Source organism: Mugil cephalus, chromosome 10, assembly GCF_022458985.1.
Source record: "Mugil cephalus isolate CIBA_MC_2020 chromosome 10, CIBA_Mcephalus_1.1, whole genome shotgun sequence".
NCBI lineage: Eukaryota > Metazoa > Chordata > Actinopteri > Mugiliformes > Mugilidae > Mugil > Mugil cephalus.
The window spans coordinates 24,029,487-24,173,665 of record NC_061779.1 but is presented as its reverse complement, the minus strand read 5'-3'; the positions used below and the strand labels follow the sequence as shown (position 1 = coordinate 24,173,665).

Here is a 144,179-nt window from a genome sequence, read left to right as displayed (position 1 = left end):
ACTTCAATGAAGCACAACTTCAGTAACAACAACTTCAACAACAAATCAATGCATGACGCACGATTACAGTAAATAGGTGTAAAATGAAATAATGTGGTATGTGGTAACACATCTGTTACATATAGTTGTGTGCAGGTTTGAATCCTATAGGAAGGAACAACAGTTTTAGTGTTGATAGAAGCATTAAGTGTAGTTACAGCACAGTCACTGCAGCTAGACTGCAATAGAAAAATAATTAAGATGAAAGGCAACATATGCTTGTGTTTGTATCTTCCAAAATAATTCTTCTTACTAGGCAGTGTTTGTATTAGAGCATTTGACTGGCTTTCAGTGTTATGTTCCTAAATGAGTTTTGTCAGTGGTCCTTAGTAAGGTAACATGAGAAAAGGTTTTAGATGAACATACACATTTGCATAACTACTTTGTCAAAGTTAGAATTTCTTATTTCTAGATTTTTCTTTAATCTCTTAACATATTCAAAACAGACCAATTGTAATTCATTGTTTTATTGCCAGTTTTACACAACCCCATAGATGAAATACAGAGCAATGACAGTACTGATTGTTGCCACTATTGCTCTTCACTAAACTGTTCCTATCATATTTTAAATATAAAATAATCTTACAACAAAATTATTGTAAGATTAGTGTATGGTTTACGGTTAGGTATGCACTAGTGAGATAAGTAAAGCTTGTGTGTGTGTGGCACAGAGGAAAGAGAGAGAGAGAGAGAGAGAGAGAGAGGAAGCTGAAGAGAAGAAGAGTTATAGAGCAATGATCTTGGAAAGAACCGTAAACACCACACTCTCGCTAGCACCTGGCATGGGGCGCATACACACACACACACACACACACACACACACACACACACACACTACACATTCCCTAGGTTAAAAGGCTTGGCCTCGCACCAGATGCAGATACTCACTCCTAGGGAAGGGCTGATGAGCATGTGAGGGAGTACTTTACAAAGAACACGATAGAAAAAAAAAAAGTATGTGTGTTTATATGTAGGTTAATGTTCTCTCAGCTCATTTTCACGCTGATTTGTTTGTTTTAACCCATTGAGCCATCCTTCTTATCCCTCACGCCTGCTTTTACTCAAGTTTACTGCTCTTTCCATATACGATGTATTTGCTCTCTTCATTTAACTGCAGGTGTTTAAAACTGCTGCCAGGAAACAATTGTAGTTTCAAATTCAGCCAGCTCAATCAACATAGGCCACAGCATGAACTGAATGAAAATACTGAAAAGAATGAAACAACAAGCAACCCCATAAAACATTGAATTTTCCTCTAATAAAAACTTTTTTTGTCAACAATACCAGAAAACCACTATAGAGGTTATAACGAGAAGCCAGCTGCCCTCAAACAGATAGCTAGGCGTGTTCTAAGATTACTGGACTTCCTGCTCCCCACCTGAGCACTGTGTAGGAGCAGCAGGCTAGCGCCCTGGCTCGTCGAATTCTCAATGACTCTATGCATGCTCTGTTCCCAGCATTTGAGCGGCTGCCATCTGGTCACGGGTTCCACTGTCTGGCCTGTAAGACCCAGAGGAGGAGAGCAACCTTTGTTCCCCACGTTATACTCCTCCTGAACTCTAAGAACTCTAAGACAGTTAAAATAACTTAAGGTTTACTTGAGCAATACCTAAGTGCAATATTACATTGTCACTTTAACTACAATGTCACTTTTTTATTTATTTTTCATCCATGTTTCATTTTATTTATTGTTTTACTGAATCTGCTGTTTTATATTTTTTACATATCGCTTTTTATATTATAGCACACTTCATTTCACTCTTCTGTTACTGGCAGCAGGCCTGCCTTTGCACCGCTCTTTGACCTCCTACTTGCCCCTTGGGGATAAATAAAGTAATTTTTTTCTGATTCTGATTCTGATTCCCATGTTTGACCTGGGTCTTGCTCAATTATTTTTTTCCGTTCAAAGCGGAAGTTTTTCATTACCACCATTGCCTAAAAATAGTAATAATAATAAAAAAAGCAACAACAATGGATAAAAACATCAATGGAAACATACAATAAAATAATAAATAAAATAAAACAGCTATGAATAAAACTGTACAAAAGAAGAAGGGAGATGTAGTGTTGCGGTGTTGAAGTTAGGGGTAGTGAAGTGAGTAAGTGAACAGATGGGCCTTGAGTCTGGTTTTGAAAAATGCGCCTGAAAGAGTGGCTGCATGTCACCAGTAGCTCCGTGATGTTTTCATTTATTTATTTATTCTTGTTGTTTTATACGTTGTTTTTTGTCTGACTTATCCTTGTTTTTCTGTGACTTGAACATTTCTGGACTTTATGTTTTTGGCTGTGGCGTTGACTGTGGCATTTGGCAGAGTGGCCATTGTGTCTATCGTTGTATTCTTGAGATCAGCTGCTGGCGCTGTCCAAGGCCTGAGATTCCCGCTGAACTTCAGGAGAAGTGCTGCGGATGCCAGGCTAGAGTTGGAGGTGGAAGGGAGGAGAAGGAGGTTCAGGTCCGTGGTGCCGTCTATTTGGCAGAAAGATGGATGGACTGTCTGTGCTTGAGAGAGTGTGTCATAAGAAGTGCTTTGGAGACCTGGTTCATAGAACCACAGGACTTAAGGACTCTATGGGCGGACACACTCCATTGGCATTAACATCCCTCTCAGAGGAAAAGGAAACACCACGATCTATGCCATTGTTGCTATGCAACTGGCCAAACAACCGAATCACCTTGGACATTATTGCCAACTACTTTTGTAGTTAATGTTTTATTTATAAAATCTTATTTTATGTTTCTTGTGTTTTTTAAGTGTTTACTATTATGTGTAACGAAGCACTATGACAAAGTAATTTCCCTCATGGATCATTAAAGTCTGTCTAAGTCTAAAACAGGGAGTGTCAATCACTGTTGTTTTCATCAACGATGACGAAATTATTTTTCAGACGCCCCTTTTTATCATGACGATAATGAGACGACGACGAGCTAAACATGGCTCTTCTAAAAATAGATTAAAATGATCACATATGCAAGTGACTAAAATGTGACTAAAACTAATAGCATTTTCGTCCAAAAGACTAAGATTAAATCTAAAATAGCTGCCAAAAACAACACTGGAGTCAGTATTACGGATGTCAGGTGGTAAAGAGCTTGGGAGGTGCCTTAGTGCTCACTCTTGTGTTTTAGGCTCTGGGTTCTGTGCAGTGCCTAGAGAAAACTTTAGCTTGTTCTTCATTGTAACAATCTTGGACCACAGAAAACATTTGTCTGCAAACATAAGGTGTGCGAAATTTTTATGTTGTATTTGTAGACCAAAAACAACTCCTTCCATTGTTGGTTGAATGTGCTTCCAGAGGATGAGCCTGGAGGAACTGAGAAATTTCAGGCTGTGTAGAATCAGTGCAGACTTGTCTGACCTTTTCAAATTAATTAAATTAAACAAATTAGTTTGTGACTTAAATGTGCTCAACTTACTCCTTATTAAACCACATCTACTTAATGTATTCTGTTTTATAGTGTTCATCTACCTAACTCAGTGTTTCCCAACCTCTCGAGCCATGGCAAATATTAATTTTTCTAAGTTTTAAAACCATATTTAAATTCTGAAAATGTTGTATCTATGCTCATATCAAGCCAGCGTTAGCTACTATGTTAACTAACAGGCTAATATTAGCTCATTTACAAGCGCTTACTCGGCAGAATGGTTCTTCAAATGTGTTTGACGTTGTAGACGGCTTGTCCGAAATCGTTGTTTTGCTCGTTTTGCATTCTGCAGTTAGGTAGGTAGGTAGAGTGGCAGAGGGAATCACCTCACCGTTCATCCAGAACACATCCTCACTGGTTCCTTCTTATTCTTATTCTGTAAAAGGAGGCCTCACTATATGTTTTGGTTAAAACTTTTGGTGTAATTAAATAATTGGGACCAAGACCATTAAGAGCTTTAAAATCTTAAAATTGATCCTGAAGCAGACAGGTAGACAGTGCAGAGACTTTAAAATTGGTGAATGTGTGCTGTCTTTCTGGTCCTCGTCAGAATTCGTACAGCTGAGTTCTGGAGAAGCTGCAGTGGAGCAATACTTTTCTTAGGGAGACCAGAAAGAAGAGCATCACAGTAATCAATTCTGCAGGGGATAAAAGAATGGATTAATGTCTGGTTTGAGATAAAAACAGCCACACTCTGGCAATGTTTCTGAGATGATAAAAAACACTCTTTGTTATCTTCTTGACATGAACAAAATTTAGTTTTGAATCTAAAATAACACAAAGGTTTTTTACCTTTTTTACCAGGACCAGTGACAAGTTTGTCCTTGACTGCTATCCATGAATTGATATCTAAAATGCATTTTAAAAGGGCATCCATTGGCTCAATGTCATCAGGAGACACAGCTATGTGAAGCTGCGTATCATCAGCATAGCTGTCCTCCAGTGGCGACATTTCATAGATAGATAGATAGATAGATAGATAGATAGATAGATAGATAGATAGATAGATAGATAGATAGATAGATAGATAGATAGATAGATAGATAGATAGATAGATAGATAGATAGATTACTTTATTCATCCCCGAAGGGAAATTAGGTTTTCTACTATTTCTACTACTATTTCTACCACCTTGGACAGGTCCCACACAGACACAGGAAGAACATGCAAACTCCACTCAGAAAGTTCATAAGCGTTAAAATCCAAGGTTGGACAGTGGGATAAGTTTGTTTGAGGTGTTAAAAGCAGAATAATCCTGCTTAATTAAAGCGATCGATTGTTGAAACAGGATTTTTTGGTATTCCGGTTACCACTGATGAGTTTTGAAAATAAACTTGTCTTGACTGTTTTATTGCCTTATAGTAAATAATCAGCTGTCTGGGAGGCCTCCTGGTCTTGTGTTCTCTCTCCTTCTCTGTAAGGATGATATCTAGCAGTCTGTCACGCAGCCGTGATCGTATAGAGGTTAGTACTCTGCGTTGTGGTCGCAGCAACCCGGGTTCGAATCCGGATCACGGCAAGGACTGCAGAAGTGAAAGAAACTGCTTCTCTCTTGATTTTGAAACCGATTTCACAATGCAGGTAGTCTTTTCTGCTCAAAAGACAAATGTCAAATCATTTCAGTATAATATAAAAGGGATTGAATATCAGAGCGAATATCACACCATCAAGTATTTACCAACAGAGAAGTTGCAGGGACGTTTCCTCTCATCACGTCATATCCTTCTCCCTTGTAAGGAATGAGGAAACTGTGATAAAGCAGAAATAAAATACAAAATACAGAAGAATTCTTACAATGACAAAAATAAGGGAATACTCACCATTTTTAAAGAGAGAGGTTGCAGTTGATGGAGTGTTTCTCTCACTCCAAAAGACACAAAAGGAATAATTAGATGTTTTCCATAATTTGGGAGAAGAACTTCTCGTATGCACCAAAAAAACACTGACCTTGTGCTTGTACTGGTCAAAAAACAAACAAAAAAATTAATAAAATCTGTGGCAGTCAAGCAAGACGTTCCATAGAAGAAGCTTGACGTCCTCCTGAGAGGATTCAAACGTGTCTCATCAAACAGTCATGCTCTTTCTTTGTGGAAAAGGGCTGCTGGTGATGACGCTGCTCTCTTCCTCTTCCCGCTTTCTCTTTGACCTTGCCAGCTGGACTGAACATTTCATGGACTGACGGAAGACAGACATGATGAGCTGCCCAGATGCATCGTAGTCAGTGACTCACCACCGGTTTGTCAGCTCTGTGTCTTGTGATCGGTGAACAGGGGAGATGACCCTCTTAAATGTGCTCCCATCACTGGACTCCATAGTGCACAGTTTCTCCGGTCCCCCTTCAGCACTTCTCTATCCACTTTCTCAGGAATAACTGGAGTGAATATCCGTCGAATGGGAGAGCCTGCAGCCTCCACCATGGTGTGGGGCTCTCCCAGTTCTCTGGCTCCATCTCCTCATCAAAAGGAGAAGACACATAGAGGAAGCTCAGATAATCTTTGCTCTTGATCACGGGCAAGTCTTTGTATCCCATGGCCAGGTTTTGATAGAGGCTCAGGATCGACATGCTCATAGAGTTGGTGTTCTCAGCGGTCACGGGACTTTTAAAGTGGCTGATTTGCTACAAGTTAGCTAACTTAGGGAACCCGCTACCTCATCTGCTAATTGGCAGTACGTAAGGATTCAGCTGGACAGGTGCATGCAACATTTATAAATAAAAAATAATATGTTGCCATGTATTTTTTCATGGATGTAATTTGCAATTGAAATAAGGTATTAACCATTTATAGGGCACTCACTGATATATTTGGAAATTCTGATTTTGAACCCTGGAGTGTTATTGTAGGGCATAAGAAGACCTTTTTGCTCTAACGTTTTTTTTTTTTTTTTTTTTTTGCTTTGACGTTTTTCAAAATTTTTCATTTTCATTTAGAAAGTCAAGACTATTGAATTTACCATCCTCATCCTTAAGCGGTAAACATGAATTTAGAGCATTAGAATATAAGCAGAGATTCAGACGCAGGTCATCATGCACACTGTCACATCAGAAAACATTAGGACACTTCTTCATGGTGCTTAATGAAGCTATGTCATGAACAGACCATATTTGATCCAGATTTGACCTGAGAATCTTTCTTTGATCTTTGTTGGTTGGCTGGGTGAAAACCATTTGCTTCTAAACCTCACTGAGAGGCACAGGGACGCAATTATAAAGTTACCAAATATGACTCCTCGCTCCATAAAGGGTTAAGTATCAATTTATTGCCAATTGTTGTTTTTGCAAATGTTTAAAAGTATTTTTAAAAATAAATAAATAAAAATATTGCTTTGTGACTCCAGTATTGTGATAAAATGATATTATGAGGGCTCTGGTGATTTCCACCCATTCATTGAGTTTATTCAAACGTAGTAATTCTGTTTGTACCTGACTTCCTGTATACTTTAGAGCTACTGGCAGAGCCAGGTCACATAAAACCAGCTAACACCTAATAATAGCTTCCTTACTTTAGACTTTCCAACTCATTTGGCACGTTTCCGATGTTTGAAAAGTTGTTTTTGAGTTCAGTGATGACTGGAAAACAGGAAAATGTAATAATCGTAATAGCAGCCTGTTATGGTTAGGGTTAAAGTGGATAACTAGTTTCTATTTTCTCACTAGATTCGCACTAGAATATGGGTTGGAGTAGCTGACTAGAGATGGCAGATGTTTGTAATGGGTGCTGAGAAACGAGGTAAACCTTGTTCAACAGTGCAGGTCAGCACTTGTTCACCAGCATTTATGCAAAATCACTGTGTCGGTTTACTTTGCCTCAGCAAATGCGTGTGACAACTGTAAGCACAATCATTTCCAATAACATCTAAAGTTTGATGGGCGTGGTTTGGGAATCCCGCTTTACATACACCTCTGTCTCTTATGTGCTCCTCGGTGTACCAGAACCAGCCTAGATCCTCACAGGGGAAAAAGTGAGTATAAAAAAAAGAAGAAGCAGTCCATTTTTATGACCATACAAGGCAACCTCACATTCCTGCCTCGGACATTTACAGGCTCTTAAACCGGAGCCTGGTGCTTGCCAAAACTCAGGGGAGGAATTCTTATCAGGCTGCAGTACAAGAGACATTTACTTTTTTTACTGTATGGAGGGAGTTGTGGCAGCTTGACGACTGGTGGAAGGAGTAAGTAAAAGGTTAATGGGAATAAATAACAGTGGAGAGAAAATGAGCTCAAACAGACATATGGGAGTGTGAGTGTGGAATGAGAAGTTTCCTCCTACAGTCCCACTGACTCTGTGAGGGAATTCTGCATCTAGTGGAAATATGTGCGGCTGATAATTGCTATGAATGCATCCTCATTATTTATTGTTTATCCAGTTGCATATTTTTCACACTTTCCCAACCTCCTTCTCCTTCCGAATAAAGTAATAACTTTATTAATAATAATCATAACTTTAATAATAATCATAGAAGGTGAGTCAATAATTTTACTTTAATAAATGCCTCAAACGTCAAAAAGCTCACAGTTTTATACACTGTAGGCAGGTCAGCACACCGTAAAAACTGTCTGTGAACTGCTGGCAACTGATCGTCTGCTTTTTCCAAGCTACCGTATGACTGCTTCATGTCAGTTAGCTAATAACATTAACATTACTGATAAGCTTTCAAAACACACATTTAACAATTTGAAACAGACTACTTCAACTGAATAATATATAAATACCAAAATAATAATAATAATACACACACAGTGATAAGAACTAATTTTAAGGACAAGTATCAAATCTGCGAAAATTTGATTTGATGTGCACAGATTTTATTAGTCTAATCCAGCGGTTTTCAAAGTGTGAGGTGCGCCTCTCCTGGGGGGGCCCCAGGGGACTTCAGGGGAGAAAAAATGCGAAAAAAAAAACAAATAGTTCATGAGAAGAAATATACCTAAACATCCGTTAGCTAACTACAGTGGATGCAAAGGGCAAAATGGACCGATTTTTAGTAGGCTACCTCAAGTGAAAGTCTCTTAGGGGAGGTTCACTATTCCATAATAGTCTAACCCATGTCCATTGACTAACATAGAAGTGGCAGGGTTTGTGACCTATACTGCAGCCAGCTTCTTCACTTTTGGAGACCACTCATGTCGTCTATGGAACCCCTGCAGCTAGGCAACATCTTCAAGAGCAAGTCTTGTGCACTGAGCACGTCTGCGAGCTGTGATTAAAATCAGCTAAAATCATTGCACAAGCAGAACAATGGACTTGTCTCTGGAAACCACAAGCTCCACAATGGCTACAGCTCCATCAACTGTGAGCATGACAGGCTGAAGGAATTGGAGAAGCAGAAAAACCAACGTCAATGAGCTGAAGGACGAGGAATAAGAGAATAAGAAAGAAATAATGAAAGAATATAACGAGCTGACAGAAAAGAAGGGAGAAATTGACGAAAAGTATAAAGAATTGAAGGAAAGGATCATGGTAATGGAAGAGTGGAAGAAAGAAATGGAGAGGAGAAATGTTTCTCTGGAAGAGAGGACAAATAGAGAGAGAAGGAATTTCAAATTGTCTTTCCATAGTCCTCCTGGCCATAATTTACACTCTACACACATGATTTTTTTCCACAGTTGTAGACAAACTTGTTCTGTCTGTCAAAATGTGCTTGGCAAAGCAGTGAGACTTGCAGAATTTGAACTGTGAACCTCTGAGTGTGGTCACGTCTCTCTCTGCTCTTCATTGACTCTAATGCAAAGATTTTCTGAGAGAAGCAGAAGGGATCCCTGTTTTAAACTCGCATATTGGAACATTGTGAGATGGAATCATCATGGAATTAGTCAGTCGACAAAGATGATGAAGATGGTTGTTAGTATCTATTTGTTTTTTTTAAAATGTATAATCACTTTTAAGGTAAATTTTACATTTCTGCCAAAATAAAAGCCTGCGTCTGAAGTTGAAGCACACATGCCTCGTCCACACACCGAGCAGTGGAGCTGGTTTCTGTTCTGTCACTGGACAGTGATTATTGCCTTAGTTTGAGACTGAGGGTAGTGAGGGTAGTGATCTCCAAGCTGAAGACAGACAAGACACCAGAAGGAGAATTCCTTTTCCTTGTGTTCATTGTTTCAAATGTTTTCATTGATTCATATTTATTTATTAGTGCACAGATTCAATTTCAGATTAGGGAAGATTTCCTTAAAGACTTTATTTTACATTGTTCACACTTAAACTTGCACATTAATCCATGTTAGTTTAGGGAGCAATATTGGTACGTCAACTTTAACTCCCCCTCGCCTACACACTCACATACACCTGTTCATTATCAGCCGTTCCATATTTTGAGTTAAGAGTTTCTACTGTGTGTGTGTGTGCGTAGATTTTTTCTCTCTTTCACTCTGTTCTGCTCTGCCTGGCACAGCAATGGAATTCCCCCATTAAACCAGATGATCGACGAACCAGCGCTTATGCGTGCAACTGACATGTATGTACTGGACCTATAGCGTGTGTGATGAAACACACACCAATATTGTCGGGTCACAAATATTTCTGTGTTTTATGTTGTTTAAAAGTGTGTATCTGTTGTGCTTTTGAATTGACAGAACGTGTAGTATTTGTAGGGCAGAGGGTCACTACTGATTTGTCATGGAAAACCAGTCTCACGACACCTCAGGATTTCATAAATACATAGTAGATCTTTAACATAAAGACTGATTTCACTTGCAAAATCACAGCGCAAACGAACTGCTTGCAAGTGATACACAAAGACTTCTATTGCTTCCCAGTAGATTTAAGTGGTTCTCTTCCCACATCCCTTGTAGATTAACATTTCCACATCCTTGAAGCGATGTGAACCTGGACACTAATAGTGACAAAACAGTGGAAAAATTGTGTAGTGTCTAAGTTTTTGTTTGTTATACATTTAGGCTCCATGTGGCTGAACTGAGACCTCATGAAATGGATTACACATTACATAGGCAGGCTGGATTATGCCAGGCTGTGTGGCTACTTGTCACATGTGATGACCAGCATTCAATTTGGTTTAATTCCTGGCTGTGTTCTTTTTGCCCTTACCCTGCATCTTTACGTCAGAGTGCATGGTACAGTAACTTCCTCAAAAAAGTGGTCTCCAACTTCATTTGGTACTGCATCTTGTGTCTATACGTGATACAAACTCTTAACATTATTGGATTCCTAGGTGAAAGAAACATAATAAAATAAGTGTTATTCACATTTTTCATGCACATCACACTGATGCTTAGCAAAGTTTGTGTCAGTGTATGGAAACCTATGACAGTTCAGCTTCAACCACAACTTCAGTCACACTGAAACATGTGTGTCCACGTACTGCAACTGCACCTGTTGTTGAACTGACATTGAACATCTGAATAGAGAAAAATAAAACAAAAAGATCTTATAGGGAACATGAGGAAGCAAGGACATCTGTGGATCTTGGAAGGCAAGTCACAATTTTCCTGTTGACAAAGCTCGTTGACTATCAGTTTTCCCCTATTAAACTCTATGGGGGGAAAAAGGACTTCGGGGCCCATGATAGACAACCATGTTAGAAATAGAAAATACATTTTGAGGGACATATAAAGTATTTATCTCACACAGAACTGTAAACAAGTGATCCACTGAAGGCACTAACTACTATCCCAGCTCTGATGTCTTAGTTTATTATAGGTCTGCTTAGAAGAGCTGGAAGAAGTTCAGATTCTGCTGCTTTCAGTAATCATCTCAATGCACAAAATGAAAGTATTTCCTGTAGTGAAGATGTGTTTGTTGCTTTTCTACTGTAGGTAGATTTATATATTGGTTTTCACAGGCAAACATTTGCAAACTGGATGAAAAACAATACAGGAATTCAAAGCAGCATTAACGCCGGATAGATCGAGGTCAAAGGTCAACAAAGTTTTATTGTGATTTCAACCATATATTGCAGGTGCAGTACATAGTGCGATGAGAGGATGTTCTTCCAGGACCATGGGCCTACATGAAGACAACAGTGCCAACAGTTCAAGACTGAGAGACAGTATAAACTTAAACTATTAATTAATCAGTTATCTGTAACCACTTTTCCTCTAGAGGTTCCCAGGGAGACTGAAACCTGCAAGGTGTCATAGAGGTGAATACCATCTGAGTGCAACTTATATATAGTATTACATCTGTCAACAATCAACAGAGAGTAAATAGAATGAGAATAGCAAGAGCCCCAGAACCGGGCCCTGTGGAATACCACAAGACACTGGAGAAGAATCAGACATAAATACTCAAAAACATGGATGGTAAAAGCTCTGTCAGAAAGATATGATACAAAAAACAATCAATCTTGAGATTCATCACTCCTGGTTCAGTGATGGTTCTATAACAAAAGTAACAAGTCTCACTTTTTCCTCGGGATATGATGATCAAATACTTAATGTCAAAGCACCTGAATCAGAGGACATTAAAAGATCATTTGAAAGATCAGAAAAACAGTTGCATGAAGTGATGACGTGATATACTGAAGGTTTACTTTTCCAGTGAGGCGGGTTGTTTGACCACACCCTTCAGGATTCTTGACATAAATAACAGACTACTGTAGCTCTTAGAAACAACAGTTAAAGACGCTAAGCCAATGCTTTAGTGTTAGCACACCTTAACTCTTATTGATGCACTGATCCTTTTGATGAATAAAATATAGTCTGAGACAAAACTTTGCACAGATGACTCAGCCCAGTTATTCTTCACCAGAACGTGGATCTGTAGGCATAGTGTGAAATACCTCTTCAAAACCTGAAGTTAGTTGTGTTTAATATGGATTAGATTGTGGCATGATTGAACTTGAACAGGAAACATCTGGTGGACAATTAATTTTTAAGTGAACTATTTGTTTTAAGCAAATCCTGGACTAAATCTACATTCAAAGGGTAAAAAAGCAAGTTAGTGTGTAAATGGTTAAAATGAGTCATGCACATGAAGCAGTGATGCATCCAGGACCAGATACTGGTCCCTTTGTTCTCAAATTTCTGCCGTTATCCAACAGCAAATTAAAAATTCCACAATGACATTTAATGATATGCAAAAGCCAACCACATGTGAATCTAATATTAATGTTGTTGTCCATCCCTGTAGGGTACACGGGGCCCTGAAATTTTTTTTTTTTTTTTTTACAGCTTCCAACTCTAAAAGAAGGAAGAGTGGTGTGGTAAACAATGGCAGGAAAGGGAAACTTGTAATTTTAGGTTTGGCTGCAGCCTTAGTGGTAGTACAGAATTATTCTTGATGTAAAACACTTACATATGTTACAAAGAAACATCCAAAAATTCAAGATATTCTAAATTTGTACTGTGTTACTGGTTGAAAGAGAAGGGGCAGTTCTTTGGTGTTGCTGTATCTACAGGTATGGAACTTAAGTAAATGGTCATAAAAGCAGTGAGAATGTAACTGCTGCTATGTTGATAGTCAAGGCACTAACACTTATTCTTGTCCATCCCTGATGGAAAACCAGTCCCACCCCTTCCATGGCACTGTAACAGGACAGCACTCCACTGTGCGAAGGAGCATTATCACAGGTCCTTGCTTCCTGCTGCTTTAAGGCTATAACACCCAAGCCTAACCCTAACCATCCAAAGAGAACTCCCCCTGGTGAGTAGCTGCAGTATTGTAACAACCACCTCCCCCATGTTAGTAAATGAGACTTGGGCCAAACACTAATGTACACTTTTTTTTCCTTTTTTTATTTTTTTATTAAGGATAGTTTCTCTCATTTTAGGTAGCTAGTACTCATGTATGTTCACATGTCCATTTTTCTGAAGTTTCATGTTAGTTAGTTAGTTGACACTTTAAAACAGGATGTGACGCCCTGATGATTGACAGTTGCCACTGACAACAGCTCTGTGAAGCAGTCCCGTAGTACCATGAGATAACAAATTAGAAAATAAGAACATTTCTTTGTAACTGATCAAGATAGAGCAGAGTGCAGTATTAATCAAACGTGAGAGAGTCTAGAGGAAGTATTGGCAGGTCATCGATAACAGGGCTCCACTCTCTAACAGTACAGTAATGTGCAGATTCTGCACATTCTGCATTTCTACTCATTTTCTCATTTTTTTCTACAGTCTTTGATGCAAACACATCAATACATAGCTGTATGAGATGCAATCAACTCAACATGCAATATGTAATACACCCAAATGGACTTTCATTGTCTTTCTCTTGGGCTGTCCATATTCACATTAACTTGGACAACTGCTCCCAGTTTTACCAATACACTCCACTTTATAACATATCACATGACTCAACGTGTGAGCTTATCTAAACATGATATATGAGGCAGCAGGGAACACAAGACACCACAATTTTGAAAAATAAACTCACTTAAATATAGTCATAAAAAGAATCGCAGAGTAAAGAGGTCACATTTCAGATAACTTTAAAGGCAGCACTATCAGCATCTCAAACTGAAACAAACATTGCCAGCTGTAAGACAGAATCATTAACTGGCAACTTATCATGAAATGTAAACAGTAACCAGGAGACCTGGAGTCAGTATAAAGCCAGTGTAGGTCAGTAAAAGACTGAAACAGGTACACCTATGTCTACTATCAATAAAGCATTCATTTGGAAATATTTCTAGATTGGGATCAGTTATCACTTGTGTTACGGACGGCTTTGAGACACTTCTTAAATGTATGGGGACGATATTCCCACGGTGTAATATATTCAAGGCCTGTTGTTGCTGAATTCAAAAAAAAAAAAAAAAAAATTATGCTGAACAACAGGATATTTATCCTTTCCAGGATATGATAAGGATGTTCAAATTTGTGGACAGAGACATACTAGATTGTTTTAGCAATAACAACTGACATTTTGCCAAAAAATAATCTCATTATCTCCTGGCTTAACCCATGTTCCACTTAATGAAATTCATTTTAGGGAATGGATAAGTGTATTTACCAAAATGTTTAACTACATTCATGACTCATTCTCTTTTGGCAAACTGTAGCCAGGTCAGACCCATCTTGAGTCAGCTCCCCTTTCACCAGACTAAACTATACTTTGTTAAAATGTCAATATGTCTAATGATGTACTCGTAAGAGCACATTTGGCTTCAGAAAATGAGAACACAACCAAGGTGTCTGGGCCTGTCAGAGCTGCTATGGCAGATACCTGGCAAAGGTTTCAAACAGCGGAGCAGCTTTCTGGGTAGGCTGACCTCATTAGTTATGTACACTGTATAAAGTGAGACATAGATGGCTGCATGAAAAAGTTAATGTTTTATGAAACATGCTAACTTTGTAAGGTTTTACATGCTACTGCCATTGGAATTTGATGTGAGAGCATATGTTTTCTTACTTTACTTACTTTGTAAATAGGGTGTCTGTACCAGCAGGATTGTGATCTCAAGTTTGAGCTCTGTCGGCTATTTGTTTAACAGGTGCCTCCACATTGTCAGGCAGAGGTTTTTAAACCATTAAGTGCTTCCTACAGGTTTTGAAAACGACTTTGTCCAGTATCCAAGCTCTGATGTATAAAGCACATGACCACAGGAAAGAGTGACTCCTGCTGGATACTTGAAAAATTGTGGAAAATCCCCAAGGTTAACTGCAGAGAGACTGTTTCTGAATAAAGCCAGTTGAAGAAGGTAATACTATTAGGTGTACCTAAAAATACTGCAACATACTATTCGTTTTTACCAAAATGTTGAAATAGAAGTGGAAAGGTGGTGATGACAGAGAGAGAAAAGGAGATCATGGACGACCACATGGAAAATGAGAAAGTAAAGCAATCTTTAACATCAAAAGTCTCCTGCATAATAATGCATAAAAATGGTGGATGAGTGAGCACCTCAAACCCCCAGTGCTGCTCCCCTAACATGACGGCCCACTGCTCCAAGTGTCCCTTGAATGGCTCAACTCCAGAAAACTAATTCTTTGTTTGAATTTACATTCAGGGGAAAAGAAAGGGAGAAGGATGACCAAAAGCAGGATGACCAGAAAGGAGAGCAGGAACCTCAAGAGACAAAACTAGAGTGGTAAAAATTAAAAGCATTCCACTGATGTAAACTGACTCATCTCTGAAACTATTCAGCAGCTCTTGGAAACCAGTTGTACTATTTTATAGATGGCGCATCTCTGACATTTCTGAGCTGGTGCTGCAGCCTCTCAGCTGTAAACAAAGACAGCAAGTCGGTCTGTTAAGAAAATAACGAAGCCTTTAACAAAGCCACTGAGGAAACTGTGTCTGGTCACAGACGCTGTCTCCCAACTCCAAATCTTATTCTCACGTCTATGGTTGCTAATTTATGAGCGACATATATAACAGGTCTTAGCCAAGATAGCCGTCATTTGGATATTGACTGGCTACATCTGAAGCCCTAGGACGCTGGTTGTTGACTTGAGAGGCTACGTTGATGGGTTCCCAAATTGTTACACAAGTAACTGGAACTTCTTTTATGGTGCTAAGAATTGTTATAGTAATGAATGTCAATTATTCACATTGGCCGAAACACAGACAAATGCTTAAGCCAAAATGATCTTCACCGTTTAATATGGTTTTGTGGTTAATGTCAGTCTGACCCTTTACCTTGTAATGCAGACTAGCAAAGGTCCATCTCTGCACTGAGGATGAACTACAGTAGTAGCAGTGAATGAAGTGAAGGACTCCACAGTTTGTGACAAAGCTTGTTGACTGTGCCATCAAACATGACTGCTCCTGTCGTCCGCTGGATCGTAGTCTGTAATACCAGGCCAGCTCTATGATGACATACCATAAAGATGAATCAGCCCTGCTCACTGCCTCCTCCTCCTCCCCTCCAGGAGGAATGTGGGTGGTGAGTTATCAGACTTTCACAGAGCTGGCATTTACACCGGCTGTGTTTAGATGCTTGCCATGTTTCTGCTCGTCTTCAGTGGGGGAAAGTTTTAAGATTCCAGCATACAGTACATCAGTGTTTAACCTGGATGAGCCAGGACTGGACGTACTGTTCATCATCTGCGAAGCATGAAGCCCTCAACTCTTTCTGCTATGTGTGGAATCTAAAGAGAATAGCTTACGTTTAGGTCATAGTCACAGCAATAAAACTATAAGAGACAATGTTAAAGTGCATCATTCTTTCGTTTTTTAGATTACTGTTCTTCATGCCGCCTTCCACATTTTCCCCACCTTCTGTAATCTGCTCTTATAGTGATTAAGAAATCCTTTACATGCCTGAACTGCTCTCTGACATTATGTTTGCAGTATTACAGGAATGTTATCAGTCTACTAAGAGGAGTTTTTTGTTTCTTCTTTCAAGTAACTCAAACATATTCTTATTTTAAGTATAATAACTGGTTTTGATGTTGCAGTCAGGACATGAACTAAAGAGGGCACTTAAGAGTGTTGCACGTAGGTAAGAGACGTCTCCGGATGGTCATGGAAGAGCTCAGGGAAGCAGATGTGTGTTGCATTTTGTATGTGGGTGGGGTAGTTAACCAAATCCACTTGACTTATCGACTGTCAGTGTGAAATATCTGATCAGTTCAAAAGAGGGAATGCTTTGGTGTCATGTGTAGTATATGGTTCTGCTCTTGTTCCTCTTTCTGTTTCTGCGTTTATTGAATATGTTCATTGGTTGAAGGTTAAAGGTTACTTACTAGCTGTGTATAACAATGTTGCCACTGATAATCATATCTCTGTATAGTCAAATGTTTGGTAAATGCATACATTATAGAGGGCGGCAGTAACGTCAATGTGTACCCTCTATTACCAAGTAAAGTTTCCGTCCTTCATATTTATTTAATTCTATACAGTGCATACCAGCTGCCGGCTGTAAAATACTCATTAGAATTGTGGAGTTCCTGGCGATGAGAAAACATATATTAGGAGAGTGTTGGAGCTGAACGGGAGGGGGAATCTACAATTGGCACCAGAGGCTCCCTCAGATTTGGCAAGAGTTTTTGGCACTGTTCTTTCTTGTAATAAAGTGTTTTTAAATGCAGGACAAGGCTTGTCAGCAGTGATCACTTCTTTTCATTAGCGCATCAATACACAACACACACTCAGCAGACACTTTACTTAATGCTGCTACTAAAAGGAGCTAGAGTGCACCTGTTAAATGTTAGAAAAAACATATTCACAAGATCATAAATGCAAGTACATTAATGTGTTAAGTCAGTACTATGTGAAATAAAAAAAATGTTCGAAAGCAAATTTACATTCTGTGGAAGCTATAAAAGCTGTATATCAGTACAGTGTAAAGTAAACAGTCAGCTCTGTTCCTCTTGGTTCTGGTTATGTGAATGGATACTGAAGTCAGATAAACACAGTAGTTCATCAGAAGTGTGTAAACGTACACAAAAGTCCTGATTGTGTACGCTAGAGTGGAATGAGTGGAAGTCTGGATTGTACAGTACAGGTAAAACGGGCTAGGTCCACACCAAACAAGCATCAGAGGAAGAAGGGCAACACGATTGCTAGCATTGCCTGTGTCTGGAAAAGTTGCACTTGAACACACCACAAAGTATAGGTTGAACTAGCTGAAGCTGTATTTGCGGCCCAGCGGTTAGCCTTTCACATGGTCAGCTTCACCTGTTGTACCCATGGACTGTGTAGTAAGGAGGTCATACCTAACTTTTCCTCAAGGTTTTCCAACTATTTCCTCTCTGCTCCTTTGCGTTTCTTCTTATTCTTTAGTGATTGTCACTGGTTGTGACCTAGCTAGGCAGTTTGCAGCGCATGCATGTCAACACATACCAGCAGAGGTGTGGGTGGCTGGGAAGAGGACACGTGGATGGCTGGACGTTAAATACCGTAGAGCTGGGGTGTCAAACTCATTTTAGTCCAGGGGCCACATACAGCCCAAATTGATCTCAAACGGGCCGGACCAGTAAGACGATAGTATAATAAGCTACTCCAGACGTTTTGGTGTTTAGTCCTCGGTCTCATTGCTGTGTTCTGTCCACTGACTAAAACACAGGTTTTGACCCACGAGCCATATGTTTGACACACGTTCTGTAGAGTGTGTCTGTTAAGTTAGTGCATCTAAACAAAATCAAGCTGTAACAGTGGTAAAAAAAAAAAGATGCGTAGAGATTCCTCGAGACGTTTCACCACTCTTCTCAGAGATGGAGAGAAACAAGAGATTAAATCAAGATGGTGGGAGTTGAGGTTTATATAGGAACGTTTGTGTGCAATGCCCACCTGAACCTCACATGACTAGAGTCCGTAATCACCCGATACTCTCTGTAACATTAGGAGTCCGTTGTGATCATGTTCTCTTTAACACAGCTTGACAGGTCTTCTTAAGGTTACTGTCACTGCAGCAGAGGTTTGTAAGTTACACAGGCTCGTATTCATTCCATCCAGAGTTCCATAAAATAAGATTAAATCTGACCGTATGTCCTGTCCTAGGAAGTCTGGAGAACAGAATGTGCATGTGTTGTCTACTCAGGATGACAAAAGCATTCCCATCTGGAGCAGCTCCACGCAGCGGCCATCAGCAGGTGACTGTGATCAACTTCAGATACGCTTCCATGCCACTGCTGTAGCTCTTTTCCCACTCACTGTAAGCCAACATTGTTTTGGTGCATGGTTTTCTTTTCATATACTTTTCTACCCATTGTACTCAGCGCTGTTCCATCCCATTCACTCACACAGGGTTTCAGCAGGGACACTTTGGCATGTCCCAGGGATCAAACCAATAACCCTTCAGTTTGTGGACACCCCCCTCAGTCTACTGTAGTTACAGAGTGGTTTCGTTCTGCAGTATAAACACCGGTTTGATTCAAAAAGAAGAAAATATAGTGTGTACACATTTTGAATGAATCTGTTAGTGCTGATCACCACAGTGTTATAAATCTGAACAAAAGCATAAACAGACTTTTGCTCAGCACCAGACTCTGTGTACCGTGGCGTCTCCATACCAACTAACTATAGCCCAAGGCTGTGGGAATGGAAAGCTGAGATTCTAAGTAGCATACAAAATCTCATCTTGATTTAATCTCTTATCGCTTCATAAGTGTCACTGTTTACACTTTGCCTAGATGCTGTCCTTCACTCATGAGAGGGATTTATGACATTAATTCTCTGAGGGCAAGCTCTGAGCATAATTTATGCACATGAGCTCAGCTCAGAGAGTGTTTCCCCACTGGAAACTTCACTTTGACTTGTTGAGGCAACAACTCAGTGCTGTATAAAGTCTGAACATATGAGAGGACACAGAGGGGTGCCAAATGTCACCGTGCAACTGCACTGAAAATGTAGGTATGAAGCTTGTTGCGGCTGGTTCTAAGGGCAGACTATTAATATGATGCAAATGCATTAAACTGCAGCACAATGGAAATTCAAGCAGAAACAAATCCTATTCAAATTCCGACAGGCACACACTATTACAGGAAGAACGCAGTGCCAACTCTTTCTACACACCAGCTCATATTTTTGGCAAATGACTGAGAGGTCTAGTGTCCATGTATTCAGAAAACCAAATCTTGCAAGTCTAATCCCCTGATTTCCTTTGATCAAAGAATTGGAAATGCAAAGAATTTGTGGAAAATTAGAGGAAGGACAGAGCGAGATGTTGGAGAAAGGTTATCTAGGAGCTGATCAGCCGGTTCTGTCACATCAGTTCTGGTAGAGTTGTGGCTGAAAGAGGGGAAATAGCAGCACGGCTTTGGGCTGACTGCCATTTAAGACAATGGACCCCCTCCGAGATGGAGCTTCCTTGAATTGTGCACGGTTTCCACATCGTGAATGAAAACACAAGCCCCTTGGTTATGTTTTTTCCATCATGGCCGCCCCTCCACAGATTCCCATCAGAGAGTAGCAGGTGATACGTCAGGGAGAGAGAGAGAGAGACGAGGGTCCTTCGGGAGTCACAGTGGGCTGTATTGACAATTAGAACTAATGACTACCTCACCTTCAGGACGTAGAAACAGGGAGGTTAGAGTTTCAGTTTAATTGTTGTCAGATGGATTATTACTTGTTCCTGTACACAACGTTCATGTACACTGCTGGCTGCAGCCTGTATACTGTGGTGAAGAGTGTACTGTACATGTGTAGTGTAAGTTGTAACACCACGTAGATGTTTATTAGCATATCCACACAGGTGTTTTCACTTACATGTGCTCAGTTTGAAGACGTTATGGGAAGTATATGAAGTCACCACATTAAACTCTACAGACCCCTCTTTTACAGAAGACAGTGTCTGAAGATGAAAAGCATTCATGTAGTTAAGCTTAACGACGGCTGGGTTCAAGTTGTGCCCTGCTGGTTTGTGTTCGGGCCTGATGGAATGTTTCATGGAAGTCATAAATGTTAATACCAACTGTCGGTTGTAAAACATTAGAAGCGGACGTGTTTTGAGAATGCACTACTGTATACTGCCAAATTATCGTAGCATCATTCAAAGAGCAAGTTTGTTCCACTGCTTCCATGGCTCTAAAACCCAAGCAGGTAAGACAAACCTGTGTCAAACAGTCCGTCTGCACACAAACCATCCCTGGCGCTGATGTTGACCAGTGTTGATTTCACTTACTCAAACATGAATTCACTGGGGATTTTGTAAAGTGCAGTTTATTGCAACACAGTATTATGTGTCATCCAGGGCCCTGTGAGTAACACAAGGGAGACTTACATCAGACTACACATGACATTCTGGTCAGTCACATGAAATCTTTATTTATCGATTCTTATACTCAAGCCTAGAGGCCTTTTTCTCAAAGCGAATGCAGACCAATACAGTAGCCATATATTTGCAAAGATCATGTTAAGATTGCAGCACTGAATTTTGCCAGCCTGTTTTAACCACGTATGTGAGAGGACTAATTTTGGCTTTTAATACTAGAATCTGTTCACAATGATTTGTTCCCTTAAATACTAAGTACTATCTATCCAACATCATAGTAAAGCATCCAATATCAAAACATGTGCATATGGGATACTCTGTATGTATATGCTAGTGGGGCAACATCCTTTCAAATATGATTTTATTTTAATTCAGTCAGCCTCATACCTGGCTGATATAACTGCATAGAGAAGATCAGTAGTTTTTTAGCTTTAAGGAAGCACTTAATGGTGGTACAGTTATAAACCGTACCTTATTTATGTTTGGAGCAACAAAAATAGCATTAACAACAAACGGTAATCTCATCTGTAAATTCAAACAGTGCAAGAAAAGCAACCAAAAACGAAAGGATGTACACTGAACCGGACAGTAGCCGTTTGGGAGTCATCCTATCTGAGACTTCAAGATTTAGCTGTGTTGTGGTCTTCCAAAGTCAAACAGGGGCCCAGACTGATTCTCAGGTACTGCAGAGCTCCATACTACAGATACCAGGCACTTGATTTTATGCTAACACAACCACAACACATCTGTGCCCTTTTGGAGATCAGGCAGTGTTTGTTTTCTCTGCTCTGAGTTTAGTTTCAATTGAACTCATCCCGGTTTCACTGGTGGTCATGGAGAAGATGAGAGAATTGTTTTGTCCCTCTAAGCCGTGATTTTCTTCTTGCACTCCACAGAGCAGACGAGGAAGTTCTTCACTGCCATGAAGCGTTGGCCAATCAAGCACTTGGAGCAGCCGGAGCACTTGAAGCACTGTGGCTCAGCATGCCAGTGGTGCTCGCCGTAGGAAACCCTCTGGGCCTCGGGCTCCACCGCATTCTGGCAGGATGAGCATTTCTGGGAAGAGAGAAAAATAACGATGTCAAGACAAACAATCTTCTTTTTTCCCCATCTCTGGTTGCTTCACCATTGCTTTTATATTGGTACTCCAACTGTTCATTTATGTTCAAGTACATCTATTTTCGTAGAAATGTTCCATCACTGCATGTAAGAATACCCAGTAAACAGCACCGTGTGGTCAGAAATGTAAAAAATGTGGGTCAAAACTGTTTACAGAGAAAAGTGTTTGGTGTGTTGGTCATTTTTCTCTTTGAGAGCCAAATGTGTTCCAGTAGTTGAGGGCCTGGAAATCTACTCCAGAGATAGAATGCCATTCTTCCAAAAGACATTTCCTCATTTGGTATGAGAATGATGGAGGTGGAGAGTACTGCCTGTTCCTTCACTACAAACTCTCTAATCCATCAATTCCAAAGGTGTTAACTGAGGTTAGGATTTACTGACTGCACAGGCAACAGGTTATGATCACACAACCATGCCAGCAAAACAGCAGTCGTACATCAACCAGATCCTCACTGTGGAGGCCAACAGTTGCAATTTTTTCTTTAATTTGTTTACTGGGCAGTGCTTTAAAAAACATTTATCTTATGTGTCAGCTCAACTTTATTTGGTGGGTTGGTAACACATTGGTTCAACTACCTTTATGTTTACAAGTGAAGGCAAGTATGAAATTAAATAAAGACAGTAGCTTTGCTGGGGATTAGGCTGGATAATGCATCTAAACCCAAGCTGAGTGCTTCACATTCTTGGCTTTGGGTGGTCAGTGTTCACTTATAGCCGTTCTCTTATAGATCGCTCTTAGAAGTCTGTTGTATAAAACCTTTTATCCCAAGGCTGACAACCTGCAGCTCATAGGAATCCTGCTTTGACTAATGAGTAGCATGTTTGTAAGAGGTCTGCTGCAGCGTCCTCCAAAAGTATGTTTACAGTAGAGGGAAAATGGATGGTTTTGTTACTTAAGAAATCTGACTTTGATGTCACATACTTTTTCTGAGCTTTTATTTTACACCTTACTTGCTTTGTACATACAACACATTATCATGCTAACAACAAAATTAAATGTGCTCTCTTCAGCATTATTTAAAAAATCAAATATGATTAAAGTTTTGGTTTACGAACTGTTTGGACCCATTGTCTTCTTGCAGAATTAAAGTCTGGGCAATGACTGCAGAGGAATTACCTTTTTTTTCCTACTAATTTAAATTCTAAAATCAAACTGTCTTCTTCTCTTACATAGGACTGGGACACTTTTTAAGCTCTGGTTCAAAGAGTACACTGAATAGTTTTAAGATTTAGACTCATCAGTATATTGAAACAGTATCAGAAAACCCAGAGAAAAACACTTACCACAGCGTAGTTTTTCATGTAGCAGGGTGTGCAGACGGGCTTGTCTTTCTCCATAACGTACGTCTCTCCAGCCAGGATGCAGTCACAGTCAAAACAGCAGAAGTGCTTCAGATGCCAGTTCTGGCCCTCGGCCTGAGTATACTCGTTACAAAAGATGAGCTGTGGACAGATGTGTCAGAATATGAAGTGAATGATGCTTTCACACTCTCAGCTATGAACAGACGTTATGGGTGCGTGTGTAATCATTTTATAGTGACAAAGCCTCCAAAATCCTCTCTCACCTCATCACAGCCTCCACATCGTGGCTTTTCACTGTCTCCGTAGTGGCGGCCGCAGTACATATTGCCTTTCTTCCAGAAGTAGATCATGTCCACCAGCAGCTCGTGGCAGGTGAAGCACACGAAGCACGCTGGGTGCCACAGCTTGTCATAGCCAGCCCGCTCAGCGTAGACTGCTGGCTCGCCCTGACGCATGGGCTGCTGGCAGTGATGGCACGACTTGACGGAAAAAAAGAGAAAAGGACAGAGGGTTGATTCTAAAGGCCGGTTCTAAATTTTATTACCAACATTAACAAATGATGTAAACTGCATGAGTTTCCGAGTACTTATTTACACTATGACAGAAAATGTCATAAATTAAGAGCCCAAATGAATACTATTATGTCCCTGAGTAAAACAACATTGTGTTAGTAACAGACTGATGCAGTACATCCTGTCCTGAATAGGGTTCCTACAGCCCGTTTAGTACTAACAAACATTTGCTATGCACTTCCAGGACTTCTCAATAGTTTAACACAAAGCGTAATATCCCTCTCTGTAAGTCCATTGCAAAGTCTTTTGATCTGACAACAGAAACATTTGAACTTTTTCCCTTTGATCGCTGCACTTCCTCAATAGGAGAAAATGACACATTTGAGGGCCCAAAGTCTGTGGAATTTCCCTTTACAACACAGGCGCACGCCATGACCTGACCCTGGTGAATTTAATTAAAATGATATGACTGCTGAGTGAAGGGAGAGATAAGGCAGTGAGGAGATACACTGTGCAGTCATGGATACTGTAAGGAATTAAGCAGGGCATAAAAAGAGAGTAAAAAAAAAGAATAACAGAAGATAAATAAGAAGGAAGAAAACTAAGATGGCATCAGGAAGGAAAAACGTAATGTTATGCATCAGTGGTATTGACACATACATTGATCACATTAGAACTAAAAGCAGGAATAAATCATAAGAATCCTCACAGCAAGAAATAAACAGCACACGGTGATGGGAAAAACTTCAGCTGTGAGTCACCACTGCACTGACAAACAACCTGAGAGTCATTTTTGGAAGGCTGGAGAAAACATGGTATTATGGCTCCACCTAGTGTTCTGTCTAAGAATAAAACCCCTTTATTTTTGTAACCAGAGGCAGTGATAGATTGTGGGAAAAACTGGTTAAATCAGCTTCATTGTTGTAAGTTATTTAGTTTTTGCATGGTGAATTTGGCCTAAATTATGGATTTACTAGTTATTACTTGTTATAACAGGAATTAATCACATTAGATTAATGAAACAAGAAAGCAAAGACACATGCATGCTACATAACTATCCATCTTTTCAGTCTGGGAGTATATATAAGGTGTTTCACAAGTCAAAAACTATTGCTGCTGCTCCTAAGCAACAATCTCTGTTTCTCTCTGGTCTCAAACAGACCATCATGTGACTAAGGATATTATGCAGATTGTAGCCAAAGCTGAGTGATAACACTAAAACAGTACATTATTTGCTTATAACATTGTCATAATGTTGCTTAAAGCCTATTAAATTTCATAATTTTACAGTGAAGTGCCTCTGGAAATTGGAGGGATTCCTCATCTTGTTAAATTAAACTTCCCAAGCCTGAACATGTCTCTTCACTGAGGGGTAGCTGGGTGCCTTTATTATTTAATATTTCACTCTGCCATCTACTCAGTTGTAACTACAGTATGCAGCTGTCTTCTGGTAATCTACTTTTGATCTAGGAAAAATTAAAAAAGGCTTGGATTGATAAATAAATAAGTATAATTATTGGCCAGCTTTCAGCAAATTCGTCATATACACGTGACTCCCCTCAAGATATGATTCTGAATATTAAACTGACAACCTAATGCTAAAGTAGCAAACTTCAGTATAATAACTAATGCAGGCAGTATATGCCATTCTGTCAGTATTAGAAAATATTATTTTATCACTAAGATAATGTTTTAAACTATTTACCCTGGCCTGGATGCCAGTGTAGGCTACATGATCAGGACAGTGACTCACAGAAACATGACTGATAAGCTCACAATACATAAATATATATATATATAAAATATAAATGAAAACTTCTTACAAAGTTTTGCTGAGGTAGTCCAGCTTGCTGAGCTCCAGGGACGGCCATGGCTCCAGCAGTGGCAGCAGTACCCATCGCTCCTCCAGCTGGTCCATAACCAGCAGACGGTCCAATCCCAGACCCTGAAAGTGATCCAGCACCACCAACTCCAGCCCCAGCACCAGGGACTGGACCGCCTGGCACAGAACCAGCTCCAGAAACCCCAACCGCTGGGTCATATCCAGCCCCTCCAACTCCACCACCAGCGCCAGGAGCAGTACCAGCAGCACCGCCACCTCCAGGTCCAAAGCCAGCCCCTCCTGCAGCAGGTGTTCCTCCGGCCCCAACACCAGCTCCACCCTTGCCTCCTGCCTGAACCAAAGCCATCTCTTCAGGCAGCATAACATCTCCAACTCCCAGGGCCTCATCCTTGTACTTGCGGACGTACTGCTGCATTTGCTTGACCTCGGCAGGGCTCAGCTCATGGCACTTGGACGGGTCTTGGTCGTGCTCAGGCAGCTGGCGAGCCATCTGCTGCCGGCGGTAAGCAGCTCCTTCTGAACCAGCCACTGGACGTTTTTCTGGTGGGAGCAGCTCAATATAACGCACCGCCTAGAAAGCATGGGAAATATTTAATTTCATGTGAGCCCAGATGGGATAAAGAAAGATATGTCAAGGCCAGACAAGACTGGGGTAGAGGGACACTATTTGAGGACCAATCACAAAGAGAGTGGCGGGAAACTGTCTTGTCTGGTGGAGGGAAGACAAGAAAAACAGGGATCCTACAGATATAGTAGTAGACTAAACAAAGACCACAGTTTGAAATAAGTTAACTCTAAGCAGAAAATTAATGAGGTGGTGAGAGAGGTTGTCAGTTTCCACAATTTGCACTGTTTATCCTTAACAAATAAGTTAGATATAACTCCTATAAAAATAGTGAGACATTTCAGCTAAGGTTTGACTCTAGATAGTCGTCCCTATAGTTATCAGAATAGTAACTAAAAAAATGTTTTTGATCTGAACTCTTACCATGTACTTGTTTGCTACTGGTGGTGCCCAGTCATAGGTCACAGTCTTCATTGGTACGTCTTTGGGAACTGGTACCACATTGACTGATGTGGCGCTGACCATGACTGGCATTTTGTTAGCCTTGACTGGAGTGACATTGGCTGATGCTGGCTGAGGTTGGCCATAGCCTTGGCCATAGCCATGGCCATAGCCCTGGCCCTGACCCTGACCTAGGCCCTGACCCTGGCCCTGACCCAGGCCCTGACCCAGGCCCTGACCCTTGCCCTGACCCTTGCCCTGACCCTTGCCCTGACCCAGGCCCTGCCCCTGCCCCTGCCCCTGCCCCTGCCCCAGGCCCTGACCCAGGCCCTGACCCAGGCCCTGACCCAGGCCCTGACCCATGCCCTGACCCTGACCCATGCCCTGACCCTGACCCATGCCCTGACCCTGGCCCTGACCCAGGCCCTGCCCCTGACCCAGGCCCTGCCCGGGTCCTGAACCTGCAGAGGCTCCAGCAGGATGTACAGAGCCAGCTGTGGCCGACGGGGGCACGACAGTGGAGGAGGCACTGGGAGGCATTGTATAAGCAGTGGCAGGGCTGGGCAGAGTGATGGTCAGCATGCTGCCCTGGTATCCTGGAATGCCGTCCGTCTTCAACTTGGCGATGAGACCAGTGTACTTGGTGTCCTCAAACAGCTTGCCTACCTTCTTGTTCTCCTCTGTGTCCATTGACACATTGTGCTCTGTAAGGCCACATTTGCAGTTCCGACATATTTTTCTGCAAAAGAGGATGACAGGAAATATTTAGGGTTTGGCCAGTTCAACCAGGATTGTCAAATAATTTTCTCTTCTTTTCATACATGTAAAGATGTGGACTGATGTTGATGTAATGTGAAATAACCTCTGTATAACTGTTTTTTTTTGTTGTTGTTATCATCATTCTTTAAAATGTCTTGCATTAATCTCCCTTTCCTTCTGCTCTTGACTGCATTTTGATTTATGGTATGCTGTACTTTTTCAGTTCTTCTTCAACTGACTCACAATAAACAACTAACACAACAAGCTCAGAGTAAAATTCACACATCTGCACTTTTAACAGGCCTCAACACACCTTTCATATTTGCAGAACACCTCTGACATAATTTATGACTACAAGGCATGCTAGAGCCTGAGCAGCACTCAGAATTCAAGCATGATGGGAAAGAGTACTTTAACTTGTGAAAAGGCAGTTTATTCCTATAGCAGAGTCCAAACCATAACAATGGTGACATTTATATTCTGGAAATGTAATGTAAAGTGTGCCACGTAAAAGATGGATGATTTTATAAAAGCCACTTATTCAAATTCAAATTCAGTTATATTGAAATAATACCCAGAATCAGTGTAACCAAAAAAAACAAACACCTTTGATTTGCATTGTGCTTATTTTAATAAAACAGAGATATTTATCAGTGTTATTTTAAAATATGCAACACAATTCTAATTGCTTGACGTCAGAGGGTTGCCTTTCTGTGCGTGTCGGTCACAATGGGCGCTCTCTTATTTGGAGCAGTAATTCAGGGGAAAAAAATGGAATATGACAATTATATACACATGGTTAGTTTTCCTGAAGACAGCACCAGGTGCAGTTTTGCAGACGACAACACCAGCACAAAGGCACACCATGGGTTTGTGTAGTCACAGTTCTCAAATGTAATGCTTGGAATGCTGTACCGTTAGAAGCAGTGATCTTTAGCATTTTGCAGCTATGTAACTATAACAATAATGTACGACTGTAGTAGGCTGCGAACCCAAAACTCTCAGTTTTTGTTCCTAATGAGTCAATGGGACATGGACCTCAAACACAAACATAAGCAGCATCTGTTCCCAGGAACAGCATGTTCCCATTAGTCTATGACTCCTGCTGCTTTTGGAGCATTTTGAAATGAACAAAGAAAAGAGTTGTTACTGACTATATTGCAAAATTAAATAAACAAACAGTTTTTAAATAAACACACTTTTCTTAATGACTGTGTCTGTGTATAATTATCTGTGAATAAACCTTTAGTCACAATAATATAATATCAGTCTGTCTGAATAGATTTTAGGTCGCATTGCACATTTCTCTCTAATCTCAAACTTGGACATACAAGATTTGAAAATAATAGCGCAAATCAAGGAGCAGTTAACAGTTGCTGTCATCAGTGGAGTGCTAGTCAACATTAGCCTCAAACGTTTATATGTTTACTGTTGTGGGAGGGATAAATTGGGCCAATTCTCTTGTGGTCTGAGGCCAATATTAGTATCCTTCCATGAGGGCCCATTGTTTTGCCCTGATTTACTCTTAATTAGCTACAATACATGACACTAGTGTAGACACGGAAAGAACACAGTGAAACTGAAATTGTGACGTTGTAGAGAGAAAATATACAAACCTCCAGAAATGCAACTCAAAGCCCTCACACTTGTCCTTGCATTTCAAACAAGCCGCTCCAGCCCCAAACTCGTGGCCGAGGGTCATCTGAAAATAAAAAACACAATGGTGATGCCATCGCAGTTTTTCTTTTTACCACTTAACCCCTCACAGAAAATGCTGAGCTTCTTTTGGGCAGCGCACGCGATAAAGTTTAAGTCACAAGACCAGCATTAGAATGAGAAATATGTCGGACTTTAATTCTTTGATAAGAGTGGTTAAATGTTAACAGCATGGCGGGAAACTGACTCATAATTCTGTTAAGCGATCACATCCTGTGAGGACTCGCTCACTCAGGAAGTAACACAATTATTATCACTTGTACACAACTCACTGCAAACAAATTGCACTTTTATCACAAACTATTTCAACACATTTAAAGCTATTTACGATAAATGTGCTGATTTTAAGCCCAGCTTCAGTATAAAACAACACTCGTGTACACCTTAAGCTGTTACAGCAGTTTGTGACCATATATGGTCAACTATTCACTGATGCTGAATCTCTGGTTGGATCTCAGCAGGCACCCCTGCTGTCAAGAGAGAGTTTTTGACCCAAAAGACACTCACTGCTGAGGAATGCAGAGAGTAACTGGTTTTTAATGGTGCTGCCTCCATGGCACCGTTTTTCTTCCTCTGAGAGGCGTTGAGGAGTGCAAGAAGGAATTGTAGCAACATGATTTGTGATGGTAATTGAAAGAGTCAAACACATCAGTAAGTCTCAGACGAGCTCTATTTCACTCACATAACTTTCTAGGACTAAACTGTCAAACTGGATGGGGGAAAAAAATAAGACTAGAAATAATATTTGTCCAGGATAGCGATTTCCTTTCATCTGCCCAGGATTTCATTTCTTGCTTGGAGATGTGAACCACTAACAATACTGTTAACATTTCTCAAATGAAACGTTTAAGCATAAGTGGCTTTACACAAATGCTGCCTAAATAAAACACAAACATAATCAAAAAAAAGAAATGGACTGAAATCTGGAACTATAAAAAGGGGTTTTGGTCAATTTACTTCCACAGAAACATCAACAATGCGATATTCTGGAAAGCTTCAAGGGTAGTGATGGATGTACTTTTCCAAATCTTGCAAAACTACATCACTTTCTCTTTTCCTTTTTTGCAAGGTCTTTTTTATTCTCTCTCTCTGTGGGTCTGTGCTCTCTGACATGACAAGTAAACAAAATGAGAAATCTTCAGTCCATCCTGTAATGCTGATTTGTAAGTGCTACTGGCACATTTCAGTGAGAAACAGTATTTAAGTTGTTGCATTTACACTCAGATTGATGTGAACTTGCAGTTTGAGATATGCAATAATTGTAAGTGTGTTCATTTTCTGGAACCAGCTAAAATACTTCTGATGCAAACATCCATTGTTGGGGTTTAAGATAAACTAAGCAAAGTGGTGACAACTTTTAGAAGCCTAAATATTTATCTGAGGCCCAGTAAGGATGACTGGCCTTTCTTGGCTGAGGTCCCTTAATGTGTGTACATTTCCTTGGAACCCAGTTAGACAATTTGCATTAGTAACTGTAAGTGAGTCTGTGACTTATGACTAAGGCTGCAGGGTGATTAATTCGGGGGGCGAGTCTCTTCAACAAGGCAGCTCAGACACAAAATTTAGGCTCAGGTCTGATGAGTCACATTAATGAGTCACTGTGTTGCAGCTGAAGTCCAGTGGCAGCTGTAGTTAAGTCAGTCACTTAAACTTCACCAATAGCCTCCAGCTCTTACATCGTGACCTGCAGCAGCAACGACGAGCCAAATCACTTGTTAAAATAAAACTAAACATTGCAGTTCACTATATTTACTTTATTCCATTTTTTCACAAACTCATATCTGAATACTGTATATTCTCAAATCACACAACCAAAATATAATATATATGTCACTTGCTTGACTGCTTTCCAGTCCATAACTCAGAAATCTCTCCTGGATTTAAACATAGTCAGAGCTCTTTGGAGGATCAGATCACTCATATCTACTACAATATCTTCAACAACAACAACAATAAAAAAAGTCTATAGAAGCTTTAATAATGATCTAGACACTTAGGAGGAAATATCTCCAGCTCAGGCGAGAGAGTTGGAGAAAGACCAAGAACTACTGAATACAGTGGCAGTGCCGCTCCTTCCTCAGCCTGGACTCAGTCACCAGTGATTCCTTCAGCTGTCTTTTTTTTGACAAGAATACATGAGCTTAATTGAGAATACCATTACAAAAACACTCTGGCTTTTTGTGACTAAGGAAGAGACAGTGCCTCACGCAGACAGCAGATGACTTAACTCCTCCTGGGATTAAAAGCAGATGTCAGACCGGGTCTGTCTGGGTCATCCAGCTGCTCAGACTCACTCTTCAGCAGAAGCTTACTTGCCAGTTCATTATGTACACTAGTGTAAACAAAGTCATTCTATAACAGTCCTCCACTTAATCTCAGCTTAATGGAGGTTACGGTGTTCAGCTGTTGATTCAACTATGTATTGTATTGAAATGTATTGTACTGACACTTGTTTCTATTTTTATTTTGACAGCCCCATTTTAGTCAGTGGGCTAGGCTAAATAAACACATCAGTATTCAATTAAATCCAGTTTACTACCACCACAAACTACATCCTTTCTGACGCCTAAAATAAACGGAACATGAGAGGGGACTCAGCAGATCTCATTGGTCAGAAAACGGGACTGTGTAGCCAGTCGTGATCAGTTCTGACTTTCTAACAGGTTGATGAATTCTGTCTCTCTAGCTGAAAACATGCTTTCTGTCCCTATCAAATGTAAAAATGTAAAACACACTGGGGAGAAAATGTATTATTTTAGGTTCATGCCAAATTTGCAGCATGGGCGTCATCATGTGCCTGATCCCAATTCAAGTGACACATTGTCTCTGAATGCGAGTCAACAAACTCTGTTTTGAAGCACAGCACAAACTTCTGAGTGTGTTAAACGACCAGAACGGACACTTCTCTGCCAAACACATCACAGTCAGTTCCACCCTTCCACAGCTGCGGCATCTCTGCACGGACCCCAAGGGAAATTTACCAACAGTTAATTACGGGAAAAAGACTTTGACAATGAGCTTTTTTCCTCACCATCTCACTGGGTTAGAACACTAGTGGGCTTACTGGGCACATGCAAAACATCTATAGCCTTGTACAAAAACAGAAACAGGGAGCAGACTGAGACAAAGGAATGAAAACTGTACAAGAACTTCCATGACAGTGAGCAAATACTACAACTCTATGATGTGAACTGAATTACTCCCCACTGGATATATTTAATTTTGCAGGAGGCAAATTGCAGACTTTCCAATTTCATATTCATTCCATTCTGCAGGATCTTGCTTGAAAGTTCCATTACACACAGACTAACTTCATATCCTAGAAATACTGGTTTCAGAACCTCTTCCTCGGTGTGAAAGTTCTCTGAGACGGTCCACTAACAGTAAATCTATGAGTCAGCAGGTATGCAATTCAAGGTTTACCAATGAATTCATACAGTGTCATTTATCTGTGATTTCACCCACTGGAAGACCTACTAGACCTGTGAAAGACACCGGGCAATGCGCACCAAGGCTAAAACACACAGGATTCATTTTTTTGAAAAACAGCCGAATTTCATAACTGCTTATATTATTTGGTTATAGCTGACATGTTCTAGAGCTCGTGAATTGAGTCAGTGCGGTGAGGGATAATAGTCTACAATTAAAAAGTTCATGGCGCTCCTTAAGATGGGGACGTGTTCTTGATGGGGAAGTAAGCGTTCTGAACAGGAAGGGCTCCACTGACAGGAGCCACCAAACAGTATCTATGAACTAAGCGACCGTTGTTCACTCAGTGTGTGTTTTAGCAAAAAGAATTCACCTTTTAATCCTGGAAGTAAAAACTAAAATAAAATAAGATAAAATACGACCCCGAGACGCTTTACAAAATAAAAACCGAAACACAACGATGAAAGTGGGTCTGGATACAGAAACTTTTCTCGCCACCTGCGCCGTGCCCGGTACACCTTTCAGGGCGTTCCCCGGTCAGAGCCAGACAAGGACCGAGAGCCCCCGCTGGAAATCTTACCTTCTTCACTTCCTTCTCTATTTGCATTTTTGTGTTAGTCGGCGCGGAAACGACTCCGTCTGAAGGGGCTTCTCCCGAACGAGATGTCAAAAACAAATACTGACAATAAAAAAGGACCAGAAAAAATTAAACAAGTCCCGCGTCACTCACTGCTCTGTGTCGGGAGGTCCTGCTCCCTGTTCCGCACGTACTATCAAATATGTCAAGAAACAAGTTCAATTTCCGGTTAGACGTTTCAATATAAAATCACGTTTTATGGGGAGTGGTTTGAATTAACCTTTCCCTTTCCAGGTCCATTTATTTTAACTTAATTCACTTATTATCTGATGTACCTCACATTATGGCATCAAACATATAAATGCAGCGCCTTGGTCAAAACTAATAATAATAAAAAAAATATTAACACTATTGTGTTGCAATTGCACCTCTCTTTCACTATCTGAACACCATTGCTTTACTTCCGAAAAGACTCTGGCTTCTTCTTTCTAGCTTGACTTAGCTTTCACTCTGGAGGTCCCATTCCCTTTTCACTGATGTTCATGCGTTCCAGAGGAGGACTTCCGCATTGACAGATATTCCTCTCAACCAATCAGAATAGAGTACATGGGATCCAGCCCGTGAGTCAACCAACCAGCGAAGAGAAGGGGCTTGTCCTCAAGGTAACAAAGGATACGATTCTCTATGACGGATTCAACCTGCTCTAGTTCTTGACCTGCGTTTGCAGCTTTTTGTTCTAACTTCTAACTACTAATAAAAAAAATACTTTTATTTTTTATTTTATTTTTTACTAATCACATTGTAAAAATTGTTTGAATTCGCCTTTGCATTGATAGATAGATAGATAGATAGATAGATAGATAGATAGATAGATAGATAGATAGATAGATAGATAGATAGATAGATAGATAGATAGATACTGCAATCCTACAACAGATACAACACATGTATAATCATAAACCACAGCTTTGTTTCTTCTGGGATCTCCTGTTTGTGGTTTGTACTAAAATGTGTTTCAAACAGCTGTAGTGTTGCCTCAGTGACAGGAAACTGTGGTGGTTGGCTGTTTCCTGTTCGTAGTGCTGCCGGTCTTTTTTAAAGGAAACAAGGCTGTCACACCCTGACAGGTCATATATAGTGTTATCTATGAGGGAACAGAATTTGGTGAAAGCATGAGCAGTTTTCACTGTGCTCTGTGACCTACGTTTTCTGGTATGCCTATAAACTTCTCAGTGTTTACGTAAATGTTGTCATGTCATGTGAAGTATCCAAAACTCATCATGTTTTATGAACCTGCAAAATGCTGAACAGTAAATGCTTAAGAAAAGGCATTACAGTCTCTTCATGTGACCCTTAATTAGAATACCAGACAAGGGATGACTTAAAATGCATTTTTAGACTAATATGCCAAATGTGCATCCCATCTTATCAGCTTGAGTGTGGTTGCTGAGTTGATAAAGCTTAATGATTCATTATAATTCTCGAGAATGAGCTTTGCACTTCTGACATGCTCATGCAACAGTTCCGGTACTGGCTTTATTTTTAAGCAGAAAGAAGAAGGAAGTTGCATCTTTTTAAAACTGTGTTGTCATTGTGAACTAAGACACGTTTGATCTGTAAGTTTTATGATTTGTGTACGTACTTGATTCCCTCTTTGATACCGAAGTGAGCAGGTAGGAGCTCAGTGTCTTGCTCGGGGAGACGTCAGCAGGATACATGGATGTGGACCTAACACACTGCTTTGCAGTAAGTCTCTGTGACTCCTGCAGGTGTTTTCCACACCACTCTTTACTTTTCCTCTGTGCTGACATTATCTGCTCGCTTGCACAAGACAAACTTGCAGATTGCAGATGGGACCCGTGCTCTGGGAGGAGTTCGCAATAGTGAGTAATGTCAAGGATCAATACTTTACTATCTTGTGAGCTGGTCTGAACCATATAAAGTATGGTCTGAACTTATTCCACGATAAAATGTCTGGTTATTTAGAAGAGCACAAGTCAGAAGTTCTGAAAATGTTATCTGTTATCTGAACAGCAGGTTCAGTATTTGAACATTCTCAACAACTATACTAAATGTGACTGTTTTAGAGGAAGGTAAAAGCTGAACATTATCGCAGGCATATTGAGGCAAGTTTTAGGTTTGTTAGCACAGGCATTTGTTGGTGAATGTCTTCTTCTGAAATAAAACCCTGCTTAAACACCAGATGTGAAGTTCTGCACTCTGACAGCACAGGCTTACTCATGTTTTAAAGGGTTTCTTTTAGAGGTCACAGTACATGTGTCCCAGACAGCTGGTTCGAATTTAAAATGAGATGCTGCCTGACGCGTTGTTCCAGCTGTACCAAAGAGGAAGCTGAAAAAGACTGTGGACGGTCCTAGCTTAATGTTGAGCAATAAACTTCCATCTTTAGCTGTAAAATGAATCTAGACCAGCTCTTTATGTGAACTCAGAGAGGAATAATGTTCAGGTCTGCTGACTCTTCTATTCTATATAAGGGGTGTGACAAGAACACAGTGACAGAATACAGCTGTAAGACTGCAGAATGAATACCAAGCTAAAATTACATGAACAACAAAACACACATGTTTGGGAAAACTGGACAGGCAAAATAAACCAGCTATATTTTAACAGCTCAACTAAGAACCTATAATACTAATGAGGACATTTCTATGGATAACGGCTTACACTGAAAATGAGCCTCGTCCCACTGCAGTTCTGTCAAGAAAGCAAATTGACTTGCTTTGCATGTTGCAATGTTCTCATAATTGAAAGCATGGGTGATGGGGTCATTTCGTCTGCTGCTCTGAGGCCGTGCAAAGCCGTTGCTGACCACTGGAGGGCCCCACACACCACAGATGTTTTTATGCGAAACCTAAAAAAAAACAAAAAAAAAAACTTTTTGCTGAATATATTTCACAGGCTATTCTATTTATTGACATTTTTGAAAAAATTGTTAAAGTGTAAAGTGCAATACAAATAAGATTAACCCTTTAAAAATTAACCCTTTTTATTATTATTTATTATTTCCTTTGAATAGCCTTACCTACGAGTCCTGATTACTACATTGATCAAATCACTGAACAAGAATTAGACAACAGAGAAATAATACAAATGATGATTTGGCGAGGCAAATTGTGATGGATTCTATATTTGTGACAAAGCTGGTTGGTTTTCACAGTGTTACAGACAGAACCAAAACCAAACCCAGCTGTCCTCAAACAACCTTACTTTGTCTAGTTATTGAGCAGTTCAGTATGTCAAAAACTTCGATGATGCAACCTTTGGTCTGATGTCTCCAGACTTGCATGTGAACAGGACCAGCCGCTGACAAGCTATCTCCTTAAGCAAGGTCGTGGTTTGGACACATGACCTGGCAGCCGCAGCAATAAAAGCCCGTGTTCGGCTCTGCCAGGTCCACACCATTGGACATTATGAGGGGGCTGCTTGCATTCGCCGCACTGTTTGTGGCTGTTCTTGCCAAGGATACATTTGAGGGGTAAGTGGGCCTGACAAAACATCTCAGTGCTGAGTAGGGGGATAAAGAATTGTATGCATAACACTGTGCAGAAGTTTGCAACTCTATGATTAAAGTAAGGATGCTTTAAGATAGAAACCACAAATAGTTCCTCAGCAGGTGCAACCGATGATGGCATCATGAAATGGCAGGATATATAGATTAAACATATATAGTGGGCCGAGTATCAATCCTTGGGGAACACCACAAGTCATTTTAGAGTGCCTGAAGAAACTGCCACGGTCCTTTTGTGGATTTCAGTCATCTCTGTAGCTTCTTTTAAACTAACTGCAAGCACCTTCATGACTATAGCTCCTAAAACTTTTCCAAACTTTGAGTACATAATTGTGAATGCATCCAGTTGATGCTGCCATTACAAGGTGGTTCCGATGCTCAAAATGATAGTGCCACCTTCACAATAAATGCAAAGGCTATTTATTTTTCTGAGGAACGTTACAAGGACAGCACAGGGAAGCTAAATTGAGTAAAAGGTTGTGAAACACTGTAGTTCTCTTTTTGCAGACATCAAGTCCTTCGAATCATTCCGAAGGATGATGTCCAGTTGTCTCTTATCAAGGAGTTGGAGGAGATGGCAGAGTTTGAGGTAATTTATTACTCACTGACATAAATTTAGAGCACAGTCCAGACATTCAGAAACAATTTATCTAAAAGAAAATGTGTTGTGTGTGCTTTGTTGTGTGATATCTGTATTCATTCAGTTGGACTTCTGGAGGGGGGTGACTAATGCCGGCACTCCTGTGGATGTCAGGGTTCCCTTCCATGGCCTGCACTCTGTCAAAATGTACCTCAAGTCCCAGGACATTGAGTTCTCCATCATGATTGAAGATCTGCAGGTAGAATATGGAAACATCATGGATGTATATAAATAATAAACATGTTAATCTATAGTTTAAGTGTGAATAATGCCATTTTCCTGCAGCTGATGCTGGACGAGGAGCAGGAGAAGATGGCGTCTGCTGCTCGTGTTGCTATGCCCAGAACTACTGATAGCTACGACTACGCCAACTATCACACCCTCAGTGACGTTAGTGCATGCATTTTCTCCACCTATCAAGAACAAGGTTGATATTTAGAATGGCATGATTTTATTCAACAAAGTAAGCAGGTCCTTTGAAATGTTCTGCAGTTAAATCTTAACATCTTCCAATGTTACTATTGTGAACGAATCTGATCAATCTAGAGTAACACACACACAGTCAAACCTTCTTGACCGACTGAGTACATTGGTAAATCATCCAAAGTTTAAAAAAAGAATGACTCACGATGCATCTTATCCATACTCACTTCCCCTTTGGGAACAAATACAATTGTGCCTGAAGAAAAAGGCTGATGAGCCTTACGGCAATGGTAAATTAGTTGCACAATTGTTTAATGTCTAATAAACACACATCACTTGCGAACTTGGCTCTGGGTATCACCATAATTATCTTCATACACTATTGCATCCTAAAATTACTTTGAAAAAAACACAGTTTAACCTGGTTCAAGATCAGGCTGTGATACAGAACTGCATTATGTTGTGTGTGTATTAAGAGTAGGATTTTGCCTTTGTTTCAGATCTACAGTTTCCAGGACATGCTGGTGGCTGAGAATCCCAACATGGTCAGCAAGATAGTGATCGGTCAGAGCTACGAGGGCCGCCCCCTGAATGTGCTCAAGGTAAGGAAAAGAATCAAGTCAAGTCCAGGTAATGAAGAGTTTGACGCCTGCTGGCAACGTTTAAATGTGTTTTTACAAAGAATGACAAAATCAGCATTTTGATGACATTAAGACATTTCTTCTTGCTTCTGTTTATTCGCTTCCTTTCCTCTGTCTTAGTTCAGCACTGGTGGAACCAACCGCCCCGCCATCTGGATCGACACAGGTATCCACTCCAGAGAGTGGGTCACTCAGGCCAGCGGCACCTGGTTTGCCAAGAAGGTGCCTTGATTGTCATTACATAGTTGTTGTCGTTTGGTTCTTCGTTGTATATGAAGCCTCTGAGCTCTAATGTGAATTTTTGTCATTAGATTGTCACTGACTATGGACAGGACCCCGCCCTCACTGCCATCCTTGACAAGATGGACATCTTCCTGGAGATTGTGACCAACCCTGATGGATACCAGTACACCCATACCTCCGTGAGTCAGTGCCAGTGCTAAGTATTTGATTGAGGAGTGACTTCCTTTTGAAAAAATGCTTATTTGTCAAATTCAGGCGTTTTGTTCATGACTTTAATTCATGCTACATTTCAAATTCTTCAGCCAAACCTTTTAGCTAAATTTGCAGTTATTCCAGCAAAGAAAGTGTTATCAAATTAGAAAATCCAAGAAACTAAATACAACAAGAATTACATGGACAGAATGGAAAATCTGAACTGTGGCGATGCTTTCAGAACCGTATGTGGCGTAAGACCAGGAAGCCCAACCCCTACTCTAGCTGTGTTGGAGTCGATCCCAACAGAAACTGGGATGCTGGCTTTGGAGGTAATGTCCTTTTTATGGCTGAAATGTTATAAAACTTTACATGGAATTCCCCTACTTTGAAAAGAAGACTAATGACATGGTGGCAGGATAGAAGGATGTTTAACTTTTTCCGTTTAATCTGTATTTAAAAGTACATCATAGAAGTTTAAAGCGTTAAACATTACTATCGCCAAGCCACTAGAGGGCGCCAAACGACCACCTCGATTCTCACTACATCTACATGCATTTTTGAACGTTAATGGACCTTATTATTCATCCATTATAATATAACTTATCTTAGAGGGTAGAGGTTGACAGTTTATCACAGAAAGACACAGAAAGACAAAGCATTCATATTCCCAAATACCCACAGTCAGTTTAGAATCACCACTACTCCACTATTGTTATTACTAACTACAAAATCAGATAGGGAAGTTTTACTCCTTGTTTTTTTTTTTTTTTTGTTAACATGGCATCTGTTTGTCTGTATATGTCGTATTCATTTATAGGACCTGGTGCCAGTAGCAACCCCTGCTCAGAGACCTACTTTGGACCCAGTCCTCACTCTGAGTCTGAGGTCAAGTCCATTGTTGACTTTGTGAAGTCTCACAACAACATCAAGGCCTTCATCTCCATCCACTCCTACTCTCAGATGCTCCTGTACCCCTATGGTTACACCACCCTTGCAGCCCCAGACAAGACTGAGCTGGTACAAAAAGCACTCTCAGACTTGAATTTTTTTTTTAATTTATTTATTTATTTTGTCCAAAACTAAGGAACATGCAACAACATGTAACATGGTAATCTACTTTCCTAGCACAATCTGGCTAAGAAAGCCATCACTGACCTGGCCTCCCTGTACGGCACCAGGTACAAGTACGGCAGCATCATCGACACCATCTGTAAGTTTCTTATACACTGCTCACCTTACAGACTCATTTATACTTCATAATAATAAATCAATCCTCTCTATTTCACTTTTATGTTCATTAATGAATCCAGCAATGGCAAACAATTTATGTGGAATAAGTATGAATCTATATAATCTAGTTTCACAATGAAACGCATGACGTCACATGAACCTAGTTTAGTGCGTCAAAAAAAGAGCCCTGATACCCTTGCATCTTCATCTGTGGTCCACCACAAAACAAGAAAGTTTTGTTCTCCAATAGGGAAATTACCCTTCATTGTGGAAAATTTGTTCTCTGCATTTTGAAATATCATATTCATATTCTATACACTTTTTTAAGTCATTATTATTAAAAGTAGACACATTTCTGTCCCAGCATGCATTGCATTCAGATTCAAATTCTTCACAAATGTTTTTTGCCTTAGTGTCATTATGAAAAACTACCAGCTCTGTGCTTCAGATAAAGACACTGAGGAACGGTATCTGCTAATAGTTATTGTTAATTTATAAGTTCAATATCATGCTCTGTAAATGAGCTTTTTCTGGATAATACAACTTTCAGATTAGGATCATTTTCAATGAGAGTAAATTAACAGCGGCATTAAATATAAACTGGATTTTTTTTGTTGTTGAATGTTTTACTCTGTCATGGCTGCTGTCTGTTTCTAACAACGTCTGTTTCCATTGCAGACCAAGCTAGTGGTGGCACCATTGACTGGACCTACAACCAGGGTATCAAGTACTCTTACACCTTCGAGCTGAGGGACACTGGCTACTACGGCTTTGTCCTGCCTGCCTCCCAGATCATCCCCACCGCCAAGGAGACCTGGCTGGCTCTCATGGCCATCATGGATCACACCTTCAAGAACCCATACTAGTGTGTGAGCATGTCAAAGCCCAAATCCCTGTGGAGACCTCCTTGTTGGCAAGTGTCACCTGTAAAGTGTTCCAGACTAAAATAACTCTCACTGTCATACTCAGTGACTCTGTTGATACCTGGAGAACCGCAGGCAGACAAATAAACGAGCACATTGAAAGACTAAAGCTCTTTGGGGTTTTTATTCTGAGCATGTTGCACCTACAACTAGAGGATGTTCGTATCCTCTTTTTTTTCATAATTAGTGGTTCTCTAATGAGCAGTTTAAAAGCCAGAAAGTCTCCAGAGTCAAGGGGTGAAGGGGTGGGGGGTCGTTTTGGGGACAGATGTTAACGGAGCTATATGTAGACAGATGAGATAAAAGGAAAATGGTGTCAGGTTTGGGCCTGTTCGAGCTCTCCATTGAGTTGATGGTCTATCAAGAGTGAGTAAATAATCTCTAACTGAGCAAGCATGACGAAAAACAGTACACCATAGCCAGGACTCCAAGCACTATGTCTGGAAAACAGGTAATTCTCTTTGTTAATACCAGCTTTACAATGTGTAACATGTTTCTCAGCAGCAGACAAAGGGAGACTAGTCAGGAAGGAGCCAGAGAAATGGTGAATGCAGCCAAATACGGAAAGTTTGGAGACCTTAAGTCTCTTGACAGGCCCATAAAATATCTGTAGAGAGAGCTGATGATGGGAGTTTAGATCATTCCCACACAAACTGATGTCACTCGAGAAGGTCTGCCAGGAAGAAAGGGATTCACTGCTCAAATCCAGGTGGAAAAAACTGTTTAAGACTTACTCAAGGCAAGCAAAATCTGTAATTGCTATAAAAAAAAAAAAGCACTTGCACCTTTGTTTTTGTAGTTACAAAACAGATAACTGAACCCAAGTCTGAAAAGAAGGGTTTTCTGGTGGGTTTAATTAAATATTACGTAACATAATAGGTTTATGTAAGCTTTTCAAAATCTACCCCCCAGTGACCCGTTCACAATTGTGTCCTACAAGAAGAAACAACTCTGACACATCAAATAATTCTAAACTTTATTTGACGTTCATTTACACACAAAATCATGTAACCACTTGGTTAGTGTGAGTTAAGATTGATGGTAACAACAGACTGTGAGAAAAAAGGACTACCGATAAGTCCATATTTTCATAAGATGCACTTCACAGGAGGCTTTGTGGATGTATCCATGGAAAGAAGAGCAGGCACATGCACAAAGCCACACGCACGCCCAAAAACACAAAGAAGGCCACAAACCAGCAATACTGTTCTTCAAAGGAGGGTATCTACATGAAACGAGGTGCTTCTATAATTATTTTATAGTCATGACAGAATGCCCATTTCTTTCCAATAGTGACACCGAGATTTTGTTCCGTGCACATCTGACTGTGTCAAAGGCCTGAATTACAAACTTAGTGTGATCAACTTGCCGTACGTCTGACATACAAACACACACACAAAAAAAAGCGAAAGATTGCACATAAAGGCTGTCGGTGTACCATTGTGACAGAATGATACGCATTACAAAAATACAGCACTACTTTACAAAAAGGATCAAGCTCTGTAACACTATCTGTACAGTACATACATTATTACACTTCATGTAATACAGAGGCCACCGTGTCCTTCATGTCATATTAACATTCAGTTGCCCTGTTTCCTGCAAGAAAACTGTCACATTTGGACGGATCGTCTTCAGAAACAAGCGATTTGTGTGTTTCAAGAAATATCAAGTGTAAAAATAGATGTCAGTTTAACTTTGAGAGCCATTAACTGGAAGGTTTGACATAGGGAACATGACGTGTCTATATGCAAATTGTATATGGTTGTCCCAGTTTAAGGTCTTAATAAAGGTTTGGATATATTGATTGGTGTTGGGGGGTAATGTAAATGACTCCAATTGTAAAACACAGCAATGACAAAGTAGTAAAGTTATGACCCTTCTCTTTCACCTGCCTGGCAGACCACGACCAGAGTTTCTATTCTTTTCTTGAAATAAAAGGAGATTATGTTGGAGGTATGTTTGTTTGTGTGCATTTGTGCGGTGGAACGGGGGGTTACTTCCAGGGTCGACTGCTCTGAACCCTGGCGCTGTCTCTCCCACACGTAGAGGAACTCTGACGACTGGACCCTTTGGACTGGGAGCTGCTCGTTGACATGCGGCTGGACATGCGACCTGCAGTGAACAGCCAGAGCAAAAACAACCAGCCCGGTTCGTGACGTCAACACGCCTGATAACACAGTTTCATGTCGCAATAGGTGCGAGTATTCAAATAAATAAGGATGAGCCACTCAGAACTGTCTCAGTAATATTTTATGATCCAATGTGGGAAAAAAGGACAAGTGGTTTTCGTCGTTAAATAAAGAACATCCAACACTAAGATACTTTTAAATTCATGGGAAGGTTTCAGGAAGCAGTAGTGTAATAATTATAGGAACTATTTAGAAAGTGTTTGACATCCAACCTGACAAGCAGATAAAACAAAAAAGCACAGGAAATTCTCACAGCCACTTAAAATAATTGCTACACAGCAATGTCCAGGAGAAATGATTATTTTACTAGTGATATACAGGAGCATAAAACAACACGACACATCTGGAGTTCTTTTGAGTTTGGTGCTCTTACTGTTTGAGTTACTGGGGATGAGGATCTCCTCCAGCTGGTCTTGGATCTTGGACAGTTCATCTGACGTAAACCGCCATCTCTTCTCTGCTGCCTGGGCCGGCCGTTGTGGCGCAGAGGATTTCTTCTCCTTCGATGATGAGGGAGAGGACAGGCACGAGGTGGGGAGGGAGCCCGTCGTCAGCCCGCTAGGAAATTTCTGCGCGATTACCTTGAGACCTGGGAGTGGAGGGGAGAGGGAGACGATGGTGATATTCAGACATGGAACATGGATGGCTTTAATTATTTCATTTTTTAGATCAGTTAAAGTGAAATACAATCAGCTTCAGTTTGAGCGTTTTCTGTAGCAGCAAATGCTCCAAGAGGTTTTACCAACTTTTAAATGCTCTGTGCACATGTGGCATTATTTTAATAAAATGGGGCGTTGGAAGCTGATTTTATAATTAATATAAATTTATTGTTACGTTTGCAAAATAATAGCGGGAGCTGCATTTGTATGGCAAGTTTTTGTTGAGGAACAACATGAAACATTAGTCCACACACCAGGGCCAGTGCAGCGAAGAACAAAACTCCATTTTTTTTTTTTCAGTCACAATCGGATACATGACTACACCCTGTTCAGACCTTGTATTAACATGACCAATCCACTTGCAAGTGACCAGCTTTTAATACACATGTTCATGCCTGCGTCTCCAGTCAGTTTTTGTGTTCTCGGTTTTACCTTCTGTATGTACATAAACGCGGACATCATTTGGGGCACAGTAGAATATTTTAACAGCAGCGGCCTCTAACTGTTCTCTACTGATGTTACACAACCACAGCACAGTTTTTATGTGTGTGTCTGTATAGGTACAGGAATGTGGTCATATGCGTCTCAGACCTCCTCCATATGTAGAGATTAAGCTGGTCACCTGTGGTCGGATTCTAAAGGATGTTAATGGAAGGTGTAATTGAGGCCTAAAGCCTCTTTTACAGTAATGTGAGATGAAGATGCCGTAACTTATCTACATAACCTGCACTTGGTCTGTGTATGGTCTTCTGTGTCAACTTAACACAGAAGTCTAAACCGGCTATTAGATGGATTCAAAAGGAAATATCTTAGAAAGCTGCAGTGATATTATTTCTTACCTCCACAGAGCATAAACAGATTCTCGAATCCTCGTTCGCACATGGTGGTAGCTGCCTGGCTCGCTACTCTCTCGTCTTCATCGTACACAATGATGATCTTCCCTGGTGAATTTTTCTACATAGTTCGTGGGTTAAGGTCTGTAGCTCAGCCACTGCTTTAATCAATTTTGCAACAATCCAGAAAGGATTGGTAAGTTTTTTTGTACTTTGTGTTGAAGGATACGTATTGCAGCACCTCTTTGGTGTAGGGGTTCATTGTTCGAGACAGCGTGGCGATGGGGAAACTGTGTGCTGCAGGGACGAGAGATAATTACAACTAAATCAGAGATTTACAGCAGAGGAAGGTCGATATATATATATGCATATGCATTTCCCCACCAACACCCACCGCTGATGATGTGACAGCGGTCGTACTGCTCGCGGTCCCGCACGTCCAGCAGCAGGTAGGGGCAGTCGGGGTAGGGCCTGTCAGCTGGCTCGGGGCTGGACACTACCTCATTCACCATCTTCTGATTGCTTCGGTCTAGGTTCAGCTCTCCCACACCACTGATAACGCTGCCAAACGTCAAAGATTAGAGGCGTGTGTTTAGGCCTATTTCTCTCCATGGGTTTTGCTACGTACAGAAGTAGTTTTCCTTCACAAATGTACATACATTTTACTCAATTGCAATAGAAATATTTTTTTTTCTTGGTCTGGTATAAATGAATTTAGCACTTCCCTCTATTGTTAACCATGTTGGTGACTCTACCTTTGTTGTACTATAGCTTTAAAAACCAGCACTGCAGCTCCACTGTTGCTCGTGATCTACTGCAGTTTAAACATCCATCATTTAAAAGGTGCATGTCGCCCAACAAAATACATGGAAACAACGTGACATATCTGCTGCTGTTATTTTGCAAGGATTCACTTTATAAACTGGGGTTAACTGGGAGTTAATCAGAACTCACTTCTGAAAATGTGGGAGCCAGACATAAGACGCACCAGAAGGACACCACATTTCCCTTGTGTAGGTTTACCCCACTTTACTTTCTGTCTCCATCTGTCCTTTCCACAAGGTGAAGCTGAACTAAAAGCCCTGCCATTACAACGGCACAATCTGTCGCCCCCGGAGAGGACGCAGATAGAGTTACACTCGCGGGGTTCCTGTTTGAGCAGCGGAGGGGCGACGATGCAGGTGAGACAGCAGGAGAAGTTATTGTGTGGTATACATTAGGGTGGGTGTGTGACAGTCAGATGCCTTAATGGACAGATACATTTGTACAGCATGATGGGTGCAGGCAGATACTGAATGGTGGGTGTAGGGTTACAGGAGGGCTGCTTGTGGTTAAGGTAGTGATTGGTGGGTGCTGGGTGTGTCTGAGGGTGACAGCGTAAGATTATGGTAGAATATATAACATCATACAGGTGGTAAAATGTGTTTTAAGTGTGTGTTTTTGGGAGAAGTTTGTACATATGTCAATGATTTCTTAGAATCTTCATAGACAGATACCAGTAGAGGTCATGTAACTATGGTAAGACTGATCAGATACCAGCGCAGCTTCAAGTAAGAATATATGCTGTCACAGTTTTTGTGATTTTGGGTCAAATTCATCTGTGTCTTGTACAATATGGATTTTTGAATAAGGCTTTACGTTGACAGTACAGTACCTTAGAAGTGTCGACCTGGCAGTGTAGCAGATTTCCCGGCACTCCCCTGCTTCCTGACTGTGCTCTGACAGACAGTCCAGGTCTGCATCAGACACCACAGAAAGACCATCTGCAAATCAGAAACATACATCAGAGTAAATGCAGACCCATGTAAAGTATTTAACGAGTGCTCAGCAAATAAGCAACTCTGTCCGTCGTGTTACCTTCTGGATGCTGTGATTCACTGTCATGCTCACTTTCATTCAAGTCTGAAACTGAGGCTACTTGAAGTATCTGGTGTGGGGAAAAACAATTGGAAATTAATGATGAAGACAAAACTGCAATAAAAAAGTCCCAAAAATAATGATATATCTTAGTAAATGAGCACAACAAATAAAACTAAATGCCTCCAGAGCGACGTGACAAAAGCCCATCACAGAAATAGTCTGTTAATTATTAATTACCGCACTGTGTGGATCAGGTGTGCTCACTATATCTGCTCACCTCCACAACAAAGACTAACAAAGAAAGCTGCTAGCTGGACCTTCCACTGACTAAGAAACAAATCATCCAGAACATTACAGTGCTGCCAACGCACCAACACAGATGCTTACCAGTTGTGCAAATGTTGTCACTTTTAACCGTTTGAAGATTTCGTCTTTCCGATATCTGTAATCTTCAGAAAGAGACACAAACTCGCCAATTTAACAGATGTAGCAACAGCAGAGAACCAGCAGTGAAAAATGTTTCTTTTAAATGACAGCTACAGTTGAGCATACACGTTTACGACAAAGTTAATTACTGTGACTGATTAAGTGTGAACACAGAGACCATGAATACAGGCAATGTTCTGCTAGCCACTGAACTGAAAGCCAAATTACTTCCAACTCACCTGGGTCTTGCAGGTCCTGATTTTCCTCACCTCCCTCTAATGCCTCACTCAAGCGCAACTCTGCCCTGTCTGTTCCCATTGTACCCTCTCTCCAAATCTGCCTCCACTACACATAAATCAGACTCCTCAGGCTGGTTTTATCACCAGCAACCTCAAAATCTCACACTCTAACAAAGAGCCTGTTGGCACATTAACAGCCTGTCCTTATAGTGAGTCCAGTCCCACAGAGGAATAATTGTGGACGGTAGTACAATCCTCTTTTAGAGAAAGACTCGGTGTCATTTATCTCTGAGAAATCAGAGGACAACCACTGTCAACAAAGAACTTATTTAAATGGGAAATATCAGTGGGTTAGATCCTCTCTGGTTTACCTCTCTAAGTACAGGCAAAAGGAAAAGAAACCCACAGATCCTGGGGAAAATTAGGTGCCAAGTTGGCAAATTTTTACCTTAAACACGCATTAAACTGTTCTCATGCACTTAACTGCAAGAAAAGACCTTTAGAAAGGATTATTTTGTCAGGACTGGACTGTGTGTGAATTGGGCTATTTGATCCACTTGTTCACATTTTCACAGAACAGAAAGTGTTCATAAGTTGCCAATGGACAGAACAAAAGTCACAGGTCGAATGGTTTAGGATGGCACTCCAGTAGCCCTGGGGATAGAGAGTCTAATCTTCACTTGCAGGGACAAAACTGTGGTGTTGCGCAGCGTCCTTTAGGAGGACACCCACACTGGTCCTATCTGAGAACTTAACTTGTCTTGCTGAGCACCAAGAAAAGTGGGAAGATAAAGCTTAGATGCAGAAGTCAAAAATGTACATGTAACATGGGACAGAGATATCAATTTCAAAATATGAAAGCAGGGCAAGAGCCTAAAAGATCTCAACTGTATATAGCTTATGAAGCTGTATAACTTTAACTCATGAACAGTTCCTTGTTATTTCCGGTTCCTCTTCAAATAACTACTCACTTTTTTTAATTTCCTCCAGTCTTTCCATATACTTCGTAAGGCTGCATCCTGTCAAGTAAGACATGACAGTTACATTCATAAGGAAGACCCAGAAAGACAATTTCAACAGTCACAGACACAGTAAACTGAATGGGAATAGAAATCTCGATGGTGCCTCTGTACATGGCCGAGATACCTGTGTCCAGCTTTGTTTTGACGTGTTCATACTTGGCGTTTTTCGGTATCCTTTTCTTCATGTACTACAGGAAGGAAAGAACAACACTGTCTTTATTTGGCAGTAAAACATAAAGCAATTGATTAATAAGAAATCTCACAGACTGGGAGCTTTAAGGAAAACTGAATAACTCTGCAAACAGTATTATTTATACATGTGTGCTGCCGTTCATATGGAAACTTAACACTAACCGTAGCTACCTAGCTAGCTTGCTATGATAGCTACAGTACGTTAGTTCTGGTTGGCCCGCATATATTCACAGTAGATTACACACATTTAACAACAGCGCACGTAGCTGATACATAAAATGATCAATGCTGTCATTTTACCAACGTTACCTTTGCACTGCCGATGCCCCGATTCAGCGACATCTTTTCAAACCGAAGTATTGCACGGCTATTGAAAATTTTAACAATGTCACCGCTGATTCGCCAGTGCACCCCCGTGGACCAATCATAGAAGGCGATACTGCGCCCCTCCATCAGCAGGGCAGTTTGACACGATATGGCTGGCTAGTTGCTTAGCAGCGGAAGACGCTCCACCTTGGTGACATGTTGCATTCAGGGTTCTTCATTTGTTGGTGAAAACAAAGCTAAGTTAATCATTGTGTATTGTTACGTTTTTCTGTCGCTTATTATCACTTTCTGTCACATATTTGCATATTCACCATTTTACTTGCATCAATAAATCCAGGCTTATTTATTATTTGAAATCAGACAGACAGACAGATAGATAGATAGATAGATAGATAGATAGATAGATAGATAGATAGATAGATAGATAGATAGATAGATAGATAGATAGATAGATAGATAGATAGATAGATAATCAATAAATCCGGGTTTATTTTTTATTTGAAACCAGATAGATAGATAGATAGATAGATAGATAGATAGATAGATAGATAGATAGATAGATAGATAGATAGATAGATAGATAGATCTGAGACTCCCTCTATAACATCTTAATTAATAAATGTATCTATTTATTTGTTTATTCGGGATCCCACTCAGTTGGTAGGTACCTGCTAGTCTTTTTGGGGGTCCAATACGGACTTAATTCAGCAGCTAGCAACTTCACGTCCCCCAGTGCTCGTACTGTTTTCTTTACAAGAAACGTTGTTGTAGTTTGTGAGTAATATAGAGGACTCCAATGTAAATAGAATTTTGTACTTGGAATTTCTTATGCGTTTGAATGCAGCATCAGTCCCAGTTGCAACCGCAACACAACCAAGCTACAGGTGGCTAGTTTAGCTTTACGTTACTTGTGCAAGCACAGAAAAATAACTTTTTTTGTGCAGCATTCATAACACCCGAAAGGAATTTAACCTGTTTAAAGGCTGAACAACAGAAAAATGCAGGATCTGTGTTCGATAAGTCAGGTCTGAGACAGTTTCTAAAGGCGCACTGCTGACAGTGGAAGTACAAAGCAGCGGGTCGCTTCAAACTTCCCTCAGACAACATTAGCTCTCTACGTAAAGGCCGACAATGGCGTCTATTATGGTGAGTATATATTTGTTTTAGTACTTCGATTAGAGTTGACGAGCAAAGCGTGTGCTGTGATAACTACAGTGGTGCTAATAGTAACTTATAAGATGATCAGGTTTCTGAAAAGAAATCCGGGGACATTTACAGCTCGGAGATAACAAATAATTAAATGTTATCAAGATGAAATGAAGAAACAGGTACAAATACGTATTTGATATGTTTTTTTCGTATCATATATATATCACATATTATCATACAACATGTTTTAGCTTTGTGCAATATGCTCACTGGCGCTTCCTTTTTCGGCTACCGTACCTGTTGCTGTAGTAGTTTGCGCGCAACATTTGTCTCATTCATAAACACTAACGGGGTACGACTTTGGGGACAGCTTTAGCCAGGGGACTGGTAATCCAAAACGGTTACTGTCCCAAGGAATCGGGGACGTCTTGTCACCATAGTAGCCGCGTCGGCGAGTTTGCTAGCTGAGTCTTTGCTAAGAGGATTTGCTCATTGGTGCTGTCAAACACACCGTGGGTCCTCCTCAAGTCCACTTGGTGGTCATTTTCTTCAGCTCTGTGCAATGAAATGTCTTTAATGTCTGTTTTGATGGGGGCGAACAGCGTCGGTTTTGCCTGCCCCGCCCTCCTCCATAGCAGACAGACGACTTGAGTATAAAAAGGCAACTGTAGTAAAATCCAAAGGAGGAGACAGTTTCCGAAGGGTTCACTCAACAATGCTGAAGACCACAAGAGAAAACCCCGTGACAGAAAATGTGGATTAAGTTGAACATGCTGACCTTTGACTGTGACAATTGTTGTTGCAGGAGGACCCCACCCTGGAGAGACACTTCAAGGGACACAAAGATGCCGTCACCTGTGCAGATTTCAATCCAAACTGCAAGCAACTGGGTAATTAATGCTGCCATAAATAAATTATTTGACATTGTTGTCTGTGTCCCAAAATCATTGTTTGGGTTCCTAGAAATGATCTTATATTGGCTTAACACAGCAGTTGGGAACAACTCAAAGAACATGAAGAACACCACAAGGTGTTCATCTGGACTTCAAATTCATCAGATCCCAAACTGATCAAGTATCTGTGGGATGATCCATAGAGCCCCCACCCCTCAACCCATAGGACCCAAAGACCCCCACTAACAACATCCTGTTACCAGACACCACAGGACACCCTCAGAAAGTCCATATCCATTCTCTGATGAGTCACAACTGTTTTGAAGGCACAATGGGAGTATTACAATATTAGGAAGGTGGTCATTCTCTTATGCCTGATCAATGTATGACATACAGTGTTAGTAAAATGTGTGGACATATATATTCTGGGTTTTTTCTTTTATTATAATTCAGAACAAGAGAGGAAAAATGAAACTGAAATATGTGCATTGTTTTAGAATATTGAGAGTAGCTGATGAAAGTATCTTCGCAGGCTTCGTAGCTCAGCTTTGTGAGGTATCTTTTGGTTTTAGTTAACAGGTGAGCGATTTCAAAAATTGTGTTCAAGCTTCTCAGTTATCCTGTGGAATACAGCAAATAATAATCAAATTTCGACTAATGTAGTATCTGAAGAGTACTTATCTTCTTCTTGTACTTATCTAAGAGAAACAAAAGTCTTTCATTACTTTAAGGGAGGTCATCCACAATCGTCATGAATCCCAGAGTAAGTTGACATGTCTCAGTATCGTCTAAATTAAGGTGAATGTCTGCAAAAAAAATTTGTAAAAGAAGAGAACGTCCTGGACTAAATAAAACAAGGAATGAACATTTGACACATTAGTGGAAATCTGGACTTTGGTTGGACCCTAAGCAGACTGACCGCTACAACATTCTGTAGTGGCATTTGATTTGTGCTTGGCGCAATCAAGACAATACTCCAAAACACTAACCAAACAATAATCCGGACTCCTTAAGGACTCTGTGGCTGAGAAGGACAGTGTGATTAACTGAACTCCACAATCAGTCATCTTAAAACTAAGTCAGATGGTATGGGATGAGTTGGACAGAGTGTAGGAAAATCAGCCAATCATAGCTCAGCGTATGTCAGAGCTTCAAGACTTTCTATAAGTATACTTGGAACTCGAAATTGGTTAAGAGAGTGTGCAAAGCTGTTCTCAGTAAAAAGAAAAAAAAAGTAAAAACTGACTGCTCACACTTCAATCAATATATAAGTTATTTTATAGCTTTGATATCTTTAGCATTGACTTAAAAATAAGTCAATAAGTCAAATTATTAAGCCCAAACTTTTGATTGTTTCTGTTACCTATCACATGGACTTTATAAACTCTATTTAGAAATGATTTTCACAACTTTTTAAGCAATAAACTTGAAACTGATTGCATTATGTTCCAAAGACTCTTTGCGAACTCATTGACCTTTGTGGTACTGACAGTTTCTGGATTAAATTATTTACACTAACAAACTCACAGTGCCATTAATTCCATCTACTGTAATCCTCCAGGCAGGGCCCTTTGTCCTGATTGAAGTGACTTACAGAATTTTTATTGCGTAATTCTTGACTGAATTTTCTCCATTCTTCTCTCTTTGTCTCCATTCAGCCTCGGGGTCAGTGGATAAGAGCCTGATGATCTGGAATCTGGCTCCAAAGGCGAGGGCCTTTCGCTTTGTCGGACACCAAGATGTCATCACTGGGGTGCAGTTCTCCCCAAATGGTGATCTGGTGGCAACTTCTTCCAAGGACAGAACGGTTCGACTGTGGACACCTTCCATGTAAGCAGCAGTCACTTCAGTCAGCACTTGGAACTGTCAAAGAAATGGTCTGATTATCAACTGATTCTCACAACTCTACTGTGAATCTAAGACATACAGTTTTGTATGTGCCGTGTGTCATAGGAAAGGAGAGTCCACGGTGTTCAAAGCCCACACAGCTGCTGTACGCAGTGTTGCTTTCTCCCACAACGGCCAGAAACTGGTGACAGCCTCCGATGACAAGTCCGTCAAGGTGTGGAGCGTTCATCGGCAGTGCTTCGTCTACTCGCTCACCCAGCACACTAACTGGGTGCGCTGTGCCAGGTAGCCAACAGTAACAAATCAGCAGCGTCTTATACTGCATGTATTTATGTATGTGTTTTAAGATCCCTTAAAATATCTCTTTGAAACTCTTTCCCCTCCCACACAAGGACTCCTCTATGGGTGTATAATTACTCGTCTTTGTTTCTAAGCATGTGCCTTTCAGTGTTAACTGAATCAACATGAACCTGGGTAGTGCTGGAAAAAAGGAATATACATGCAAATGCACTCAATAATTTAGCTTTTATGGTTTTATGTCTGTCCTTGCTCCAGGTTTTCTCCCGACGGCCGGCTCATAGCTTCCTGTGGGGACGACCGCTCCGTCCGGCTTTGGGACACCTCCACAAAACACTGCATCAACTGTTTCACTGATTATGGAGGGTATGCCCTCGCAGAAACACGCTTTAGTGTCTTGTGGCCCTTAGATTTAATCATATGTTATTTTTGCAGAATTTCCTTGAAAATAGTATCTTTCCTCACGTGATATGTGACAAGAAAGGGTATTCTTAAATCTGATTAAATGCGGGAACATGAGTAAATGTAATTAGAAGTTTAGCCATGCTGTTTATTGCTTCTACACTAGACTATACTCCTGGTGCAGGTCTCTGACCCTCCCCCTGACTTTTTCCAGCTCAGCAACATTTGTTGATTTCAACTCCAGCGGCACCTGTATCGCATCCTCGGGTGCTGACAGCTCACTGAAAATCTGGGATCTGCGGACCAATAAGCTGATTCAGCATTACCAAGGTATGGCAGAATGTATTTGATTAAATGATTGTTTGTAGCCTGGTGTAGTGAGACTGTTTATCACTTCACTTTTAGGATTTTATTAGCAGGCTTATTTTAACCGATAAAGAGAATAAAAAATACCCTGGCCCGCAACTAGATAGTCCTACAATGAATCAAAGCCTTTTTATTTCACTGCACTCAGATGACTGAGTGCCTATGTCACTCTTTCTCTACATGACCACATAAAGCCTGCTCTAATGTTTTGATGGCCCTGCAGATCTTGAACAGAGCATAGTCAGTTCTTAAAGGAGTGACTGCTGACCAACTTTCAGACACAAACAAATCTGTGGGTGGGGAACTTGGTCTGATTTCCAGGAAATCTAAGGTGTACTATAATACTGGATGTCAGGGGTGAATTCCCCATTGTGCTGTATAGCTGGCTTGTGTGTTTCTTATCTTGCAGTGAATGTCTTTTTCAGTGACTTATTTGTGTACTTTTTGATACAGTCCACATGGCAGGGATCAATAGTTTTTCCTTCCACCCGTCCAACAACTACTTGATCAGTGGCTCCAGCGACAGCACTGTTAAGATCCTGGACCTTGTGGAGGGACGTCTCATCTATACTCTCCATGGACACAAGGTGATTCAACAACAGAACCCAGATCGCCCACAAACACCATCACCAGCCAGCATGCACTGTAGATAGTTGGAACAGAATTTCTGTATTTCCCTGGATAGTTCTTGCTGATTTTTGTGATAATTTATGTTTTAGATGTTAACATTTATGTTGTTTTTCAGGGCGCTGTGATCACAGTGGCCTTTTCCAGGGCTGGCGATCTCTTTGCCTCAGGGGGAGCTGATAGTCAGGTTTGTGCTTCATCACTACATAGTGGCGCTGTGTAGTCCGTACATTCACGGCGACACATTCTGCCTCTTGTTTCAGAAGTGTGTTGAGCTTGGGTCACTGAAGTTGTGGCTGTCCCTTGGTCCCATAGGTGTTGCTGTGGAGGACAAACTTTGACAGCAAATCTTATCAGGACGTCCTCCAGCAACACAGCCGAAGGTCCACCCCAGATCCCCCACCGCACCTGTCTGACATTCATCCCAGGATACCCCACCTTCATCACCCACAACCCACTGCCATTCAGGTCAGTGTGAGGACTAAAATTATGTAATAATAGGACAGACTTTTAATTTGCACAAGGTTAACGTGTCCTGATTCACCCTCCCAATGATACTGTACTCAAACTACACTCACCTGCCAGTTCATTAGTTATACCTTACTAGTACTAGGTTAGACCTACATTAGCCTTCAGAACTGCCTTAATAAATCGTGGTATAGATTGAGACTGGGCTGTAAAGATTCCTCAGAGAGTTTAGTCCATATCGACATGAGAGCATCACACAGTTGCTGCACATTTGTCGGCTACACGTCTGTGAAGCGAATCTTCCTCTCCACCATATCCCAGATATGGTGGTATTTGATTTGGGTATCACACCCAAATCAAAAGACCCAATAAAACATCATCGTCACCTTTACACCACCACTGTGAGTCTCAGCCATTTGTATGAGGCAGGATGGATCCACACTATAATGTTGTTTAAGCCAAGCTCTGAACCTACCATCTGAATGTCACAACAGAAAACATCAGCCCAGACAGCAATTTCCAATCTTCTTTTGTACAGTTTTGGCGAGCCCATGTGAATTTATCTTCAGTTTCCTGGTCTGGCCATTCTGCTCTGGCATCAACCAGACCAGTTTACTGGAAACTAGATAGTCCTACAACCAGTCAAAGCCTTTTTATTCCACTGCACTCAGATGACTGAGTCACTCTTACTCTACATGACCACATAAAGATATTTCCAATCTTCTTTTGTACAGTTTTGGTGAGCCCATGTGAATTTATGTTCAGTTTACTGGAAACTCAGGAAACCCCAGAGATGGAACTTTATGAAAACCCAGTAGATCAGCAGCTTCCTGAAATACTCAGACCAGCCTGTCTGGCACCAACAACCATACCACGTTCAAAGTTTCATCCATCATCTTTCATCTCTGTCCTGACCATGTCTACGTGCCTAATACATGCCATGCTGCCATTTAACTGACTATTTGATATTTGCATTAATGACCAATTGACAGATATACCTAAAGAACTGGCCAATGAATGTATACTTTTGCTGTTTTCTATTTAAAAATAAATATTAGTTACTGGCCAAATATATCCATTTTCACACAGGCTAAGTGCACTATAAAATATACTTTTGCTGGTATTTGGAGAGACAGTGCCATCTGTTTCATTACTACTTTTCTTTACAGATCAGTCGAACCGTTGCAGACACCCAGTCCACCGACCCACATGTCATAGAGTTGGGTCAGGCTATTCACAGCAATTCGGTAAGCTAACATAGTACAGTAAAAACATGCTCCATTACAAGAAAACACATAAGATATTTATTAATTAACTCCATCTACTTCATATCAACTCTGCCCCAGCCATGATAGCTCATGCTCACGCTTTACTGAGTGTACCAAAAGAAGATGAAAAAGAGAATTCCCACAGTGCCAAATACCACTGTAACACACACGGTGTTTTTGTGTAGATTCCCCTTTAGATACTGTGCAACATGCAACATTTACAATGGGGGCCACAGAAATCACTGCAATTAGAACACAGTGCTAGCAAATCCTGCAGCTTCTCAAAAATATTGGAAAGATATTGTGCCAAAAAAAATTGCCTGATTATTGAACACACGGATGTGTTTTTTTATGGTGGGCCTCCTATGACCACCAGGTGGCAGTATAGACCAGCGCTTACTCTTAACTTAGTGCTGCAGCACTAAAACCTTCCTGAATGAAGAACATGTCCTTGCTGTTTGATTTGTGCTTCTCCTTTATAATAGTTGCTCAGCATCGTATTCTTCAGAAGCGCAATACCATGCTGTTTACATAATTACAGCATACTGAGATGCTGTACTCAAAAATTTACAATTTTTGTTATTTTAAATGATTGTTTAAGTGAAGCGTGGCTCATTTGGTTAGCTACAGTTTCCTTCAGAAAGAGGAAAATTCAGGGGCTCAAGTTATTTGTTTATCCTCACCTGTTTCCAGTTTATTATCAGAGTAGACTGTATTTCTTGCTCTGAAACACTACCCTATTACAAGTCGTTTTTCGAACTTTTTGTGTTCGACCATCTGAGCACCATTTTCGTGTTGCATTGTTCCTTTCTGTAGTCTTGAGGTCTGTTGCTGAAGGTTGCTCTGGGGTGGCAGGGCAATGACCCAGTCTGGAGCAACTTCACAATATGTTGCAACGCAAAATCCTGGATGTGAATTAGTGTTATGTGCTTACCCCACAAATGCTGATCCCACATAAATAGGTTAAAACATGAGAATTATGTAGCTAGGTTCCAATGTACAGGTTTAATAATGCTGAAGTACGCTTTCAGAAGACTGAGGCTGTCTTAAATAGGTTGTTTGGTATACTTCAAGCTGAATCACTGGTGTAAACTTTTATTCCCATCTAAATAAGCACCTGTTCCTTAAATATTTGCATTAATTACCTTAATTCAAAAAATGCCTTTATTACTGAAATACTAATGCGTGCTACAGGTTGGATCAGCAGCCTCTCATTCATTGACACACTGTCCCAGAGTAGGTAGGTGCTGATAAATAGTGCCCTCTATTGTTACATATAAGAATAACACAAGCAAAATTATCATCCTGGGTAGGGCTGTAGCAATACACGATATTCAGCCAACGATATGATTCGATGCGATTCATTCGGTACGGACTTGGATTGAATTAATTGAACTGAAAACTGAAAGCATCAATTACACAATATATGGCTGTGACTGGACAGAGAGTCACCAGTTTGGAAATGCTCGACAAAATGAATCAAAGATGTGCTGAGACAGTTGTGTTATTATTAAAAATATCATTATCGCTGTTTTTATTGTTAATGTCAATCCGTTTTTATATCTGTTTTGACAAATACCTACAAGCCTTTTTAATTTAATTTAACCAATCTATATTGTATTATAAATATATGTCTGACATTTATAATAAACCAAATGGATGGAAAATCAGTTGAAAATTCAGTGAGTTATGATGATTTTAATCGTTGATAGACCTCTGTGTCGATACTCGCGGCTGAATAATCTGGGAAAACAAAATAATGATGTATATCGCGGGATCGATAAAATTTCCCAGCCCTAATCGTGTGTGTTTAATCAGACTATTGTCTTTTAAAATACATCATTGAAAGTAGCATCTGATGATTAATGTGCTAAAATTAAATGGCCCTGTATTCATATAGCGCTTAGAGTACCTACTCAAAGTGCTTTAAAGGGGGGTCCAGTGTCTTGTTCAAGGACACTTCAGTGTGTGGTCAGAATAAATAAATATATATAGTTGTAATTTAAGCATGGCCCAAATTATAAGCATCCACTGTGTACATAAATGGTGCTTATGTTTGTGTATTTCCATAAGGACGTGAATGTGAGCACATTTCACGAAATGTTAGAAGCTGAAAGTACAAAAGAATAGTCCACATTGTTTCCCTCACTGTCGTGCTGCTCGTACAGGAGAATGTCATTTCTACCTTTTATTGTAAGGGCATTTTTATGCTCCAAGAAGGAAAAATATCTATTTTATCCGTCTTCTAGTCCTTGACAGTCAAGGTTTTTGACAAACTTGCCGTACACGAATTTTAGCTCCTCTGGCTGTGTTAGGGATTTTTCTTTCGTGAGCTGCCCTGTTTCTCTTGCCGAGTCTTTCCCTGCCATTGGCTGCTGTGTGGGAGGAAAGCCGTGAATGGGCCAAGCCAAGTGGAAGTCATTTAGAACGCGGATGGCCAAGTCAGATAAGTGGTTTTGGTTCAAGACTCTGGTAAACACACAGTTATAAATCAGCCATTCATGACTTGAAATCTTCTGATGTTAACACAAAACCGGAAAGAAGAATGTGTGAGAGGAGGCGCGTGTTTACCACCTACATGTTGCTTCGGTTGTTTCAGGTAAAGTGTCAAATGAAGGTCAGTCATTAAATGAACAGTTACAATAAGAACCCAGTGAATATTTTAGAAAAGTGATTTGTTGCGATTGGTTTGTTAGCTGCTTTTAAACAGTAAAACCTTATTTGGTCATTTTGACAACTTCCCCGTGAGCAGCAACGATCACAACTACTGGGTTACTTGTCACTGAAATATTTCCTTTAGTGAATACTGACTCATGCAGGTATGTGTTTAGTTGAATGTGATGCAGTGAGCAGAGTTGTATACATCCGTACAGTCTGTGTGTCTCTGTCCTCCCACTGTGACTGCACACACTAATAATATTCCCACCCACTGATACTTAACAAAACATTGAAAAAAGGTGCTTCAGTGACAAGTGATTTAGTTTTGCAAGTCATATTGAAATAATAAATAGCTGGCTCATCTGTAGACGACATGTATTTGAGTTTAAGTCTTTTGTCTCTTGTGCTGATTCATTGACGGCGTCAAGAATGTTTTTTTGTTTACACCTAAGTCAGCGGAAGTGTGTTGGCTTTTTCCTCCTCCTCCTCCTCCTCCTCCTCCTCCTCCTCCTCCTTCTCTCCTGTCCTTTTTCTGTGTTGTTGAAGGAGCTCGAGCGTGCCTGAATGGAAAGGCTCGTGAGAGATCAGAGCCAGATTGGGAGGGGGGGCAGGAATAGAGATCACAGAGATGGGTAGAAAGAGCAGGAATCCACGTGCCATTGCCCGGGCCCCTGGGGGCCCTTACCACGAATCAACAGCCGCAACTCTAATAATAGCGTAGCTGGAGTTCTGCCTGCCTGTTTAGCTCACTGACTAAGTCACTGCACCCTGGTGTCACCCACAGCTAATACATATACATCAGTTTTCTCCTCGACAAAAATAGCGCAATGACTGCTGTCTCCTTTCATGCGCGCTCACTGTCGGTGCATCTCTGACTGTGTTAAAATGCAATTTAAAGCATGCGTCGTCAAAGAAAAAGCTCCTGACTTACACCCCTTTTTTCTCAGAGCCTCTGCAACTTGTCTGTGCACGTTTGTATTTTTGGTGCTATTCATTCTATATGTGTAGTTAAATCAGTGAGTGGCAACGTGAGTGGTGAATGAGCGTGCATGTTTACACAGTGTGCAAATAGGGTTGTGGACATGGGAATTGTCCAAGTTGTGTGTGTCTGTGTGTGTGTGTGTCTGTGCTGCAGGGGTTCCTCCATGAGTCACTGGGCACTGGAGTGTAAATATGTCTGTGAGGGTCATTCCTGTTTAGATTGGTTCAGAGCAGGGAGCCCCGAGTGCTACTCCTCCTGTCAGCTCTCATCACCTGAGATCCATCACTGAGAAATCCCGTCTTTCCCCTCCTCTCCTCCCTGGCCTCCTTTTCTCTTGTCTTCCCCTCTGGTGACTTCCTTCTCTCTTCTGAGTGCTTTCCCTCTTCTGCTCTGCATCCGTGTTTCCCCTCCATCGCCCTAATGGATCCAGGCGTAGGAGGAAACAGCAAGAGAAAGGAAGAGAGAGCATGACAGACACATGGCGAGAGTGAGAGAGGAGGGCTGGGAGATGCAAATGGCCTGAAGTGCGGATATGGGTGGTTGGTTGGGGATGTTCCTGTACTCGCAGTTCTTGTCAATGACCTTTGCATCCTTAATTTAGGGCTATCTCATCTGTGCACTCATTCATAATTGTCCTAGACCTTTTTGACTGCAATAGCTTTTAAGCCTCTTCCAGATTTAAATGATAATCCCGCCTTTTTTACTTTTAGGTCGACCGACTAGCTTCTTCTCTTTTAGTCCCAGTGATTGGAAATCTTATTCTCAGTCATGCAGACCTGCAGTCAGGTTTCAAAATCTACTAGAAACCTTTTCGAAAAGAAGGTTTCATATTCAAGTGTGCATATACTGTGTCAGGAAGAGTATTTTATTTGCTAAGAGTTCCTTTTAATAAAGGGACATCCTGTTTCGTGTTGCTATCAAGAGAGATAATCAACCAGCACTCTTCATTTAACAGGATACGGTAAGAACAAACACTAAGAGAGTGCCCATAACAATACATAACAGTTCTTGTGCTTTCATGCATGAAGAAGCCTGGCATAGCCAGACTCAATTCATATCAGAATATGAGTCTGGGTTAATGCCTGGATTTCATTATTGGGTGTGTTTCAACTGATATAAAGACAAATACCTCATCATGCAACTGGATAGTCCTCCAGCCAACATTTAGGTGTAAATAAACAGCCGTCAGGTAACTTGTTTGACTATGTCGCTGGCCCGACAAATCTTTGGCACAACATAATCTATTCCCAATTCAGTGGTTCCAGACCAGCTTTCCACCACAAACTATTTGTGGGTGGAGAAGTTGTTCTGGCTTCCAAGCTTTTCATAAAGTATATATTGGTGAGAACGTGACGTCAGTAATAACACGATGACACTGAAATGGCATCAGCTGTGGCTTTGTCTCTTTCCTCCCCTTTTCTCTCTAGTAGCATTGGCTATCAAGCTTTTCAGTGAGCCAGCAGCACTAGAAAGGCTCAGCACGTTCGGATAAAAGTGTTGTCTCCAAACACTGCTTCCTTACAATTCACAGGGGAACCCAGAGTAATGCCCTCGCTCTCAGATGACATTGCCAAGCTTTAAAAGAAACACTAGTAGCCACAAAGTGACATATCTAATCCACGTTGGCAGGATTAGGGGCCATCATCTGCTGTCCACTAGCTGCCCTTGCTGACCGAACAGGCATCTCAGATAATGGCTATGTAGGTACACTGGTCAGCCACAACATTAAAACCACTGTCAGGAGAAGTAAATAACATTGATCATCCTGTACCATCCACCTAGACCAGACCAGGAACCCCCACCCCACAGCATGGTTCAGAGTGTCTTTTTGAAGACCAAAATGCCCATAGTGGTGAGTTCAAGAGAGCAGGTTGTTAGGCAAACCCTTTTAAAGCAGAAGACTTGAGTTTAAGGTGGTAGTACTAGAGTTTGGTTTGAGTTTAGGGTAAAAGGTCAAATTAGGTCGAACATATATTTAATTAAGATTAGATGTGAAGTTCAAGGCATAATTGAAAAAAAACTACTGATAAAAGTTCATTAAAGCTTTAGCAGTGTAAATATGTGAAAATTTGTTTAAGAGGTGATTAGATAGCACAAGGTTAGATTTGGTTACTGGCTCCATCTCTTGTGTCCCTACAGACGTTAACAGTGACGCCAGTCTGACCAGACAGGGTGTCCTCTACCAACGTGCCCCTTGCCATAGACCTCTGTGTGCGTATGTGCGTGTCTCATTGCATGTCCTACCGTCACGTGCAAATGAGTGCATTATCCCGAACACATGAGTGTGTGCATTAAATTTATTGTGCTCTGCCCTCATGTCCAACGACTCAGTTCGGGATCATCTATTAACTGTGAACATGTTTGTGTAACTGCACAGTCTGCATGCATCTATGATAACACAGATGTCTCCGCCCCCGGTCGTCTCGAGCTTCCTGTGCAGGGGAAGTACAGGATATTGGATGGCCCGGAGGTTTAGATACCAGATTTAAGTGCTGTAGAAGAGAACACGAGTGACAAGACACGACGGAAATGAGCTAAAGATAGTAACAGCTCCAGGAGGGGAGGGAAGGAGAAGGGGGGGGGGGGTCACTTTCCACTAGGACTCCCAGACGCTGCATAACACCCTCACCCTCCCACACACAGACACATTCCCCTGCACACTCAGTACGAATCACAATCGAGCACATTCATTCATGCTTCAGCACATACTCCTCTGCAGACCTATGCCCCGTAGTCCCGAGTACAACGGGACTCAACATCCAGCTTTAGAGTTCTTTGCATATTGTTGGCACCTAAGTAACATTCAGACATAAATGGACAGGGCATTGAAAGAAAATTAAGGGTCTATGTTAGTATGCATATGTTGCTTTAGGTATTTGCTGAGTTGTACATTTAAAGCCTTTCAGATACATAAACACCACAGTGTGATTTCATTTGAGACAGGCCCTGAGAATATTTTCTTCTTAAAGCTAAACCAGAGAGGTTCAATGTTAATGTTACAAAATATCGTACAAGTTGAGCTAGCAAAATTATATCCATGTCCCAAATTAACTTGCGTGTCTTGTCTGTCACCAGGATACTCTCCCCTAGCTGCGCAGCCACTATTTTAGAAATTCAGGACACGAGTAAGTCAGCTATTAGTTTTACTCCGCCGAGTGGACAGGACGTTTATGATTGCGGCTGTGAATTTTGGATTGGTCTGCCCCTAAATGGAATGTTTCCTGACGGCTCTTGACCATGCGATGGCCCCGGTGATGACGTAGTCGGAACCCCCCTACTACCACTGCACACGTCACACGATGCTGCGTTTCGCTCCGAGACTCCCCATGGCGCTTGCTTGCAAAGTGTCCAAAAACTCGATCTTCCTCATCAAAAATACAAAAGGAGGGCAAGCCTTATCACTAATGCAAGAGGATTCTCTCTTCCTATCCATCCTTTCCCCTCTTCACCTATGTCACACCTTCTGTGCCTTCCCTTTCTCTTCTCTTGTTGCTCGTGTCTCTTGATCTCAAACGCCCAGTTAGAGGAAATACATCTTCCTGTGTAGGAGAAGATTGTGTAAGTGGGTGTAAGTGGTGTTTTAGTATATTTTTAAATATGCTAATCCTTAGGCAAAGTCATGAAGTTCTCAAAGCATTTTTAAATGCGTGTCTCCATGTCTTGCCCCTGTTGCACACGTGTGCACATTTTGTTTTGTCTTGGACCTCCTGTTAAAACATTTACGAAAGATAGACCCGAACAAAAGCCTATCAGCGCCTTAGTGAAAACAATAGAAGTTGAACAATGGAGATATCTTTGTTTGATATCAATTTGTTGACCTGTACTCTGTTCTACTGTGCTTTTCACACTTCCAAAGGGAATGACACAATAACATCCTGCCTGCTGTGAGCTCTGGTAACCCTGACATTGTGCTACAAAGAATATGTATTTGTTCATCGATCCCTCCTCATAGCTGGTAGACCCACTCAGTTGCACTGTTGTCTCACAGCAAGAAGGTTCTGTTTTTGACCCAGTTTGATGTCGTTCTTTGTAGAGTTTGTGTGTTCTTCCAGTACTGAATACTCAATCTTGAGTATTACCTTTTTACCGATTTTTACCAGCCACCACTGATGAGTGCACCAGTATAAACAGTCACATGGCCCTGCATTATCCCGAAAGAGCCTTTAAAAATTGGTTAATTTGGTTGGTTTATATACAGTTTTAGGGGCAGTTTTTAAAGAGAATTCATGTGATGAGTAAATTAATATAATGTCAGTAAACTTTGCAATAACAAGATGTTCAGCTATGACACATTATGCCTATTTCTGAATTGTTTATTTCACTTCCTGTCACATGAAGGGCTTCCCTCCTTGCATGTCACCTCCACCATCCCTCCACATCCGACCAACCCCCGGCAATCTGAATGTGCTCTCTCAAGGGTACAGCGTGTTTCCTCAGGGGCCTCTGGTGCAAACATGCTGACAGCCGGTCCATGCAGTGGGTCTAAAAATAGATAAGCAGGTCTATTACAGGTAATACCGGGACACCTGAAAGGCAAACGATGATGTGTTGTGCTTTTTTTCCCCTTCTTGTTTTGAGGAATGGACGGAGGCTAGGGTGAGAGATGAAAATAGAACTTGGCTGAGATCAACAAAAGCAGACATGGGATTTGATTTTGTTGTCGTCACCTCGCCTGTAAGATCCTGGCAAGAAGGTGGCGAGAAAAAGGCAACAAAAAAACTGCTTTCCCTTCGTGATGAACTTATTTAGGTTGCTTATTAAAAATTTGTCTCTTTATACAAGGATTTTGACATGCCCATAGTGAACATTTAGATATTATATAAAAAAAATAACTCTTGTGTCAAGCCCAAATAATTGTACTCACTATATTTAAGTTTGTCCAACTGTGGTGGACAACTGCAGCTGAACCAGTATAAGAGAGGCAATGTGCATATGTGGAAATAACAGGCTACCTTAATGTCTGGCTGTGTTGCTCGCTGATGCTATTTTCTCCCTGAGTGGAGGCAGAGAGGATGTGGCCCGGTGAACCGCGTAGGCAGATCAGACGCCTCATGGCTCTGCTGCTGGATGGGTTTATTTCTGTGCATCTAGCCTTGCAGAAAAACAAGACATTGATTTTTCTGAAGAGTTTTTTTGTGTGATTTCTTTTTTCCTCCCATTGAAAGGCATTTACCTGCAGGTCTTGAGTGATTTGGGGGAAGGTTAGCTAAGACAGGACTTTACTGTCAGTGAATTCTGATGGTATATTGAGAAGAGAAGTAGTATGTCTGCTAAGTAGACGCACTAGCTATTTTTTAAAAATGTGTTTCTGTTTCTTCTGTGTACTGTACAACTGAGGCTATAGTGCTTTTCTGTCTATTGGTATTCAAAGGGCTTTCCAGTAACGATGACACATCTCTCAATTTGTTCCCATGAGCAAAAACCTGGGATTCCCAGGGGTAAGGTGGTCCATGCTCCATTGAACCCACCAAACCCTAACCCTAACCCTATGAGCTTTTTGTGCTTTTTGTTCTTCAGTCCTTATCCATGTCTATTGTCTGCACATCCATACATGTGTCTGTTAAAAGTATTAACGGGAATGGGCTTGGAAAACAAATACATTTCCTGTGAGCTGAGAAGGCCAGCGGGTCATGGTTCTCTCCGGAGGTGCAGCTGTAACCCAACACGGCCTCGGTCCAGGGTTGAATCTCACCTCCTCTCACTGCTACCCCCCTTCTGTTAAACTCATAGTCCACCTGTGAGGAAGTCATTCATCTCTCTGTTCCCTGGAGAGGGATAACTGGATCCCTTAACTCTGACCATATCCTCACTGATGGATGGCTTTAATGGGCTTTTACTGTTTGATGTATCCACTCGTTTCCTCTTTCTTTTGACAAATCTAATCCATCCTCTTTATATTACTATTACATATCTGACTTATTTTGTTAGTTTTTAGTTCTCTTTTGTGTTAGATTTTCCATTCATGTCTACAGCATTTACATATTTTGCATAATGGTGCCTTGGTGCCTCTCTGGCCTATAAGGCCAACACGTTTCCCTCAGTCTTAATCCTTTAATTCCAGAACCAGTGGTTCTAACTTGACCGTTGCTGAAGTGCTCGTCATTCGGCATTTGGCTACACAGTGTTCAAGCCAGTCACATACAGTACGTATTACAGCACACCTTCTCGCTTTGACTGACTGCGAACATTTCAAGTTGTCTATTTTCTATCAAATCACTCGTCTAAACCCTACATAAACCCTACAATTTACAACATGTAGATCAGTTTATTAATCATGTTTTCCCATGTGAAATTGTCGAGGATTAGAATGTAGTAGCCAACGTGCACACTGCTTATTGTTTATCTCTCTGTCTCAGTAGTTTAGTACCGTCCTGATCTTTTAAGAAGGTCTTGACATAATCAGATATCAACCTAGCCAGCCAAGAAATGCCACTTTTATGCCAAAAGCTGTGATTATGGTCACGATACACTACGATTCTCGAATTGTTTGATCCAGGGTACAAATGAATTTTTCACGCATTATTATTATTATGTTATTATTATGTGTTTGATTATTTGTCAAAGTTCAGATTTAATGTTCTTGGTTAAAGGTGCTTAAGTGTTTTATGGTGGCTGTGAGCCCAGTATGTGTGGGAACGTAGGAAATGTTCATTCACTTGCATAGTCAGAGAGCCTGCGTTGTGGGACTATTAGCAGTTAACAGTGGGTTTGTTCTGAATGGCAAATCAGTTTCCCACAGGTGCTTTGCAGTCCTTTGGTATTAGTTTAAGTGCTAAAGCTGATTAGCTGGCATTTGTGTGGCAATTCAGCTCATTCCAATTTCTCTCATAGATACTTCCTTTGAAACTGTATTTTTAATTGCTTTGTGTAGATGTTTCTTGGTTTGTTGGCTTGAGTGTCATATAGTGCGTGTCCAAAGCCATTGAAGGGTTCTTAGGCTCCCTGTACTTTGATGTGAGTATTCGGAGCAGATCTTCTGTGACACTTTGCATCAGCACGTCTGCTGTTTGTCCACCCGCTCTGTCTTTCATCTTTCTCTCCTTCTGAGTTGTTTATTTGCCCGGTAATCTCCAGGTTGGCTTTCTCTGAGGTAAAAGGATATGAGTCATGCTTATAGTTGGACATGTGTCAAGATTACATGGAAAGATTAACCTCCTGTTGTCCTATATACAGCACACCTAAGCTGTCCATATGGCTACATATTTCTTTTTTAAATTAATTGATTGTTTTTAGGTTTAAGTGTTGAATGAGCACCGGGTATGAGGAGAAACAGCCTTTTTACAAGGGCACCATACATTTTAACGTCTCAGATCTGAAAAGACACAAAGATAAACAGCCCTTTAAATATTAACTGACTTTCTTGTGACACAAAGTTGATTCAAAAGAACCGTACAACTCGTGTGAATGGCCAGTGTTATAGTTGACTGACTGCTAATAGGGTATGGTTTTACTGATTGCCCCTGAATGTTGTCATTCTGGGAAAAATGTTATACGCTAACAAAAGATGTACAAATTGTCTGCTAAACTTTTGGAATGGTGGAATATTTTTTGTTTCATTTGACACGTGTTCAATTCACAAGGAAGACAACGGATATTAAGATTGAAAACCATAGGAATGAGGACTTGTTAAAAATGTGCATTTGACTTCCATGCCTTATTTTTAATTTAAGTTAATGTGTAGGCTGTGAAAATCATCTAATCTTTGTAACAGAAGATAAAAATATAATTTTTCTAAATGCCCAATGAAGCCCCAGCTAGCAATTTTAGAAATCTACTGTAGAACTGGATCCCACATAGATGTCCTCACTCTGACCCACTGCAGTTCTTTTTGTGAACATGTCCACATGCACCTTTGTTCAGCAGGTCCCCTTGTGATCAGCTAATGAAGCCTAATGAAAGGAAGCCACCCATTTATTTCCCTATCCACAGTGAGTTATTCTTAGAAAGTCCCATTGCGTCTCCAATGAATCAGTTACACCACTTCAAAGACCTCCATCTAAACTGACATCCATGGTCCTTCATCCAGCAATCTTGTGACACATAACAGGAGCTATGTTTGGGTTTGATCAGGTGAGAGCAATTGACAAGAAATCTGGTCAACTAGTGCTGTCTGAGTTTGGCATAGATGAGATGAGAAATCCAATCAGTCAAATTTCCTCTTGAATTCATACGTCATACTTTATTTTGTTATGCTGTTTGTGTTGATTTAGAACAGCATGTGGTTGACATTTCATTTAGTGTCCAGTACAGTCGTGCTGAATTATGTGCACAAAGGCATCCATTTTGTTAAGGCTTCAGGCAGCAGTTGTCTTGAGTGTTAACTCTGAACTGTGGTCATTCTTGGTTGGACAAATGTGAATCATCAGACTGCCCAGCGATTACATTTGTGAGACTAAAGTACGGTGCAAATTCACTCATTCAGAATGTACTTTTTGAAAGAATGTGACCTGGTAATAATTTGGTTTCTCAATCGTCTTCACACCAACACGTGTCCTTGTGCTATTGTCACTGCTACAGTTCTCCGTTTATTCTCCTTTCCTGTACTCATTTCCGTCCTTCTCCTCATACCTCTCTCCTCTGAATTCATCTCTCCCACTGTTCTGACGTTATAGCATTTTGCTAACTTGGCAATTCATCATGTTTTTACAGTTTCTACCATTCAGTACAGCTTTGGTTTTTTAAAGTACACAGGAGGAAATGCAGTCTGTTGATCCACCTGTTCCAGGACAGAGTGGGCTTGAAGGCTTGGCTTGTTTGACGTTAACCCCTGACCCTTGTGAAGGTGCTACAATGAAAATGACAAGAATGTCTGCACTGAATGAAGTGTTTTCCTTGTCCCTCTAAAGTTTCCACTGGTTCTCAGAGGTTTGCTCGGTATGACCCCTCCTTCCTGTGTAGTCTGTTCCCTCTTCTACAAACTGCGAGTCTGTATGCATTTAATTTTCTCTGTAAAACAAAACAAAAATATACATACAATAGATGATGTGATGTCACAGCAAGTGGAAGTCTCCATGGTTACAGCCAGTGAGTGGCAAAAAGTGACAGTTGAACATGGAGATTAGCAGCATTAGGTTGGATCATAGGCTTTAATAGAGTCTAAACTGTAAAATCAAAAGACGTGAAGAGCTGTTGTGTGATTGACTGAACCAACAGATTTGAAAAACAGTCAGAGGTATATTTTTATGGATATCTCCTACTGCCAAAGAAAAGAGAAGCAAATGGATCGCTGCATTACGAAGAAACACCTGGAATCCAGGCACAGAAACCTGGTGTTGTGGTTCACATTTGGTGTCAGGTAATATTAATTTATGCCTTAATATGAAATCATACTTAAGTTACTTCTTAAGTCACGTTCTAGAGTGCTGTCAGATAAGTTTGTGGATGTTGTTGTTTTGGTATACTTATGGCCGACAGTAACTACAGTATTTCAGTTCCAACAATAAAATAATAAATGGAATATTTATGATCACTCCCCGCCATCCTTTTAACGTCGGACGCTACAGCATCGTATAGCTAATGTTACTTCTCAGAAAAGGTCTTAGCATTAGCATATTTTATTTAGCTACATTTACTGTATTATAACTAAAGTTAACTAAAATTGACTTCAACTGGGGCTAATCCACTTTTCCAAATCCAGACTAATTTGTATGGATCATTGTTGTGTCCAGTTGTCCCTAATTTGATCTGATAATCCACATTTTTCCCAGTCTCGCTGTAATATACACTGATACATTTCACCATGTTCTTGACAGCCAGGGGGGCGTGGCCCCGGGCGGCAATGACATCAATGCATAACCTCTATATGCCATAGATTATCAGCCTGGATGGGAGCTTTTGTGTGAACCCACCACCATAAATGCTGTTCTTTAAAAGAAAAAATAGGTTAACTGGGCAAATAGGACTTGGTATTCTTGTGGGACTAGCTCTCCCTACTAATCCATGCTCTTGTGAATGTTATTGAACATTCAGTTTTCCCCACTGAAACATAGCAGTCAAAGATTTGCTCAGTGTGAAGCTTCTATCAGATTTATTCGTTAACAAATGAATTCAAAGTGACTGCTGGCATCGATGCAGAAATCTTGTAGTGGACAGGAAATCAGAGCTGCATTTTAGGCAAAGGAGTAAGGAAACAACTTGGTTCAGTTGTAGTAATTCAACATTTTCTTCTATGGTCTTTTTATTGATAACAGAGTATGTATAAGACAGTCACTGTGCAGGTAAGTAATTCAACATTTTGATAACTCAAAGATAGTCATAGTATAGCCTGTATTGCATAATTAGACTGAATTCATATCAGGATGATAATATCAGAATCATATGAGTCTGGTAACGTGTTATTTGGATTTCATCAGGGCCGTGCAAAGACTTCTGGAGGGGCAGGGGCTCAAAGTTAAAAGTCAGCACATGGAGCACGCATTAGAAACATCATACAGAAAAATAACTTACAATATAATTCATGTTCTTCTCATTATTATTGTTATCTTTATACTGTAATAGTACAAAATTATGTGAATATACATGTACATTGCATAGTTTTAGTGAAATAACAGCCTCTAGAAACATTGCCTCTAGAAACATTACACATAAAAACACTGCAACTTAACTGACAGTAAAATGATACATCTCTCTAATATACTTTGCCCATAACAAAAGAAACATATAAAAACCCTCCACACACACACACACACACACACACACACACACTTTCTGCATCGTGGGGTGCTTTCCAAGTGGGACACAGACAATAATACCTCTGCAGGCCTACAAACAATCATTCTGTCTTTTACCATTCTGTCCATCACTGCATAAAACCTGTCCTAATTGTTGACCGAGCTCAAGCACCAAGCACAGATCCTTGCCAGGGTCTAATCAGTTCCCAATGGAGTCGTTGCTGTCCAACTTGCTGCTGCCAAACATTTTTTTGTGGAGGGTGGAAGTCGAGGTGGCTTCCAGACTAGGCTTAGTATTATATCTACAGTTTAACAGCTGTATGCAAATCTTTGGTACCCTCTGGGCAAATGACACAGTATGTACATACAGCCCTTACAGTAAATAGACATTAGACAATTCCATTCCAGTTCTGTTAGTATCGTCTAGACACCCCAGTGAGCATTAAAATGTCAAATAATGTCATTTTGAAACATTTGCACAAAAACCGGATCAGCCTGAGAACCCTGAGCTTGTTCTACACATGGCAGACGTAGACCAGATATTTCAGCAATACATACATAAACTGATGTAACCATCACTTGTGCAATCAAACAGACTGAACACCTGCATGGTTAGAGGAGGTGGGTGAACACAAAAATGTCACTTGGGTTACCAAATAAGCACCTCCTTTGCCAAATGTCATCATGTCCCATCTCCAGAAATTCAAAAAGCAGATTCTTGTTCTTCAGAAGCACCCACGTCCTCCACCCACCCTCAGCTCTGCTGGACTCTCTTTCTGCCAGTACAACTGTCTACATGACTTTGGCTATTCTTCTACTTTTGATTGATTAATACAAAACTCCTTTGTGGTAGTTTGCGAGTCATGTTTCAGTGTTTTGTGAATTGCTGAGGCCCAGCCTGGAGGATGGAAACGTTCTGCTCAGAGAAGTGGGCCGTACATGGCTTTTGCTGTTTGGATTAATAAGATTTGGGCACACAACTTAATTGCTAATCTCTTTGTTTGGCTGGCTCGTAAAACACATAGTATCTGGGCTTACAGGTTTGCAGACAGGACTTAATTTGCAACTACAGACAAATTAAGCTGGTACAAATCCTTGAATGTAGTTAAACATGTGAGGAAGACATTGAAACAAAATTGAAATCAGCCACTAAATGGTTTATAGAAACAGATTTTAGGTCACGTTGTATTCGTCACAAAGAATGCCCTTTAATAATAATAATTAGAACCTAAAAAAAACGTTGTTGGTCCAGAATACACATTCTTTAGCATTTGTGTGCTACAGGCACACACGACACACACAGTGAACCCTCTACATGGTACCTTGTGTTCTCAGGAAAACTATCACGGCCCTCGTGCATCCCATTGTTTGATGTGCAAGGTCTCAGCAGCGGATGTCAGCCTAATTTAGCTTTCCAGCTGGGGTCTACTGTGACCCTTCACTAGAGTAGGATGGTCACGAGGATGAAGCTCAAAACACAAACAAACGGAATATGAAAAGCTATTTCCAGACTGCCATTTATCTATGTTGGCATTAGATTTGAAAAACTGCGATTAAGTTTTAATTCCATCTATGCTGTTTCTAAATCTTTTCTGTACACTCAAAGTACATTGTGCGATTGTCAGGAAAGAAGAATAGAAGATTTAGATTATATGTGTGACAACCAATGAAAATCAATCATGACGGCAAATTTATCGGCTTCATGTGCTACTTATGTGAAAGGCATCAACATCTACACAAAAACAAAAGCTGTTTCTAATAATAGGAGCACCTTTGTGAAAATGCACACAAATGTGATGCGTCCATGGACAGAAGTGCCTGCTTGTTGTAGGGCTGAATGGTGCTACAGGACACATGATGATAGACCACAAAGCCCACCTGTGGCAGTCAGGGCCTGGGGTAGCTCTCTCTCCTCACTCCTGCCTGTACTGTGAAGGGCAGAGACACAGCATGACTTGTAACTCCCCACTGCTCTAGCTGTCAGTCTAGCAATCCAGCCACTCTCTTCTTTTGGTGCTCCCTGGGATGTGCCTCAAAGATGGTAGCCCTAGCCATTTCCTCTTTGAGGGCCCTTTGAGGGTTTTTCTCATTGCGTTTTGGAGGGGGGCTGGAGATTGTTTTCTGTGGATCATTAATGACGTTTCATTTAGCAATCCCAATATGTCATTTTCTGCCACATTAGATGAAGATAGCTTTCACCTAATTGCCAGTGCAACATTGCTATTATGCTCTCATCTAATGCTGTGTCTGCTTTAGTGAAGTGGAACAGTCTGCTAATTAAAAGCGGCGTACTTCCCTTACATAGCGTTTGTGCGGGCAGGGTGACTGAACTAATTTGTCAAAATGATTGCTTCGCCTTGTTCAATTTTGCCCAGTGCTTTGTCATCTGTAATTGGTAAACAGTCGTATAATTGGTTGTGGATCAATGTATCTGTTCAGAAGACCGCTTTATTTATTTCTTGCTCATGTAAACTAGTGTAGGTCTCCCTTGAAAACAAGTTCATTGATCTCAATGGGTCTAACCTGGTAAAATAAATAAATTAATAAAAAAAAAATGGACATAGCATGCAATTCCTGCTTTTGGAGCTTTTTCTACATTTAGTAGGGTGTGTTGCATGTCTGCCAGCTCAGAAATGCTGATAAATGCATCCATGCAGTCAGATGGACATAGATAATTTGTTCTGAACATAAGGCCGTCTCAACGTCCAAGCCCTATGCCTGCACGACCACAGGGACCGCCCCATCCTTCCCCTGTTCACAGGCAGCAGTGAGACTAGCAAAGTCACATTTCATTTCAGCAAGCATTTGATACACATCAACAATGAAGCGGTCCTGGAATGTAAACTGCTCTGTGCTCGACTGCAAAAGGTCTCAGGCATCTTTGCCCTGAATCCCAGCCTCAGGAGAAATAGTAAATTTGTGTTACTTAGCATACATTTAGCAGAAAATCAGCTTATCGTGACCGTTAACTGTACCACTGACATGTGGCTACGTGGCCGGTTACCGAACAGCAGTAGCATTACTGTGAAGTAGCGTTAAGTTTACCAAACTTAAGAAACATCTTGTTCAAACCTTTATTGCCCAACCTCTTTCGACAGTAATTGTTCTCAAAATTGCAAAGTACATCCATTTGAAGCAAGACTTTGACTTCATAATATTCATATTTATAACCGGTGAGCATGTATTTGGCCATTTCTTCTTTAATGACATCTCGTTGATTAAAACAGACCTTCATTTGACAAGTGGTTAGATATCTAGGTTGAATTTAAGCATTGTTTAAACAGCACATCCTTTGCCATGTTGAAGTTTAGGTAGGATCTGCTTAGTTGTAGTCACTACATGCTTGGTCAAAAATAATGGGAGATAACGCATCTCGCTGTGCTGTCTCTTATTGTTGAGGGGCATCAGTGTAACTGTGGAGAGGTGTGCTAGTACAGCTGAGAGATGCACAAAATCATATTTTGGTTGGTTGGTTCCATCTAACTGCTCTGCCTGAATGATTATTTTGGCACTTTCTTTACTTTTTGTGTGTGTTCATGCTCAAGGATCAAAATAGTCACATATGTGCCAATATGTGGTTTCCACATTTCAGTCATATCAATACTCTCATTGTGTCCTCACAATACATACCCTTGAGTGAGGTCAACAAACCTTGAAATTTTTCTCCCTTGGATTAAGCCTCCTGCCTTCTTATTTCATTGGTGTGGATTTTGATTTTAGCCAGCATGTGTATGTGTGGGTGGGAATGTCCATTAAAATGCGAATAATGTGGGTAAATCTTACTAAGGGGCTTTAAAATGGGCTAATCCCATGCAAAGCCACAATAACGCTCATTCACTTCCTCACTGTGAAAGGATTCGCCTCCACTTGAGACATTGGTGGGAAAGAAACCGGAGAAAAACCTCTGATCGGGATATGAGTTTCTAAACTTCTCAGTGAAAGTCTCATTTTCACTCTAACAAGAGATTTACAAACCTTTTGCTGTGTGGTGTGAGTCCATTTAAGGCTTATTTAAAAGAATCAACATTGGTACTGTATACAAAGTGGTTGTGTTCCCAAAGGAACCTTAAAGTTAGTGGTGCCTCTGAAACATTAAGACCCTCCATCACAGTGACAACAAGCAATGAGAAAGTTAGCAGTGTCTTTAAGAAGTCAAAAGGCTTACCGTGTATCTCATAATTTAAGATAGTAAAGTAATGAATCACAGCACACAGAGAGAATGTGAATAACAGCCTGTTCAGCCCTCGCATTGCCCAGATCCGATCTGGGCAATCCGATGCCATGTGGCTAGTGTAAAATAAATGTGTGAGCCCAGGAGATTTTGAGAGATCTGATATCTGACCACATTAGGAGGTGGTCTGGGTCACATGTGTGGCCATTTGTCCCCATTCCTTTGGTAATACAAACGTAATGCGCAGTTTTGCCTCATTCATTCTGGGGGGAAAAAAACTATTATGAATGATTCCCTGAAAAGAATAAAAGCACTTTATGTTTGTTCAGCCTTTTAAAATACTCTCCCCTTGTAGCTGTTCACCAAGTAAATAACAAATAAATCTGAGCAAGAATTAACAGATGAAACTATTTAATATGAGTACTTGAGTGTGATGAATAACGTATTAGCATGTGGTTAATTACTGATGTTATCATGTATACGGAGCTATATATGGTTAAGTCAATTATTTCCTCAATCACCGATTTATTTACCTTTATTTTTGGACATTACAGAGTGTTTGAAAACTTCCAGGGAAGTTATGATCCAACTTTTGTTGGTTAAGTGTGGAGATCAATGATAAATTGGATTAGAGTGGTTGTCCAGTAACCAGAAGGTTGCTGATTTGATCCCGCCATATCCCTATTCTGTCCGTTGTGTCCTTGGGCAAGACACTTAACCCACCTCGCTCCCAGTGAACTCCACTGATGTATGATTGTGAGCGAGTGATGTTGGTGGTGGTCGGAGAGGCCGTAGGCGCAGATTGGCAGGCAGGGCAGCTTTGACTACTGAGGTAGTTTACCACCACTAGGGGGCGACTGTGAGCAGATGAATAATGCATATAATAATGTATACAATTCAATTGTCAAGCGCTTTCAGTGTCTATGATGAACCCAGGCGCACACACATACAACAGTGCTGTTCTTGGTCTGAAGCAAGTGATCCATTTTAGACAGCCGCTTTCTGTAATGGATCAAATGGATGTCGGTGTTTATTTACATACATGTCACAAAACTGAGATCAGATCCGGAGACGTATGTTTAAAACCAGGTCTGAACACAGGGACCTAAAGCTGCTCACTTGCAATTGAACTGCCCAGATCGAGCCATAAGTGTAAGTGTTTTCCAGCGTTGCTGTGGAACTGATGAAACAACAGACTCCTTTTTTGTGTGTTCACTGTTTTGTTTGACACATATTAGGGTGTAACCATAGACACAGTGAATCAGATAACAGAGCCATTGCTGCTTGGCACGTAACAGAGAGAAAAGTGGAAGTTTAAAGAGGAAGTGTAGCGTAAGAGAGGGAGAAATATGAAGGAGTAAATTAAACAAGAGGAACCAGATTTGCTGACTGAATCGAGATGTACAAAGACAAAACGAAAGAAAGGAACTGAAAGTTACCACAAAAGGAAAAAAGGCTAACCCTGTTCTCTGGCATCTAAAACAATGACCTAAGTTGTTGGGTTTTATTTAGTTTTGCTAAATGCGTGTGCTTGAAGTCATGTTTTGTTCTGTGTACTATTCAGGCTTATTCAGGTTTTGGCAGAAAGAACGCACTGAAATTCTATCCATGTGTGCAACAGTGATTACATCTAAAACAAAGTGAAAACAAAGGCAGCTGGACTTGATGAGTTTTCTGGAAGATGTTTGACCACTCATCCAAGTTGCTACACTGTTCAGTCATAACATTATGACCACCTTCCTAATATCGTGTAGGTCTCCCTTGTGCCTCCAAAACAGTTGTGACTCATGAGAGAATGGACATGTCCCTTCTGGTCCAGGTTGGTACTAGATAACATCCACATGAATGCCATGTCCAAATGTTTCACAGCGGAACATTGTATTTTCACAGGTTTTAATGTAATGTCTGATTTTTTTAAATTTATTATTTTTATTTTTTTTAATTTGTCCACTCTTCCCACAGGAGTTTTCCAATTTGACATAGATGGCTTTCTCTACTGTTCCAAAAAGTCTTCCAAACCTTCTGCCTTTTCTGTCTAAAATGTGTATGTTGTTGTCCTCTAAAGAGTGTCCCTCTTCCTTCACTGCTAATTGGACTGCTAATTCCTGAATAACTGGCTCTTTGCATTCTGCGTTCCTCATTGCACTGAATTGCATATTCTACATAGCTCTGTTTCTGCCCGAGTGTTTGTGTCGGTGAAGTGCACAGCGATGTGTTGATTGAAAATCTTGTTGGGTTTGTCAACTACTCCAGCCACATAAGGCGTGACAGATTGTTCTTATTGTTCTCTTTCTTATTATTCATTTGGGGATGTGTTCTAAATGTGTTTGTTTGATGTGTTTATCTCCCTTCTCCTTACTCTCCTTACTTACTTCTGTCATTGTGGGTACAGTCTGTGCTTGATGCTGTAGGACTCTGATGACTCCCAAATTGTATTCCATAATAGATGCTGATCTTTGTTTGTTTGTGTGTGTGTGTGTGTGTGTGTGTGTGTGTGTACTTGTGCAGCCATCATTCCGAGAACCAGTTTAAGTTTCAAACCATCAGATTGAGGACATTTGTGTAAAGGAAGGACATTTTGTCCGGTCCTCACTTTTTTGTCCTCAATTTTTGTCTGTTTTGAAGGTTAAAACTCAGTTTTAGGGTAAATGTTACAGTTAGGTTACTGTTATGGTTAGGGTTAGGCATTTAGTTGAGATGGTTAGGGTTAGGGTAAGGGGCTAGGGAATGCATTATACCAATCAGTGTCCTCACAAAGATGGCCATACAAGAACGTGTGTGCATGTATTCAACATGTCAATGCAGCCTTGATGTGGTGCGTGAAAGCTTCCGCCTCCTTTGCTTTAAGTGATTAAATCAAGTGAACTTGGAAGGCTTTGTTTCATGTTCAAGTCCCCATGACGGTAAACATCCTGTTGAAGTTTCCTTGAGCAAAACATGGTTTCATTTTTCATTTACCAGAAGATGTAGAATTAGTTTTTGAAGATAATGTGTGGGTACAGAGCATTACAACAGTGAGGAAAAGTATAATCATTTCTTCATTATGTATTATTTTGAATGGTATCAGAGACGGATGCAAACGCTTTACACACCAAGACCACTCATGAATGTTGGGCTGTCAATGAGCACATATCATTGACCAACAACTGGTCATGTCAGTTTGCTGCTGAAAGCAACTGTTTGTTGATTTCTATTTCAATCATTTCACCCACTTATATATTCAGTACCAACACGCAAACCTTTTCCAGGAACCAGCGTTTCCATTGACAGAATTAAGGTCTAGCTTTGGTAGCTCTGCCATGGTTCCTAATCTCAGAAATATCACTGCTCAGGTGGAAGCGCTTCTAATGGCCATGGAATGACTCAGATGTTGTTGTGCAGAATGTCTCTGTCAGCTCAAACACAAGCCCCAGACTGGTGTGACGTACATACTTCTTCCCTCTCACAGTAATCATGCACAGAATGCCCCGAAGGTGACCCTTCAGGTGTTATGTAGTGCAAACATTGGTCAGTCTTTGCAGGGCACCCTTTCAGGGGTATGTTTGGTTTGCCCAGGATGTAATGGGGTGAATACGAATTGTAATGCTGGGTCGACAATGCTACCATAGCTCAGTTTTGTTTAACACATTAGTGTATATATGCTGGTATCAATAGACTGCATTATATATAGGGTGAAGAAGAGTTTTTATCCCCATGCCGTCCATCCTTAAATGGACTTAAATACCACTGTATTACTGCACTTTATTTACACAGCTGCTTTAAAATACTATAAATGCCACTGATCGCAGAATTTGTGGATGGTCTCAGGCAAACCACCTACTTCTGAATGTGGACAAGACCAAGCTGGTCATTGACTTCAGGAGGAAGAGTACGCCAGTGGAGCACATCATAATACAGGTGGAAGTAGTAGACAGCTACAAGTACCTGGGAGTCCACATGAACAACAGGCTGGACTGGAGGGACAACAGTGATGCTCTGTACAAGAAGGGCCCTAGTAGTAGACTCTACTTTCTGAGGACACTCAGGTCTTTCAATGTGTGCAGTGAGTTACTAGAGTCTTTCTACCAGTCTGCTGTAGTGTGTGCCTTGTTCTTTGCTGTGGTTTGTTGGGGGAGTAGTACCAGCAAAAAAGACATCAGTAGAATCAACACACTGATCTGAAAGGCTGGACATGTGATTGGTAGGTAGTTGGAATCATTTGTCTTAGTGAGGAACAGAAGGATACTGGATAAACTGCTCTCCATTATGGACAATCCATCCCATCCACCACACCAAACACTAAAGGGTCAGAGGAGCTCATTCTCCAGCAGACTGATTCAGCTCCACTCCCATAATGAACATTACAGAACATCTTTTATACTCTAATCTATCCAGCTGTATAACAGCTTATCTTTTTGGAACAACTAAGTTACTATGACCAGTTAATTTCCCTTGTGGATCATTAAAGTCTGTCTAAGTCTAAGATACAATACATTTCACTGTGCATTGTACTATGTATAACTGTGCATGTGACAAATAAAACCTCTCTTATCTTATCTATTTAATACAGACTTATTGAAGTCAGAGATAATTGGTTGTTATTTAATAGGTGAAGAGGAATTAAGCAAATAAAATGGTTAGTTAAATACATTTTACTAGCTCCATAATTCAGGGTGGACAAAATAACCAGCACCAAGACACAGAATAGATGTGTGGACATGTTTCCATGGGTGTAATCATGTCTGAGTATGCACACTGATGTCCCAGGTGAGTTTGTGTAATGGTGCATATAAAGCCGCCGTTGCATTTGTTCGCTGCAGGCTGAGCATATTTTCTGTGTGGGTGTTGAGCAGAATCACAGCTAAATCAAAAAAACGCATTCCTGCCACCTCCTGCCATGGCAGAACAAAGATAACCTACTGCAACCTACTTCATTGGTGTAGTTATGACCTTGACATACTGTACATTTAATCTTCCATAAGTATTCGGCGTAGACTTTTAGAGCCCTTTAGTTGTCATCGTCATAGTCCAGGTGGATGCAGCTTATGTTTGCTTTGTCCTCTTATCTTGGTGTAAAGTAAGTTGACACGACCTAGCTGGAGTTTAATGTTAATGATCAACAAGCTTTTTGTCAGGCAACATTGACTGTCCGTTAGGAACAAAAGGCTGTAAAATATGCCTGACTTTTGCTAGACCTACATACAGCTGGGAGTTTATGCCACATCACTGTTAGGGCCTGTAGTCCAGAAAACAAATCTTGGTCATACCGTCTCTTCTTATGGTGGATATATGGTTTTACATGAAAAGCCGCGATTGGTTAGCTGTTACATTACTGTATGTGCAAAAGCAAGCAGTTTAGTCTCTGTTTAATGAATTTCCTTTCCTTTTGATGGATTTAATTAACCAGTGGGCCATGTCGGTGTGTTGCTCTAACACCATTGGTTTACTGTTAGATGTAATGAAGTTATACTATCATGAGGACGATGTGGATATCAATGGTATCAATGAGATTTTATTCCAGTATTGATACTCACTACAGTTTGACATTTTAAGTTCATACAAATCACTTTCAATGCAACTAGACAGATTCAACATTGCAACAGTGCAACATTCAAATTACTAAGTCACTAACCTATTTGCCAACAATAAAGTCTAAGAATATTTCCACCAATGAAAATATAAAGCTGGTACATTCTGAAATTCAATGAATAGTAGGCTTTGTCTAGAAAGTATAGGGATTGTGAAATATTCTAGTGAAATATATAAGGGCACAGGAGCTGTGGAAAACCATAATAATCAATTACCCACCAAGAGGGAGGGCTGGGACATAACCTTCTCAGAGGCAGCAAAATTTAATTTCCTGCCCCTTGTTGGTCTGGTAATGCCATGTTAATAGCTTCCTGCTCCCATGTATTGCGGCCACGCTGCCACACATGCTTGTTTATTTCCACCACAGCATGTCTGTCTGTTACATGGGTGACCTATTAAATGACTGTTGTAATCACTGACAAAAGTGCACTTGGTGGGGAAAAGGTATTGTTTCCAATGGAAAATTTGTCTGACATAAATTAAAATGAAGGAAGAAAAGAAATTATCAGACAAACATTGGATTTACTGTTTCTGGCTGTAAAATGTTCTGTTTACAGAAGACCCGTCACATTTCATAATATCTTCTACTTTATGAAATATTTAAAAGCCATTTCGTAATTTGCTTTGGAACCTACATTTTTCTAGTGAATTGCTCACAATAAAAGAGTTAATTAGCATTTTGACTAGAGGATTTCATCATGAGCTGAGACACGACAATTTGACAATAATAATAAATAATAGAACTAAATGTACAGCTAAAGCTTTGAGTTTTGGCACCTTGCTGGTGGGTTAATGGTCCACTCTAATAGTCTCATGTATCACATTATCTGTATGCTTACATTCAGATAACATTACATTGGAACACAAGAAGCAATCAAACTGGGGGCCTTGTTATTGCCTCATATTAATGAAGATTACACTCAGTAACTTGTTATGTAAACTGTGGTAAATGAATAATGACAAAAACTATGTAAATACGCCCATGGCTGTGAACAGAATGTTTTCCTTCAACACATGAAGTTGCTCACATGTTTGACTTTATGGGCGTTGCAATCGATGTGTTGGTCGATTGCAATCGATGTGTTGGTGTGTGCCCTTATACAGTTAGGCCCATATATATTTGGACAGTGACATAATCCTCATAGACTCTACATGCCACCAGTTTCGATTTGAAAGTGAACTTCACTTTGTTGGATGTTGTGAAGTGTTTTTCTTCACAGTGGGCTTCTTAATAGGGTTCTTCATCATCCACCACTGGTCTGTGAACTTCTAGGCCTTTTTGAGTTCCCGAGGTTACCAGTGTGTTTTGCCCTGTCTCAGAATTGACCAAACTTTAGATTACTGCTATCCCTCTGATAGATTTTTTTTTTTTTTTCAGCCCAAGGATTGTCTGTTATGCTTTCACTGAGATCTCCTTTGACCACATGTTGTGGATTCACAGCAACAGTTTCCAAGTGCAAATGCCACAAGTGGAATCAACTCCAGATCTTTTACCTGCTTAAATGATTAAGGATTAATGAAGGAATAACCGATGCAGCCCACTGTCCAATTGCTTTTGGTCCCTTGAAAGAGAGGTGGCTACATATTAAAGAGCTGCAATTCCTAAACCTTTCCTGCAATTTGGATGTGAATACAATGAAATTACAGCTTTGCACTTTCACTTTAAGCCCATATTGAATATACAACTGTATCTTGAACATTTTTTTGGTAAACGGCTAAAATAACAAAACTTGTGTCACTTTGCAAATATATATGGACCTAACTGTATATATGTGTATGACTGTGCAGAGAAACCCGTGTATGTGCTTCTCCTTCTGTCCCTACATTCTTTCTATTGCATCCCTAACACACCTCCGCTTCCTCTCTTCATGGAAGCTGACTAGAATAACTTGTGTGTCCCATGATGATGACTCATCTTTGGCATGATGTTATTATGTGGGTGGAGGGTCCTCTGAAAACTGGGCACAGGGACTCCAGATCATAGAGCACTTTTTCAAAACGCCAAGCAAGCTGGAATGATTGGATTGACACCTGAATGGCTGTACCAAAGATCTGATTACATATTCACCTGGTCTTATTTAAACAGTATGTGACCTTAGGATTTCATTTAAACACTGCAGCTTAAAAATAATTACTAAATCTGCTTTCTTTATTTGGACATTTACAGCTATTGTAAAATTCTGAATCAAAAATAATCCACAGTTTGTGGCCCATGCATCAAGGACATTAGATGTTTTTCAAGCAGAGCTGATAATGAGAGCTTTTCAGACAGATCACGACTTGTCCTCATTGTGACTCATTCTTCTTAAAGGGGTACGAATACATGTAAGGCATCTTCAGGCCTGAAGCAGGTAATGATAGGCTGTTATTGTGCAGTGGCAAAAAATAAATCCACTTCATGGCCAACAAAGCCTGTTTCCACACCTACGCTGAGAGTGCTTGACCCTATATAATTAACACTGAGCAACCTTTTTTTGGAGAATGCTTTCATCCAAAACTCTCAATTGTCAACACTGTGTCTATTTTTAGCCTGAGTGATAACCTTTAACCCTATTAATGTAAGTACTGTGTCCTGCCCATTAAGCTACGCCTACATGTTTCACTCTAATCTATCCAGACAGTCTGAAATGTCATTTTACACCACCATCTTTCTACTTTAGACAGACCGAGCACCAAAAATGAGTTAATTCCCATAAATGTTAAAATGGTTAATAGCTTAGCTCCCTCAACACCACTCATACTGAAACACACTGAGCATTAAAACTCTTTGGGTGATTTTGTGGAGGGTTCATTTCCCTTTATGAAGGAAGGTTATTCAGTTCATAGCAGTCTGCAACCTGACCACTGAATGCCACCAAATCCTACACACCGCTTCTGAGCATATTAGCAAATATATATTTCCAAATAACATAAGCCCTCATTTGGGTTTGTCTGGCCACCCAGTGAATGTTAATGTTAATTTTTGCATCCATTTTATTTTGATCTGACACTAGAATTCCAATTTTGTGACTGTCCTCCTCAACTTTAAACAACTTGGTAACTTTGTTTAAGGCCCAGACATACCAAACCCAGATCAACAAATTAGCGGAGACAAAGGCTGACTGCTCTCCAACGAGCTCTGCTACAGATTCAACACGTTGGACTGATGTAAAAAACTGCCAACAAGGGTCCAACTGGTACCAACAGTGCAGGTATTCTGCAGAAGAAATAGGGCGACGTGCAGTCACTGATGACCTGACATTGGCCGAAGGCCGACCATCAGCTTGGTGACTGCCAAAAAGTATATGATAAAGATTCGTTTTTACTTCATTCATTCTGCAGAGTTTTTCAGTCATTTTGTCAGAGTGGTCCTCCAGTCCGCATTACATTCTCTAATAAACTCGGCACTCTTTGGTATGAGCGACAAGACAGATTGGAGTGGTGACGCTTCACCTTTGTCGGCATGTCTGTTTTTTACCTTTTTCTTTCCCCGTCTGTCTGTGAGCTAAGCAGGACTGGGCAATGACACATCTAAATTCTCGGTGGGATTTGATGACAGATGGCCACTGATTCATCTCGCAGAAGCGGGTCAGAGTAGCAAGTTTATCTTCACACTTACAACTAGTCTTTCCTCTCTTTGTCTATGACTTGCTTTCTCTCTCCATCCTTAAGCTGTTATATCTTCTCTTTGCATGCATCTGCAGTGTGTTGAAGGGACTGCAGTAATTGGCCTCCACCTTTTTATCAGCAGCGTACATTATTTCCAAATTGGTTACACTAACTAATCACTAGTCACATTCATTTGTTCTTAATCATCCATTTGGTTGGAATAGCAGTGTTTGTAATGGTACTGGAACAGCTCCAGGTTTGCCGGTGTTGGTTCATTTGTTGGTTTCCCTGTTTTGGTCCAGCTGGCAATATATCTCTGTACCACTGTTGATTGATTATCATTTCATTTTGTAGAAGTATTCATATACACCAACTGATGCATCTTAGGTGTTGATTCCTTTGATGTGCCAAAGCTAAAGGCACTATAGGTGCTGTGAGTACTGATCAGCTTAATATTACCTCAAACAAAATTGCAACCTAACAGATTTGATATCATGGGTAGGCACAGTACAGCATGTATGTAAACTGACTGACTGGCATAGCAAGGTATATATATACCCAGTGCAATTAAAGGTGCAGCTAACTACCAACCCTGTGTGAAAGTTAGAATGATTTAGTTACTTCAACTGGTTTGGACAAATGTTGAGTTTTAGAGCTTGTAGTCTGTTGTGTTTTTTTTTTTCTTTTAAAAACAACTTCCATTAAGGGAAGATGAATGGCAGAGCAGTACTGGACACATAAGGTTTAGCCAGGCGTACCTAATACACTGTCAACTTAGTGTATACCCCCAACCATTATATCATATAACTCAGTCTCCCTTCCCCACTCTCTCTTTTTCTTTCCCCATCTGCCGGTCTTCACACATTTTCAGGAATCAGTCATGCCTGCCATTGGGACTGAATCCACATCTTCCGTCATTTCTGCATAAATTACTGATAATACTGACATGGTTGCAGCAGCCAACAGCTGAGTCAACGAGGGTCTTTGTTGCATAAATCTTATATATGAGGAACATTTGTTGTGATGATAATAATAATAATAATTCTATTTATTCCGGAGCCAGGGGGATCCATATCATAATAGGAAAAAATATATACATTATGTGCAACAAATTTACCCATGCAGTCATTAATGTCACAAAACTGGCAATATTTTTCTACTTTCACATGCTATCCGTGATTGGCTAGTATAGTGTATTTCCAGTTAAAGTATTGTCATGATGTGTCACATCTCTGGGTAAGACCTAGGAAAATGCTCGGCTTACATTTACACACACAAAAAAACACTTAAGATTTTGCAGAGCTGACCGCCGACCCCCCCCCCACCCGTGCCACCACAATCACATGATGAAGAGTGAAATTGACTGCCGTCGTTTGCAATTACATGACCCACCAGATCACTGAAACTCCATGCGCACTCCAGCCCAGGCCCTTCATTTTTTTTTCAATGCAGTTCCAACTTTTTTGAATTTCTCTGAATTGAAGAAGGCCACGACTGTGTGGCTGTGTCGAGAAGAATAGGGCTCAGTGTGTTGTTAATCTAACGAAGAATTCTTGAGAGTGACTCCAGCTGTGTGAGTGGTGTGCGGTTGCTGAGTGGATAATGGAGCAAATGTGCGTGTCTCCGTGTTAGCAACAACTGGCAGCCAGTACTATGCGTGTATCTCACACAATTAATGTTTGCTGTGTCCAGAGGGCAACCTGGTCCTCATGTGTGCAACTGTAATAAGAAAGTAAAACCAATGTCCCTCTGTCTTGGATTTACTTTCTTATTTTTCAGAGCCAGCTAATTGCCCCTTTGATTTCTTTTTTCCTTTTTTCTTGAAAGGATTTCCTCCAGCCACTGAGACTGATTTATTAACACTATTACATGACATCCTGTGCAGAATGTGCTCTTTTCTCATCAGAGCATCATCAGTACCTCATGTACTGTCTGATACCGGAAAGAGTGTCAAGGTTATGTTTAATTTTCTTGTGAGTCTTGTATTCATACACTGAAGCCAAATTCTTGTACTGAGAATGTTCATATTTGACAAAGCCTCCCTAAAAATCTTAAAAGCTCTGAGGCGTATCAGTACCGACATAGCAATAAGGTTGGTTGCATTTATTTAGATTAAGATTAAAATACTGCATCGTTGAACAATTTTATTATATGTTATGTGCTGGAAATTATGTTATGTTGCCTGACTAATACTACAGTGTCTTCCATACACATGAAATCATAGCTGTTGATGTTCTTGTGCTATCACTCCTCCTTCGCGACAGTGTCTCTTCTCCAGTGCTTTGACCAGCCCACAAAGTAGGATGCGGGTGTTCCTCTGTGGGATTTTTGTCAAAGAAATTATATGAGTGCATGTATAACGTGCACTAGTCTTTTTAGGTTGAGGTTTTTCTGCCACATCCTTCTGTGTTCCTGATCCCTGGGTAGGTGGTAGAAACTAAACCGATTCTCCCAACAACACTCTCTCCTAGTCTGTGGTGCAAAGGGGTAGGAAAAAATGTTGATATGGTAGTATATCACAATACTTTTTCTTCCGATACAGCATCGATTTTGCCGCATGTTAAACTTTGTTTGGTTTTTAACTACGGGGGCTGGTCATTGTTAAGAAATTTAAACAGTGCAATGTTCAAATAAACCACTACAGAAAATGAAACCCGCTAGCAACCAATGGCTCAGTGCTGCTTCCGGTGTCTCACAGGAAGTTCCGCCCATAATCGTTTCTACACCAGCGCCCCCAGGAGTAAGGTGGATATATAATTATTATCATGATCCTGATCTTATATATACATGATCTTATATATAATGATTATCATGCCAACTACTATCAGTTAAACGTATTCCACACCTTTAACGCCCTGGCATTGAAAAGCCTGCATCTTGTTTCCGTTGATTTCCCTTTTTCTTTCAGAATGCACTTTCAAAAAATATTCTATGGATTTAACACATCCAAGTATGCAGACTTGGATCAGTGGGCAACTGCAATGTGCCCAGGAAGTGTTCAGGTGTCTGGACAAAGACCAGTGACGCCCCTCCAGTAAATGAATGAGGAACACTGTCAGTGGAGCACATCCGTTAAGCTAAAGGTTAAGCTAGCCAGACACGTTGTCCATTACACGGAGCTCCACTATGCTATTGTTGCACACCATTGTTTTTTAAATTTACATTTTTTAAATGATCCGTCACTTTGTTGTCACCATAGACTGTCTCACACCCAAAACTCAGCTGCAGCTACCAGTGGCTTCCTAGATGATGGATGGTTGAACCACCGTGGTTTGGCCTTGAGGCCTAGCGAAATGGAGCTGGCACGATCTAGTGTTCCTGTGAGAATCAGGCTGCCTTGCAAGGCAACTCTTTTTTTTCCTGCCGATGAAACTAATATGACGCTAACAAACGCTAACTGAATGTCTCTGCGATGGTTCAACTTTTACCCATGAATTCAGCCTTGAAGAGCTTTTGTTGGAGGAGTTTATCTTATTCTTTTTCATTTAAATGCATCCAATAATGCAACATATATATATATGTATATAATGCATATAATGTTATACAACCTTAAATGACATTGGCCTGATGAAATGATTATTGGTGGAAAGGTAAAACAGTAGTTTTACTTACAAGCTTTGGACTTTTGGTCACATCACACAGTCAGGCTGATTTTTTTAAAGATGAGTTTGAGGCTTCAGGTGGCCTTCTCTCAACCTCTTCCCAGGGGGAGGGGTTGAGGGGAGGAGCTACATCAGAGAGGACCCTCAATTAAGATCAAACAGCTTCTTTATGTATGGGCCACAGTGTCTGAGGTTTCCTGCCAAAACGAGAGGACGCAGATAATTCTGGTGCTGATGCTAATCGTGTTTTTGATCAGACATCTGTGATTTGATTTACAAGTGGAGGCGAGGCCATTTGTGATCTATTTCCTCTCCTTTTGATCCAAAACATCACAGCCACTGTTAACATTTTAATTCAGACTGCTCATCTGGCAGCGTTGCCATTTTAGGCAAATCTGCTGCAGTCAAGTTCTCGCTGATTAGTATTTACTAGTGCCAGTTAGTTATTAGATACTCAAGTCTGTGTTTCGTGTTGCATCTGATTATCGGCTGAGGAGTGAAAAGCAGCGTAAGGTGAACACATGTAACTTGATCCCTTACGCCATAGAGAGACAGTAATGATAGGTCACTTAGAATACTGGGTCACTCTCCCATTGTCCCCTTATCACCACAGAGTGTAGTTCCTGCTTTGCTGTGCTCTGCCACGTAACCTCGCCATCGCATAGAAAACCCTACTGGCAGCGCGCCACCACCACTTTCCTGCCCCGTGTGACCACCGTCGCAGTGAGACATGAACCCTGACACTGTGCAAAGCTAAGAGCTCATGATGTTTATCTCAGAAATGGTCCTTGTAGCTATGAGGTTCTTGTTTGAACCGTCTGGAGCTCAGTGTGCCTTGAGGTAAAGCATTAAACTCCTGTTGCATGTCTCGGATGTAATGGGTGCTTTACTCAGTACATTTGATTGAATAAACTTTTATGGCTGTTCTGCATGTTTTTGTTTTGTCTTCTGTGTAACTTTTGGCACCAGTGAACCACAACCTCAGTGCCCCCTTACATGGGTCCAACTTGTTACTAATTTACTTATTTGTTGTGTAAGTATTAATATTTTTGATTGCTTATTACGCTTCCTGAATTATTGTTTATTTATGAAGTCCTCTGTGGCTGCTGCAGGAAGCACTGGCTTCACATATTCTTCACTGTGTGTTTTAGTGTGTCCCGACTGAAGTGTGCGTGTGCGTCGATGGACACGCAGACCAGCTGGGGTACCTTGCCTGTTGAACATTTGATTGCACCCAAACTTCCTGATGGAGGGGCAGGGGGCGCACGGGTGGGGGGTTGGAGGTCTGGATCTGCTGAGCGTAAATGAGCTGAGCAGATGTTGGCCAGATGTGGCTGAGGAAGGGAGGGTGGCAGTTAAGGATGAAGAAAGAAAGGGGGGGGGGGGGGGGAGAGAAGAAAGGAGCACAGATAGCAGGAGAGACTCACCATCCACACACTCGCAGCTTTGTTCACCTCCTCTCAGGAGAAGCACAACCCGCCCTCCTCCGTTTCTTTGCGCACACTCATACACTCCTCCCTCTGTCCTCCTTCCTCTACTGCCTCCCTCCATTTTCTCTTTGAAGTGAGGACAGTGTGCAGGAAGCAAGCCGGAATCGATTACTCCATGCATTAGGCCAGGAATGTGTGACACCCTCCTCCTCTTTGCCCTCCCTCTTCCTTCCTCCTCCATCCTCCTGACACATCCCTCATTTATTCCCCCCCTTCTGTTCCCCTCTGTGCACTCAATGCACCACCTACACCCCTTCACATAAGACACCACCGCTATTATTTTGTCTGATAGCCCAACTTTGTTTCACTCGCCGTGTTTTTATAGTAGTAGCAAAGGAACATAGTTCATCTGAAATCATTTAAACAATCATTCATTCTTCATAAAGACCATTGTAAATCCATCAGGTAAATAATCTATCAGTCCAACAAAATATTGTGTTCAGGTTAGGTTCTTTTACTTTAATCAACATCTCAGCACTGTAGAAATCTCCCTCCTCAGTTCCAGATAAGTTGCTGAGAGAACCATCTCGCATCTTGAAGCTGAATTTAGCCTCACTAAAGAGCCATTTCTTTATCCTCTGCTCTTTTCTTTCTTTTTGGGTTCTTCTTCTGCAAATTTTTTTTTTTTTTTTTTGTCAGTTTTGACGCTACACTGTGCTTTACTGCTCTCCGCTTGGTAAAATGATTTATTACAGCAGCGCTTGCTTTTCAAAGGGTCACTCCTGCTTTGATCACTTCCTGATTTCCCAGGCCACGCTCCGGCCGTGGTCAATAATAGAACTGGATTTTCTTAAGGCTACACAGCTGTTCAGTCCCAATCCCTTGAGGTCCCTTCACATTGTACGTGTGGAAGTGCTCTAACTTTCACTATTAACAGGAAGTTATTATGGGCCATATTTACTGACTTAATGCGTTTTTATGGAAAAACCATGGACACATTGAAAGATTCATGGAAATGAACAGCAGTTTCAAGGCCTTGCACACAAAAAGAGACTAATTGTGATGTGTTGGCCATAACAGGCAAAGGGCACAAGGTACCAAGCTGAGCTAACCTCAGCTTAGGTGAGAACCAGTAGATTTGACTGATACCGTTGATTTACATGTGATGCAAACATGGGTTCCTCAAACATTTACCACAAAGAAACACCCTCCATAACTTTGGGTTCTACCACCAGTCACCATACTGACAGCAAGCGTGGAGCATCAGGTTAACGCAGATGGTGCAGCATTGTTGACTGTGGTTTTGATTTCAAATAAGAGCTTGGCGACCCATAATGCATGGCTTTCAGCTAAGAAACAAAAACTGTACAGACATTGGTGCAATGTCTGAAGAGCAACATTGTGCGTTCATGAGACCCAAGGAATTCGGACAAATGTGACCTCCAAATAGGATCTCGCATCCTCAGTGCATCCTGGTTATATTAACACTTGTGATCCGATTCACCAGAACAGACATTAACTTCTGTGAAACCTCTGTGGTGGACACAAGAGTTTGTGGCTGTTAAAAGTGATAGGTAAGAAACATTGCGCTTGTCCTTGAACAAGGCACTTTAACATTTAGTTCTTTAGGAGAGCTTTTGAAGAGCCACTGCTCGAATCCTGCTGTAAAGCTGCTTGGAAAAAAAAAATAAAAACGTGTCTCTGCTTAAACTGAATATTATGTTCTCTCTGTTTTCTGCCCCCTAGCTATATGTTTTTCTTTGCTTATGTAAAGAATCACTTCATCAGGAATGCTCTTGATAAAACCAAAGATTAAATGAAGTCGATTTTCTCTTCTGTTGCTGTAGCTCTCCCTGACTTACTGTGCAAGTAACCTTCTGAACTTGTCTTCAGCTGGGGAGGTAGTCAGTCGGTCACAGTCTGCCATTCAGTCAGTAATCCCGCAGTGTGAGTCATCCACCTACTTCTGCCAAGTTGCAACAAGCTCAAGGCCTACTCCGCTGACAAAACAATGAGACAGGAAGGATGTTGGCAAACTCTACAAATCATCATGTATTACCATTGCACATTAGTCAAGCTTATTAACACTTATGATTTATGCTCTCACATTGTGATTCCTGTACATTTCAAATGTGGCAATGTTAGTGTTACTCTTGTTATTACCAGCAGTAGATGCTTATCAGGTATAATAGCATGACCATCATTGTTCTTGATGTTTTTTGAGTTGTTCCTAAAGCGTTTTTGAGTGTGCGTCTGAGTCAGTCTGCATCTTTGTCTGTTCTGGTCTAAGTAACATCCGCATGAATGAATGCCAGGTCCAAAAGTTTCCCAGCAGAACTTTGAATTGTCACAAGATGATGAATGTTATTTACTTCTCCTGACGTAAGCATGATGTTATGGATGACCAGTGTAATTAACATGGTCTTAGAGATAATACTTCCCATGCTGGGTTCAAACAGTACAGTATTGGGTGCTGTGTCAGATTATACATATAAATTCTTGCTACGACCTGGTACCACACTACACTACTTTTTGGTTACTGACCAGTAGTAGTTTGCCGTCTTTCTTGACCTGTGCAACAACCTTGGCAAGGACGACCATGGTGCAAGTACCAGAAACAGGAATGAAAACAACCTGAAGTAAACCTTTGCGTGTCAGTATTGATATCCCCGCAGTATGTGTAACTGTCACGCAATGGTAGTCTTTTTGTTAGAAAATAGTGAGTCATCCTAGATACTCCAGTGGAAAAGTGTCTTGCCCAACTTGCATTTTTTTGACCCTCTGAGCTTTTTTCCTTTTCTTTTTTTCTTTTAAGTCTGAACTCGGCATGGTTCTTTTGAGTCTTTACACGTCGCACACTATCAGCTATCAACGTAACACATCTGATTTCCCTCTTGGTAGTAGTTTTTGGAGGCCATAACCTGGCCCTAATTTGTAACCTCAGTTTAAGACTTAAATGCCAATTAACATGAAAGTGAGTGCACAGTGCAATCTTCTTCAGCAATTATTTTGTAGTCTCCTTACACTCTTTGCTTCCTGTGCATTTCCAGCAGGGAGCTGAAGCAAGCTGAGCACGTAGGAGCGCCTTCAATGGGGCTTTATTTTGAGAGCCCATTGTTTTTAGTGACATGCCCTCAATTAAATGTCTGACTGTCACGGCGGTGATTTGATTTAACGTGGGTTTCTCGTGGGGCACAAAGCATTTGATGAGGAGCCAATTCATGGCAAACCCGAGCAAAGTGCCTATGTCAAAGAAAGTATAGACTCAAAGTTTCTGTCTCGCTTTCATCTCCAGCTCTCAAACAGCTGGACGCGCTCGAGGCCCACAGAGGAACCCACCGACAGACACCATGCCAACGGTGTGCCGACACGTCATTTTGCCAGTTCAAGGGTGGAAGGATGGACGGGAGGTGAAAGTGCTCGCGGGGCTGGGAGGCAGACTGGAGCCGACAAGGGAGGAAAAGGAAGGAGAGAGGAAGAGGAGACAGTGCAGACGCACCCACTGGAAGTTCTCTCCGGTCATCCGTCGAGTCTGGACTCTACCTTGCGACACATTGTTCAACAGTTGGACATTCTCACGCAGGTCAGTTATCAGTAAAGGTTTAATGTGTCACGGGCTCTGATTAACATCGCTCGTGTAGACAAATCCAGCGCCTCATTCACTATTCAAAATGTCACTAATGTGAGGTCCAGTTTGAAATCTGATCTGGTGTTCTTACTGAAAAGTCAGTTGAATCGAGTTCTGAATCCCCTCAGTCAAACATGCAGCCTTTTGCCATCTGAGGCCAATAAAAGACCTGAAAAACGAATTCAGAAGCCATAAAAGGTAGGTTTTTATGGCTCATCTGTCTGCTTCTGCACCTGTTTGAACAGGTGTCACTAGTAGCTTTTTGCGTTTCACATCTGCTGTATTTATCTACATCTAGCATATTACTGCACACAAAAGAAAGTAAACATGTTTAATTTTGCTTTGCGCTTCCATGCAACACAACATCTGCTCAAGAAAATAAAATTGGTACTTGTCACATTCATGAGAAAAGAGTTGTTACATTTACCCCCATGCCCCCACATAACATAATCAGAACCTCGTTGATGAGTCCAGAACGCTTTGGTGTTTCATGAGAACTCTGAATCCTACTCTTAAACGTTTTCCGTAAGGGTGACAGGATTGATTTCAGGGCACTCAGGCTGATCTTCGCTCGTCTGATTTCTGCTTCTGTAATTATGCTCAGGCTGCTGTATAATTATTATGCCCTCCCACCTCCACCACTTCACACAGACTGTTTCGGTGCTGGAGGAGCGTCTCACCCTGACTGAGGACAAGCTGAAGGAGTGTCTCCTCCACCAGTCCCGGATCCTCAAAGAGGTGCGCGAGTCAGGACAGAGGCCCAGAAGTCCAGAGAGCGACGAAACGGATGGATCACCTGTCAGTTTCACTTGAGGACGGCCCCGCTGCCTCTCAGACTGCAACACAAACACACGGACTGTTGTCCTGCTTAACCCAAAGACTGATGAACACCCATGTGGGTTTGATTTTTAAATGTCCACCATGGTGGTCTTTCTCAGGGGTCAAAGGGTTAATCAGGATTCTGGCGGCGGTTGAAGTGAGTTTCTGTTTTCCTGTGTGTGTGTGTGTGTGTGTGTGTGTGTGTGTGTGTGTGTGTGTGTGTGTGTGTGTGTGTGTGTGTGTGTGTGTGTGTGTGTGTGTGGAATACCAGCATATTATCTCCGTGTCTTTCTTCACCTCTTAAGGACATCCAGCTGTACAGCCAAGCAGACATTCCATTTCTCTGTGTGCATGAGTGTGTGCTGCTTTGGATGGTACGTCCAATCTGAACAGCTGCAGCTACGAAAACAGACTGTTCTTGTCGGCCGCCTGACCTCTTTGTGCGTGTGCGTATACGTGCATACTTGCAAATTAGCAGGTGTTTTTAGAAGTTCGGTGCTTAAGCAATAATGTTTTTTATCGTATCCACGGCGCATGTTTGCGAAATGCCATTTTTAAACCCAAGCTGCGCACATATTGCCTCCTCATGTAAATATAATTTATATGAATAAACAGTATGCTATGTTGCACTAATTACATGGATTTTTGCCATTTTGAGTTTTTTAGTAGTTGCACAATTCCTTGTGTATTTTAAAATGTTGAAGGTTGTTTTGTTCTCATATGCGACATAGAAAGTCTTAACTGGAAATGCTAATTTTATTATTTTTATATAGATATATGGACATTATGATTTAAAAGCCGTACACAAAGTCAATGTTTTACCCAAGAAGGGAAACATAGCTTTATAAAATCTATAAAATGCAAAAGAGTTTCCTCCTCCCTAACTTGTCATTGTAATTTTGCAGGTGGTAGCGGGCTTCCATCCAGCTACCGTTCATAACTTTGGTGTATCCCGCAAAGGTCTTCATGCGACTGGTGTCGCTTGTCATTGCGAAATGTCCTGTCTTGCTGTGTCCCAGCGTACAGATTATAGCTGTTTATGTTTTTCCAGTGGCGGGGGTGTGGTGAACGATGCGGCCGGGGCGGGAGGAAGTCGTAAAAAAAGCCACACAAAGAGGCAGCTCTCCGCTGGCTGCTGTTTGCCCTCCCCACCACATCCTTCGCTTCCTCTCTGGCTTTACTGGTTTTCCTCCTCCTGCTCCTTTTTCTCTTCCCCACTTACATGAAGTGGTTCAGCCCGCAGGGAGAAAAAAAAAAAAAAAAAGGGCCCGAGGCCAGTTGAACCGAATTGTGGAGAGGAGGCTGTAGGAGTGTCGAAGGACCTGTTGTTTAATGCAATATATATATAAAAAAAGACAAAAACAGAAAACAGAACATTTTTAGAACAACATGAGACTGTTTGTGTTCATTGCAAGGCCCTTGTTTCAGAGCATGAATCAATCAGAGAATGAATGAATTCAAAAGCTACATTTCCCATATATTCTTCTTCTATCTGGTATTTGATCATGATATGATATTTACACCATATTGCAACATCTAAAACACATGCCCATATTCATTTCTGTGTGCGTGACTGTCCTTCCAACCATTACTTACTCTTATCTAAAGTTGGGTGGCGATAACAGCAGGCTAATAGCCCAGACATCCTTGTCTGTAGCGGTGTTTTTCAGTTCCTTATTGGAGGAGTGTTTGCTCCACTTGAAGCGCCCTGGAAGCATCCTGATCAGATGCCTGAATCCCAACACACTTCTTTTCACATGAAGATCAGTGACTCTTCTCCCCTCCAATGCCTGAAGTACTAAACCTGTGTCTTAAGGTGAGTCCCCCCCCTTATTCCAGTCTTTCTCAAAAGCGATCAACTCAAAATGCTCCCTCCTTAGTACGTGGCAATATTTGCCTCTGTCTCCTCGCTTAATTTTACCCGCATTCAGGAACAAACCCCTGTGATATATGAAGTCTGTCACTTACAAAGACTCTGAGGGCGCTCGGCTCATTTGGCACTGTAACAGGAGGAGTGGTAAACTCCTAAAAGATGAAACGTTCCTCGTCAGCTGAGCATCACCGCTGCGTCATACCATCGACAACTCCTGAACCAATGAGTAAGCGCATCCTGACTGGAGACCCTTTTGACCTGTGTCGCGCCACAAAATGCGGATGTGCAGTACAGAATCGTATTCTGTAGCTGCTCCCTAGCTAGAAACAACTTCTTGGAAAAGGCAGAACCAGACAAAATGACTTCACTTTGCTGAAGTTTCCCCCGAAGGCCTCAAAGTGTTGTTATGAATGGAAACACACAAACAGTGGCCAAAAAAACCTTTTGTGTACGGAAGCAGGAGAGAATCACACGGCAATGCTTAATGACCGCTTTCCACCGTCACTTCCACTTCGATCTCATTAAGTGCACACAGACCTTGCTTTACAGTGAACACAAGTGCAGTGTGTGTGTGTGTGTGTGTGTGTGTGTCTTTAGCGCATTGTGAACTTGATCCCATAACATGTTAATAGCTTCCTAGAGGAGGGGCTTCCTGTTGATATTGAGGAATGAGCCCTTAACAGCCGGACTTGCCACCAGGCAAATGTATGGTTGCAGTTTACTGCCGAACCACGTGTGTGTGTTTTTGCGTTTATATGTTTGTCCTTGAGCTTATGGGCCGTGGAAGCAATGTTCTTATGCCTGTGGTGTCAGAAAAACGTAATGACTTGACAAGCTGATACTGACTTTTTATTGGATTATCATATCCAATATCCCTGTCCTTCTAGTTGAGCGCGGACTACCGCGTCAACAGGGTTTATTAGACTCTGTTACATAAGAAATGAATGACACTGCTGATAATGCTGTTGGTGTTGACCTAAGCTTCTTTATCTGTCAAATAATATTTAAAGCAGGTGTAAAGGTTCCCCAGCACAGATCAAATATGTCACCTCTTTTTACATAGCAGGTAGTTCCAGAGAGGATTTATTAGTCTGGGTCCTGGCTTTGGGTTTCAGAAGCTAATATGTGACCACAAATTGCTGTGTGCACTATATTTTTACCCCACATGGTACAGTTTTTGCCTCATAGCCGGCACAAGGAGGGAAATAAATATTATCTTTAGCTGCCAAATGAAGTGAAGCCCTCTCTTCTTCTCGTCCTCCTCTTACTCCTCTTCACATATTCCGCTGCGTCTTTTCCGTCACCAGAAAACAAGAGGCTTATCTTCTTGGAAATCCCCCCTTTGTCCCCTCTGGGGCATGTGTCGATAAACGGAAGTCGGGGACAAAGGAGGAGGGAGTGGAAAGAGAAAGAAGAGGAGACGGAAGACGGGAGGCGGACCCTTCACCCACACCTATAGAGTTACAGTGAGTCTCACTCTGAAGTAATGGCCCCAACAATAAGCGGTTGTAGTTTATCTAACACGCACACACACAGTGACACCTGTTCAAATGGGAGCAGAAGGGGACAGGTAAACACTGAAGCCTACAAACTGTGCAGTTTAGTGTCTCTGTTTGACTTTTCCTTGGCCAGAAAAGCACCACCTGTTTGCCAGGAGCCTTTAACAACCTTCGTCTGTTGCTCATGAAAATGACCCAACATGTTTTCATTGTTGCATGAATGGTATTATATGATCTGGTAAAATGTTTTTTTTTTAAAGCATTAGACAAATATACAGAAGTGCACCTGAAGTCATTTTAACCCAGGCTGGCCTATTATGCAAGACAAATGTGCATCTGACATTTTCAACTGAATTTTGTGCATCATCCAAGCAGTTTCTATAAATGTAAGCTTTCACTTAACATTTGTACAAAAAAAAAAAAAAAAATACCGCTGTCTGCGTTTTATGTGTTTTAAGACCACTTTTTCTGACTATGGGGGGAATGGTGACCTTACATCGCAAAATGACTGCACCATGTAGATATTCTGCTGCACAAACTGGTTCTGTATCATCTTACATGTACCTCCTGGGAGCTGATGAATCACTGACTCTGTTTTGGCAATGAAAAACACTAATGATCGGCAACAGGGATACTTAACCCGAGGGTCACGGGGGGGCGGGGGGGAATCACTGGATGACAATCAATAAACTAGCATGTAAAAATACAACTGCGTGTGTGTGCAATTTTGAATTTTCCTAAAAAGTAAACCGGACAAATGTTACCTACCTTCACAGTGGAAATAGGGACTTTCAGTTGAAGTGCAGGGGTCACGCACTGATGTTACAGCCAACGGGGCTCGGAGGCACACGTTTGCAGCCTACACCCGGCCGCTCATTGCTTGTAGGTTGAACACTGAGCCTCTTTCCCAGCCCTAACAAGCTGATGACCTCCTTGTCTCCACCCAGACTCAAACATCTCACTGATAGAGTGAAGCATTTGTGTTATCTGAACATTTCCATTGGAAATGCTCCCCTGTTTTAGTTGCTGCTAAAGGCCTTACGTATTGATTCACTGGCACCCAACCTGTTGGTCTGTGACCTCATAGCGCGAAGATATTTCTACTTGCACGTCTGCAACTCTACAGCGTGTCCTTTCAGTGAAAGGAGGAAAGCAAAAATATACCTTCATCTACTGTCATAACCTTTTACTGCCCACATGTTGGAGAACTGATCTACTTTAGGCTGTTATATAAAATAACAGGAACTTCACCAGTTGTCATGGTATTTGGTCAGATGATAGAAATGTTTAAAAGAGACTGACTCAAGCTAGTTAAGGCTAAAAAGAGACGGATCATTTGCATCAGTGTCGTCTTTTTCATCTCTGATGAGTTTGCATGGCTGCGTGTATTTGTGTTTTCATTTAATAAGGTAGCCAGTATTTAGAATGAATGACAGAAGAAAAAAAAATATAAATAAATTATAACTTAAGTTGTTCTCCTGGCTTGCAACATTTGGGTCACCACATGCTGACCTCCTTAATTACTGCTGTGTCAGCGTACACAATGAAATCACATTGTATATGAAGTCTGAGGTGGTTAGTGATTTGGTTTGGTTTGGTCTGGAAATGTCAGCCTGCCGTGTCTGTTTGTTTGTTTGTCATTTTGTTCATTTAAAAAGCGAAAAGCGGCCAGTTAAGACAAATTAGAGGAAGCGCTGTTCTGAGCCGCCTGGTGCAGCAGAGCACGCTGGGACATCTTTGCAGTCTGCTCTCAGCTTAAACACTCGCGGCCTGTTTTTACAGGGCTTAGCGTGTTGAAAGCTTATCTCCGGTGGAAAGGGGGAGGGAAGCGCTGGATGAAAAAAAAAAGAAAAGAAAAGAAAAGTGAGTGGAAAAAAAGCTGACTTCCGCACCGGGAAGGTTCAAAGGGACCTCCGCTGTTGCATGATCTGTTTGTTGTCATTTGATCCCTGAGTTGATTTTTCTCTCTCCATGTCTTTCTCTTTCGGCCTTCCTGTTCCTCTCTTTCACTCACAGGAAAGGAAACAGGAGAGATGCATGTACACAAGACCTCTGACAACAGGTTCAACCTCTCCCCTTCCTTTGTGGACCAATAAAATGTTATTTGTTTCTCTTCAGACTTCCTGTATCCTGGACGCTCAGTACTCTGGACCCTAAATAGTTTTTCCTCATTGACGTATAAACAGTTAATTCTCATAACTATGTTACAGTCCAGTAAGCCACAAAAGGCAACAAACGAGTACTTTTAGTTAAACCCCTACTTCTGAGAAAAAATCGAGTTAACTGTTAAGCCCTAGATGCCATTTCTATTTAAGTTTGCTTAAGATATTTACATAACCTGTCCAGTTTTAGTGGCCGTGAAATGAGCCTTTGCCATCTGCTCTGTCAGCAAACACTGTGCTGCTAAAAAAGGGGAACAGTTAACTCAGCTGTCTGACTTGGAGAAATTGGCACTGATTAAAACTTGGATCTGATCTGGGCGACATGATCACGTAAAGGACAGGTGTGAACAACCCCAGGACGTATTGAGATCACATATGAGAGATCAGACCCATGACCATATTTGGAGGTGGCCTGTGTCACATGTTACGTCGATGTAGATCTGGCCTATGGTGTTGCCTGACATGCATCCTATGCTCCTCAGCCAGACAAGTGCAGAACATTCTCCCTTGTCCAGCCTCCAACACACTGTCCCTGTTCTTAAGGTCTTCCAATTGCTCCCAATTATCCATTTTATTTTCGGTTGGTAGTTGTAGTACAGACACCATTAAGGCTGCAGGTTTAGTAAACGCCCGAACACTATTGATTTGAACATGTTCCAGTTCCTTTAATACCTTCATCTTTTGGTCAGTTTCCAGAGACCTGCTCGCTGACTTTTGCGTGTGAAGACTTGCAGCGTGGTCTCAGCCTCACAAGTTTTTGACTTTGTCCCAGAGAAAAAAGAAAAAAAACTTCACCAAATATAAACCTCTCCAACTCACTTCCCACAAATGCCGCTGGGCTTCCGACACGGCTCGGTTTTCAGTTGTTTTATCTGGTTCCTTTTTCTGTGGATTAAGGGACAAAACGTGGGAACACGTCGTCTCTGTTCCTCAGATAAGGAAGCGGTGGACTTCCTGGCATCCTGGATTGTTATTGGTCCAGGGCCATGCGGGTCGGAGGTCATTCTAGTGGGACACACATCCTTCCTTCCTTGTCCACAACCTGTTTGAGTTGTGGCCTCAAGCCTGTATTTTATTAACAGCTTCATTACTTGACTCAACATTCATCATTTTTTTGACTCCCGGAGAGAAGTGCTTTAATTATGTCAAGAGTTTTCTAGGATGTAGCCTCTGGTTGCCATCAGAGGAGCTGCAGAACAAGAAGCATAAGCTGATACGTGCTCCAAACTCTGGGAGTGTTTTTGTGGATTGGGAGGAACACAGATTTATGGGAAGTGCCATCTGGGCTGTGGGTGGCAGCTCTGACTGGCATATCCTTTAACCTTTCTTACACACATTCCCTAAGATGCACACATGGCCAACGAAATACTCACTACAAAATCCTTCTCTTTCATGGCCCAGTTTTTCACTTTCTTGGACACTGTCTCTTTAAAGGCATACAGCTTATTTTTAATATTTGACTTTCTAGCACTCAACCTATCACCATACCAACAATGTTGTTTCTCTCTGTGTTTGTTACTGGGGTGGCACATCTATGATACTTTCCAGTGTCTATAATATCTACCAACATTTTCTGTAGCCGCCTGTAGCAGCTAGTTTACTTAGACCATGATGTATTCTGCTTATTGTATTATGCTGATGTCAACGGATGGCTGGGGAACTACGTGAACTGTGGGTGTGCTACATTTTTATTTTCGTCCTCTCGTTTCAGCCCTCCGCCAGTGAAACCAAAAATGTATCTTTCACACGGATGTACAAAAAAAAATCTTAGCAGCCTATTTAAATACAGCTAATCACGATGGCATCATTTTCTATTTGGCATCTAATGCTGCCACTTAGTTTCTGTTTATACACTACATTTTAAAATGGGTTAATGATTAATTAGTTCATTTAAAGTAGTATATGTATGAAAGTATGACTGAATAAAGGAAGGGATCACCACATGCAGCTCTAAACAAGTGATTCACAGACCTCCACAGAGACTTTCCTTTAGTTGGCAGATGTCTTAAGAAGCTTACCCAGCCAGGTAAACTTGCTCACCAGCTTGCCATTGATAATCTCATGTACACACTGTGCCAGAAGCAGGAAGTCCTTATAGTTTGACATTCTATAGAAGTTTTAACTTGGCCAATATATTAATGACTAGGGTAACGTAAAGTTTTTATCCAGATTTCAACAAAAGGCCATCGTCAACCACGTGATTGACAGACCCAGGGAGGGCGACGCTGTCAGTCGCTTCACGTGAGTAACTGTGTCACTACCTCTTTCTCCCAGCATGTCTCCATGTGCATGCCCAGTCATGTGTTTGGCTCCAGACTCCGAGATCCTCTCTCGGTTAATAGTTTTTTCTCTAAGCCTGCCGTCTCAGTGGGTCCCTGAGGACGGCAGGGTATCACCCGTCACTTGTCACGGGGGGTTAACTTAACTACTTTGCACTCTCATTGGCTTTACCTTCATGCCAAGGAATCGGAATTACTTTAATCTGTCCATGTATGGGAGATGTCTGCAGCTTTGCTTTCATTCACACAGACACAAAATGGTGTTTGACTGTTGAGACATTGGAAATGAGGTGGCGATTAGAAAGAACACCCTACAGTGAACGTGAAAAATATGCATTGTCCTGCTCACACAGCAGTTATTGTACTGCCTACATGTACCAAGGTGAACTACGTGCAAGCAACCAGCAACAGAAAGACCTCTGTAGTTGAATGTTACTACATGTATATAGTGTACAAGACATTCAATTAGTGCAGATGTTATCAGAAAACCTGCAAGGCACACTTTGTTAACCAAACTTAGCCTCGTGTGACAGTAACCACTCTACTGGCTCTCTCGGCCGTCATCTGCCAGCTCTTCCCTGCTACCGTTTATTTTTGGGATTTTAATTGAAGGTCTCCCCAGCACACCACTGTCCAACTGAGGAGTAAAAATGGCATTGCATTGTGAGGCACATAGAGTTCATGTGCTCCCTATGGGACGGTGTCAGCGTCGGTGTCAATCAAATATAGCTGACGCTGAAATTCAGGGCCCCAGGATTATTTGGTTTCTGCTTTCATCGGAGAACAATTGAAGACGCACAGTTATGTATACATATATTTTTGGCTGCTGGCCAGATCTTCTTGCTAGGTTAATGCAGCTAGATTGCTTCTTCCTTTCTCCACTGCAAAAAATCAGCCTATACCCTGTGAAAAAGTATCCTTGACCACCCCAACCTCTAAACCATTTTATTTTATTTTGTTAAATGTTAAAATGGTTTCCCTAATTCTGATAAATACAGACAAAAGACAGGCTTGAAAATGGGCAAATATGTATCTCCTGGTATACAGTACAGATGTTATTTTTAACATTATTTTGTGTGCTTTTATTTTGAATTTTATTCTGAAAATACCTAATTAAAAAAAAAAGCTAGAAGCATCTTAAAGGAACAAGGCGAGCATTTTTAAACTAACTAATGACCGTCATTTATGTTATACAACAGAACCCCTTCTGTGACATCACTATAGGACACACTGGTGAAATCTTTAGGCCATATTATAATTAGTCTGCAGCTGGTGATAATTCTGAATGGATGCTGCAGCTTCATTTCTCCGTTCTAGTGCTTTCAGTGCCACACTAAGCCAAAGCCCTCTATTCAGCATTATCCAGGCCTGTGGGTTAGCTCCCACAATGCACCACTGGTGTAGCCCACTTCCCATTACGTGAAAGCGGTGTCTTCTCATTTCATCCTGCTCTGATCCCTTGTTGTTTTTAACTTCTCTTATTCCTCCATCCTCTTTACATTTACTGGCAGGATTTATAGGACACCTGGCAGCTTCCACTGTGTCGTTTTTGTTATTGTTCTGTTTGTGCTTCATATGTACAGCATTAAAGTTGGTAAACCTAAAAGGGAGGGCGAAGTGCGTCCACATACGTCAGCACGCCCACCCCACCCACCTACTGTATATCCCTGCCATAACCAAGAATACAGCAGTCATGCTGCTTGCGCAATCAGATGTGTTTTCTGGATAGGTCTGTGGATGAATCATCCCATCAAATTGACAAAAAGAGCACAAAACGTGGGTGCACCATGCGTAATGTGCTGCTGATTTGGTCTGGTCTTGCTTGCAGACAGTAGGAGAGACTGCTAATCCTGGCACGAAAGCCTGCGATATTCAGCTGGATTGTCAGTGATCCTGCCTCCATTAGGCCTGCCTTCCCACAGAAACACACAGGTAGCAAGTAATGTCACAAAACACCACAAAATCCAGGTATATCTCTCTCTCTCTTTGTGGCAAACCCTCTTCACAGAAACAGAGCTGTCACACTCTACTATATGTCTCACCAAAGTCTTTCTCTCTCTCTTGCTTTAGCTTGACAGAGTTCACATGCCCATGAGAAAGATTTTAATAAGCAAGGCTTTGAGGAGATAACCACAGCTCACTGCGTCTCTTCTCCACAGCGGTTTGTTGACCTTTCCACTGAATGTCAGGACTGCCGAGCTGCTCCTAATCTTCATCCTGCAACCTCTTGAGTCTCCTCTCCCACCTAAATAACCTCACGTTCGATCCACGCCAAGCCCCTGTCAGTGTTGCTACTTATGCTAAACTTAGAACCTCTGGGTGGTCCTGGTGGATCACCTGCTCCTCAGCTTTGGGTGATAGTAGAGTTGTTTGTGTATGTCAATGCAGCAATTTATTTTTTAGTCATATCTTATACGAATGACCTTTAATATATAGCCTATTTATGTCAGTGTTTGCAATTGTTTGGGAAAAGCCCTTCAACCTCTACTTCAAGCCTCTAATTTGTGAAGTGCTCAAGAAAAAAAAAAATCTTTCCTCCAATCCCACCCATCCTTCTCCCTCTAATCCTCACCAGGTGTTGGAGAAGCCCCCGCACTGCACCCCTCCGCCCGCCCTCTAAGCCCTCCCTTCCTTCATCTCTCCATTCCCGGAATCTCTCTCCTTTGCCCCCGAGAAGAAACACTTAGTATCTGCCAATTGCTGTTGTTCCCTCTCGTCTGGCTTCCTTCCCTCCAGGTCCACCCTTCTCCCTCCTCTCTGCGCTCTTTCACCCTCCCTGCTCCTGCCTCCAAACGTCCTGTGCCCATCTGTCAGCATGTCAATCCCCCAGACTGGAGAAAAGGAGGAAAGAAAATAGCGGAAGGAGATGACAGACAAGGGAAAGCGAGAGGAGCATTCAGAGAGCTCAGATGAGATAGCCTGTATGGTCAGAAATGGCCCCAATCTGCTTCCTGTACACATAAATGATCATGTATTCCACTCACAGCATGAACATCCAAGATTTTAAATGCGGGAAATGACCCAAACACCTTGGTTCTTGCTTTGCCAACAGAAGAAGACCCTGAACCTCAAGTTCTGCTTTGAAGTTCAGTATCATGTGGTGCTTTGCCAGTCTTCCTAAAAGCTTTTCCAGAAGCGTATTTAAGAAACACAGATCTTCTTTTGGCAAGATGAGTGTCTTCTACTGTGTTTCCCCTTGGCGGCCTTGATTTCACGCATCATCAATCCTGACCTGTGTAACCCAATAGGAACCCTTTGTTCTTCACTTCAAAGAGGTCCCTCCGGACCAGAGATCAATCAGCGATTGATAGCGCAAAGTGGATTCCACCCGCTTGGAAAGCCGTCAATACCATGACTAAAGAAGGGGAAACCCTCTGTGGTAAAATGATTGATTTGATTAGTCTCTTCCTTTCTGATTCCCAGGACAACTGTGCTTTCCCTTACCTTTCTCTGGTCATGCACATGGAGATTTTAAGTCTCATGTTTTAATAACTTACATAACAGCAACACCTGTCTCAATAGTTGTGAAAGAAATGTCAGGAAAGTTTTCACTTTCCTCCTTTGCTGTTATCATACAAAACACTTTTTCACGGTTGTCAGAGAGGAAGGACAGACATACCAGAAATGTGTTGTTGTGCTCCCAGGTAAAATGTCAAGGAGGATTAGGTTTTGGAACCTTCAGTACAGACCCAGCTTCCTCCTTGTGTTTGATCTAATGAAAGACTTATGACCTGTTTGTCATGTTCTGCCCGCCGTGCTCGGCCATGTCTTACAGTGAACTGCTAAACAGGCTGTAACCCCACGGCCTCGCAGCCATTCTTCCTGAACAGAGAGGGGGGGAAATGGGAAAGGGGCCTGTGTTGTGGCTAAGTCATGATCAGGCGCCAGGAAGCCAGGAAGTGTATGTTTCACATAAACACCAAGGATTCAGCACTTTTGAAGCAAGTTGCAGAACTGTTTGTTCACTTGAAAAACATAAACAGACAAAATAATAATGATAAGCATGTAACGGTAACCGCAGAACAGCTCTGATGGGCTGTAGGTACTGTAAGTCACCGCTACCACCCACAATCTTGAATGTCACTTCACTCTATCTGTGGTTGAGTAAAATGAATGTTGGTAAGGAAAAACAATTAAAAAAGAAATCAGCACGCATGGAACTGGGACAACTTGTTGCTAGTTACACTGAATGAACACCACAGCCTTATCAGAATGCTAGGCTGGTAACAGCATTTGGATTTTATAAGCGACAAAGTACGTGACATTAATCGATTAAGGGGTTCTCAATAAATTCCTTTACCACAGTTAATTGTTCATTTCTGTTATTTTGATGTCTATATATTTTACAAAAGACATAACAGCAACAAATTCAACCCAAGACGATGTGTATGATTACATCAGTGTTGCACAGCCCATCACCACATAAAGCCTATCAAAACAATTTGATTGGAACACTAGATCTTTGACGCAGTATAGAGGTTCCAGACTAGCTTTGTGCCACAAAAAATGCGTAGGCAGGGAAGTTGGTCTGACTCACAGGCTGCCAGTTATAGAGACCTCTGGATTAGCACATTCAATAAATCACCTTAATTTAGCTTCCGACCATTTAAAGTGGATGTTGAAATCTCACTGAAGAGGGTCAAGAGGGTTTCTGCTGTCACAGTAAGCAAAGTACATAAAATAATGAAACAATGTTCTTCCAAGACCTTCATGCTACATGAGACCACACACAAGCATGACAACCAAGTGGACGTTTGCGGAACACATACTGTACTGCTCTCTCTCCACATCAGACACAGGTTTTGACAAGTTTTTGTACTCCAAAAGTAAAATTCTGCCCTACTGTGCAAATGTTCAGGTACAGTTTGCATTATGCCTTTGGACTCAGTTCACTTGGCTCTCAGCTCAATAGAAACTGTTAAATCCTTATGACCTTAACCCAGATAAAGAAAAAAAAAAGCAAGTAAAAGCAGGCAGGTGGACTTCTGATCTCCTCACATCACATCCCATTAACCATCAGTCTTGCTTAGCTCACTCCGCTGTTGGCTTCCTCCTATACACTATACACACACAGTATATTTGGCAGTTAGTACAGAAGCCCCCTCCCTTCCTGTCCAGGCAGCCAGCCGGTGAGCAGGCGACTGTGTGACGGTGGTGTTTGATCTTCAGGGAGTCACCGTCTGTGCTGAGCCTTCCTCGACTGAAGCGCTTTGTGCCTAAGTGGCATTAGCAGCAGGGAGATCCCATAAGACGGTGCAGCCATGCACGAGACCTGTGGGCAGCTGGCCCCATGCAGAGCTGGTGGGATTGCAGGAGCCAGGGAGTGCTGGCTTCAGCAGGAGCTGGGTCAGACTAGGATATGAGAATGGCAGATTGAGAGAAGAAGGAAGTGGTGATGGTGTTTGGATGGTGCTGGTGAAGTCTTGGTATGCCAGCATCAACAACTTTGATGTGGATGGGTTTGTGAAATCAGTGCTGGAGAGATGAGGGGACCATGGTGTACCACAGAGGAGGCTGGGGGTTGGAAATATACATGCATGTCTTAGGACTGACACAGAGTACACATTTATGAGCTAAATACACCAATCAGGCATAACATTATGACCTAATATTGTGTAGGTCTCTCTTGTGCCTCCAAAACAGTTGTGACTCATCAGAGAATAGACATGGACCTTCTGAGGGTGTCCTGTGGTGTCTGGAAACAGGATGTTGTTAGTGGGGGACTTTAGGTCCTATGGGTTGAGGGGAGGGGTCTCTGTGGACCATATCACCAATACTTGATCAGTTTGGATCTAGTGAATTTGGAGGCCAGGTCAACACCTTGTGCACCTACATAAATGACAGGTCCAAACGTTTTCCAGCTGAAGATCAAGATCAATTTTATTCACCTCTCCTGTCAGTGGTTTTAATTTTGTGGCTGATCAGTGTACATGTAGTGACAATGATGGCTTTATATTGTAGCAGTTTTCACATATCTGTGTGAGTATGCGGACCCACGTGCCGCCCCATCTTGTGTGTGTGTGTGTGTGATGTAGTTCAGCGTGGTGACAGTTGGTGGCCCAGGTTGCGGAGCAGTGACAGTGGTAATCGCTGTATCTCAGGCAGTTGGCTAACGGCTGCTGACTCTTAGCGTAAAGCGCCCGTCTGCTCACTGTCACTGTGTGTCACTGTCACAGCTGCTGAAGCGCTGAAAGAAAATCTGTCAGTGGATTTAAACCTGGCGTGTCTTTGCTGGGCAGCATGCGATGCAATGATGAAAGTGACCCAAGGCAAGGCTATGTTAAAGTCAGATGACTTTCATTCATTTAATACCGTTAAGATCCATTTTTAGAAATGTTAAGACATTTTGAAATACATTAAAAAAATGAAATGAAATGAAATTAAAACTGGAACATTTTTGAATGCTGAGAGTTGAGTTGTAACACATTTTACAAGCTAAATTCAATAATCCTATTAAAAAACATACATTTTATTTTCAAAGTTCAGCACTGACAGTCATGAATGTGTTAATAAATTGTCTATCTATACTGTATCCTTACATTATTGGGGAAACTGGTTTGATCCCCCTCTGTCTCTATGGCCTAAGAATAAAATCCTGAGGCTTCTTATGTAGCTGCCCACTGGTCTAAATAGATGGGTCAGATGCAGAGAACAAGTTCCTTGTGTGTGTGTGTGTGTGTGTGTGTGTGTGTGTGTGTGTGTGTGTGTGTGTGTGTGTGTGTGTGTGTGTGTGTTTGTGTGTGTGTGTGTGTGTGTGTGTCCATATGCCTTGTAAATAAAGTTGATTTGATTTAATTTGATTTGATTGGATGAAGAGAGCACACTTCCCCCCTCCCATCCTCACCACTTAATCACCATAGAGAGCATATTAACCAACTGCATCTCTTAGCTGCAGTGCCTCAGACAAGAAGATCATTGGCACCTCACTTCCTCCTGTCCAGGCCATTGCAAAAGAAAAACAACAACAACAACAACAAAAAGACAAACGCTGCCTTTTTCACAGCATCTGAATCTGGACAACCGGACTGTGTGACCACTTCATTCCACAGGGCCTCTGTCAGTTTTTTAAATTAATTTTTGATATCTATTAGTTTTTCCTGCACTATATTTTTTTCCCATCTGTGTATAGCTGCTGCTGCGAGTCACGGTGTGCTGCTGTAGTCTAGCCTTGAATGACTATTTAAAAAAAACTCTTTGATTATTTCAAATAAAAAGCATCCATGATTACTTCAAACTTCCTCATCTAGCTATAACAATCCTGCTTGTAGTTCTCACATCAAAACCTTTGTAATTTTGTGTAAACATCCGCCAGCTTTAAGTATAGTTAATAACCATGAATGAACTTTGGCAAAGAAAAGCTGAGATGACACTGAAATCCAGTTTATGATTAACCTGATAGCTTATAAAAGGGGGCGTTCACAGGACATGCAGGCTTTTGTAATGGGATTTCCTCGAGGAACTTGTTCCAAAGTTCACCTTCTCTGAAAACGTTCCAGGACCTTTTTTTTTTTTTTTTTTTATTTGTCTGATCTCAACTTTGGAACAGTTAAACTGCAGCAGACCGGTCATTCTCTTTGCCAAAGCTAATTAACTACAGTCTTCACAAGCCTAGTTATTGTTTATCTTCAGAAGCGTGTAAAGCTCCTTGCTTTGCGTCCTCCTGAGTTCCTCGAAGGTCATTTCTTCCCCAACGCTCAGTCGGTCAGAGGTCATCCCTTGTCCTAATTGTTCCAGAGGAGATGGAGTGGAGCGGAGGCCCGTTCTCCTGGACTGACTCCAGACATCTGAACAATAGTGGCCCACTGTGTATGTGTATGTGTATGTGTATGTGCGCGAGTGAGTGACAGCCTGGGTGGTCCACAGCTACAAGACATTGGGAGGGGGTGGTTGGGAAATCAGAAGCAGTCACTTCTTGTTTTGGTGTGTACACCAGACCCCCTACACTTTGATAACATTTACAGAGCACCCCAGACCCTCCAGGCAGTCATGTCATGGGCTCTTTGGAAGGTTAGCACACCTTGGGGTTTGCTTAACATGAGATGTCAGAGATTGTAGCCATGCAAGGCTTGATGTAGGGAGAGGGGCCTTTAAGTAAACTAAATATACATTGGACATGTGTACCAGAAATTCCCTGTTAGGCACCAATTACTCATCAAAGGTGTAATTCTCATAAGAGACATTTTACTACCAATACTTCAAAGTAAACGTTCATGTTTTTAAGTAACACCTGGGTTCATTAGATTTTCTGACATGAAAATAAATCTATCAAATTTTCTTGGGCCTATTGAATATGAAAAGGTAACCACAGCAAAAAAGAGTAGAAATAAAATGCAGTAGAAGCGGCCTTGTATTCGACCTAATTGTGCATTTAGTCACATCTGATGTTCGTAACTGGTTTCTGTGAAGGAGATTATACAGTATTCAACTTGTCCTCGGACAAACTGCATGCTGTATAATCGAGTAATAAGACTCGTGGTAGAAGAAAATATTTGACAAAGTAGAGTTAAAGATTTTCATAATGGAACACTCTTTCCACCCAGTCCTTTCCTGTATCCGAACTTACCACTAATGTGGACTGTGAGTTGAACAGATAAATATTCACAGACATCACAGTTATCTGAGGCTGAAATGGAGTTGTAAAACATTTAGATAAAGTAACTCAATGACAAGATTTCCCTCCTTAAAGGTGATAAACTCACATTTTATTATTATAGTAGTAGTCGTAGTATTATTATAGAACAGTGATTCAGACAGTAAAGAAACCATCAGCTGTAATTGAAATACCCTCTCACTCTGCTTCATATTGAGTATGTCTGTGTTCAATCAACTTAATTCAAGTAACCAAGGCACCCAACTGGTTTTTAATTTATTCTGAGGTTACTGCTTGTAACCTTCTTGGCCATTAGCTGCTGCAGCCGGTCCTACCAATCATGTTTATGCAACTAAAAGTGGGTCTAAACATTTCCATTGGATGTACCAGTGGGCCTGACATTTAGCATTCATTCTATGGAGACCCAGCCCTACTCTGCTGTGGTGTCTGTTATGTCCTTGGCCCTGGCACTCCCCATCCCCCCAGTGGGATGAACTGATCCTGACCTTGAGTGAAGATGGCCAGACCATGCTGCATACAAGAAGGCCAAAACATAGGACTGTGTCAAAGAATAAATGATCTGGCTCCAGTATAATAAAACACCCTTCACTAATTATATGCATAGCATTTATTGAAAAATCTGACCAAAGCATTTGTTTGCTTTATTTGACTTTGGAATTTTGTTGGTGGTAAATTACGTGCTGGTGCGCCTAAAAATTAGATGTTAGTATACCGTGTGTGCATGAGTGCAACTAAATTAGACTAGAGCTCCATGATTGATTCTCTACCAGGATAAACAGAGAATGATCAGAATATTACACTCTGATACAATCTGATCAGTAACTTTGTCTGTGCAGCAAATCTCTTTATTGGAATCTGCACAAGGTTAGTGATGGACCACTATAGCAGTAGGCTATCTATAAGATAAGCTATAGCTAGAGACACTGACCCATGCATGACTTCAGATGCAATTATATGTGAGACATAACATGTGATAGCCGTCCAAAGGTCACTGAGGATTATTGCTCATGGGAAGATGTTCACATCATCTTTAAAGGATTTATTGACCCTGCATGGGACAACCTGCTGTGTCATGAATGTGAGTGACAATGATGTAACATTTGGACAACACACCAAAGGGCGTCGACCGTGAGTATTGTTCACTTAATCTGTTAATTTTTGAAAGGGTCCAGTCTCTGCTCCACAAGATTATGCTAATCTCTGATTGTGAGATTGGAAAGGCAGACTTTAAATAGAGATAATGTCTGACCTGCTTCTCTTTTCACCATTCACCTTCCCAACAGCTGTTGACACACCTATTGCACCTTGCGCACAGTACATGCAGCATTAGGTAGTATTAATATCTGCAAATGTGCATAACAGGCTTCAAGATACACAAGGCCATGCACAAGAGAAGCAAACACATAATTAAAAGGAAGTGGCCTTATTCATGGTAAATGTGTCAAGGTCTTTCCCAATAGTATTACAATAAATCTATTTGTCCATCATGCAAAGTACATTCGATCCTATGGAGCTGATTTAGTACAAGTCAGAATAATTGTCACCTGGGTGGATTGTAAATGACTTATATCCATAACTACTCATTGACAGTGTTTTACTGTGGATGCCTTGGAATGTTCTACAGTATGAGCGTGATGTCATCTTTGCACACGTTCACCCTCAGCTGCACTCAGGTCTCATGCAGGTTTCCTCCTCTGGTTTGTCCCACCAACCAGATGCTGATAGTAATAACTGCAACAGCGACCCAATTACAGGGGCCTCCGAAATTAAGGATGCACAACAACCAGCAAATGACTAGCAAACAACCACATAATTGCTCTTATCCTGCTCGCCATCCCATCATCCCCTGCTCTGGGGGGGTCATTACTCATGCTGCTTCAGGGCCTCTTTCCTTTCCCAGTGTTTACCGCATTCCTCCCATATTTCAGCCTTACTTACATGGGAAGCTCCAGACCAACGCAAGGATATCTGCATGTCTGTGTTTGTGTGTGGGACAGGAACAGCTGTCGCCGAGTAAAGGGTCCTGCCTGAACTCGTGTGTCTCGACTCATTTCCTGATATACGGTTGCCGTCCTTTGTAGAGGGGAGGGGGGTTGCTGGGATGTCATTAAAGGTGAAAGGAGGCCACGCGGCGCCAGATTGCGAAGACCTCAGACTTCACCATGTGCTGTCAGGCAGAGATCTAATGTGCATACTGTCATGGGGAACAAGACATACGTCTCATGGAAACTGTTGGCTGTTCTGACATAGTTTTTGAGATTGCTTGGATATAGTGTGACTGTCACTGATGCTCAGTCAGAAGTGTACTCTGCTACGGGATTAAAGATGCAAATGCACCAACATATGGAGAATTATGAATGAGTAAAAAAAAGACCTTGACTAGATTCCTGGGGGCAAGATGCATAACACTGCAAAAATACTATTATTTTCTAGATGCTAAGACGTTATTAGCACAACAGTATCGGTATTATGCTGCTTCTGATGCCAAGGGTCTGCTTAATAAACTAAAAAAAAAATTACACTACATCCTTTGATCCAAGAAGTTATTTGAAAAGCCCATTTATCTCATGCCGTTGTACATGTGTACCATGTTTATGTGTGAAAAAGACAAAGTATACTGAGAAAAAAGATCTCTTGGGGTTTGTATTCGTGTTACACATCATATACCACTTTCTGCTGCAGTGGCTGAAAACAGATGTTGTTTAAAATCAATAAGATGGCAGTGACGTTGTGGCATTCCACTACGATAAGTCTCTGACAGGGTGGAACCTCAAAAAAAGTGCAAGAGCTATCACAGCACTGAGCGCAAATCAACTTTTTGTCTTTTGTCACTTCCGCCAAACACATAAACAGGAAGTCATAAAAGCTCTCAAAGCACAGAGGCTGCCTCGGTGCTCCTGGGATTTGGACGACACGCCATTTGACAGCAGTGCTCCTGTGTTGAAATTTTCCTGAATTCCTTGATTGAGTCAAATTACATCGTCTGGCTCTGGAATCTGTCATTACCTTGTTAGCATCCATCGGTTGGTTGACTGTGTGAATTGTTTGTGAAATGTCTGGCCTACTCATGTGGAGAAAGATTGTAAAAGTGTTATTTTAAAAGAGATAACTGATGTTAGCATTATCACAGAAAGCATAGGATGTAGGTAGAGATTGACCTAGGCAAGATCAGTCGTTGATAGGATGTTTAAGAAATGTACACAGTATAACGATACTGCAGTATGTATATGCTGCATCTTGCCTGTATGTTTTTGCCTGCATTGTTTATGAGGTATCCACAGCACGTGTGTACATGTTTTGATGGCAGTCTGTACATTCAGTCCACCCGCTGACGTCTAGAATGTATCTGTGTCTGTGCAGCTGTTTAGAAATTGAAACGCACCCTCTCCCTTCCCAGTGGCCCAGCGAAGAATGTCAGCGATGTTTTGCAAAGAGAAACAATGTGGATCCATGCGGGAGAGATGGCCTTTTTTGGACAAATTTGTACCCCGTAGTTTTTCTCTCATTTGGACTTTTTTTTTTTTCCATTCTCTCACTGTTCCTGGCGAATGTTTTGTTTTCCCCTCTCCCTTTATTTTGCTTTGTCTCAACCTTTCAAACCTCCTGAGTCCCGAAACGTGAATGGAAGTACCACCATAACAAGACGCACACTTCCACAGCTCAACATTGTGAAACTCTCTCCATCCCCTCCCCGCCAGCGTTTCCTGTTTTCCTCATGCTCGTACATGTCAGTTTCCAGCAGCCCCGTTTGCTTGCGGGCGCTCTCTTGAAGGACGCCCTCCAGTGTGACACTTCCGTTTTTTACTTGACCACCGAATTCGAAAGTGCAAGGGCAGCAGGGAGTTCTGTCCATCCGATTCACCGGGAAAACCGCTTGACTGTTGCGTGACATGCTCATGGAAAACACCAACTTGGTGCTGTGGGGAAAAAAACAATAAAAATACTTCTCAGTTTCTGCCGCCAAGTACAAAGATGTTTGTGTTTGCTTGCTCAATGACTCAAGTTGTGATAATATACCGATAATGAGTCCTCTTTCTCAGTTGTCAATTGCAAGAAGTAGGCCAATTAAATAATAATTTTGGACATTTAAATTGACTTTGCGCACCTCACGATATTGCCAAGCCTTTTACAGCTAGCACTTAACGCTGTACCTTGACACAGAGTGTGAATTATGATGTTACATAATTCAGGAGGATCTTTGTTCACATCATAAACATCCTTTCTCTGTTTTACCATAACACTCACTGACCTCAACAGCAGATACGCTGCTTTTACCAAAATACACCAGGTCCTGGAGCCGGTCAGCGTGTTTACAGTTGAACAATAGCCAGTGTTGTGGGATGAACATGTGGCAGACTGTGACATAACTGAAAAAATGAAACGTATCTTCTGGTGCATTCTGGAATGTGTTGATCAAATTTCTTAGTGTCTGAAATACACTCTCTTGCCAGTTCATTAGGCACACTAGTGAAAACAAATGCATCCTAATATACTAGCTCTACACTAAATCTCGTCTGGGCTCCTCCAAATGTGGTCACAAATTGGATCTCTCGGCTCTTTCTCTCGAAACACACACAGTAATATGGCACCAACAGTATAATCTCTGGGTGATCTGGGCACATGTGTAAATAAGCAACTGTTTGCTCGCAATTATGGAATGTCAACATAAGAGATGACAATATGGCAGTCTTGCTTCAAATATTTTCATTTTGCCAAAAGTGTGTAGGTCTCAAAAGTTGCCAAAAGTAGAAGCCCAGGTTGGTGTGAGATCTTTCTTCACCAGGGTGTTGAGAACATGTGGAACAACCAGAAATGTGGGCTATACCTGTCTGCATTTAGCTAAAGAGTGTTAAAAAATAGCTTTTGCCTCTTACTTGCTTCTCTTGCTTCTAAACTACACTGTGTTCTTGTGTTCATTTCAGGTTGTGGCTTGTTGACGGGCTGCAGGAAAGGGGATCCCCACAGCTTCTTGGTTATCTTGAATTCTCCATAAGTCAACCGCCACTTGATCTGAATACACCAACTCAAGTTCAGGAGTTAGGGCTGGTGGTCCTCTTGGTGTGGCTCAAACTACTGTTTCAAAAATAGAAATACTGGAAAGCAATATGATGGGCCAACTCTCCTGTTTTCATGGAGACAGCTTTAGAAAACAGCTGTTCAGTCTGGGCTGATATGTAAATGACTTTACGAGTGCTAAATATTCCCGGCAGCTACACGGAGAGAGAGAGAGGAACAAAGTCTGCATCTGCACGAGTGAAGGCGCAGAGAGACGGACATGAATGGCGAAAACACAGTGGGAAGTGGACACCAAGCGAAGGGGAAATCCTCTTTCTGGGTCTCACAAACATGCATGCGTTGAATGTGACACATCATTGAAGCTGGCCTAGGCTTCTACACAATCCCCAGCCACTCCTGTCTGTTCTAACACACACACACACACACACACACACACAAAGAGGAGCAGGACAGCAGTGAGGAGATGCAGAGCAGAGACAGAGTGATGGAGCTGCTGATAACACTGGAGCCGCCATTGTCTTCACAGAGCTCAGATCAGGTTGTGTGCGTGCTGTGTGTGTGTCTGTGTGTGTGTGTCTGGGGCTGTCACGAAACAGCCTGAGGGAACCTCCCTGGAAATGAAAGCCTGTGCGTATGTGTGTACGCACACTTTTCACTCCCTGTTTTACAGAATCATTCAGGCAACAGATTTTCGACATTGATTGTAGGTCAGCATACAGACACTCGGGAAGTGTCTCAGGAACATAAGAAATGAGCCTGAGCCAAGGAAGTTTGCACAACACAGGAAACATGTGCAGACTTGTCTCCCCGTGTGTGTGTATGTGCCTGTCCTGCTTTGTGCTCCTCACGCCCCCCAGGTGCTGGAGGCCTAAATGCGAGGCTCTTTGATTTGAATGTGAATAGCCTGCAGACGGGTGGTGGAGACGGCAGCTAATCTCATTTATATGAAAAGGAGGAGCATGTTGTTATTGTCCTTACATTTCACATGCAAAACATACATCATGGGGTCATCCTGTAAAATGAGCACAGACAGGTCGCTTAGAGGATTTTTCCGCATTTGGTAAATTTGTCAGCAAAAAAACAACAAAAACAAAACAAAACAAACAAAAAAAAACACAGTGCAGCAGTAGCTCCCTGTACTCTGTGACTCTCTGACTGTGCTTTCAGGAGAAAAGCACAGTACAGAATGAGCTGCTGAAGGGATTGCGTGCCATTCACCTGCGAGCGTGGGTGTGTGCAGGAGTGTGTTGCTGCGGTGCCCCTGTGCGGATAGAATCAGCGTGATAAGAGAAGGAACCACGCACTTCTTATCTGTGAGCAGGAGTCGGACAGCTCCTCCTGTTTTGTCTTTGTTAATCTCAAACTCAGCTGAAGCCCAGAGCCACATATGCATATATTTCTTTACACTTCCGAACAGTTAAGAGAAACCCCTGACTACTGAAAATACGTGTTTGATGCATCTCTCCCTCTTGGTGGTGCATATCGACCTGATTTTATCAAGTATTAACATGTTTGGAGTGGAGTCTCGTGTACAAAAGAATTCAACTCGATTTTAAACATGAAAGCACACACAAAAAAAGTAGTCTCCATAGAACGTTGACAGGCATCCTAGCCAGACTCATTTCTAATCACAGGTCTGGTGACACTCCACTTGGATTTCATTGTGGGACTTGTTTGAACAGTCTTACAATCAATCAGCCATTTAGATGTAAGATAATTTAACTCGACAGTGCACAGTGATGATGTGTATGACGATGTCATTGTTACTCATCTTTTCCTCCCTGCATAAAGCCCACTGGAGCAATTTAAAGCAGATCTTTGCTGGAGCATAATCAATTCTTAATAGAGTGACAATATTTTGACCAGGGAAGTTAGTCTGGCCTCTTTGCAGGTGAAGAACGCCTGCATCACTGATGAGAGACAAGTGGGCAAATAGCTTCTGAGGCCAACAGGAAGTTCTTACTTACTATTCGATAAATGTTACTGATAGTTTTGTTGACTGAATGATTAAAATCATAGAGTTTCTTGTGGTGTTGATGACGTATACCATCTTTATCTATAGGGATCTGTGTGTTTGCATCTTCAAATATGTCCAAACATAACCTCAGCTACTGTAAGTCATTGGAACTCTGTTGGACAAAGGCTCATTTAAGGTACTGCGGGACAGACGCATGTAGCCTCCGCTGCCTACATGTGAGTTATAGTTGTGCGGTCATCAGTCTGGCTCGCTCTGTAACAACGCTAGTTGGCGCTGTGTCTTTTTTCCCAGTCGGATTAATTTCTCTCTCCACTTCCTGCTTCACTTACAACAATGGCGACTGAAACCTTCGCTGAAATTTCGCCCATGTCAAGTCCTAACATTTCTGAACATAATATTACATACATTTCTGAACATATGTATTTCTGTATTTCCAAACCTCCTCAGTTAACCTTTCATTGACACGTTCCATCGATTTGATAGAAAAAAATCAATACGAAAATTGCAGAGATGAATAAGCAGGCACAAAAACTAAAGCAGTAATACGTTACTACCAAGGTGTGCGCCAGCAAAAGCGCTGGGGTCTACGTATGCTCTGCACAGGAGCATACCTATGTTCCCCGGGTCTGTAACCCTAACCCTAACCCTTTTTTTAAAAAGGGATCCTATGTTCCCCAGTGAAATACAAAGCGGGGAGCATTGGACCCATGGGAACATAGGGATGATCCCCTTTGCACTGTCACCATAGGTACAGCATCAAATTTACATAAGTATAAACCGCCTAAAAGAAATGGAAACAGTAATCCTGAGTTATCTGAAACTGATCTTTGTAACATACTAGCCAAGATGTACTTCTACTACCAATAATAATTAGCCAATATTAATCCCACATGGAGAAACTGCTTTTCTGCATTTGACCTATGAATTCATTAATACAGTAGTGTGTACACCCGGAGCAGTGGACTGCCGCTTGGGTAGCACAAATGACAATGTTCTTTGATACGCTAAAACAGGGATTGTTGTTATCTGGAACTGAACTTGTTAACTTTATTCTTCCCCCATAGTGATCAGATCTACATCTGCATATATCTTGTCGACAGAGCTGGGTGACTTTCTAAGAACAATGTCGAACCTGTGTTGTGTCGCTTGAGCTTGTTTTCAGCTGATACATCCGCATTTCACCGTAACTCTCATGTCTGCTGTCATTGGCTGTTGCTCTTTAGCGTCACCATGATTCAGCTGGATATTTGACAGGCTAGATATTCAGTTTTTAGTCGTCCAACGCCCGGCAGGCATCTTTGAGGTGTTAGAACTTCACAGCCCAGGCTCCCTGAGCGGATGCATGCCTCACCCCAGTTTTGGGAAAGGAGAGCTAAAACCAGTGGGCGACCAGCTGATCGGGCTAAAATCGTGCCGTCTGCACTTGGCTTTAGCCTCTGTTTAGCTGGTGTCAGTGTGGTTTCAGATGCAAAATACTCACTTCCTCTTTTGAGCACAAACACAGACAGACTTCCTGTGCATCATATGCTTAACTTAATATTTTGCAATACACTGATGTGTGCAGACACTTTCTCATCGTCTGGCTCTGTCCTTCTCTTTGTCTTTCTGACACAAGAAATTCCATGATAAGCCATACTCACTTCCTGAGTATGTGTCATGTGCATACGCCATCACACATGCATACACACCATACACACACACTCACACAGACAGGTCTAGCTCCAGACCTGATTAGTGCATGGTGGGAGTCTTTGTTTGGGAACAAAGGATTTCCCCGTCTGAGACGAGCAGCCGGTGGCAAAGAAACAAGGAGGAGGATAAGATTAGCTGCTGAATGAGAAGAAAGGATGGGTGTTGTTGATGGTGAGCAGAAACTTAAAAAGAGACAAATAGGAGCTAAAGTTTTTTAGTACAGTGAATTCACCTGTCTATTAAGTCTATTAAGCAGCAGGTATAAACTGGGGGTAATGGAGAAGTGGTGTCCCCGACCTCTAAACTCCCTGCCTGTGGTCATATGGTAATTGAAGCTCATTGTCCTCGCTCATCTTCTATCATTAAGTCAGTCATTAAGTCAGTCCGTGTGGAAATATAACCCGATTGAATATGAATGGAAGGAAAAATGAAGAAACCTCGGCAATGCAAAAGTGAAGAAGCAGCTGCATCGCACAAGAAGGACAGAACAATACAGAAACATGCAGATCAGGGACACAATAAACCGGACGTGAAATGCAATACGTGTGTGCGTGTCTGTAGGTTTGAAAGACATGAATGGAGAAGAACAAAGACAGTGGGAGAGTCAGGGGTTTTTCCAAAAGTAGAGACACAGAATGTAGGAAGAAATAAGGCAACAACAAGCATGTCAATAGACAGTGGATGGATCGAATAAAAAATAAACCATTTGATGGCCTTCTTGAACTTATCCCGCGTTTTGACAACAGCTAAACTTAGCTGTAAGGTAAATCATGTGTTTACACTATTATGACTGTCAACCACAAAAACATAGCTGACGCACTTGTGATCAGCACGGCCGTGACCTCAGACCTATATGCGAACGTTTGTGTTGTGTATCAGTGCAGTCAGTGACGCAGTTACTTGTTGACCTACTTGTCATTTGTGTTGATGGACGACTGCACCGGCGTACAATACCACGTACACTAATTAACTCAAAACATCAATGGTAACACTTACGTCCCGTAGACTGCATGTAAAGTTAGATGGGGCGTCGTCCCTTCTTCCCACTGTACAGAAGTGAAGCAAAAATATTTTGGAATTACTCAGTCATGACCCGGGGGTGATACTGAAGCCTCCTCTGGCACAAATGTGCCCACACATGCCTCAAAGAAATAGTTTTCTACTGGTTTGAGGGCACCCTGTGTGTTAATAACTTTCTAGATGAAAAAAAAAAAATAGCCATCTGTGGTGTTCCTCATGGTGTTCCCTATGGCCTGTCAGTATTGAAGTTCGGGCTTCAATACCATGTAATCCCACCGGGCGCCCATTTCTCAAATGGTTTGGCTTCACTTGTGGGAGCTAGCAGGTTGTTCACCTTCATGTCTAGATCTAAATTGGCCATCTTCATGTGCCATATACAGTATATATAAGGAATTTGCTCTATGAAGTTGTCCCATCCAGCGGTATAGGCAGCCGTACTAGGTGCCTGGGTGATTATATATCCCCCATTTATAACTGCCGAGGTGATCAGTAGTGAAAGACTTCAGAATTGATCTGAATGTGCTAAAGTTGCAACATGTAAACACTGTTTCCACACATGTCATATCTGTAGTGTAGAGACCGCTTTCTTATGCTTCTGGGTCAATTTGCTGTAGTGGCTACAGTCCAAACCCTAAGCATACGTAGTCTGGTGTGCATCTCCCCAGAAATGTAACAATGCGCTGCGGCGAGTATGGTTTACACATGTATAAATGGTTGGCTATGGGCTTGGGTGACGTCATCTATGTTCCACAGACGCATAAACCACGCTTAAGCAAGGTAAGTCAGAAAAGCCTTTCTACAAGTTGCATGAACAGAGGCTAAACCTTAACACAGGGCCAAAAAAACATCCAAAAAATTAGACGGAAAGGCTGGAAGAGGAAGGGAAAGAGGTGACCGCGGGCAAAAAAGAGACAGAAGAATAAAGCAAACAGCAGGAAAGAGGAGGAGTAAGGAGGGTGAAAAGCTTTGAGAGGGGTGGAGGGGTTGGGGGTGGGGGTGCATTTGAAGGTGAATAGAAACAGCTTGGCTTCTTTCAGAGGGAGTTCTGTCATGCTGAAGGGGAAGGCGATGAGGAGGGGCGCAGGGGCCAAAGGGCCAGTGTTAGTACTGGAGCCGGTACACACTTCATATGCTAACACACTGTGGAGAGACACTGGCGGGGAGGTGTTTCCTATAAACAGAAACGAGTAGCTGCTGCTAAACTGAAAGCAGTAATGGGTCCCTGTAGGAAGTTTCATAAATTACTGTGCTTACACATTTTCACATCATCTGCATTGTTTGTGCAAATGAAAACTCGTCAAGTTGTTGCATATAAATGACAGTAAACTAATGCATAATATTTAGACAGCAAGGGATTATAGAAAACGAACATGTTTTTGGTCACTTGTTGTACAGATAAAGAGACAAGGGATATTGTGAACACTTGTGTGAATTACGTGGTGTTCACTAAACCTCAAGAACCACGTCCACCGTTGATTGTTACATTGACTTAGACCCAGCTGGCACGGAGTTAAAGTGAATCATGTGCCGTCCAGTCACTGAGCTTCTGTCAAACTGACTGACAAACTCCTGGTGCATGTAAATGCACTGTGTGCTGATGCTATCTTGTTACAGAGCTGTTGGTGCACCAGATGTGCGACAAACAGGAAGCAATAGAGAGATAAGGCCTCTGTCGAAACACATTATTATTGGGACAGGAAATGGTTCTGAAAAAAAAAATTACGACGTTCTTTATAGTACATGTGCATTGTTTACAGATATAAACTGTCAGTAAAGAACAAACATCTTAGTGACCATGACTATACACATGAAGTACATAACTCTTTCAGATATATCTCAAGACTTCAAAGGTCACAATATGTATTTCATGAAGTCCATTAATCTGAAAAAATTAAAAACACTAGTAACTTCTTGTGCATTCCTAACACCAATACAAGTCCAATATGAGCTTCAGTTGTTGTTTGAATAAATTCCTAAACATATAGTCATTACACTTCCATGTGCCTCGCAAGAACACTATGTTAAGGAACTTAAGTATTTTTGTTTGTGTGATTATCTCCATAGCCTTATTTGTTTGATAATACAACTATTTTAAAACAAAGTCGTTTAACTTTAGGGCCTTATTATGTGCCACGTCCTATTGATGTATTCGCTTCCTAGAGGATCACTCCGGCTTCACCGTCTAATCTGATGAAGGCGTTTAATTGCTCTTACAGTGAAAAGCTTCTAAAACTTCCTGAATCTGGACAAGTGATATTAAATCAACGAGTCATCAATTAAAAGTCTTTGTGTTTGCAGTCGCCTGCAAGGCGCAGATGGTGATTAAAACAAACACAAGAGGTGAAAATACTCCTTTTGTTTGCTGTGCAAATGCATTCAGTTTGGGTGCGGAGGCCGTTAATGGACCGATGGGAAGCGATCAGCGCCCCTGATGACTCCGTGTGGACCCGAGGCTTCGCGTCTGTCATCGTTAAAAAGGGCGTGAAGGACGCGGAGATGCCGGAGATCCGGCTGATTGATGTGAAATGATCCCACCGCTTCCATCAGTACACTACTGACAGCGTGTGTTCATGTATACTGTAGAATTGTCAGAGCAAAATTCGATTTGGGGGAATGAAAATACTTCAAATTGTTACACAAAGAGATTATTTATTTTATTTTGCTGCTGCAATATGACAGGATAGCCTATTAGTCGAGAGAGAAGGAGACGGTGACACTGAAACATCGCCACCCACACAGACGAGCCTCTTCATCCGAGTGAAGGCTGCACAGACAGAAATAGCTCCATTGCTGTGGTGTGCTCACAATATCGCTGAGCATTATGATTCAAATGTGCTCTTTCCAGCTGCTCGACATAAAAAAGGCTTCAAAGTCGAAGAAACAAGAAAAATGTATGGTTTCTTTATATAATTACTTGTGAATTATTTATGTGTATATATACAGTTCTGGGGTCTGTGTACACCTTAACATTTGTTTTTTAATAGTTTTAGTCTTAGACATTAGATACGATAGATGTTTTTAGTTTTCTTTCAAAAAATAATCTCGTGCGCAAAAGCGCATAAATGACCGAGAACCCTCGAGTTGAGCTTTGTAGGTTACTACAAGTCTATGTGTATTTTATAAGATAAAATAATGGGAAGAAAATGAATGCTCTTAGGCCCACTTCAGTGAAAGTGGGAGGACGAATGTGCAAGAAGACTTTGTAAAGCAGTCTAGCCTCCGTAACCACACATGCTTTTATTTTATTAATGGTTTTAAAATTGATGTACTTTTGAACCATCTAGCCTATTTTTAAAATAATGGTTTGTTCTAATCATAATCCATAGAGTGCGAGTACGCAGTGTTACACTACAGTAACAGTTTAACTTGCCTCTATGGCGCGTAAAATCGTCAAAAAAAATAACTGTAATTGTATCTGAAAGTTTAGACACACTATAATGTCAGTCACTCTTTCAGACTAAATTATTACGGCCTAATTATCACAACAGTCTTATTTGATACTCTCTCAGTCTCAGCTAAGGCCACGCTCCCTCTCTCCCTCCCTCCGACCCTTCCTTCTCCCTGCAGTTCTTGTGTTTGTTTGCACTCACTTGATCCGGAGCGGAAATTCCTCTCCGTTTTTGTGAATGACAAACTCATTAACAATTCATCAACACGGGCCGCTCCATCCGGCCCCCGTTTCCAAGGCGACCGCCAGTGAGGCTCCTCCGATTGGCTGGCCGGCTCAACGTATCCAACGAAACACCTCCCGTTTGTAGCCATTCAGCAGCCTGGCGCCGCAGAGAGCGCGTCTATAGTCCGAGCCTGCAGAGCGTCGATTCATACCGCAGAGAAGAGGAAAAGGGACAGGCTCTCTCCGCAGGCAGACAACAGATCGACTCAGCCCGCATGCTTCACGTCCTGCTGAAACTCCCTATCACGCCTTTCCAGTTCGGATCTCCAAAAGGGAAGACAGAAGTGGAAGAACAGCTGCGCCTGGAGCCTGGATCCGTGGAGTTATATAAGAGCAGAGGAAGCGTCAGCCGCGTCGCACAGCAGCCCGGTGTGACTCATTGATAAATAACTCGGCTTCTCTCCGAGCAGATGCATGAATGAGCGCCAGAGTAGGCAACCCGCAGTCGGGAAATCTGTGAAGCCAGCCGACTTTATTATTGACCCCTTTCGTGCGGACCACTGAAGGACATTCGGAGACCGAATTTATTGATTTTATATTTTCACTTTTAAACTAAAACCCCACAGAGAGTTATTTGCTGAGGCCCACCTGAACCAAGGAAGCTCCCCGCTTTTTCAAAACATTTCATACTCCTGCTTATAAATGCTTGACAAGCTCAAGCCCGTCGTCCAGCTCGACTCGGCAATGGCGATCAGCAAGACGGTAGGCTGGCTCCGGGAGCAGCTGGAGACGCGCAGGGACGGCCTGCTTGTGATGGACTGCCGGGCCCAGGAGCTCTACGACTCGTCGCATGTCGAGACGGCGATCAACGTGGCCATACCGAGCCTCATGCTCCGTCGGCTCAAGAAAGGGAACCTGCCCGTGCGCTCCCTGCTCTCCGACGGGGAGGACAGAGAGAAGTTCGTGCGGAGGTGCAAGACCGACACCATTGTGCTGTACGACGAGTACAGCCGGGAGTGGAACGAGAATGTGGACGGGGGCTCCGTGCTTGGTCTGCTCCTGAGGAAAATGAAGGATGAGGGCTACAAGGCCTATTATCTGGAAGGTGAGTGAGCTTCATTCACATTTTTTGTCCCCGCGGCCGCTGCTGCTCCATCCTGTCGTGCAGATTTTTGCGCAGAGGCTAAATAAGGTTTATTTATTTTGTCACGACCTGAATAGACGAATGCATTTGTTTATTTACAGCTTATATATTCCAGATTTTATTTCCCCTTACGAAAATACTTTTCACTATGTTTTCATATCAGAGTTCAGTGGTGACTATTCTCTTATAGCGGCATCGTATTCACTGTGGATCTATCATTTTTTCCAGGTGGCTTCAGCAAATTCCAGGCAGAGTTTCCAGCTCTGTGCGAAACCAACCTGGATGGCTCCTCCAACAGCAGTTCCCCCACTTCCCAGGTGCTGGGCCTCGGCGGACTGCGGATCAGCTCCGACTCATCGGACATCGAGTCGGACATCGACCCGAGCAGCGCCACGGACTCGGACGGCAGCCCGCTGTCCAATCCGCAGCCCTCGTTCCCGGTGGAGATCCTGCCGCACCTCTACCTGGGCTGCGCCAAGGACTCCACCAACCTGGACGTGCTGGAGGAGTACGGAATCAAGTACATCCTCAACGTGACCCCCAACCTGCCCAACCTATTCGAGAACGCGGGAGAGTTTAAATACAAGCAGATCCCCATCTCGGATCACTGGAGCCAGAATCTCTCTCAGTTCTTCCCTGAGGCCATCAGCTTCATCGGTGAGTAATCCTGCAGAGCTGGGAACACACTGCTGCATTGCCTGCTGCAAACTATTAACCCCGGGCATCTGGTTTGATTGCGTGCTCATTCACATTCAGACCCGTGGTTGCAGAATTTTGTTGCAAATTTTAATTTTAATAGTTTCTTTGTAAAACAGTACAAATGTCACACATTTGGCAGAAACATTCAGCACCACCCTGACTCCCTGACCACCTTAAGTGACAGTTTTGAGCATGCAGACAAAGTGTAGGGGCAGAACCAGATAGTCGGGTTCTGCCCCGGCATAATCTTCTTAATGTGATATGTCTTATCACTGCCAGGAAGTTCTTAGGTTCTTATTGTGCAATTGAGATTAGATGAGGTGTCCCTGGCCACACACAGAAGGCAGATTAAGGCCATTGTGTTGAGGCAGAGCAACACAAGTCTGCCTCTAATGGCGCTCAGGCTAAAATGCACTGTGTACAAATGATTTGACTTCAATGGAAGACATCCTGGCCTATCTCTTGTCCCAGGGCTTGTGTAATTGCAGCACAAAGGGCGACGTTGAAACAGGAGAACGGAGGGGGGGGGGGGGGGGGGGGGTGAGTGAGAGAGAGGAGGGCGGTAATTCAAGCGCAACAGGAAGGAAGTGGCATTGAAAGTAATCTAGGACATGACATTGCCCCCCCCCCCCCCCCCCCCCCCCCCCCCCCCCCCTCCCACCACCACCCACCCCCTTTCCTCCCTCCACATTACAAAAGGAGCCATTTACAGGCCTTGTTGACATCCTGTTCGCCTTGACAGGGTGCCCTCATGACTCCTACGTTTACACGCCCAAATGGCACCATTGTCAGAGTAACCCTGGCGAGCGGAAGAATGGTTTAATAGACCGTAATAGTCAATTTCCCAGCCGGCTACTCTAGGCCAAAAAACCCCGAAAGAATGTCGACTCTGTTTGTGTGCAACACTGTCGCAGCCCCTGTTTGTTGACTGACACGACTGAGAGATAGTCAGGATAATAACTTCCGCTGCTCTCCCCCTCTGGACCCGCTCCAACCTCTAACACAGCTTGGCTTTAATGACACAGACATTTAATTGTCAATTAATTGCCAAACAAAGGGGAGAATAAACAGTGTTTTTTTAAAAAATGTGAGGAATCGACATGTTTCTGTTTTTCTTAAGCGGATGTTTGGATGTCTGTGTTCTTCTACAACGGGTCAACAACATTTGCCCATTTTTCTCTTTCTCTATCAGATGAAGCTCGAGGCCAGAAGTGTGGTGTCCTGGTCCACTGTCTGGCCGGCATCAGCCGCTCAGTGACCGTGACAGTGGCCTACCTGATGCAGAAGCTCAACTTGTCCATGAACGACGCCTACGACATCGTCAAGATGAAGAAGTCCAACATCTCGCCCAACTTCAACTTCATGGGCCAGCTCCTGGACTTTGAGCGCACGCTGGGCCTGAAGAGCCCGTGCGACAACCGCGTGGCGCCACCAAGCCAGCAACTCTACTTCACCACCCCGACCAACCACAACGTCTTCCAGCTGGACCCCCTGGAGTCCACGTGAGGTCGCCTGTCACCACCCGTCTTCTTGCTGGGCCTCCTGCTGGATAAGCTGCAAAAAAAGTTTCTCTTTTTTCCCTCCCGTCGTCTGCTGTGCGACTGGGCTCTTGATGTTATTGATACAGCTGGTTTGAGGCGACAGCTGCTGAGCGTGGTTACTGGAGGGCCAAAGCAGTCTGGCCAAGAAGCAGCTGCTGTTGACTAAATGAGAAGAGACAATAAAAGGGACAGACAAGACAAGAGAAAGAGTCTTTTAAAGAGTGCTTATACTTTGTACAATCTACAATTTTGCTGTCGGACTCCTGTGGTCTTTTCTCTCTATTTGTCTCTATGTCTGAGGAATCTTAAAGTGATGGATAGTGTTGGAGAGCTGTATGTTATGCTTCAACGTTCCTAGGCTGGTGTGCCAAAGAGACATGATTGTTCAAAATGGACAGAAAAAATTAAATCTCTTTTGTATGTTTGTTTTGGGGTCTAGCACTAGTCCCCCCAAGACTTCAGGGTGCGACGTCTCCCTCATCTTCTGTGAAGACATGCCTGCGTGGGGTTGGAGCACCCTGGCTTTAGAAGGCACATTATATACTGGACTCGATTTTACATTTGTTGAGTCTTTTCAAACATTTATACATTGTGTATATATCTTAATATAAAAAGACAGTAAAAGCCTTGCTCTAGTATATACCCTTTGAATAAGTGGGTACTGAAGATTCTCTTTGTTTCATATTCTACTTTTATGTAAGCAAACAAACTACATATTGATCAGTATGTTTAAGTTGATTATGCCAAAAATCAAAATAGGCTATCCAAGAATTGTGCAAAAATGTGTACTCATGTAATATGTTTGATAACCGCTTTATGTGTGAATTCAGCCGACCGGCCTTGTTTTTACACCTGCCCTCTCACAAGTCAACGTCACCTTGGTTGTTTGCCTTATTTTTGTGCTCAGAAAGTTTGTTTTGCACATTAGCCTTCAGAGAAATCCCCAATTTCAGTGTCCCAGAGATTTGTATGTTCACACAAAGCAGACAGCCAACAGAAACCCTAAACAATTTTCCACTGCAGTTTTTAATTTGGCACCATACCGCAGGTAGCTTGAGCAGTCAGGAAGGCCAACGTTTTGCTGATCTCTGAAGGTTAATGTGAGTAATCTTGATGTGTGCACAAGGCTTCAAAATCTCTGACATGTGGACAAAGCAGGGAGCTTTGCTCGCCCTGCCTCTTCAGGGAAAATTCTAAGAAATGCAGTTTTTATCTGTCAAGATGAAAGAACAGCAGAAACCAGAGCTTTGGAGGGTTGTGTCAACCCCTCCACAGAGAAGGCCTCTTTCTAGAGGAAGCCATTTTGGTGACCTCTGCCCGCCCCCTCCACACTCCTCTCTTACGAATGTAAAGAAAAGATAAGTTATTAATAAATTGCTATTTTGTCTACAATGCCTGCCTCATCTGCTTGCTTTCTCATATACACACTTGTTGCGTTGTGTTTTGCCTGTTCCCCACAGCACAACACATTTGTGTAAGTGTCTCCTCACCCAGAGTACAGTTGAGTGTTGACCGCCAGGCCGAGTCACGACAACAAAAACAGTCGCCACGAATCTTGAGGTTGTTAAGGGAGCCTCCGCTTCCATTAACTACAGCACTCGATACATCTCCTGCTTTACCTTCCAGTCCACAATTAGCTATCACATGATTCTTGTGCAACAAAGCGTTGTGTACACTGTGTTCTCTGTGACAATCACAAACTGGAAAAGCTCCTCAACAGGTGCAAAGTAATTCTAGTCACGCTGTAAACAGCCCGACTGGTTTTTCCAGGTGCTGGTCTTCAGTGAGGTCTTTGGGTTCATTCCCGATGTTCCTCCCTAAGGCAGGGACTGTGTATTCAGCCTTCAAAGGGAGCAGAAAGTACCCTGATGGTGTCACCTGCTAACTTCTGGAAGCTCGGGAGAATTTATTCCTCACAATGCAGGTGAGGGAGGAGGAGCTTTGTGTTACTACTCTATGTGAGTAGTAACATGCTCAACAGTTTACAAGAGACAAGCATGCTCAGAATTCTCATACACGCTGATTAAATCCAGCAGCAAGCAAAGCATAGTGATTGCATTTAATAAGGGATCTATGATGCACCCACATGCAGCTTGTCTGTCCACTAAGGCCTTGATGTGCAGAGTATTGCCTGTATCCGCTTGTTAGAGTGAAGTCCTCTAACTGATGAGTTCCGAGTGTGCGTATGAGGCAACGCTAACAGTGGCCTCGCCAGGATTATCTTCTAAGTGTAGCTTTAAAGTAATCATCAGGTTCACTGAATACGTGGGCGACGTAGAACTTCAGCATCTAGGAGTTGAAGTGAAGTGACACAAGGTCTGCAATACAAATTCCAAAAGTAGACTATGTACAAAAAAAAAATGCAGTGATCACTTACAGAGTCTTCTTCTAGACATGTGGATAGAAAATAACAGACAGTAGAGGCAGGAAACAAAAATCCTTGTATAAGTTTTGCATTTATTATCAGGAACATAGATATGTAAAGAATTTACTGAACAAAATGAAATGAGAAAGGTCCGTCTTTTTTAAGTCTATGTCTTTTGTAGGTTTGGACTGGAATCACAATCTGGCATTCAGCACAACTAAGTGAGTGAATCATTGGCTATGTAACAAAAGACTAAACCTGAACACCCGCACACCACCTGACGCAAGTGATTTATAAAAAGACTCTTACATTTCAGGACGTGCCAGCTCTCTCCCCTTTGCCCACTTTCCAATTCTGGTGATACTTTCCATTTTTCTGGGTGTGCATGCATAATAAGCATTAATAACGCAACTCTAACAATCCAACTGTAACAGCTCTAACTCACTCAACCCACACACTCATATATGTGTGAATGTCCAAGGGCAAGAATATGGGAAAGACAGTACTGGTCTTTGTGGAAATCTGTCTTTATGTGTACAGAGCTCCATGTCTGCCCTGGGTGCTGTATACAGTTGTAGTCATTGTGCCCATTCAAGCCAAACAGTACTGTAGGCAAATCTCTATGGAAAGTTAATTAGTGGCTTTGCCAGTCATTCTTCATTCATTTACTTTTTACTTACGGCTTAATGTTTCTAGAGTCATGGGGTATTCTGGATGCAATGAATGGAAGGAAGAGTCACCAGTTTATCACATGACAAATTCATATTATAGAATAATCAAATCCGTACCTGTGGCGAAACGCAGTCGATCTAAATCATGCATCTTCAACATTTTTTAGACCAAGGACCCTCATAGATAGTGATATGGAGCAGGGACCTCCTACTATATACACTATATAAAATTGTGTTTTAGATTCAACTGGGCATATAGCCATGAATAAATTAACCTTGTTATTGTAAAATCAGTACTATGCTATTGAAATAATAATAAGGTACAAGGTACAGTACAGTCATAAACATACCTTGTTTTTTCAATGTTTTTGGTCGATTTAGTAAACCATCCATTTTGGCTCATAACAATGTCCATACACTTGGTATAATACTAATATACAGGCCTCAGAAGTTGACTATTGTGGATAGAAGCTGCAGTGTTTAAGGCAGGAACATCTTGCAAAAGTTATTGCACAGGAACTGGTGAATGGAGTAAATGTTGTTGTTCTTTCATTTATTTGTTTCATTTATTTACTTTTACAAAGGTATCACTCTTTTCAAATAGTATTGCAGTGTACATCCTTGTGTCTGAGGTCTTAGCCAGCCAGCTGCAGACTGAATAGACTCCCTCTTGGTCAATCACGGGGATCTCTGTCCAGTGTAATGCTGCCTCGTGATTGGCACACCAGCGATAGGGGCAGTTCCTCCTTTAAGTGTGCAGAAGGCTTGGAAGGATGGGTCCAGGCTAGTCTCATGGTGAGAGCGAACTGGTGCTAGTGCACATTACAGACTGAAAGATAACATCTTTTGTCTCCATTTATACATTCGCTACAATATGTTGGATTCATCCTTATGTCTATGTAAAGAACTAAAACTTAAACAAATATATGAAACATGGTCTAATCAACCAAAACTCTCATGACCCACTGCAGCACTTTGGCAGACATGTTAGGTGTTGCAGACTCCGTGTTGAAGACCTCTGATCTAAATAGTAAAGGCTAAAATATGGGAACATATATGTTATAGCTAAGATCATTGCTAACCGTTAAGGTAGTGTAGAACCAGCAAATATGACCATTTATGTCTATGTCTGTACCAGTGTCAGAACAATCGATCCAACTGATGTTTGCTTCACCAGTCGTGAGAGTGATATTGCAACTTCAAGAGCTGAGCTGTTGGTTTTGATGCAATAATAATGGCAATAATGACAATAATGAGGCAGAGGTTTGTAGTAAAAGTAATGCATTCATGTATTTAATTACAAAAGGCCTCTTACATGATGGTAAATCTTTATGTATTAGCCAATAATACAACATATTTTAGCAGGACGGGGTGGAGAAAAAGTGAGGCACGTAGTCAAATCAAGTATTTGTGTATTAAAAACCCTCAAACATGTTCCAGAAAAGTAGTGTCAACTGAGTAGGATGAAATTACTCAGGCATTGTGACACATATGGAATCCGTGGCTGCCCCTGGGCAAAATCCTGTGAACCTGAGGGTGAAGGGATATGTCAGCCGTCCGGATATCGTCCATCAAACCTAAAGCCAACTATAACTGAGCCTGGGAAGCTTTTATTCTTAGAAGAGGCCGCTGTGATGTCATGGCAGGACTGTGATTGACGGATAGAGCCGGGAGTATGTACGGCATGTCAAGCACCCTGGGGGCTCTCATGGCCGTTCTTCCTTTCTGCAGCTTGGCCTTTCCTGCCTTTAAAGCCAAGGATTAAAGGGCACAGGAAACTACCAGGGCTAATTTTAGACAGGCATGTAGATGGGCTTGGCAGACCCCATCAGCACCTTCATCACCATGGCACGGCCACTGTGACAGGGCAGGCCATACAGGGATTTTGAAACGCATATGGCTGGGTCAATGTGAGGGCTGGCAGGTTTGTCGGCATGTGGACATGTGGTAGGATTAACGATAGGCCAGGAGTTAAATGTACAGTAGTGCCGAGAGTAAGCAGAAGTTCACTGCATTGGTGTGGGTGTGGTGCCACAGGTACAGAAGTCATGATCCAGGAAGTTCAGTTAAATGCTTCTCAATGGTAAATAGTCTTGTATTTATATTATACAGTGCTTTTCTGCCTATTGGCACTTGTAGCACATTTATCCATTCGTTCATACCAATGCCAAGCACGGGGAGCAACTTGAGATTCAGTGTCTTGCTCAAGGACACTTGAGCATGTGGTCAATATGCCAGGGATCAAACCACAAACACTCTGGTTTGAGGACAACCTGCTCTGCCACAGCTGTGTCAATAAAAGTATATGGAATATGGAAGTATTAGAAGTCCCCAGGAGAGTAGCACCTGAGCATCAAGGCCTGTGGTTCTTAATGTGAATTAGAAAGTCTGACATATAGCTTTGGGTAATTGGTAACCTGGGCTTTAACAGTGCCTAAGAGTGATATTTTGCAATCTAAAAACTAGTGCCATGTTTAAAGGATAATTACTTCTCTGTGTACCAACTTGGTCGCACAATCTGCGTCATCAGCGTTAATTCAGTGTTGACCCCTGTGATCACCAGTAGGAGTTGTCACAACATTGGTTTAACATTTTTGTGCCTACGCACTTATTTTATTTCGCAATTACAAGTGAGATCCTGATATCGTCATGCTGAATTTTGGAATAATAACACCCCAACTGCTGTGGCTTTGGCTGCAGAATGAGAATATTCAGTTGTTGTAGCAGATATGGCTCACGACTCCAGGTGCTTGCTAACAATGCCATCCTCCAGTTGGAGCTGCTGAGTTGCCAATGCGTGGGGATTGTTTTATTTCCACGACAGAGCATAGTCCAAAAAGTTACTTTTGAAAGTCTGAAATCAGCACCTGGCGTTGATTGCCAGCCCAATCTATTGATTTCTGAGTGCTGCAGAGCATTACATTTCATGCTCGTTCTTCCTAACATATGCTGCAGAGTAACATCTCGCAATGTTTAAAATGCCACATCCGTTTTACGGTTGAATATGAACATAACATCCGACTGTGGGCTCAGTATAGGGCGCCGCTGCCCCAGTTCCCACTTGCTTTTTGGCTGTTAAAATAAAGGCAAGAGGTTGGGGGGCTAAACTTGGCGCGCCTGCTAATCCTCTGCTAACGGTTCCTGTCCCTCTTACCCTCAAGCGACAGCGTGTTGACAGCAGCCTCCACCCCCTTCATCTCTCCCTCCTACATCCATCCTTCCATCGTTTCCCCTCCACCCCCACCCACCTGTCTCATGTCACATTGCTTCCCCCCTCATCCACTCCAGCAATTTCCTGTTGCCCTCACAGATCGTGTTACAAGTTCCAAAATTGCAAAGGCGGACGTTCACACACACACACACACGCTGTGTAAGACCTCTCTCTCTGTCTCCCTCTCTCTCTTTCAAAACACAGACATAAAAGGACACAAACACACACACAACACATACACACACGCTCACTTTCTTGCATGCCAGCCATGCTATCATTTCCACTGCTCTGCCAATCCTCACAGCCTCATCACTTACACCATCACACTTTCCAACTCTCATTTTCTCTATGGATGTCCCTCTCCCCAATGTCTCTCTCTCTCTCTCCCTCTCTCTCTCTTCCTGTCTGTACTTCCGTCTCTGACCAGATTATTAATCCAGCTCAGGGAACAGGCTGTGACCAAAAGCTTGTTGGAAGCAACAGATGGACCCGCTCACAAAAACACAACAAAAACCCCCAAACACTTCCTGTCCAGAGGATTTGCACTCACGCATGCACACACACTCCCCCCCCCCAGAGACCCATCAGAACATAACACCTCTACAGTCAATTGTTATGGTAATGTCGGTTTGGCCTCGGAGGGTGAATCTGTGTGTGTAAAAGGAAATTAAAGCTTTGCCTTTTTTTTTTTCTTTTTTTTCCCTGACCCGTGTACTTTTCGTGACTGAGATTTGGTGCAGTTGAAACCTTGTGTTAAGTTGTCTGTCCTTGTGTTTGAGTGAGAGTGAGGGACATATCCACAGTGCATAGGAGGTGAGTGGTGCTGAGTGCATGCAGGGTGAGAAATTCTAAAGGTCTGTGAGGTGGCAGGTGGTAAATTTTCAGTTAATTGAGCGGCAGGCAGTCTGCTAATTAAAAACCACATTAGAGCTTGTTTTCACAGCTGAGAACACTGCAGGAGTCAGTGTGTGAACCATACATTCCTGACGATTTATCAGGAAGTAAATATGATTTACAAATTGGTTTAATGCACTTTGTATCCAAGTTCAAGTGAGTAAAATATGTACAAAGCACCTTGGCTGCAGTTATCACACTTATGATGCTGCCACCCCAATGCTCTAACCTGTTCACGTATTTGGAAGGTGTTGGCTTTGATCGTAAAGAAAGATGTCCATCTCTTAACACAGGGTGTTGGTTTGGTGCAAAGCGTAAAGTATGTATGAAACTGAAAAAATAAATGGTAATGACAATTCTGTAAATACTATGAGAAAAACATACTGTGAATACGTATCTAGCAACCAGGCACTTATTAAAGGCAGACTCATATTAAAGTCATATGGCAACTATTGTAGCACTATATTGTAGTATTATTATTAAAAAATGACAAATACAGTTTTTTTTACACTTGTTTATTTGTCTGAAGATAAATTCTGGCACTCTGGCATTCCTTTTTGCCGGTTTTATTTCTTGTTCCTGCCATCTTATCTTGCACCCAAATAACTATAATGACTCATATTACAGCTGCCCATATCAGGTGTTCTGCTGAATGTCCGTGTAATGCCTCATCGGATTTAAGCACACACCGCTCCAGTGTTACGGTCGAGTGAGAATGGAGAGACAATGCACCTCTAGAAATTATGCACTGAACCTGTAACCCAGCTGCTGCACCACCACAACAATAAGCTAATAAAAAACAGGCTTAATCGTAATTGTGTGTATTTATTCATGGTAAGAGTTTCACACCATGAAACTATGACCCCTAAACGCGCACTAAACTTCACAATGGGTTTTTGTCATAAGTGCCCTTGAGAAAAAGTTGAGTGCTTAATATGCTAATGATGAATAAATTGGTCTTTATAGTCCCAGGTCGCTAGTGACCTTAGATATACTAAAATAAAAAAAATAAAATATATTCAAGTGAGTTTGTAAATTGCTTTTGATCACTAAGGCATGTGTGCTAAACATCTCTGAATGCATGCAACATTACGGTTTGCAAAATGAACTCTGGTGTACAGGACAGTTGCAGGGAATGGGCTCAACCATGCAACGTGATAAATAAATTGACCCCATGAAAATAAACTTGAGATCCAAATCTACGGCTTTGATTAACACCTGCTCCAAACCCTTTCATGCCTCACCTCTCCGCCCTTCTTCAGTTTCCCGCTCATGTGCTGTGGGTCACCTGATATCTCCAGCAGTCTGTCTCACCTGTTCTGTTTGTCAGTCAACCCGCCCAGTACATAGGACCTCAGCTCACACTTTACCAGGTCATCTGCATCGCTCTTTGTGCTGGAGCATTTGAACCCGTTCTGCAACAACATCAGTGTTGACTAAAACTCGTTTAACTGTGGCCAGCTTGTTTTTGCTGCATGTGTATTATGCTCTGTTTTCAGTTTAATAAGGAGAGATTGAATGGGTGCAGAAGGAACATTTATTGAGGAAATGAAACATGCAAGGCAGCAGGCTGTGGCGGTTAGACTCCAAAGAGGTGTCTCAGAGCTGATGTTAATCGATGTCGGTTGCTAGGGACAAGAGACCACCGAGTCTAGACACTGGTGGCGAAGGAGACCTCTGATGAAGACCTCTGGGATGACCATGGAGAGGTGGAGATGCAGAAGAGGGGGTTTGTGGAACTATCGTAACCTTTCCATTATGCTTTTTGCAAAATAAAAGAGATATTTCTGACATTCCTTAAAGTTTCCATTGAAAGGTGTTTTGCGATTGTGTTGTAACTCTCTTCTCACGATATCCCATAATTCTCTTAAATTCTCATCATTTGAGACTTCACTTTGAGGAAACGGACTTCAAATGAACTGATCACATTACCCCTGCATTATCCCCGGTGACGTCAATGACAGGGAAATGCAAAACAAGTCTTTCCGTTGCACTTTTATATCGATACGTCTGAAAAAGCACTTCATGAGAGCACAAAAGTGTTTAGTGATATTTGAGAGGTGTTTCAAAATGTAGGCCGTTCCTTAACCATTTTTTTTTACTGCGATATTTGGGTTTTGCGTATTTCTAGGGTTAATGGAAACAGATTGAGTGACAGAGTGAGAGAATGACAGTGACTTCACAGCACAGCGACGAGGGAACGATTGGGTGGGAGATAGCAGGAAAATAGATCATCAGATAAAAGTACTGACGCAGAGATTGAGGACAGACTGGTTTTCACAGCGTGGGAAAAAGGAAGAGGAAATAGAGCGACATCCCACATTCACCGGAGGGAAACAGGTTGTGAGAGGACAGATCTTCCTTACTGAACTTTTGTCTAAGCTTCACATGTGTTTACCTAGATTGCACTGCTTCAACAACTGCTGGGCTGTTCACAACCTAGGCCACACGGCATGTCCTGCAACAGCAGTCTTTTGATCCAGTCTTAACTTTAGTCAAAAAACTATTAAAAGTGCACTTGAATAGTTATTTTCAGTCCTGTAAGTGGGTGTTCAGACGATTTGGTCGGCATCTGTTTGAGAACTGAAACTGAAATGGAGACATTCGCAAGCAGATGCCAACCTACAAAAGTCTGCGTTTACTGTATGCATGCAGTCATTTGTTTGTGGTCTGTATCAACAAACTCATTTTTCCACTGAGGTTTGGGTTTAGGCCTTTCGGGTAATCCCATAGCATTGGCCACATTAGCAGTCAGATGGGCTTTAAGGTTTAGAATCAGGCATAAGCTAAGGACAGAGTGGGCGAGAGAATGCGTTATGTCACTCAGGCTCCTCATGAACATAGAGCACAAACGTGTGTGTGGGTTTCATTAACATGATTCCCCTCTGTTAAAATAAGCCCTTGTGTCGTTGGGACTTCTGAACCCACCCACGCCTTCTGGAATTCTGGGAAAGAATGTCTGGAGTAGGGGGGACGTCAGAATGAAGAGCCTTGTTTTGGAGTCGGTGTTTTGCTCTCTTCTGTGTGTGTGTGTGTGTGTGTGTGTGTGTGTGTGTGTACAGTATAATACAGTGTTCTGTGTCACAGCCATTCAGCCCACGCAATTTCCACAGAAAGCCAGTCTCCATCCATCTGTGATCACAGTCCCTACTAAGACTGTTCCTCTGGAACAGCGTGACATTTTAGTAAAACATTCAGCCTTAAACATGATCTAGGTATTCCTAGTATATATACTTGTAGCTGTGAATGCATCTGTACCTGTACCTGTACCAAATTCTCCACGCAAGTACAGTGAAAAATTAGGCTGTCTGTTCCTGAACTCAACTGCGGCAAAATTTAAATATTTTTAAAATGATGAAATCTTTTATCTGTAAACACAAAACGATTAGGGACACAGCATTTAATTTATAAACACTACCAGTCAAAAGCATGGACACACCTTCTCATTCAATTCAATAAGAAAAAATACATTTTTTACCTTATTTATACATTTAATTGCATTGGCTTCTGTCAAGCACAATGTGATTGCTTTGTCTTTGTGATATGTATTTTATTGGACAGCCTACAGTTTTACCCAACAATACATTTCAAATCTTTGATGCGCAGTATTCTGACAGCTACTGTTTCCTTGCTGTGAAAAGGTTGTTCTCAGACGTTTAACAGACTTTCAGACTAACTGGAATAAAGGTCTACCGAGGAAGGAAACTGTCAACACCAACACTTGTTCAAGTTGCACATCTCTGCAAGTATCTGCGAGACTGTCTTGCTAAATCTATATTTTGGAAGTTGCACATGACCTGCATGTAGGAGGGGATGTAACAGTCGATATTCACTATAGCAAACGTTTTTTATGTTAAACAATATTTTTGTTTCTGTGAATCGAAATTTCTAATCTGAGCCAGGTACAGAGATGGCAGCTGCTTCCAAAATTGACAAAAGATGGAATCAAATTACTCTCCTGACAAGTTGCGAAGCTGGTGACCAAAATAGTTATAATGTTCAAATCGGTGCTGTTCGCTCCCCTTCCTAACAGCGTTGCAGATGTGCCCTCAATTTTCTTAGATCCCCACTACTTCCCCCATGAGTACCAACCACAACCTCACCTGGCAAGCTTTGCTGTGAGTGGAAAATAAAAGGGTTCACGTCACTGGAATTGGCTTTTTGTAAGTTGGTGAATACACTTGGATGTCTCTGTAACACCCACCTTCCTGTCCCTGAACCCCCATCATCACCCGTTTTCCCACTGCGATCCATGTGCGAATTGGATGGATTTACAGGGTACAGATATAGCTGGCTGTCAAGCGCCGCACGTGCCACTGTGAGCTGTCCCAGATACGGGCAAAGCGATGGGGGAAACATCCCATTTTCATGGTTTATTCCGTAATAGGCTTTTACCATTACAGACATCCGGGCAGAACCAGCACTGGATGTTTAGAGGAGCGGATGTTTGATTGGGAAATTGCTGGTTCCAGTTCTGTGAATCCAGAAGTTTCTCTCTTTTTTTTTAGCGTCTAACAACCTGATGTAACACTACATTCAAATTACTGGCAAAAAAGACAGTCGATTAAGTTCAAATCCCATTTTTAATAATTTCTGCAGCCCAACCTACAAACAGGCATAGATTCGATGCAGCAGAAATATCATATGAGTTCATTGTTTTGGTCCTTCATTTAGTCTGAGCCTTCTCTTCCAGCCCACTAAGGTCTTTAAAAGAAGTGTTTTATTTTTCAATAAAACATTTTTTTAGAAGTCCAGTTAAGCAATAAAGTGCTTCGTTTGAATGTGCTGAATGCATTGACCCCTGCACCTTGATGAAAACACCTACGCTCCAACTCACCTAACCCGTTTCTTTTAAATTCATCGTGAGTCAGTTCAGAGATTTATGAAACCTCCCTTTCAAAAATTATTTTTGCCTCCATCATAAACCTTGTTGTCAGGGCGTCCTTCCACAACCTGAAGCCTGCAGCAGTGTTTCTATTACTGCTCTGCAGGACAAAAGTGATGGAATGAGAGAGATATAAAGAGTGAGAAGCAGAGAGAGACGGGGAGAGCGACAAGAAAGTGAAGTGCTGGTTGACGAAGGGCGATCTGTAACGGCCGTGAATCATCCACGCTGTCTCCATCGAGCCCACGCAGCCAACTCAAGGGGAGTATAAATAGTCATTATCATTTAAAAGCCGTTTTAAAAATGACAAAATGAGATGAACAAGGCGAGCAAGTATCACATCCCGCCCACTCGTGCAGACCTGCCATCCAGCCCTCTCATTTGCTGCTGCTGATTTTTTCACTCTGTTGTGTTTTGGCCTCCGTTTATCCTCTTAGTTGAACCTGCCTGCTGTAATGCAGGAATATATAGAGAAATATATATAGAAAAAACTATCTTCTTGAAGATTTTTGCTATGTATTTCATACAGGTACTTTAAATGAAAACTATTTCAAATAAAAGAGACGAGAACAACAAATGCTACAAAAAAAAATATTCACTTGTGTGTTTCAGACAGAGGCACACGTTGTAACAGTATTATCCTTGACATACAATAGGTGGATGCAGTGACTTCCTGTCTTCTGTAAACATGGTTCACTGCTTGCACTACTGTATGTCTGGAGATGCTGCTCAGATGTGCTGGGTACAGACAAACTGCTTCAAGCTAAAACCACGTCTTTCTTTTCAGTTTAGACTGAGACAATATATACAACATGTCACTGAGTAAGTTGTTGTATATGTTGTATAGTGTCTTTAGATCAAATATAACATTTTTTACTCTTCATTTATGATCAGAATATGTCCCACTCATGTGCTTACATAAATGATTTAGGTCCTCGTTGCTGAACATTTTTGTTGAGAATATATCGCCACCTTTCTCTGTACAGTAAATATAAAAGCTAGCAGCTGAAGGATTTAAGATTCATTTATAGTTGTGTATTATTAGACCCTGGCCCCTCCGTAACCTGGTCCTCACCTACGTAGAAATGTAATTGCGTGTTCCAGCGACATGGACTATTATTTTGCTTCAAAAAGCAATTCCTTGTCCATGTGTTTTGTTTCAGGACAAACACAGAAAGTTCTCCCTCGATCAGCCTCCAACACAACATCTAGTCAGATGTCTGTGCTGCAGTGATTTAACTGAATTAATCTGTTGGTCCACGTTTATTGACTTCAACTCTGACATGAAAACCTAAACCTTAAACTAAAGTTTAGCATAGAAACTGGGGGGAAAAACAGTGAAACAGCAAGGCAGCAGCTGAACTACTGTTGCCTTCAAACTGATCTCCTTACCTCACATGAACTCTGCACCTTACCATAAATTTTCTCTTACACGGTTGTTATTGCCACAGGAAGTCTTGTCTCATTGTTGCATGTGTTAAAACACTGCCCCAGGGGAAGACAGCACATTTCTTGGCCCAGAGCAGTGACTCCCTGCAGCGATAACGGGAGTTTGTGAAGTCACTGCACTCAGCTGAGAAATGTCTAAGTGCTGCTACGTTTTCTTTTTCTTTTAAACATAGCCAAGCTAGCTGCTTTCCCATTTTAAGTCTTTAAACTGTGCAGAGGTAACAGGCTACTTGCAACCGTCTCATCTAATTATTATAAATAATTTCTTAAAGAACTATTCCCATCAGTCTAATAATCACTCATTTGTAGAATATTGTATTAAACTTTGTTGAGATTTGTTTGGCCTTTGAGGGCCGCAACATTAAGTAAAAACTAACATCAGACTTATGTATAAATAAGTAAAGGGTTTGTTTCATTTTAAAGGCCAAAGGTGAGACATGTTAAGCCTCTGTAGCGGAAGAGTGTTGTTCCTCAGGCCTCAACTTTATCCTCGCCACATGCAAAGGAACATAATAGGTTCATGCTCGTTTTCTCTTCCTTTGTGAAGGAAATCTTTTCTGTATCTGAAAGCTAAAGTTCCTCAAACTGTCTTTGTGTTCTTACAACATAGTGATTTCACATGGTTCACACTGTTCTTCCCACTTCTCACTGCTTGTGTATTAGTGAAACTATAATAACATCCTAGTCAAGCATTCCCTCCTGCTTCTTGCCAGTTTGGCTGCGTTGTTTCCCGTCATCGGTGTCCGCCCACTGTAGGTTTTTGGCAAATCGTGCAGGAAGTGGAAGTGGGTGATTAAGGCAGATCCAGGCCCCGGCTGCCCAGTGTATCCAGCCCAGGTATGAGTAATGCTGCTGACACAACTGTGCCACTTCAGCGACAGAACGGGGGGGAAAAAAGAGCTAATAAGGGAGAGAGTGGGTGGAAATATCACTTCAGTATCTCAGTACAGTTCTCCAACTATTGGATGATAAACACAATGCTTCACAGCATTGTTGACAGCTACCAAAATAGACACAATATGTAACGCATACATGATGCTACTGTGCTCTTGGCATTATACTGCGGGGGAATAACTGGGTATTTCTGGTTTATCACGATTGAGTGTTATTCTTGTTGTTTTGGTAGTATTAATAAGTAACAAGCGACAATGAGTTATTTTAGCAAAAATATCAATATTAATTGTTTTTGCAGTGGTGCAGGAAAATTAAGCAGTAATGAAAGCATAGGGTTTAAACAACTGTGGGTTTACCAAACTATTCATCAAGGAAATTGAATTTCAATAGCAGAACTGGCAAAATAGTATCAGTTGTTAAATGACTAATCATGCCATCAATATAAGCATTCCTGGTAATACGATAATATGTGTAGCATGCGAAACAAAGAAAATGATTTGCTGACTTGGAAATTAGTTGTACTGTCTGAATGTTTCCAGTGACTAAACTATTCTAATTCGTTCATAGAAACATACATTTTCTGTCGGTTTTAAGTGAGCTGGTAAATGAGAAGAGGTCGTCCGGACAGCATTAAATTGTAGTTCTCTTATAGAGTTTAAATGGAACTTGAAAAGGCAGAATGTGGACTAATGAAATATGAAGGGTGATAATGTACTGCTGCTTTCATGGACACTTTTGGTGTCTTGATATAATGTATAGGGGGAAAATATCATACTTTGGAGAAACCATCAGCACTTTTCCAATTTGTGCACAGAGAGATTTCCATTTTCACATCAACTTATGAACTTTTACCCTCCCTGTGTCTATTTTCTCTCTCATTATGAGCCTCTTTACTGTTTAATATCCAAGTAGAAGAGTAGAACAGCCAAAAAGAGACGCCTCTGCGTGTCGGCCCTCTTCAAACCATCATGCTTTTCTTCTGTCAGGTCAGTAGTGATTGATATTAATACATTTCATTTCATTCATCAACATCTTTTCATTTCATATTTGAACATTGTAAACAGCTAGGGTTAGAAAACAAAAACAGAAAAAGAGCCGGTCCTTGGCCTGAATATACCCACGCTGCCTGTGAATGGAACAAGTGGGGTGAATGGAAACTGTTATTAGGAGTTAGTCATTTTCAGAAAAAAAGTCCTTCTGAAATTTAGCTGCACTGATGTGTGGCTCTTATTTCTCTGCACAGAGCTGTTGATGTTTATTTTCCCAAATGTGGTTGGAGTGACTGTCTTTATTGCAGTGAGCTTTGCTGTTAACTATCCCCCCTCTTATAATAAATATCACAAGCAAATAAAGTTTAGGCATTTACAATAAATCCAAGATGCAGTAATACAAATACAGTCACGAAGCACCAAGACGTCCTCATTATTCTAATGATCTAAACTTTAGTAGCATTTGTAGAAAAAAGGGAATGATTGAAGTGGGATGATCAGATAGATCCCAGAGGAACGGCAGTTTGTTTCCTTTCTAAGTGTTTTGGATAGAGGTGTTGTATGTTTTTATACAAAGCTGTGACTTTGATACCTGTTAAAATACTTGAATTTAAATGTGCTATATGTGGTATACGTTCTAATACCTTTGTACCTACAGCCATTGAGTGTTCTGTCAAAAAGAGACAACACCACCCAGTCACAGCACCTAAAACACAGAAAAAGAATAGCATTAATAATCCAGTGTCAACTATCAGTGTGATATACGACATTGGCAGTCAGCTGATCAATTTGATGTGATGGAAGCAGGAAAAATGGAGAAACTGGGATGGTTACTATGACTACTGTTGCTGAAATCTTAACACTGGCTATAACAGAAACGCTCGAAAACACACATTGCACACATGTTGACATCCTGGTGGTGAATACAACAAGACACCTTCAGAGGTCTCGACTTGCCTATGACTTGATCGTTCAGAGCTATTTTAGTTGCAAGAGTGGAAATTACACAATATTTCAATGCAGAGCTATCATCAGGAAGAGAAGAGAACAATTTATCAAAGTAATAAGGGCTAGTGAGAAAAAATTGTTTGGCCGTTAGACTCTCACGAGAAGCAATGTCATAGAGTGAAGATAGTGGAGAGGGACAAGCTCCTGTGACCTAGCCGTTCCTGGTGGTGGAACAGGAAGGGTTGATGGAGAGTTCAGTTGAGATCCCGTCACACAACAACAACCAGGATGAGGTGGAGATCAGGAAAAGGAGGAAGGCTGCACAACACAAGCGTGGGACTGATTGGCTAAGACAAGGCCAGCAAACGCAAATAGATTTGACATTTAAATTGAGAACTATGAACAGCAGAGGTAGCTCAAACTGACTGTGGAGGTAGATAGACGGAAAGTGTAAACAGATCATCTTGATTGAAGTTTCACCTAAGCCTCATTATGCAGTACAGTAAGAAAATGGCAGCAACTTTGTGATTTAGAATGAGGTGAAACAAAGCAGCCAGTCTTCAGTAAAACCTCTAAGCACGTTATTCTTCACATACCCTCCTGTCCCCTCTTTGGGGAAACGTCACGGAGCGTATAAACACAGCAGCTTTCCTCCTGTTAGAGCAGTGGAGGAAGTCCATTAACAAATAGCCGGGGCCACACCGGATGGCAGATGCCTGGCACTTGATGAAGGCTGGAGGCTCAGGAGCCGACAGAGCCTTGTAAATATTTTAGTGTGTCTAATGTAATGTTTTTTCAGGCTGTGTCCCTCCACCACCACCCCACCAATCCCCAACTCACACGAGGCACTGCACTCAACTTTACTCCGCAACCAATTTCATAATGTCTGATTGTTGATTCCTGTAGGATAAAGGTCAGTGGTCACAGGTCACGGACACAAAACAGCAGCCTTAGAGTTGGTCAGATGTTCACTGATAGCAGGGCGAATTTAACCAACAAAGGAGCAACAGCTTGTTAAGTATAGTTAAAACCTCTTTAGTTGAGCTTAGATGCTTTGATAAAGCAGATAGAAAATGAGCATGAATAAAATTAACCATCTTATGACAATTCAATGTCAATAACCCTTATTATTCTTATATATCATTTTTAAGAAACTGTAAACACATTTTGCTTTCAATGTATGTATGCATGTATGAATTATACCCCCATATCTTGCCACGTGGGTATTTCAGATCAAATCAAGATTGCTGTGCTGAATCTACATCAGCCAGACGCATTGGCTCCAGGGTTTCAACAGAGAAGAAACTCTGAAGTCTGATGCAGGGCTCTGACACCATTCCTATGGGCCCCTGTCCTTCGGAATGACACTTAGGTGAAAGGTAAGAAGAGGAAACTCCTTGAAATCAATATCCTCTTTGTGTCGACAGCTCGCCTCTTCCGCCGGAATCCAGAC

At 41.7% G+C, this 144,179-nt stretch overlaps 5 protein-coding genes and 1 long non-coding RNA gene across 8 annotated transcripts; 3 read left to right on the top strand and 3 right to left on the bottom strand.

Moving 5' to 3' along the window:
- Positions 1–20,954: 20,954 nt before the first annotated feature.
- Positions 20,955–33,747, bottom strand: tes (testis derived transcript (3 LIM domains)). The gene is made up of 8 exons (XM_047597144.1): positions 33,289–33,747; positions 29,180–29,265; positions 27,176–27,543; positions 26,787–26,995; positions 25,779–26,369; positions 23,707–23,922; positions 23,426–23,584; positions 20,955–22,078 (listed from the first exon to the last, which is right to left on the bottom strand). The coding sequence occupies exons 1-8, from the start codon at positions 33,313–33,315 to the stop codon at positions 21,887–21,889; spliced, it is 1,848 nt and encodes a 615-aa protein (XP_047453100.1). The 5' UTR covers positions 33,316–33,747; the 3' UTR covers positions 20,955–21,886.
- A 2,837-nt stretch (positions 33,748–36,584) lies between these two features.
- On the top strand, positions 36,585–41,218 carry cpa5 (carboxypeptidase A5). The gene is made up of 11 exons (XM_047596901.1): positions 36,585–36,781; positions 37,322–37,403; positions 37,519–37,653; positions 37,740–37,844; positions 38,378–38,479; positions 38,639–38,740; positions 38,830–38,940; positions 39,195–39,285; positions 39,774–39,973; positions 40,082–40,166; positions 40,865–41,218. Exons 1-11 carry the CDS (start codon positions 36,717–36,719, stop codon positions 41,050–41,052), a joined length of 1,266 nt encoding a protein of 421 aa, XP_047452857.1. The 5' UTR covers positions 36,585–36,716; the 3' UTR covers positions 41,053–41,218.
- Positions 41,219–42,072: 854 nt separating this feature from the next.
- On the bottom strand, positions 42,073–48,961 carry cep41 (centrosomal protein 41). Of its 2 annotated transcripts, XM_047596902.1 has the most exons (11): positions 48,842–48,961; positions 48,465–48,528; positions 48,290–48,337; positions 47,041–47,102; positions 46,651–46,720; positions 46,448–46,556; positions 45,188–45,354; positions 45,023–45,090; positions 44,800–44,914; positions 43,675–43,890; positions 42,073–43,224 (listed from the first exon to the last, which is right to left on the bottom strand). In XM_047596902.1, exons 1-11 carry the CDS (start codon positions 48,872–48,874, stop codon positions 43,106–43,108), a joined length of 1,071 nt encoding a protein of 356 aa, XP_047452858.1. In that variant the 5' UTR covers positions 48,875–48,961; the 3' UTR covers positions 42,073–43,105. The 2 variants fall into 2 exon arrangements, with proteins under 2 accessions (XP_047452858.1, XP_047452859.1); XM_047596903.1 differs by lacking the exons at positions 48,290–48,337; positions 48,465–48,528; positions 48,842–48,961 and adding an exon at positions 47,319–48,269.
- A 453-nt stretch (positions 48,962–49,414) lies between these two features.
- On the top strand, positions 49,415–93,935 carry poc1b (POC1 centriolar protein B). 2 transcript variants are annotated; one of them, XM_047595371.1, is made up of 12 exons: positions 49,415–50,005; positions 50,814–50,898; positions 52,560–52,731; positions 52,855–53,034; positions 53,305–53,412; positions 53,663–53,778; positions 54,268–54,401; positions 54,560–54,628; positions 54,757–54,909; positions 56,079–56,156; positions 92,142–92,429; positions 93,079–93,212. In XM_047595371.1, exons 1-12 carry the CDS (start codon positions 49,991–49,993, stop codon positions 93,088–93,090), a joined length of 1,410 nt encoding a protein of 469 aa, XP_047451327.1. In that variant the 5' UTR covers positions 49,415–49,990; the 3' UTR covers positions 93,091–93,212. The 2 variants fall into 2 exon arrangements, with proteins under 2 accessions (XP_047451327.1, XP_047451326.1); XM_047595370.1 differs by having other exon boundaries at positions 49,418–50,005; positions 93,126–93,935.
- Positions 93,502–97,302, bottom strand: LOC125014380. Its single transcript, XR_007113504.1, has 2 exons — positions 94,890–97,302; positions 93,502–94,615 (listed from the first exon to the last, which is right to left on the bottom strand). It is a non-coding gene; the product is annotated as an uncharacterized LOC125014380 (long non-coding RNA).
- Positions 97,303–123,169: 25,867 nt separating this feature from the next.
- Positions 123,170–127,812, top strand: dusp6 (dual specificity phosphatase 6). The gene is made up of 3 exons (XM_047596422.1): positions 123,170–124,141; positions 124,409–124,837; positions 126,072–127,812. The coding sequence occupies exons 1-3, from the start codon at positions 123,739–123,741 to the stop codon at positions 126,383–126,385; spliced, it is 1,146 nt and encodes a 381-aa protein (XP_047452378.1). The 5' UTR covers positions 123,170–123,738; the 3' UTR covers positions 126,386–127,812.
- Positions 127,813–144,179: the final 16,367 nt, after the last annotated feature.

Bases quoted from the DNA above. Each gene is read 5' to 3' on its own strand.
- tes (XM_047597144.1), bottom strand. From the start codon at position 33,315: ATGCAAATAGAGAAGGAAGTGAAGAAG. The intron at 27,544-29,179 runs GTTTGTATATTT...CCTCTTTTGCAG, and splicing joins TTTGAGTTGCATTTCTGGAG to AAAAATATGTCGGAACTGCA. The intron at 26,370-26,786 runs GTAAGAGTTCAG...CATGCTTTCTAG, and splicing joins CAGTAGCAAACAAGTACATG to GCGGTGCGTTATATTGAGCT.
- cpa5 (XM_047596901.1), top strand. From the start codon at position 36,717: ATGAGGGGGCTGCTTGCATTCGCCGCACTGTTTGTGGCTGTTCTTGCC. The intron at 37,404-37,518 runs GTAATTTATTAC...GTATTCATTCAG, and splicing joins AGGAGATGGCAGAGTTTGAG to TTGGACTTCTGGAGGGGGGT. The intron at 40,167-40,864 runs GTAAGTTTCTTA...TTTCCATTGCAG, and splicing joins CAGCATCATCGACACCATCT to ACCAAGCTAGTGGTGGCACC.
- cep41 (XM_047596902.1), bottom strand. From the start codon at position 48,874: ATGTCGCTGAATCGGGGCATCGGCAGTGCAAAG. The intron at 48,338-48,464 runs GTATCTCGGCCA...CTTACTTGACAG, and splicing joins CAAAACAAAGCTGGACACAG to GATGCAGCCTTACGAAGTAT. The intron at 43,891-44,799 runs GTAAGAAATAAT...CTCCACTCCCAG, and splicing joins TCTGTTTATGCTCTGTGGAG to GTCTCAAGGTAATCGCGCAG.
- poc1b (XM_047595370.1), top strand. The intron at 53,035-53,304 runs GTAGCCAACAGT...TCCTTGCTCCAG, and splicing joins AACTGGGTGCGCTGTGCCAG to GTTTTCTCCCGACGGCCGGC. The intron at 53,779-54,267 runs GTATGGCAGAAT...TTTTTGATACAG, and splicing joins GCTGATTCAGCATTACCAAG to TCCACATGGCAGGGATCAAT.
- dusp6 (XM_047596422.1), top strand. From the start codon at position 123,739: ATGCTTGACAAGCTCAAGCCCGTCGTCCAGCTCGACTCGGCAATGGCG. The intron at 124,142-124,408 runs GTGAGTGAGCTT...CATTTTTTCCAG, and splicing joins CAAGGCCTATTATCTGGAAG to GTGGCTTCAGCAAATTCCAG. The intron at 124,838-126,071 runs GTGAGTAATCCT...TTTCTCTATCAG, and splicing joins TGAGGCCATCAGCTTCATCG to ATGAAGCTCGAGGCCAGAAG.